General features: G+C 39.9%; 2 protein-coding genes across 9 annotated transcripts; one reads left to right on the top strand and one right to left on the bottom strand.

Moving 5' to 3' along the window:
• Positions 1 to 292: 292 nt before the first annotated feature.
• LOC127569068 (plastin-2-like) lies at positions 293 to 66,651 on the bottom strand. The gene is made up of 17 exons (XM_052013367.1): positions 66,520 to 66,651; positions 49,241 to 49,284; positions 37,930 to 38,030; positions 36,920 to 37,077; positions 33,211 to 33,337; positions 31,406 to 31,541; positions 28,749 to 28,830; positions 25,269 to 25,434; positions 22,794 to 22,936; positions 19,027 to 19,122; positions 17,721 to 17,916; positions 16,714 to 16,792; positions 14,038 to 14,152; positions 12,183 to 12,316; positions 10,795 to 10,918; positions 9,623 to 9,747; positions 293 to 1,779 (listed from the first exon to the last, which is right to left on the bottom strand). The coding sequence occupies exons 3-17, from the start codon at positions 37,994 to 37,996 to the stop codon at positions 1,647 to 1,649; spliced, it is 1,881 nt and encodes a 626-aa protein (XP_051869327.1). The 5' UTR covers positions 37,997 to 38,030; positions 49,241 to 49,284; positions 66,520 to 66,651; the 3' UTR covers positions 293 to 1,646.
• A 238-nt stretch (positions 66,652 to 66,889) lies between these two features.
• Positions 66,890 to 115,279, top strand: LOC127569069 (leucine-rich repeat-containing protein 63-like). 8 transcript variants are annotated; one of them, XR_007956142.1, is made up of 10 exons: positions 66,890 to 67,062; positions 70,350 to 70,431; positions 75,193 to 75,615; positions 81,204 to 81,260; positions 86,173 to 86,327; positions 92,270 to 92,368; positions 93,408 to 93,544; positions 105,746 to 105,829; positions 108,295 to 108,412; positions 114,800 to 114,910. XR_007956142.1 is itself a non-coding variant. In XM_052013371.1 (10 exons), exons 2-10 carry the CDS (start codon positions 70,371 to 70,373, stop codon positions 114,954 to 114,956), a joined length of 1,413 nt encoding a protein of 470 aa, XP_051869331.1. In that variant the 5' UTR covers positions 66,890 to 67,069; positions 70,317 to 70,370; the 3' UTR covers positions 114,957 to 115,279. The 8 variants fall into 8 exon arrangements, 7 of the variants coding, with proteins under 7 accessions (XP_051869331.1, XP_051869330.1, XP_051869328.1 ...); XM_052013371.1 differs by having other exon boundaries at positions 66,890 to 67,069; positions 70,317 to 70,431; positions 108,173 to 108,412; positions 114,800 to 115,279; XM_052013370.1 differs by having other exon boundaries at positions 66,890 to 67,069; positions 108,173 to 108,412; positions 114,800 to 115,279.
• Positions 115,280 to 115,797: the final 518 nt, after the last annotated feature.

The following is a 115,797-nucleotide window of genomic DNA, read 5'->3' on the forward strand; positions in this document are numbered from 1 at the left end:
AAAATGTCAAATCATTTTTATCAGCATATTTATATGAAGATGCAAATTTTTCATTTGTAAATACTTTAAATTAATAGTATTTTATGCTAAAGCTAGCATTTCAACATGAATTTTATAAAACCAAAATATAAAAAGACTTTTGGAAAAGTTGGTTAAGACCACAAAATTTGGTAATTCAGTATCCATTATTGTATCCTTTCAGAAAGAGACAGTATATTGAAGTATCAGTTAGTTAGTTCACCTTCCAAATGATCAACCTTTTAAGAATTCTAACAATTCAGGAAACACCCTGTAAATATGCATGCAAGTTTATTTTACGGGACTATTACCAGTAATTATTTAGAGGATGTTATTCAGAATGTATTATTGACAGGCTTAATGTACGTACACTCAGCATGTTTAAAGATCACCTGGCTGCTATGGACAAATGAACATAGTAATAATCTTGTTTTTTTTATTCCTTTTTATTGCTGTCTGTGAATTCTGGGAAAAATGTATGCAGACTACAGAAACTAGTAAATTTAAGTCTTCATCAAGCATGTGCTAGCTGCTTAATGTAATTTTTTATATAACTTTTGTAGTACGTGCACATTGCATAACAAATTAGGGTTAAATCTAGATGCAGCAGAAGTCTTATGTGTCAACCCATGATGTGAAATTTCATTGACATGACGATTTATAATCGTATAGATTTAGCTGGGAAAAAAAAGTGCCTGAACGACACACGCTGTTTTTTTTGTACAAACCTATCAGCAGTTTGCAGTGAGGAAGAGAGCTCAGGAGTTATAAATTACCTGAAGTTAGGGGCTGATTTGCACTGTTCTGCCATTAGATTCAGATAACAACATCTTGTGCTGAACAACCTGGTAATTACCATGAAGTTGCTACATTTTTACATTTAAAAGGTAGAGAAAGTTGTCTAGGAATCAACTGAATTAACAATGTGATAATTACAGAAGACTGTAAATCAACATCTCTTGCTGGTAGTGAAAACATCCATTATCTCTGAATTAGTTCAGAGGAAATTTTTGAAAATAAAATTCTGCATTTTTTGTTTTCTTTTTCTTTCTGCCTTTCATATCTCCCTTGATCCAGTCATTTATCTTTTTAATGTATTTCAATTTTTCACTATTATCAGCAATTTTTTGGGCAATAAATTTTAAAGCCTGGATGATGTGAGCAAGCTTAACAGGGCATAGTACTTGATGCCTTGCTCCAGCAAAACTTGGGTCATTGCAAAGAGTTGCCAAATGTCTTCGGCCTCTTCACTATACTGCTCTGTGGACGTAATTGGAAATATCCAAAGGACAGCTGTACAAGCTCTGATAATTCACCCTCCAAATAATATAGCATTTGTAAAATGATAAATGGCTTCTGCACTGGGAAAGTACTCTCATGTTATCCAATATCTTTGGTTTAGATTGATGCATAGCAGTTTTTTCTGCAGCTCAGCCTGTGTTCTAGAATGTCCTCAGATTTTTATGTAATGTTTGGGGAAATGTGGAACTTTGATCTATCATTCTATTCTGCAATAGCAAAGCCAGGTAAAATAAACCAGGAGTTTTTCTGAGCGAAAGTTCTGCTTTGGAAAGTTGCATCCAGTGTAGGACTATGCGAGAAGAAGAGTTTAATTCAGCTCAAATCCTTCAGGCCCTCTTCATTCCTTTTCCCATCAGACATGCAAAGACAGTCATGACCATTTTTGGTTTTACTTCAACTAGATCTTCTGGAAGAGCGTAGACTCGAGCTCCAATTTTTCTTGCCATTGAAATGGCATACCTAGATTTAAAACAATGTAAAATGTATTTCGGTCAGATGGATCTTTTTAATACGGCCAGCCTTATAAGTTCATTTAAATGAATAAATTTTTGCTCTAATAATAAATATAATCAATAGATAGACAATATTATTGTATCTAAAGAGTGCTGAATAAAAATGTAATTTATTTTATAGAAACATTACTAATGATTCTGAGCATTGTAAAATGTCGGAGTAAATCCATCTATTATTATTACTGCAAAGAAAATAAAGGAATTGTTGGCTTTCAGACAACAAACAAGAATTTCCATTTGTATAGAGTCTTTAACGTAGTAAAAGGAGCTTTATAAGAGTGCAATCAGACTGAAATTGCCACCAAGCCAGTAAGAAACTAGACTGATAATAAGGAGGGCCCTCAAGAAAGAGAGGGGTAGAGAACCAGTGAGATTAACAGCAGGGGGCAGGCAGAGGTACCTTGGTGGAATTTGAAAAGCATGAGAATTAAAACGGGGATCAGCAAGTGTAGGGGTGTTAGAGTGTAGGGGAGCTGAGGCTTTGGTTCAAGAAGCTTCGGGGAGAAAAGGCAAAAGTAAGTGTCTGGTAAGTTCCTTTAATTTCTTTGATTTGGTGTTCCCTTTAGTGCCAGGACAGAGTAGTGAGAATGGCTCCAGGGTCAGTGGTGTGTTCAGCTTGTGAGATGTGGGAGTTCTGGGAGGCATCCAGTCTCCCTGATAACTACTTCTGCATGAGGTGCATCCAACTGCAGCCCCTTACAGACCGTGTTAGGGAACTGGAGCTGCAGCTGAATGACCTTCGGCTCCTAAGCTACAGGAGGCAGGTAGCTGGGTAACTGTCAGGAGAAGGACTGAGAATAGGCAGGTAGTGCAGAGTACCCCTGTGGCCGTTCCCCTCAATAACAGGTACACTGCTTTGCATACTGTTGGGGTGGGGCGGGGGGTGGGAAACGACCTACCAGGGGAAAGCCAGTGACCAGGTCTCTGGCACTAAGCTTGGTCGTGTGGTGCAGTAGGGAAGGGGGGAGAAGAGGAGGGGGGTAGTGATAGGGGATTCCATAGCAAGGGAATTCATAGACAGGAGATTCTGTGGACGTGAAAGAGACTCCCGGATGGTATGTTGCCTCCCTGGTACCAGGGTCAGGGACGTTTCCAATCGGGTCCACAGCATTCTGAAGGGGGAGGGTGAACAGCCAGAGGTCGTGGTACATATTGGTACCAATGACATAGGTAGGAAAAGAGATGAGGTCCTGAAGAGGGAATATAGGGAGCTAGCTAGGAAGCCGAAAAGCAGGACCTCATGGGTAGTAATTTCTGGACTGCTACCTGTGCCACACGCCAGTGAGGGTAAGAATAAGATGAGTTGGCAGATGAATGCGTGGCAGAGAAATTGGTGCAGGGGGCAGGGTTTCAGATTTGTTGATCATTGGGATCTCTTCTAGGGAAGGTACAACCTGTACAAAAGGGACAGGTTACACCTGAACTGGAGGGGGACCAATATTCTTGCAGGCAGGTTTGCTAGAACTGTTGGGGAGGGTTTAACCTAGTTTGGCAGAATTATGGGAACCAGAGTGATAGGGTCAGAGGTTGGTTCATTTAGTGTACAAGTAGTACAAGTAGATGCAGAGTGTAGAAAGACTGTGAGGAAGGATAAGCATTTGAAAGGGCAAAATTGCAGTCAGTTGGATGGGCTAAAGTGCATCTACTTTAATTCGAGAAGTATCAGGAACAAGGCTGATGAAATTAGAACATGAGTAAGTACGTGGAACTATGATGTGGTGGCCATTACAGAGACTTGGCTGTTGCAAGGGCAGGAATGGCTGCTGCAAGGGCAGGAATGGCTGCTGGATATTCTGGGGTTTCGATGTTTCAAAAGAGGCGGGTGGAGGTAAAAGAGGTGGGGGAGTGGCTTTGCTGATCAGGGATAATGTCACAGCTGTAGAAAGGGAGGACATCTTAGAGGAATCGTCAACTGAGCCAGTGTGGGTGGAAGTCAGAAAGAGGAAGGGAACAACCACTCTATTGAGAGTATTCTACAGACCCCCCAGTAGCAGCAGAGATGCTGAGGAGCAGATTGGGAGGCAGATTTTGGAGAGGTGCAAAAATAACAGGGTTGCTGTCGTGGGTGATTTCAACTTCCCTAATATTAATTGGCACCTCCTTAGTGTAAAGGGGATAGATGGCACGGAGTTTGTTAGGTGTGTACAGGAAGGATTCCTGACACAGTAATGTGGACAGGCCAACTAGAGAGGCCGTACTGGACCTGGTACTAGGCAATGAGCCTGATCAGGTTTCAGATGGGAGAGGAAGATCAGTGGGAGAGCATTTTGGAGACAGTGACCATAACTCCTTGACCTTTACCATAGCCTTGGAGAGGGATAGGAGCAGAGAATATGGGAAAGTATTTAACTGGGGGAGGGGGAATTATGATGCTATTAGGCAGGAACTTGGGAGCGTAAATTGGGAACAGATGTTCTTGGGGAAGTGCACAGCAGAAATGTGGAGGTTGTTTAAGGAATATTTGCATGGGGCTCTGGATAGGTTTGTTCCACTGAGGCAGGGTAAGGATAGAAGAGTGAAGGAACCGTGATTGACACGAGATGTAGAATGTCTTGTCAAGAGGAAGAAAGAAGCTTACCTGAGGTGTAGAAAGCATGGATCAAACAGGGCTCTGAAGAGTTACAAGGTAGCCAGGAGGGAGCTTAAGAATGGACTTAGGGGAGCTAGAAGGGGTCATGAGAAGTCCTTGGCGAGTAGGATCAAGGAAAATCCCAAGGCATTCTACATGTATGTGAAGAATAAGAGGATGACTCGAGTGAGGGTAGGGCAGATCAGGGATAAAAGAGGAAACATGTGCCTGGAGTTGGAAGAGGCAGGGAAGGTCCTTAATGAATACTTTGCTTCAGTATTCACCAGAGAGAGAGACAACGTTTGTGAGGATGGCATACGACAGGCTGATATGCTAGGGCATGTCAACGTGAGGGAAGAGGATTTGCTGGAACTTTTGAAAAACATTAGGATAGATAAGTCACCAGGGCTGGATGGGATATATTCAAGGTTATTACGAGAAGCAAGGGAAGAGATTGTTGCGCCTTTGGCGATGATTTTTGTGTCCTCACTGGCCACAGGAGTAGTGCCAGAGGATTGGAAGGTGGCAAATGTTTTTCCTTTGTTTAAGAAAGGTAGTAGGGATAACCCTGGGAATTACAGAGCAGTGAGAAGATTCTTAGAGACAGGATTTATGGGCATTTGGAGAAGCATAGCCTGATTAGGGACAGTCAGCATGGTTTTATGAGGGGCAGGTCATGCCTCATGAATTCTTTGAGGATGTGACAAAGCACATTGATGAAGGTAGAGCAGTGGATGTGGTGTACATGGATTTTAGTAAGGTTCCTCATGGAAGGCTTATTCAGAAAGTCAGGAGGCATGGGATCCAGGGTAACTTAGCTGTGTGGATTCAGAATTGGCTCCCCCATAGAAGACAGAGGGTAGTGGTAGATAGAGCGTATTCTGCCTGGAGGTCGGTGACCAGTGGTGTTCCACAGGGACCTGTTATGGGATCCCTGCTCTTTGTGATTTTTATAAATGACTTGGATGAGGATGTGGAAGGGTGGGTTAGTAACTTTACTGATGATACAAAGGTTGGTGGTGCAGTAGATAGTGTAGAAGGTTACTATAGATCACAACAGGTTATTGATAGAATGCAGACCTGGGCTGAGAAGTGGCAAATGGAGTTCAACCCGGATAAGTGTGAAGTGATACACTTAGGGAGATCGAATTCAAAGGCAGAATACAAGGTTAATGGCAGGACTCTTAGCAGCGTGGAGGAACAGAGGGATCTTGGGGTCCAGGTCCATAGATCCCTCAAGGTTGCTGCGTAGGTTGATAGGGTTGTTAAGAAGGTGTATGGAGTGTTGGCCTTCATTAGTTGTGGTATTGAATTCGAGAGCTGATGAGGTCATGTTGCAGCTCTCTAAAACTCTGGTTAGACCACGTGGAGCATTGTATTCAGTTTTGGTCACCTCATTATAGGAAGGATGTGGAAGCTTTATAGAGAGGGTGCAGAGGAGATTTACCAAGATGTTGCCTGGATTGGAGAGCATGTCTTATGAGGATAAGTTGAGTGAGCTAGGGCTTTTCTCTTTGGAGAAAAGGAGGATGAGAGGTGTCTTGATAGAGGTGTACAGGATGATAAGAGGCATAGATTGAGTGGACAATCAAAGACTTTCTCCCAGGGCGACAATGATTTTAAGGTGATTGGAGGAAGGTATAAGGGGGGAATGTCAGGGGTAAGTTTTTTTTTCCACACAGAGAGTGGTGGGTGCAGGGAACGCACTGCCTGAAGAAGGTTGTGGGGGGGAGATACACTAGGGACATTTAAGAGACTCTTAGACATATGAATGATAGAGAAATGGGGGGGGGGGCGGGCGATGTGGGAGGGAAGGGTTAGATAGATCTTAGAGCAGGATAAAATGTCGGCACAATATTGTAGGCCAAAGGGCCTCTGCTGTGCTGTAGTGTTCTATGTTCAACGTAACAGGATTCATCGTGAGTTAGGATACTGGTAACACAGATTAAGTTTAAGGAGTCTATTAATTCTAGCTGATTTATCAGAGTTAGTCCGTCAGTCAATTCATTCATTTAAAAAAATAGAAATGGGAGTAGGTCCATCATAATTCAAGCCTGTTGGGTCATATAGTTTAATCATAACTGTGTAATGCATTGAGGCAGAAATCAGTTAAGTTCTATATCCCCTGATACTCTTATCTCATGTGCAGTTCTTCAGGTGAGGTAGATATGTTTTTTTTAAATGTTTCTTTGTTATACAACTTAATGACTGTGCTTTGGTATTACCCTGCAGCCCTTCAACCTTTGGCTGAAAATGCTTCTCTAATTCTAGTCCAGTGAGATCATCAAATATAAATCATTCCACCTTTAGTAATCACATCTTTACCTACCATGGCTCTGAGCTCTGAAATTTCCTTCCTAACCTTTCTTCCTTTAAATTTACATCTTTAAATAAACTTTTCATTATGTGCCAGTGTCAAACTTTGCTTTATAACACTAAAGTGAAGTGCAAGAGAAGCATTATGAGTTTAAAAATGGGGCAGGAGATGGAGGTTCCAAGTTTAAAAATAAAGTAGGTGAAGAAAGGCTAAGACCCAATAGTTATAGGAAATTCTTTAGCAAGGAAGCAGACAGACATCTCTGTGATTGTGGAAGTGATTCCAGACAGTGCCCTGCTTCCATAATGTCAGATCATCGAGTACTACAGCACAGAAACAGGCCCTTCAGCCCATCTAGTCCATGCCACCTGATCTGCCTAGTCCCATCTACCTGCGCCCAGACCATATCCCTCCAATCTCCTCCCATTCATGTACCTATCCAAACTTCTCTTAAATGTTACAATTGAACCTGCATCTACCACTTCCGCTGGCAGCTCGTTCCACTCTCGCACCACCCTCTGCGTGAAGAAGTTTCCCCTCAGAAACTGGGACCTGTATGACCAGGTAAGTTGCACCGTAGCAGAGCTGGGAACAATATCTTTGTGGGGAGGTTCTTGGACTAAGCATTGGATATTACATTGAAAAGGACAAAAAAGGACTTGGAGAGATAAATAGCACTGAAGCAATGAAGAGAAAGTCTTTAGACTGGACCAGACCAGACGGAACAAAAGGGTGTAAAATAGCATTTACACTGCATGTACATAAACACACACTATTAAACAAGGCTGGGGAACTTCTGGTGACATGGGATTATGATGTCAAGGGATTAACAGAGCCCTGTTTACCTAAAAAGGTAGGAATGGGTTCTAAATATTCATGGATACAAAGTTTCAAGAAAAGTAAGGAGTGGAAGAATGGGTGGGTGGGTGGAAGGAAGGAAGGATGAGAGGAGTATTGCAGTGTTGATTAAAGAAAATATTGCTGGAGAGAGGTGGGGTGATGTCCTAGAACAATCAAGGAGAAATGGCATTCAACAAAAGGGCATATTGTGTACGCCTCCAGAAAAGGGAAAGGATATTGAAGAGCAAATGCAGGAAAATTACAAAGATGTGAAAAAATGATAATGTAGTGATGCTGGGGGGCTTCAACAATCCACATGTAGACTGTGATGGTAATGGTACAAAGGACAAGGAGGGGGAGGAGCAGGGAAGATGCTGCTGGAGCCTGTGAAAAGAACAATGCAATTAAAGTTCTGGGTGGGTTAAAAAGCTGATAAAAAGGAATACACTAGATTGGGCAGCTGCATTAAATTGGATAAAGCAGCTGGTCCAAATGAGATGTATATTATTGCTGATGAAAGTAGGGGAGAAAAATGCAGAAGACCTGGCCTTAAACTTATAAACATCCATAGATTTAGGGATAGTACCTAATAACTGTAAACGCTACACTCTTGTTCAGAAAAGGGTGTTGGGATAAACCAAATGACTATGGACCAATCAGTTTAACCTAGGTAATGGGGAAAATTCTTGGTACTCAGGGACACAGTTAGCAGACACTTGAACAATGTGAATTGATTAGGGAAAGCTGGCATGGATTTGCAAATTGGGTTGAACTAACTTCACCGTTTAACTGATCAGTGTATATGGCTGGTTGATGGTCGGCATGGACTTGATGGGCCAAAGGGCCTGTTTTCATGCTGTAATTCTTATGACTCCATATCTTGACAAAGTTTTCTGATAAAGTAACAGAGGGTTCTTGAGGGAAATGTGGTTGATAAGATATAAATGGATTTTGATACAGTGATACATCAAGATTGAAGGCCGTGCAGCAAAAGGGGATAGAACATTGGCTAAGTGACAGGAAGCGGATTAGTAGTGAAAATTGTTTTTTGGACTGGAGGGAAACGTACAGTGGAGTTCTCCATGAGTCAGTACTAAAGACCATTGTTTTTCTTAAAATGGGCTGGTGGAATGGGTGGATAGGCAGCAGATGATATTTAACGCTGTGAAACGTTACACTTTGGTAGGAAGAATGAGAAGTGGCAATATAAAACTAGAGAGGACAATAGTAAAAGTGATACAAAAACAGATCTGAAGGTACATGTGCCTAATTCAGTCAACGTGGTAGGGCAAGTTAACCACCACCTCAAAAAAAGCATACAGGATAGATAGAGCAAAAGAGTACAAGAGCAAGGAGGTCATATTGAACCTTTACACAGTGCAGGTTCAAACACAATTCGAGTATTGTGACCAGTTCTGGGTGCCATGCTTTAGGAAGGATACTAATGCCTTGAAGAAGGTACAGAAGAGATTTACCAAAATAATTCCAGGGTTGAGGAATTTTAGTTATGTAGGTAGACTGAGAGGCTGTGATTGCTCTCCTTGGAACAGAGAAGGCTGCGAGGAGAACAGATTGAGGTGTTTAAAATCTTGAAGATTATATACAGAGTAGATTGAGAGAGAAAGTTCCCATTGACAGTAGGATCAAGAACCAGAGGACATAGAAAGAAGATGATTGCTAAAAGAAGCAATTGTGGTTTGAAAGAAAACACAGTAAGTGGCTAGGATTTGGAACACAGATTCAATTGTTCAAAAGGAAGCTGGAAAAGTTTGTGAAAGGAAGTAATTTTCAAGGCCATTGAGGGAGCAGGAGTGAGTAAAATAAGTATTCTTCTCACCCTTTCAAAATATCCTCCTATTCCTTTATTTCATAATTGTATCAAAGGCATTAAGTACTATGGGAGTCCTTTTACATTTAACAGTTCAAGAAAGCAGTTCGTCATCATCTTCTCAAGGGCAATTAGGAATGGGAGTGCCAGTGACACATCCTATGAATGAATAATAAAGTAAATATACTTTCTTGGTTTCTCCTCAAATAATAATATAGTATTTAGATGTGACTCACTTAGCATTTTCAAGCTTCTCTTCATCAGTCAGGTCTCCTGTCTTCACAAGGTCATATCGGATCGATGTAGGCTGAATGGCATCGATCAAATCCAGTACCGGTATACTTGTGCTAATTTCTTTGTCCTGTGGATTGAGTAACATATTGGAATGGCATTTGTCAAAAAAAACCAGCACAAATTTGATGCCTTTATAGGTTAGTGGCTTTGTAAGGTAAATTGGCAGAGGTTCTCTATTGGAACTCCATTAATTTCAAGCCTCACAGTTGGCACCTGATCTGCTAGCCAAGTGAGGGGCTAGTGTGGACAGAGGTTCACCCAATTCAAGCTTGCAAACACCCTGGCATATGCACGTAGAACCTCAGCTTCAGAAGGTCTGCAGCTATCCATCAAGTACTTGCAATTTGTTCAGATGATTTTATTCAATCAAATATATTCAGGGGAAAAGAAACCAAACCTAAAGCTGCACAAAGCAACACCATGAGTTTGAGCCAGAATGCAAGTGATTAGGTAATTCCCCTGCTAATCAAAGACCATGCTGCTGGCAGTGATCTTTAATTCATAAAAATATGTAGTCATCCTCCACTCACTGCATTTTTCTGAAGAAATAACTCTGCTATCTGAAGACTTGGCTGTGGTTCCATTACAAATTCTGTTTAGTTTGCTGGACTGCAAGTACATACTGTTTATTAAGTGAATAGACTGTTCATTGCAGAGTATTGGACTCTGTTTAAATAGACTCTGTTTGTTTGGATTAATCCTCCCACAAATCCCATTGGCCTCAAATAACTAGCAAATCGAATCATTGAACATTTACGATGCAAAAGGAAGACATTCAGTCCATTCTGAAAAAGAGCTACTCAGCTTAATCCCTCCTCCTGATGCATGGGTGTGCTAGTAATTTTTAAGATTAAACCATTTGACTAAGTTGATGTGATGGGTGACTGTGAAAGACTGAATGGTATTTTTGTGTGTATACGGAGGACAATTAGAGGAGGTACATGCTATGTACAGATATTTTGAACATACAAACATTCAGTATATTGCTCATTGATTTATTTAATTATTCACTATAATCTCTTCAGCATTCTATTTGTTATTGTACGGTTTTAAATTTCAGTGTTGAACCCTGCCTTGGGAGATCTTTGAATACAACACTTGGAAAGCAGATTACCTTAAAGCTAGAAATAACGGAGCTTTTTGCTGCTTCAGATAATGTCTGATTCACCCAGTTTACAATGATGTCATCATTAACCTTTTCACCATCACCAATCTCCTCCAGCATGTTCAAGGTATACCTAGGAATAAAGAAAAAACAGCATTGCTTTGATGTGCATGACTTGTGAAAAGAGATATCAACTATTCGTGAGAGGATAAGGTGTAGTGCCATAATTGCAACTTTTAGTAATAAATACATTCAATGAACATTACTTCAAGACTTGACAAAATAACGTTACTATGGTTTGGAATGCATTATTTGAACGAGTAGTGGAATCAGATTCAAAATTGAATTGGAAGTACACCCGGGGGAAAATAAATGTCGAGCTTAGAAGGTAGGGATAGTGAAACTAATTGGCTAGCTCTTTCAAAGAGTTAGCATAAGTTCAATGAGCTGAATGTTTTTTATACTGTATTCTAAGATAGTGTGTCAAAGAGACATGGGTTCAAAAAAATGAAAAGCAAATTTAAGTCTGGATTCAGGAAACTGCTCTTCAAGGAATGATCATTGCATAAAACGGACTCTCAGACAGGATAGTGAATCCTTGATATGCTGTGATGCTGTGGAATTGGAGTCAATATGGGCTGAATGTCTTGTTCACATCATATACATAAAATACAAGGGAAGAATGTAGTGAACATATGATCAACTGTCTCACTCACGGAGATTTGCTTATATCACTTTTCCAACAGTTTTCTACCCTGCAGTACCTATTACAAAAATTTTCAGAACATGATTGTCAGATGGCAACAAGATTTTACATGGTCAACACACGGGAATGGGTGCCAAATGATAAGTTTTTAAAAAATCCGTAGAAGCAGTTCACTTCATCAGATGATGATCTATGTTTTTCCAGCATTTTCTGTTTCTGTTTCAGATTTCCAGCATTTGCAGTTCTTTATTTTCAATTTGTGTACTCCTTATAACTTTACTCGAACAATATTTCTGGGCTTATATTTTAAAACACAGTAGTTTTAAGGTATTCTTGAGAAACATAATTTGATACACTAAACCGTTGTGCTATTGGATATCCAATGGTGGAAAATAAGCTGGACTTCCAACCTGTTCCAGGAGCTTTGTCCCCCAAATTCAGTTACTCAGGTGGGGTGTGGATGACCAGGACTAACAGCACTGGAAGTAAACAGTACACTTCAGGCTGTCTAATACCCATCTTAGCATAAACTACAAGCAATATGGAAAATCCAGACTACATTAAATCTACAAAATACTACTAATTAGCAAATTTGTACTGAACTATTTATATTTCCATAGTTAATCAGTTAGACCTCACTTGATACCATCTTTGCCTCACTTATCAACATGATAAGTTAAGATATACTCACCTCCTCATTAATTGCCACAATAAAGCTAAGGTTGGCATGTGTTTGCCTTCATTCAGGTCCTGACCTGCGATGCCAACAAGTGAAAACTTGGCTTTGTTCTTTCCCAGATCAACTGCGTAATTACAGTTTTCCAGCTGTTGAATAATATAAGCTACATGTTAGCAAGTCTGATTTAATTCATCGTCAATAAATGGACTCTTCCCTTTTGCTGTCATTTATCTTTAACCATAAAAATTGTTGGTTCTAGTGCTAAAGCATCATAAGGCCAGGGTTTGACTGTCTGCCTTTTCTGTCATTTGTGCTCAATTCAAGTCAATGTGCAAGTCTCCCTTGCTCTGGGTTTGGGACACAGCAGCTAGAGCATTGAAGATACAATGCACCAGATTAAAGCTATGGACATCATTGAACTCCGTTTGATTGTTCCACTTATTGCTCACATCAAGATACTCTGGATTGAGTTCCAGCTTTATACAGAATAGATTCCAGGTGGTGCCTGATGTTGCAGGCAATAGGGAACAAGTGTGAAGTTGCCCACCAGTCTCACCATTTACACAGTGGCACTGGTAGGGACTTGTCTTTGCACTTTCTGTTTTTACCCGCTTTCTACCTGCTTTTTACCACGTGGAAACTACATTTCTTTTTTTTCCCCACTTCAGATTGGATGACCTTACATTTCTCCATTTCCACATTCCTTCCCCCCCCCATATATAATCTATTAATGTCTCATTTTTATGCTTTCATCTACATAGTTTTCTCTGCTGCCAATCTTTGTGTCACCAGCAAACTTGGGTAATTGGCTCTCAACCTAATTTTCAGATATTGTACTATCTATGTTCTTAACAATATTTAATAAATCAGTATCAATTTGTAAAGAATTAAATGTAAAAAAAAATTTAATTGATGGTAGCAGCAGCTTCATTCACATATAGATGCAAAGCAAACAAAAGCTGCAGACAGAGCACCAGAGTAGAACTAATTGGACGGCTCTTTCAATAAACTGGCACAGAGAAAAATGATCAAAATGATAGATACCATGTGGAATTCATGAGCGCAAACTTAAATTTCATCAATTCTTGGAGGGAATTAAATAGTTGCATGAACAGCAAACGTCATAAACTATGGAGAGTGAACCTCAGTGTGGAAATTAGACTAAGTGATTCTAAACCAAATGGGTCAAATAACCTGTTTCTGTGCAGTGACATTTCATAGTGGGTCAGAGACATTTACAAAACTTCCAAAAGTCATATGATTTTGACAACCATTGAACCTGGGGAACTTAGTGCACTGACAGAGGACTCACTGATCAGAAGTTGGCTTTAGGACTTGCTCTAGATAGTGTGGGTAGGGATGCAGTTAGTGCAAGTGGCTCACCACTCACTGAGTCGGGTTGGGTGTAAACATTCCATGAGGCACATGATCCAGAATAGGAATGTAACTTTTCTCAGTCATGGAGACCAGCCCACAGTAAATCTTAGATTTGTTGCCATGTGTTCAGCATATCAATTCAACATTTGGCTACGAAAATAGAAACTAGAGAAAACCAAGGAACACTTTCAATACAATGGTATTACCCTTTCCATTGGGATATATAAAACATGTACACAGGATATTTTGATCTTCCAACAGATATATTCATATTTACTACAGATGGCTACTTGATGGTTGGCATGGACATGGTTGGCTGAAGGACCTGTTTCTGTGCTAAGTGGTTATTTATCCAGTAGCTTTGGGGATGTAAGGTGATCAGATAAATACAGCAAAGTGTGAAACTGTCAAAATATCATTGATATAATTGTTCTGATGTATCCCAACAGAGGTTGAACCCTCTCAATGAAAGCTTTAATTGAACACTTACTTTCTTCATGTTAGCACCCAGTTTAGGATAAGGTGGCTTGTTGACCCGACTCCAATCCACAGGGACCTTGATCTTTTCATAGAGCTGCAGAATCACCAAGGCATCATCCAGGTCACTGCAACAAAATAATATGCAGACGATTTAGATAATTTCCAAAGTAATGAATGAAATACTGCAACTGAAACATAACAGATGGCAAAAGTAAGCAGGCTTATTTGTGTTTTAGTGTTTTGTTTATTGGAGAAAATACGGTTTTAACATTGAAACTGCACTCAGAACATATCAGGGCAAGGATGCGGTTATGTGTTTGGGACCAGAGTACACAACTGCACTCAGTCCATTGCTGTAATATTCTGATCCGGAGTCTGCATTGTTATATTCAGACCCAGAGACAGACATGTGTTTCAGTGCAGAAAACAATTGAAATTTCCAGCAGACTGATCAATATCAAAAAGGAAAACCAATACATTAAACTGGAGCAGGAACTTTGGCAACAGATGTGCTGGTTGCAGCCCAATGTTTCTATGATATAAAGCTGATGCAATGAACTACTGATGAATGAACGTATTTTTATTAAATGCTGAACCTGAGAGCAAAGAAAAACTTCCAAAATACCCTAATCCAGCCTACCATATACAAATCCAGAAATGTGCAGATTGACGCTAACTTGCTTGAGTGATCCTACCCTCAATTCAAATATCTGCTTTTAAATCTGCAACATGTTAAACTGAGTTAAGGCATGGGAATGCCAAATAAAAGTCCAGTTTTCATTTCTAGGTTAGTGTTTGTGTAATAGTTTGGAGTTTGTGTTCAATGCAGTTTGTTTTGTAACTAGTTGTGTATGATTTAGTTTGTTGGGTGAAACCTGATTTTTACTCTCATCACAAGTGTATACTGTATGTAATTGTGGAAGAAAGAATTTGATTCAGATGGAATGGTGGCACCATCTAATGGTAGCAGTGAAAATAGTGCAATTTCTGTGTCATACCACAAAACACACCATTATTAATTATATGTTCAGCTCAATTTCACAAAGCCATTTAATTTCTTTCCTAACATTAATGCTTTAGGAAGTTCCAAACAATAATATTATTAAATTCAATTTACTTATTGTTGAAATTGATACAGATGAGTCCATTACTTATAAACAGGTCAATACCAGTCTAAAAATACAAGATGAGTATGGAGTGCAAGCCAGAAAGACCATTTGTATCTCGATTTCATTCAAAAACATAACATTGTGTTCGGTCTAAGTGTCCTCTGGCTTAGTAGCAGAAGGCTGTGAGCTCATGTTTTATTTCAACTCATTCATTGATGTGAATGTTGCTACCAAAACCACATGAGAATGCAGTGGTGGTCTCTTGTTATATTCTATAACCATTGCTGATGGTCTGAGGTATTCCCACAGTACTCCTTCAATGCTGAGGTGGTTTCAGGATTTGGACCCAGCGATGATGGAACAGCATTGACAGCTGCCCAAGGTGGGTTAGTGTGCACTTGGAGAGGAAGTTGCAGAGGGTTTGATGCCCTTATGTTTGGTGCCTGTGTCAATCTAGATGACACAGGTTACTGGTTTGGGAGGTGCTTTTAACAAAACCTTAGCATATTGCTGCAAATTGAATCTTGCATACAGCATTCAATGTAGTCATGACCTCCCACTGGCAGAAGGAGTAAAGGTTAAGGTGGATGGGGTAGCAATCAAGTAGGCTGCTTTCTTCTAGATGCTGTCAAGCTTCTGGAGTGTTGCTGGAGCTGCATTCATTTGGTAAGTGGAAAGCATTCCCTCATGCTCCTCACTATGCCTTGTAGATGGGAGAAAGGATGTGAGTCACCTGCCACAGGATATGCAGTCACTGACCTGCTTTAATAGCCACAGTATTTATGTTGGTCCAGTTGTGTTTCCAGTAAATGATAACTTGCAAGTGGGTGAAATGATCAGTGATAGCAAAACTCTTGTCTAGAAGTGGTTCGATTCTCTCGTGCAAGAGACTGCCATTGCCTGGTATACATGGCATGAATGTCACTTATCACTGCTCTACCTGAGCCTGAACGTTGTCCTGGTCTTGTTGCATGCAGGCATGGGCTGCTTCCTTATCTGAGTTGTTGTTTACAGAACGTTGGACACTCATTCCAATTTACAATGGCAGCAAGGTCATTGATTAAACATTTATGAAGGTTATTGACAAAGGCCTTGTTTACTCTTCAGGTGGACAATAATGATCCCACAAGCATGTTTTAAAAGACACACAGACTGTTTCTCCTGTCTGGTGCTCGATATTTATCCCTTAACTATAATCACTAAAATAATTACCTATTCACCATAACCCATAACACAGCTGTTTGTGGGGGATTTCTTTGCCCAAATTGGTTATGCCATTTTGTACATTACACTTCAAAAGAATTTCATAGATGTAAAGCACTTTGGGATTCCCTAAAATTAGACTGTAATAATTTATACTGAAGATTAGGCATGGGCAGAGCTGCACTTGATTCAATGTGACATTCCAAAGCATTTAATTGTACAAAGCATTTTTAAGCATGGTTGATTTGGACTTCTACATCGTAACTTACTGTGAATGATGCAAGTACCTCTGAATTCACTTGGTTAGTGTTCTGTGAGGCAGGCACTACAATCTGTGTCTAACCCCGAGTGTTACCCTTTGCAGTCTCCCTCACCTGTATAAATGGTTCACACGAGGAGTCACACCAAGTGAGTTCATCCAGTTTCTGAAAGTCCTTTCTTCTCTTGTTTCACCTACAAAATTATTGAAGCAGGTAGAATATGTGTTTAATTACTAACAAAAAGGCAGCAACAATTATGATAGCAGAAGCACAAGGGAGCGTGCGCATAAACCCCACCCACACGAAGTGGTTGATGTACGCACAGGAGATAATTGCACAGTAAATAAGTGTCAGACTTTAGAGACTAGCAAGGATTCTGCTTTAACTGGCTGATGTGATGTGGTATTCCCTTGTGTTCTGTCCTCGGGCCTCAGACCCCAAACAACTACCCACCCCCCACCCTGAGCAGGAAGTTACAAAGGCAGACTAAAATATGGCAGATGGAGTCAGGATACCTTTATCTATCTGAACTTGAGTGATTGAGTGAAATAAATCCAATTACTCAAGTCTGTCTTTGGATCCATTCTCCACATCTTTGATAATCTACACTTCAACTTGTCCAGTGTTTATATTTTCCCTACAAAGAAACTGCACAATATTTCATCCCAATTACAATTTTGATTTAATTTTTTATTGACACTATTTACGTTAATCTAATACAACAAAACAAGAAATATTTTGAACAACTGCATTCCTCCGTGCCAGCTAATTCCATAACAGCATTATTGTTCCAATAGACAGCAACTCCTTTGCTCTGCTCAGTAATACAAGAATAAATTTACCGGTTGTCATTGTCCCAGTGCGAAGCTAAACTTGAAGAGATCAAGTGCTTGCACCCAAGTTTCAGTTTGTGTCATTGATCCTCTGGCCTATATACCTTTACTGAAGCTCATTGCTGGGAATACAAAATCAATTAGACTTGTCTTAGAGTAAGGGGCCTAATTTGTACCAAAGGAGCAGCAGGTTTAGACTGAGATCTCATACTGGACTGACAAAACTCTTCACAAATGAAGCATTTTAAACAGTCAAAAGCGTTTTAGGTAATTTTCTCAGGTGCTTACCCTCCAGAAGGCTCCAGTCTATGTCCTGATTCTCAGGCTTCCGAAGAGCTGGATATTTGTTGAAGAGATTGGCAACAAATGCCAAGTTTAACTTGGGGTTTCCACGGACGACATCTGCTGCTGTGACAAACTGTCTGCAGCCAAGTTTATCAGCTTGCTGAAGCATAGACTCTGCACGTTTCAAGTCATCTTTTTCCTGAATAAGTAAAGTATTTGTGATATTTCATCTGATTTGTTTTCTTAAAAAAAACTCAAGCTGTAATCCTAACATATCCTCACATCAACTCACTATAACTCAAACCCAACTGACAATTAGCAAGTGTCCTGAATAAGAAACCACAGCAATGTTACTCTTAAACACAGCTGAGTTCAATGTCTCTTGATTCATTAACATCCATCACTCTTACCATTTATCTGAGGGTTCCACAGAAATTGTACCATAGTTTGGAAAAATAGGAGAACAGTTCACTCACCCCAAACAACTACCCGCCTGACCCTACGTATCTTCCATCCTCACCTCCACACCTCATAAGAATTCAACTCAGTTCATGGATTGATACTAAATTGTCATTCATATTATTTAAATACAATGGCCATTTCATTTACTTTTTAAAAAAATGAAAGCCAAGAATTCTAAACAAATCTGTTTACCAAAATATATGCAAACAAATTAACCTTTTACAAAGATAGATGGGGGAAAAGAGGGAATTGCGGGAAGTTGGTCAGAAGCAGGGAATGAACAGAGGGCAGGAGGATATAGATGTCAACAAGAAGAGGGGAACCATGGGGCGGGGGCCCTGGGAAACGGGGACTTGGGAAGGCAAAAAGCAAAGGAGGGAAAAAGGAATAAGAGAATGAGTGGACAGAACAGAGAACAAGGAAAATGGACAATTGGGAATTTGAGAAGCAGAGAAATAGCACAGGTAAGAAGTAAATGAGAATTAGGGGATGATACTAGGAAACAAAATCTGTGGAGGATAGTAAGGAATTGGGAGAATTGGTGGAGAGCACAAGGAAAAGGGATTTTTAGAGATCACTTGGAAATGGGAAATTATGAGAGGGCAAGGAAAAACATGCAGAATTAGGGAAGGGCGTATCAATAAAAGTGTTGTGCGAGGAGTTAAACCTATTACCAAAGCATGTGATGAAGGGATGTTAAACCCTTTAACTAATTTGTAACAAAGGTAAATTAAATTCCCATTCTTCCTTCAATGGGCTGCAGCAAGAATGATCAGACTGAACACTATTTTAGGAAAATGCAACATGAAGGGATGGGAACGTGTTAAGGCTACAGATTAGTACATACATTAATACCAGACATATCAACCGGAATCGGAACCTGTCCCTCTTCATCTCCTTTAGGTGCGATTTGATTGAGAAGGTGGTAGTAGGCTTTCGAATCCTGTGGGATTAGTGAGAAGACTTAGAAAATGGAACATGTGTTGCAAGAACAAATTTAACGCATACAAACAATCCTACTGGTTCTACATATTTACTGATTTTGTAAAACTTTAATCCTGTCACAGGATAAAGGATAAATAGGAATAGCCAACAGCTAATTCAGTTGAATAGCCTCTAGGCACATTAAAACCACATTAATCCAATGCATTAAGAATGATTTGAACAGATACCTTCATTAGGTTACAGAAGTCAGTCAGCTTTTGAATTCACCCACGTGACAACAGTCCAAAAAATCGAGACATCCAGGGGCAGCATTAAGAGTTCAAACAAACAAAGTAAAAACTGTAGAGGATTTAGCATTTGGGGGGCACACATTTAGGATAAAAGTCAAGGGATCCTTAAAACTACAGCAACACAACAGTAAAAACATGGTGAATACAGTTCCAGTCATGTTGCAATCACCTCTCATAGATGTTTCTTTGCAATGCAGAAACATTCTCTTAATGTAGCTTCACAGTGTGAGGTAGTATAGTGGCTGTGTTACTAGATTAATAGTTCAGATTATAGAGTTCAAATCCCACTCTGACAACGTGAGCACCAGAACTAGCTGTTAAAAAGCTCAAAAATCCGTTATGAATAAAGATGATAGTGAAACTGCCAGATTGTAGTGAAAACCCAATTGGTTCACACATTTTGTCATCTTGACATAGTTAGGTTACTGTGTGATTCTAGTCCCACACTAATGTGGTTGATTTTTAATGCCATGTCATGTGATCTAGTTAGCTGCTCTTTTGATCAGACCACTACCAGCAAATGCCACCTTTGCCAAAGATGTTACCTCTGAGAATAACTGGAAAAAATGTATTTAACCATAGCCCTTTGTAAAATTATTTCTGTATTGTTTACATGGTTGAGGGCAAGCTTGCTTATACTAATTCTGTCTCTTGACTCAGAAAGCTGTGTCTTCAAGCCCCATCCTGGCACTAAAGCAGGTCATCCAGACTGACATCCCAGTGGTGAGGTGTTTGCAGGAGATCCCAGTGGACCAGAAGTGTCGAGTTAGTCTGGCCTTGGCACTCACCATGCCAACACAACCATAAGAAAATATATTGTTCATTCAGCTCAGTGACTGCTCTTGTAATCTTGCTGTGCTCAGGATAACTGCACTTGCTCACAAAAAGTTTATTTCTGGAAAGAGCTTTGGGGATGTCCCCAGGGACTTTAAAGCCACTTTGTGAGTATAAAGCCCTTTCTCTTCTTCCACATGCATTAAAATAGAATGTTACTGATTGAGTACTATCAACATAAAAATGGTAATTTTCTCTTGTTTGCATATTTTTACTATGGGATTGATAAACCATGGAAGGCCAGAAGCTCAACTGACCCACTGCTCTAAGGACTTGGAGTCCCAGTTTCTGGTGCCCGTAGGAATGGAGCTCCAGAATGATTAGTAACAGCACTGGGCAAAGTGGAAGGCCCTTACCCAGTCCTACCTCTGGCAAATGAATCAGGTGAAATGACAAGAAGAATCAGAGATGCAAAAAAATGGTGCAATTCTACCTATAAATGTTTGGTGCAATTCTGCCTATAAATGTTTGGTGCTCAATTTTCCATCTTTGAATACAATTACTTTCTGTAAATGGTTAATTCTTTAATTGCTACCTGTCCTAGCAGTTTATTCTTAACGTTCATTGAATGAGAAAGTGATTGCTTCTGTTTTAAAATGACTTTTCACTAATTTACAAGACTGTATTGGGTAAATATCACTCATGGAATAGACCCTCGCTCAACAGGATAGGAGGTTACAGATTGGAAAAAGCACAGAGGCCTGCACTCAATATCTTCATCCTATGATGATTAAAATTGAGAGAGAGAGAGATTTGGAAGGCTGTGAATCAGGGCTTCTCAGATGGGTGGATACTCCACACTCCCATTGAACAAAGTTCCACTCTATGAATTCTAACACACATTTACTCCATATTGCTACATTTAAGCAATCATTTTAGCATTAACACTAATCTGGTCAACTAAACATACAACTGCAACAATTTCATACACACTAAGAGGATGGGGATCTACAAGGAGCAAAGTTTACAATGACTGGACTTACTTGAGTTTCTTCTACTGATGACTAATGTTTTTAAAAAGAAAGGAAATATATTAACTTAATAGGCATTGGCTTTTGACCTTAGTCGGTGGTGAAACAACGAGGTTCACCACTGACATCAATGTGAGGGAAGAGGGTTACTGTAGGACAACATTAGTGTTGAGCAGCTGTGATATTGTCAAGTCGGCTGAGAGACAATCACATGAAGGGAATGTCACAGGCGACAAACTAGGAAGTAAAAAGTACAACTTGTACGAAATATTCAAGATTTAAAATGTTGAAAAAAATCAAGAGAAACAAAGGACTGCAGATGCTGGAATCTAGATGAAAAACACGAAAAAAAATCAAACTTTTGAGATGTAACATTTAAATTTCCAATAGTTTGAAATATTTACACTAGGTAATTACAATTAATAGACACAAAATTTCCTTTTTCTAATGCCGGAGTCTTTGCTAGCCAGTAATTATTAGCTTAGTGTATTAAAAATTCACTTTGCTGTCATAGACAAAGAATAACATTTTTAGGCACATTAAAATTTTCATCAAATCACTGATTTCTCTTGATTTTGCTGGAGAAGGCTACAGAATAACACTTCCCATGGAAAGAGGATGAATCATTGATAGCAACTTTGCATATTTCCACAAATGGGAATTTCAAAGTTTCTGTCAGTTTTATATTGTTTTGCTATCATAACAACCTGACTTCTGAAAAGTTCCCTCATAAATCAACATTGACCCAGTGCTGAAATGTACCATTGTAGTGCACCACAGAATGCATGGGGAAGAGAGCAGTACTCAATTTTCAATGGATCACATCTGAGCAATTTTAAGCATCATGATCCGTTATCTTGAATGGCAGCTGTTAAATGTCAATATCACCAAAATTGATTATCTGGTTATCACTTTTATGGATATTTGTGGGACTTGTTATGTGCAAAATAACCAGCCTCCTTGCCCAGTTGCAAAGCACTTCTGGTGAATGCTGGAAGTTTTATTTTTTCCAAATGAATTAAGTGAAAATAATTTATAAATTTGAGAACAATCAAACTTTAAGAACTGCTAAATTACCGCTAAACATCAGGATGATTGCTGGAGCTTTGGCTTTTGCATTCAGTGACAGCACCAGGTATTCAGAAGGTCTCATCCTGGGATATCTGACAAGACTGCCCATGTAATGAATTCCCCACCCAATGCCAGCCAGTGTTCACAACCACCACAGGCACTGCAGAGTTCAAGACGATGGTCAATGATCTCCTCAAAGAGACCTGGAAGGGGCTTTAAATATATCACCATTTTTAAAGTATTCTGGAAATTTCAGTTGTGACATCTACACAAATGCTTGCATTAAAAGTACAAACACCAGCTTTGAAAAAATAATTGTAAAGTTCAATTTCACTAGCTACAAAATGACACCAGCCTCAACAAAATTTTTGGGTGCATTGTACCAGCTAATTTAGAACAGCACAGATTGCAAATCGGCATTCCATCCGGTTCTCCCATTAATATGATATATTGCAAGGGGCAAAAAAAAATGCTGAACTTTCTTTTGAACTTATTATTTGTACCTTAATATCACTGCTGAAGTTGTTAACTTTTTGGCAGCCGGCACCTTCCAGGTGGTAGTTAGCCCATCTTAGTAGCAGCTCCTCAGGTGACAGTTTCATCAGGTCCTCCAGACTTTCACCTTCTCGAAGCAGGGCAATTAGCGCTGGAAAGAAATACCTCTTTGTAAGTAACAAAAGCTCCATTCTATTAGTGATAATTATCAGTATATGGTAGTGGGGAATTGATACAAGAAGTAAAGAGCTGCATAATGTGATAATGAATTATAACTAATTGTTTCTAGGAAGAGGAGGGGTAATTGGAAGGTGGCAGTTAATTTGCATTTAGGTTAAACAAAATGTTTTCATAACATATCAGAACGCAAGGCAGTAAATTCACAGCGTTTTTCTCCCCAAACTCATTGGTCTTTAGATAACAATAACAACAACTTTCATTGGACAATGGCTTCATCAAAACAAAATCATGTCAAGATGATTTGCTTGAGCATTATCAAACAAAAATACATGCCAAGCCAGAAGGAGATATTAGAGCAAAACCTGGCAAAAGTAGCAGCTTTAAAAGAATGAAAGACAGTTGTTTAGGAAGGGAATTCCAGAGCTTAGGCTCTTGGCAGCTGAATGAGTAGCAGTTTCGTGTGAATCAGGACATGGGTAACAGTTTTGGATGACCTCAAGTTTATCAATGGAGAAAGCAGGACCAGCCAGGAGTTTGCCGGATTAGTAAAGCAACAAAGGGATGGATGAAGGGTCACAGTAATGGATGAGTCGAGGTGGGGTGGAATTGAGTGACCATAGAAATGGTGGCATGGATTTGTGGTCCAAAGTACATCAGGTCAAAAATGGTAGCAAAATGTCTAGTTCTGATGCCATGGAGGGGGAACGCTGGTGGCTTGGCAATGACATTGGTGATGATGCTTTCAGTCTTCCCAACAATTATTTGTTGAAAATTTCTACTGGATGCTAGTCAGACTGATAATTTAAAGACAGTAGCCGATTGGGAGAGGTGGGTGTGAGGTGGAATGGGCGTCATCAGCAAATACAATTGTGTTTGATCGTGTTGCCAAGGGGCAGATTGTAGTTGAGAAATAGGATTGACCCACAAAGAGTCTCTGAAGGGCCCCAGAGGTAATGATGGAGGAAAGGGAAGGGAAGCTGTTACAGATTGTTGTCTGGCCACTGCTGAATGGATAAGAATTGAACCAAATGGTTGTGGTCCCACCCAGCCACAGGAGTGTGGAGAAGTGTCAGAGGAGGATGGCAAGGTCAACTGTATTAAAGGTTGCAGACAGGGTGAGAAGGACATGAAGGAATAGATTGCCTTGTGATCAGAATGAATTTTGAGCAGTTACACAATAACGGTCAATCTAAAAAATGGCTTGCTGAATTGATAGTAGTCCCAAATCACTGGAGACTTAAAAGGTAACACACTTCTTTTTAAAACAGAAGAAACTGAATTTATCACTGTCTCTAATTATTTCCATCCTTTTATACTGTTACTGAACCCATGAAGTAGAATGGTTATCTGGAGGCAGATGCCTATTTGTTATCCGAAATAAGTGACAAAAAACACATGCCTGACAGGACCTCAATCTGTATACTAACAATTGAAGCTGCCAATTATCACACCACTTGGAGTGCTAATGCAAACAGGGCAGCAGTCATTCCAGGGATTCCACTGCCCCATTTATGCCTCAGACAGCCCATGTTAAAATCTAACCCTAATTTGCTGGAAAGGGACATGGCCAATATAATACATGTTGTAGAGCAATGCTCAGGATAAAGATGTTGTGTGGATTGAGATGCCTGACTGTACTCAAACCTTGAATGAATGTAAAGTTTTTCCATCTGTTAGCAATGCCTCATGGTAGAGGAGTAATGGTGATATTTAGATGTGTTTTAATATTCATTCTCAATGTGATACTTCAGACCTGTTGAAGAGATTACTAGAGTTGTCATTGGAGACAGAAAGAGGACATGTAGAGCAGATTTAGTAGAATGAAAACAGTGTTAGACTGGTTAAATTATGAAGACAAGCTTATATCCAGCTTGACTAGAAATATTAAGAGGTGATGTAACAGAGGAGTTTAGGGTGTTTAATGGAGTTGAGAAGACATTATTTTTGGTGAGAGAGTATAAGGGCAATTACCTTAAAACCAGAGCTAGTCCATTCAAGAAAACCAGGAATGAAAATCTAGAATCCCTTGTCAAAAAGTGGTAAGTCCCATTCAATCAAATTTTAAGAATAAGATGCATGGATTGTTATAATCAAGGGGATATGGATCCAAGGAGGATAGCTAGGCATAATATGCAAATCAGCCTTCATCTAGATTGGAACTTTTACCCTTCCAGTGCAGAGACCTTTGTAGTAAAAAATGCTTCAAATTAGCCTCCATCCTTCATATCTTAAGCCTTAATCAACTCTAAAGCCTGAAATGGACTGATTGTAGACAGATCCCATTACTAGACACCAGTACTTACCTTCATTTCGGCTCAATTCAATGTCTGCAAAAAGACCGATTTTGATGACCTGCCACAGAAGGCCCAACACAAGGTAAGGCTTTCCTTCTTTTAGATCCTCAGCACCAATATTAACTACATGGCATCCAATTGCTGAAGCAGAATTCAGAGCCAGATTCAAGTTTTCCTGTGGAAAAATAAAAAGTTAGGAAGAAATGGTGAACAGCCATCTACATGGGGTGGGGATAGGCAAAGAAAATACACTTGGTAACACCCACTTCTGTGTTACCAAGTGATTTTTGAACAAAATGGTATCTGCAGCACACAGGAGTCATGAGGGAACCACTTTGACAGGGGCATCAATGTGTACATCCAGTGGAAGTACGGAACAGCTAGATCCCAATATTAATCAGTATGCAATCTTGATTTGATGCTAGTACTGCTATTTTGGAAGTCAATGTTCCCCAAAACACTCTAAACTTATGGTGTTGCATGCATAATGCACTCAATCAAAGTGATTCTGCAACTGAAAATCTGACTGAGCAGAACGTTGGCAAGTTGAAACAACACTTTCACTGTTTAGTTTGCCCTGATACTCAGCAAAGTGATTGTAAATATTTAGAGTCCTACAGCACAGAAACAGACCATTCAGCCCACCATGTCCATGCTGATCATCAAGTACCCATCTATACTAATCCCATTTACCAGCATTTGGTCCATAGTCTTCTATACATTGGCAATTCAGGTATTTATCTAGATATCTTTTAAATGTTATGAGAGTCCCTGCCTCCACCATCGTCACAGTACATTCCAGATTCCAATCATCCTTTGGGTGAAAATGTTCTTTTTTTAAATCCCTTCTAAACCTCTTACCCCTCAGCCTAAACCTATGTCCTCTACTTTTAGATGCATTTGCTTTGGGGAAAAGTTTACCATCTATGACCCTCATAATTTAATATACCTCTATCAGGTCGCTCCTCAGCCTCCTCCCAGCCTATCCAGTCTCTCCTCGTAACTGAAACACTCCATCTCAGACAACATCTTGGTGAATATTCTCTGCACCCTCCCCTGTACAATCATGTCTTTCCTATATTGTAGCAACCAGAAGCGTACTCAGTACTCCAACTGTAGCCTAACCAATGTTTTATAAAGTTAATACCATAACCTCCCTGCTCTTATATTCTATGCCCCGGCTAATGAAGACAAGTATTCCATATGTCTTCTTCACCACCCTATTTACATATGCTGCCACCTCCAGGGATCCTTAAATTTGTATACCAAGGTGCATCTGTTCCTTAATACTTCCTAAGGCCCTTCCATTCATTGTGTACGTCCTACCTTTAGTAGACTTCCCAAAGTGCATTATCTTGCACTTATCAGGATTAAATTCCACCCGACGTTACACTGCCCATCTCACCATCTGATCAATATCTTCCTCACTACAAGAGTATCCCTGTCACTATAAATAACACTACTGACTTTTCTGGTATCTGCAAACTAATCATACCTCTAACATTCATGTCCAAATTAACATATAACAAATCGTAAGGGTCCCAAAACTGACTCCTGTGGTACCCCAGTGGTCACAGGCTTCCAATTACAAAAGCAACCCTGCACCATCACCCTTTCCCTCTGATTAACAAGACAAACTTGGATCCATTTTGCCAACTTGCCCTGGATCTCATGAGCTCTAACTTTTTGGACCATTTTCCTCTGTGGGACCTTGTCAAAGGCCTTACTGCTCCACTCTCCCACTGTTTTCACTAGTAGGAGAGTCTCAAAAAAGGGGACATAATAACAAGGGGCTGGTCATTAAAAAATGAGATATGTAAAATTTTCTCACAGGGGGTGGTGAATCTGAATTCACTGCCCTGGCAGTGGTGGAAGCAAGATCAATAGAAGTATTTAAACTGGAGGTGGATAAATATTTGATAGATCAAGGAAAAAAGGGGTATGGAGAAATGGCACAGAAGAAGAGTTGAGGCCAGCAAAGATCAGCCATGATCATATTGAATAGTGGGGCAGGCTTTAAGGGCCTGATGGCCCATTCCTGTTCCTATTTTCTTGTGCCTTAACAGAAGTTCGTATAGACTACATCAACCACACTGCTCTCATTAATACTTTTTTTAAACCTCTTCAAAAAATTCAGTCAAATTAGTCAGACAGGATCTCCCCCTAATAAAATTATGCTGATAATCTTTGATTAATTCTTGCTTTTCCAAGTTTAGTTAATCCTGTCTCTCAGAATTTTTTTCAAATGACTTCCCTACCAGCCTGTAATTACCTGGCTTATGCCTTCTGCGCTGCTTGAATGAAGATACCACATTTGCTGTCCTCTAGTCAGCAGCAAGAATCTGCCAGGGCCTCACCAATATCCTCCCTTGCCCCTCATAACAGTCTGGGATACATCTCATCAGGCCTTGGGAATGTATCCATCTTTATGCCTAATAAGACATGCAATTCCTCCTTTTTAGAATTTCACTGCCTCCCTGAATTCTCCAACTAATTCTCTACTGCACTCACTTCTGCTTGCTGCAAAACCTTGTCAACAGGGCAGATATGCTTCTACCACCTAACTGAGGGGCAGGAGGAGGGAAGGAGGAATACAGATGGGCTGTTTCTGGCTGATTGTCCCTGAACAACTCAACCAGGTGGGATACCAGTAACTTTATCCCCATTTGCATTTTCACCAGAAGTCTCACAATCTATTCTTCCATGTCATCAACCATCACTGCCTCCGCCGGGACACAAAGCAAAAGTAAAAGCTAGGACAAAATAAACATTCCAAATCAAATTCATTCCTGAAATCATGCCAAAGGTCCACCAATCATAATTGTGCACTCTTGCAGTGCCTGACCTAATGCTGCTACACAAAGCTTCCTCAGTAGCTGCATCATGGCTGGTGAAAGGCTGCCAAATGGCAGCAGAGAAGACTGCACAAAGCTCCTGCTTTGCATCTCTCACGTCAAGGACTCCACACCAATGTACGAAAGCTGGAGCCTACAGTCTCCCACATTGCACCAATCTGCAATGCTCCCAGATCATATTCACTTGTCAAATGCCTGAAAGGACCATAATTTAACTCCCCTTCAAAGGGAACAAGCTAGCTATAAGTAGACAGCTTTAATTGATGCCTACTCCTTGAAACATTGGCCTGGTGACAAGTCCAGACAATCAACCTGATGCACTTAGCACTGGGTCTGCCCTGAAACATTTGAGTAGAGTCACAATGTGGGGACACGACCTGCATTGCAATCAATGGACATGGGTTAAATGCACATCACGATCCCTGCTGCAGGAAAGTTTCCTCCTCCCTTGCTATTATTTTGTGCCCCAATCACATTTTTCAATTGAAACAGTAATTTAATATTACCTATATTTTGCCGTAAATATTGCAACGAGATGGCCAATATATTTGGTGTCAGTGACAGCCATCCCAAATCAATGTTAAAAGGATGCAAATATTTTCATTAATTCAGCCTATGCAGTTAACCTTAATACCTGTATAGTGAAAGGGGTGAGCTTCTTTTTGTTGATTGTCCTCTCATCAATGGTATCAGGCACCGAGAGATTGATCATTTTACTAGATTAAAATAGAAGTTAAACAGAGTGATTAGGTTCTATAATTTCAAAGGCAAAATAACCTGCAAACCAAAAATAAGATAAAATATCTTCATTAGTCACATGTACATCGAAACACACAGTGAAATACATCTTTTTGCACAGAGTGTTCTGGGGGCAGCCTGCAAGTGTTGCCACACTTCCAGAGCCAACATAGCATGCCCACAACTTCCTAAACCATACGTCTTTGGAATGTGGGAGGAAACCAGAGCACCCAGAGGAAACCCACCCAGACACGCAGAGAACATACAAACTCCTTACAGACAGTGGCTGGATTTGAACCTGGGTTGCTGGCACTGTAAAGCATTACGCTAGCTGCTACACTACCATGCTTATGTGTGAAATGACTATATCCTGTAATTGATTACCTTTTATGAAGCCAGCTAAGACTAAAGAACAAACAGTTCAATAAATATACAAAATATTGAACAGCATAGATACCAGCTTTGATGAAAAATCATTGACTTTAAACATTAATTCTGTTTCACTTCCCACAGATGCTGCTTGACCTGCTGAATTTTTCCAACATCCTCTGTTTTTATTTTAGATTTCAGCACCTGCAGTTGTTTGCTTTTCTGTTCCATCCTAGCTTTGTCTTTTAAGCTTAGATATTCCCCTTCCCCCTCTGTTGAAAGAATCAAGCACTAATGCCACTCACAAAACCTCCACAAAGTTAACATGCAAAGGAAGTGGCAGAAGGGAAGATGTGGACAGCTATTTCCTTATAACAGACACTTCCTATTGCCAGCAGACCCAATAAAGAGCAACAGTTGAAATAAACAAAATATCCCCAAGACAGAAACGAGAGGCAAGAAATGGGGAAGTAACATGAACATTTAGTCATTCTCGCCTTGTGCCTGAAGTGGCATGAATTAGTTGATAATCACTTTATATCTGATTTGGTACCAAGTGGCATGATTGCTAGATTGTTTTGGAATCAAAAACTCTTCCACTGACTCATCTCTGCTGTAACAGAACAACATTGATATCATGTCCCTTATTAGAGCTTTAGGTAAACCCATCATTTCCCTTTTTGTTTAAATGAGTCCTGATGAAGGGTCTTGACCCAAAATGTCAACTGTTTATTTCCCTCTAGAGATGCTGCCTGACCTGTTGAGTTCCTCCAGTCCTCCAGCACTTTTTGTGTGTTGCTCCCTTTTGTTTATACCAAGACAGCTTACAACACCAGCACAGGCAGTAAAGTGGTTCTAGGAGAAAGCTATGCTGTTTTGGGAAGCTCACCTGGTTCACTTTAAATAATGACAGAAGATACTGGAAATACTCAGATCAGGCTGTATTCATGGAGAGAGAAATAAACTAATGAGTTGGAACTTCCTGAAAAATCCAAGAAGAAATACTGCAGAAATTGTACTTCCTTGGGAAGCTGCCTCCGTTTATCTCCATAACTTTCAATAAGTTTGGGACTCCCACACACTTGTTCAAGTCTCAAACTTGTTGACTGGTTTCCCAGTCTGTTCTGGCATTGGACTCTGCACGGAGTCCACTGGCGGAGCACAGATTGCTGAACTCCCCCGCACTGACTCTATAAAAGCTGCCATCTGAATCTGTGCAGGGACAGCAGGCCTATTCAATTAAATAGTCAAGAATGGCTGCATGGAAGAAGGGTGAGGTAAGGGATTTTTTTAAAATTAAAAATATTAAAGTAAACACAATTAATTATGTAGACACGAGACTGCAGATGTTGGAACAATGCAGATGAAGCACCCCAAACTGAAATGTCAACTGTCCATTTCCCTCCATGGATGCTGCCTGACCCGCTGAGTTCCTTCAGCATCTTGTGTGTTACAATTAATTATGTGTTTTAAAGTCTGAAGATGCTAGGAAAGGAGGAAGGGGAGTTTTGACATTACATTCCTTTGTTCTGGATTCCTCCACCAGAAGAAATCATTTAAGTGTATCTTTTCTATTGAATACCTTAATCAGAACTCAACTTTATAAATTTAGAGGGGTACAAATGTTATCTACAGAATCCAACTGTAGTTAAATTCCAGATGCCTAGATCTAATTTTGATGATACTGTTCTGCAGCCCCTCCAAACACAACGTTAACTTGCTAAACAGTACTCCAGACGGGGATCTGACTCCCCGTTTCTGCAAGTATTGCATTTAGTACTCAAATGTTCCACGGGGAAGGGAACATACCCAGATACTTCTCACTTGTTCTGAAAATCAGTGGGGACTTATTATGGGGAATGTTTTTATTACCTTGTCTAAATTGTTTGATCTTCTATAAAGCACAGCCAGATAGCATAATGGTAACAATGCTAGTGGTTTGCTGTCACTGACTCATTTGCAGTGAAAGGACCAACACAAGGTAAAGTCAGGAGTGCTAAATGGGTCACAGTACTGGAAGGCTGATTTGGCTTATTTTGATTTTAACAGCAGACAGCCAAATTAGGTTAGTAATAATGTGTCAATCAACTCATAAGCCCCATTCTACTTGATGCATTCGGCAATAAAAACTGATGGGCTGTTTTGGACCATTGCGAGCCAGTGAGGAAAATGTACAACACTTACCAAAGGATAATGCCATTCCCAACAGCAGCAAAAAGTTCAGTGTCACTGTTGGCATCCATAGGAATGAGTTGCTGACAATCTGGATCCTTTTCCAAAGCCTTGTTGATCCAATTAACGAAGGCATATCGTTCTTCCTCTGCAAGAAAAAGATGAGACTTGATTGATTATTTATTGAGAGCCAAAAGAAGGAGAGGCGGCAGAGGGCTGAATCTTCCTGGCCCATCAATGTACTCAACATTTTTACAGAAATACCACTATGCTTTTCTCTCCCCTCCCCATCTCCATTCCTCTCCACATACATTACACATAGTGCATTACAGTAAAGCTGGAAATGAGACAGTAGAATTTTAAACACTAATCAGAGCACATTAGTTTGTGCTTAAAACTACTACAGGAACAAAAAAAAGTAAACCAGTAGCAATGTATTGGCAGTCAATGTTTTTCACTCTGCAAATAATGAGCTCTAACTGGAAAGCACAGTTCTCCTGTTAATGGACTGGAAAGGCTGGGGAAAACCCTTCACCCATAAGACGTAAGATGTTGGTCACCACAATCATCATTCCTGTAGCGCTTTTAAAAAAAACATTCTTCACTGTCGTCTGTTCCTAGTAATTTCTAATTCTAGCCGGCAAGACCTGTTTGCATAATTTCTTGTGAATTTTATCTGGTAATTGAATTTCTGGAAACTATAGAAGTTGTTTATAATACAACTACACAAACTGAAAATCATGCAGATACTCTGCTCAGGGAGCATACAGCAACTTGTAACACCTTCAGTTTTTATTTCAGATTTTCAGCAAAAGCAGTACATTGTATTTGTAATTCTGTAAACTTGTTAGTTGTAACTAAAATTTATGCAAAATGCACAAACCTGAATGATTATATTGTGACTATACAGTGCTTACTAATGTATATTCCTCTACCAGAAATATATGTGTTCATGAAAATAACAGCGAATCATGTTTCAAAAAGGTGAACATTAGATTATCTTTAAACTATACCCCTTCACAGTGACACATCAAAGTAGTAGATTTGTGCTGGTTGACATATTGTAGGTGGAGAAGACCCTTAAGTCCAGAATTTTAATAATCTACAAGTCTACATGCCACCCGGCTGGCCTGTTTATGAATGGAAAGTTGCCAGTTCCAGGAGACCATTCCAAATGTTAAACACCCAAAACATGAAGAAGTTCCTCCTGGCATCTGTTCTTATTCTTTTGCCAATTTTAGCCAATACTGTTTCACTCTATTATCCAGGTACAAATACTACCAGATAGGTACATGAACAAAAAGTCTCTAATACATTGATGTTATTTTCTATACTGGGCACACCTTTGAATATTTTCTATATTCTCTTTTATTCAAAGAGTAGTTCAATTTTATGGGAACTAACTGAACAATAATGAACTTGTGGCACTAAGTAGAATAATGCTCTTCTACTATCCACCACTAATACTCCCAGGACCAAAGATCATTGTCGTGCCATGTATTTTTCTGATCCTATGATTAAATTACATTACTGTACTCCTGAATCCTTACTTAAAAATTAGGTGTTCATAGGATTACACAGAAATTGCAACAAAGAATCAGCCCAAGTGGTCCAGGTCTACGTTTACCCTCCATGTCAGCCACTCTCCATCTTTGTCTCAATCTATCTGTATATCTTTCTTTTCCTTTCTCACTCATGCGCATATCTAAAATCTCCTTAACAGCAAGAATTAAAATTATTCAAATCAATTCCATGACACCAAATTAGAGTCAGGTTTCATTTGGACCACACAAAATGAACAAGTCACCCCACTGTACCTGAGTATGAGTGCTGAGTTCCTTCACTAGACTTTTCAGTTCCATGAACAGCGCAGATTCCCTCCTTCTTCAAGAGTTGTTTTCTGAACGTTTTAGCGACATCATCGCTCTTTAAACCATAGAAAAGCTGTGAAAATGCAAGACGTGTTTCAATGGTGGAACTAAAAACCATCAATATCAGGCAATTTGGAACTGAGGTTTATAAAGTTCAGCAGGACAGGAATGGGTGGCAAACCTATGTATCTGTCTGACAACCTAATATGACAAGGTGCTGCTGTCGGTAGCCTTGTGTTTATGTTTTATCCCAGTAAGTAACATTTGTCAAGCACACAGAACCACATACGCCAGAGAGCACCTAGAGCACAGGCAGGGACTAACTTAGCACAACTGCAGGTCATCAGAATGCATTAGAAAAGTATTGCATTTCTATAGTGCCTTCCATGACAAATGAGGTACTGTTGAAGTTTAGGAATGGAGGAAACTGGGCAGCCAATTTATGCACAGCAAGCTTCCACACTTAGCAATGTAGTAACGACCAGATAAGTTGATTAAACAGTAAATATTGACAAGGGCTTCTTATAACTTCACTCTCCTTTTCGGAATCATTGCTATGGAATCCTTTTATTCACACTAGAGGGGAGATTGTACTTAAATTTAATGTCACCTCCAGCAGTACCCTGACAGTATCACACGTCCTGCAGTACTGCACTAAAGTGGCAGCCTAGTTATGTACTCAAGTCTGTGGAGTGGAGCCTAAACCCACAAGCTCCTGACCGAGAAGTGAATGTGCTCTCACTGAGTGTGACACTCACCATAATGGGTGGTTGGAAATCGAACAACTGCAGATGCTGGAAATCCGAAATAACAAGGCCTTCAGGCAAAAATGTTTTTTTCCTTCGAGATATGCTGCCTAACCTGCTGAGTGTTTCCAGCATTTTCTGTTTTTGTACCATAATGGGTGATATAGCTGACATTAGGAAGGGCAAGACAAATCACAGTGCTTAGCACAGTAATATGCTACATTTGTTTTAAGCTAGGCTATGGCTGTTCTCTCTCCGTGAATCCTGGGTGAATTCTGCTCTCCCTACCATTCAATATTTTTCCATGAACCTTATATTCCTCTGAAGTCTTTCTGACAGATCTCTTGCCCAAATTGCAGATCAGACTCCACACTAACCTCACCATTGCTCTGCACAGTTTTGGCTCAGAACTTACAGTCTCCAGGGGAATTTTTATGCTTCCTTGTTTCAAGCTGACCATACGTTCAATCAAATTCTTTCCCTTATCATCTCCCGCCAGGGTAGATCCTTACCTACAAATATACCCATTAAACAGTCCTGGTAATGTATGTCAACCATTCATGGTGCAAAATTTTGCAAAAATGATGAGAGCAATGATAATAAAATCATCCAAGTAAAAGGTCTAGCCAAACCCTTATTAATTTCAGGAGGCCAGTGGAGTTGGGGTGGGGGGCATAGAAGGGTGGTTTCTGTATAAAAGCTGTAAACCCTCTAGGATATCCGACTCAAAACATAGAATGATCAGTCCCCACTCATCCCAAGACCAGATTGCCTACCAAGCTCGAGGGAACTCAAAGCTCCAGCAAGCTTGTGTATTCTGGAAATATACAATAGTACAGTTCAATTTTGTACACAGAAATATACCCTTGTATATTGTTCTTGGACTCTGCCTTTAATTTACATCACTGAATCTTTTCTTTTAAAGTGAAATCATGCTGTTGAATTGCACTATATATTGGCTACATTTTTACAACATCAGGGCAATTTAATAATATCTGCTGTTAATTACACTTTCCCCTGCACATTTTTTTTTGGTGTGGTAAGTTGCTAAGAGTAAAAGCTGTTAATATGGCAGAAGAACATCCCAGGAAACTAATGAACAAACAAGCAGCTATACTGTATCTCTCTTACTTGTGAGACTGAGCAATGCAAGGTCTGAACAAGCAATTATAAATTAGAATGGGTGATTTCAATGTGAAATCAGGTACAGAAGAAAGATAAGGGGGAGTGGGAAATTCTTAATGACGGAAAGAAAATAATGTTAATAAAACTAAGTTTGATATTTCTAAAATTTCCTCCACTTAAAATATGAAGTAATGGGAACCCACAAGGAATCATTAAATTTTTAGACACGGGGGGTTGATCAGCAAGAACTGGTGTTTAACACATTGCTAAAAGGAATGTGATGACTTAAATTTTCTATGGCAAGTTTAATTCATATCTACACACAAAGACAGCTACTTTAGCCTATATTATGCATTCCATTGGTAAGGCAAACAGCCAAATGTTGTTTTTGTGAGGCATGTGGCAGGGGCCACAACTTCGAAGACAAATTCTGGATTTTCACATCTAAATCCTGCAGCTCCCCCTTCTGAAATTGCTGTACCTTTCTCTTTTAAGTCCATTTTCAGGATCTGGGTGATGCTAGACCAGCATTTATTGTCCATCCCTAATTGGGTTTCCTCCGGGTACTCCGGTTTCCCCCCACATCCCAATGACATTGGTTGGGTTAATTGGTCGCTGTAACTTGTCCGTAGTATGTAGGTGTGTGGTAGAATCTGGGGGGAGTTGATGGGAATGTGGGAAGGATAAAAAGGAGTAAAGTAGGATTTGTGTAAAAGGGTGGTTGATGGTTGTCATGGACTTGGTGGGCCAAAGGGCCTGTTTCGTGCTGTATGACTCTATGAGAATCAAATAAAGACAGTCAAAGGCTTGAGCAAAGAGGTTTTAAGTAGCATCTTAAAGGAGGAGAGACAGTAGAGAAGTTTACAGAGGAACTCCAGAGCTTAGGACCTTGGAAGCTGAGGGATATTGGAAAATGGTCAGGTAATTAAAATAGGAAAGCACGAGAGAGCAAAACAGAGGAAGATGACTTGCAAAACTATGGCTATGGGGTCTATAGTTCTTAGGAGGAGGAATATAAAAGCATGAAAGAATTTCAAAATCAATTTTTCAAGTTGTTATCATAATTGATAATTTGAAGGTTAATTTCAACATTTTATGGTATTGTTAACCACTACAAAGGAGACTAGGGATGGGCAATAAAAACTGCTTCTGACAGCAACATGCTCATCTGTAAAAATACCCAATGTTGGATGCTTTGAAGAGATGCTGTTCTGGGCTCAGACATCATTGACACTGAGCCAAGGGCTATATGAAGAATTATGTGCATCCAAAATCAAAAATATACCCTGCCTTTTCGGTCAGATTTTAAATAGGGAATCCATCTGCCCTCACTGACAGACATTGAAAATCCCTGTAGTACTGATTTATCAATTAATCCAACTCCGGGTGCTCCGGTTTCCTCCCACATTCCAAAGACGTATGGGTTAGGAAGTCGTGGGCATGCTATGTTGGCACCGGAAGCGTGGTGACACTTGCAGGCTGCCCCCAGAACACTCTATGCAAAAGATGCATTTCACTGTGTGTTTCGATGTACATGTGACTAATAAAGAAATCTTATATTTAAAATAAACTGATTAGTTACTCTGTTACTGTTTGCAAGACTTTATTGTGTTCCAATCAGCTGGCATGTTACGTGAGAACACCTAAAGTACCTTATGGAAAGGGATCCCCAAGTTTTTCCTATCTTTCTCAATGTTCCTTCAGCAATGCTGAGGTTAAACAATAATATTCAAATGTTGGCCCCCTCAACAAAAATAAACCCGAAGGGCACAAAAGAAACCTACCTCAATAAAGTCTTCAAAACTGATTTGGTCTTTTGGATTTCCAGATTCTGTTAAATGTTCTATCATTTCACGGATTTTGAAGCCTGGTATTGGTCGATTGGCTTCTTTAAATAGATTTTGGAGTTCACTGCTATCAACGTATCCAGAGCCGTCAATGTCTGAAAAACAAAATGAGGTTCAATTAAAGCCTTTAAAATCATAACATCACAGACATTCATTCAACATGAGGGATGTGGCCAGTTTTGAGGGTGTGGTGAACTCCAGCACTGTTCACGGGCATGTATTGTACTACCTATAGATATTTCTGTGTAAATATCTCTGGTGCAGCTTGCCCACCCTGACATCTCACTGCTGACCTCCCACTTCCTTCAAGAAAGAGTGTGGTACAATGGAGTTTCCTGGGAAAACCCACTTTAGCATTCTGCAGCAAGAAGAGCATACAGTCACCACCAGAGATCGTCACAGTGACAGAGCTTAGTGTCTACTGTGGGGAATAAAACAACAATGCCAGCAACAAATTCTGGTCTCTTTATACTGATTTCCATCTGGAGCTTAGCACTTTGTTACCCAGCCATTTAAACTAACTGCATTGAGTAAAAGTGACAAAATTTTCACCATTTTTTGAAGTGTTTGTCCAGAAACAATCAAGTGTTAGTGGACTAAAACCATGATTGAACAACTTGAACTGATGCATGATGAGTAATTTGTCCCATGCTTGAGAAAAAAGGTACCCTTTGTGCACATGATCTGGAATTTATTCAACTGGGAGTGACTTCCAGCTGTTTCCGCCACAGCATCTTCTTAAGTCTTATGAGTCACCAACACAGAATTATTCACGGGGCATGGAGCAGCTGGACCTTCAGCTAGCTGAAGGTATTTTAACAAGATCAGAGTTTGGTGATTGCACCTTCAAATGAGACACTAGTTTTACGTTCCTCCATTGTAGCCAGGCAGAATCAATTGTCCTTCCTGGTTTAATATGGCTGGAATCATGTAACTAAGATACTCACCAATTTTTGAAAATACATCTCTAAGTTCTTGCAGTTCTTCTTCAGAGATCTGTGGTATTTCTGCCATGATCTTCTAATATCTCTGATGAAAGCAAGCTAACCTGAAACCAGATATATAATATTTGGTTTATTATATGCATATTACCAGTCAAAAAGAGTAATTTCTCTCAACAACTTTCATTTCTACCCAAGAAAGAAAATTTATTTTTACTTATTTAACAAAAAGAAATATTGCAAGTGCTCAGCAAGTCAAGCAGCAACTGTAAAAGGAGAAACAGAGTTAACCATTTATCACCCTTTTTTTATTGTAAGCTCTCCTACTTTAATTCTTGAATCATAACCTTACAATCTTCTCTTGCTGTCCTATGGTTTGAATTCTCCAAACAAAACATGCTGTGATAATAGTTGGAGCAAGAAAAACCTAAAGTGGAAATAGGAGTCAAAATAAAATCTATTTGTTTAGCAAGTTTTTGCATTTTTATTGCCACAGAGCATCAATAATCAATTGGTTATGCAGAAACAGCAGCAAAATAAATGATGAGTTAACCTCTTCCTGCTGATGTTAGTCAAGAGATAAATATTGGCCAAGATATCAAGACGACTCTGATGTTTTCCTTTGAACCACAGAATCTGTTCCATCCACCTGCATGTGGCATCAGCTTTACTCCTGCAAAATAGCATCTCCAACAATGCACAACTTCCTCCTCACTACTCCTGAAGCAGCACCATAAACTTCAAAAGTGGAATTTGAACCCATGACCCAGTGAGCCAGAATTATGTAATTAGGATTCATATTCCATTGGCTAGACCACAGAAACAGTGGCATCCAAGGTTCTTGTCTGTTGTAACTGCTGTCTGCTGTCCTGCAGGTATATACATCAGTTTTAGTTTTTACATTAATACCCTTTACTAAATGGGAAACTAATCCAAATTACTGAATAGATCTTCTTTAGTATCCATTTTGAAAAGTGTTCTCTGCATCTTAAATTGTTGACACAAATAATATCAATTGCACAGAATTTAAGGAAAAAAATTGAGACACTATTTGAATCTTGGAACAGCAAGTATCCAAAATTACACCCCTCTGCTACAGTCTCTCTCCCTTTTCTCAATTCCTCAAATGTGAAACTTTTTGTTTACATGCCTTCCCATGCCCATTCCCACTCCAGGTACATTTAGTATCTGTAAATAGCATAACCTACCCGTACATCCATTGCAAAGGGCTCTGGTGAGGTATTATTGCACCCACCCACCTGAGAATTTGACTGTAAGTGTACCTTTACACCTGAATCAGATGGACTTCTGTTTGCATGTTGAGCCTTAATTTGTCAAATTATTATTATATTCTATCTAAAACATGAATATAAAACCCGAATTTTAGAGGAGGTTGAGAGTGAGCTGCACTGGTATCCAGTAACTACTAAACACCATTCCAAACAGTTTGATTGGCATCCAATCTTCCAAACTAAACATTCATTCCTTCAGCACTGTCACACGACAGTTGGACTGTGTATCAGCTACAAATTCCACTATAGTAACTTGCCAAACCTCCAAAAGAACCTAGAAAACCCACAATCTCTATCAGCTAGAAGGAAAGAGGATAGGTTTACCTTCCAGTTCTCAAAATCAAGCATAGTCTTGACTTGGATATCCATTACCACCTCTTCATCATTGCTGTGTCAGAATTGTGTACACATTTATGAGAGAACCTTCAATCATCTTGAACCAATAAAGTCAATGTAAGGTCCAACACTACTTTTGAAGGTAATGCTGACCTTGCTGCTGGGGTCCATAGGCCGAGAATAAATTCAAAGGAGAATAAATTGCAGTAAAACCATTACTTTATTTCCAAGGAATTTAATGAATTATCCTTGAAATATTACCAATAATTGTAATAGAAAGGAAAAAAGAATTCATTAGTCTATAGGAGCTCAAGTAAAGTACTTGTTCCAGTGGCACCATAAATGAACCCATATTTAGTGAATTCAGGTGCAGTTGAAACTGTATGTCCTAAATCAAGTTACTGGAATGCTACAAACTTAGTGAAATGTCATCATATTTTCAAGTGATAAGCACATGGTGTTTAGTGGATGAGGAAAAATGCAGCACATTTTCCAGATTAATGGGAACACCACCACCAACCACAAAACACTTAGACGTACTATTTCCAAACTGCAGGACTGCTCCGATCTATAATTTGCAAACAAGTTCTTGGTAGAGACATTTTTTTTCCTATTGGTTAGATAGAAACACTTTGACTCAGGGAAGGTAGAAATCAAACCTGCTCTATTACAAAGGCAGAGGTGCATAACAAGATGCTATGTTTCTGTCTCAGGTTCTATATTAAGAATCTCCACAAAACGCTTTAAGGTGGCTTGTGGCTTTTTTAAACTTTCTTATGAGAATTACTGAAGTATGTTCAAAATTCAAGTTCTACGGAAGTATTGCAGCATATAATTAAAACGTATGTTTAGGACCTGCTGCAAGTTGTGGAAGAGGCTTCATTTTTGGAAGCAAAGAAAAAGTCATTTCACTTTCAGAATTATTCCCAGATGGTTTCTTTGTGACATTTTCTGAAATACACTAATCGTGATGCTTCAATGTTTCAACTTCAATGCCATTAGGTGCTAATGGAAAATAACTGCCTGCATTTTAGAGCATGCAGAACAATATAATGTCACGTATTAACAATCCTTAGTGCCCACAACCTAATTTAAAAAGGCAAACCACAATCTATAATTAGTTACTCCTACTGTTGTTAGCTATTTCCACTTAAATTCTGTTCACATTTGTAATAAAAATTTCCCAATGGAAACTCTGTAGAGTCACCATATACAAGAAGGTCCAATTACATTGTGACAAGCTTATATTGGCAATTTCCATTATAAACCCAGGCGTAGTTATTTACAGTGAAAATACATATTAAAAATTAACTCATGGAATGCTTTGTTTTAAAATGGGAATTGAAGTAAATCCACACAATTCAGAACAACTCTCTAATTCCACCACCGAAACACAACACAATCTTGATTCACTATTTTTTGCAGAGCACTTGCGCTCTGTCCTCAATAGCCACCCTGAGCTTCCTTATGTCATTTCAGCTCCCCTTCCCACTCCCACACACACCTATCTGTCCTTGACCTTCTCCATTGCCTCAGTGAGGCCAAACACAAACTAAAACAACAGCACCCCACTCATTTAGCCTCCAGCCGAATGGGATGAATGCTGAATTATCCAGTTTCAGATTACCCACACCCCCTGTGTTCCTCTCCCACTCCCACCAGTCCACTCAGGGTGTCTCTTCCATTGTTCGCCTCCTCACCCCCCCCCCCCCCCCCGTTACCTAGACATCACCCTCCCCCACCTGGTTCCATCTGGCCACCATCCCTCCCTTATCTGGTTTCACCTATCACCAACCATCCTCTGCTCAAGACTTCTCCTCCCCCACCTAGATCCATCTGCCCATTGTCCCCTTACCCCCCACTCAATCTGGCTTCACCTATTGCCTACCACCATCTGTCTCACCTCCTCCCTCTTGCTTCTATATACTGGTTATCTTCCCTTCACACTCTCAGTTCTGATGCAGGGTCTTGACCCAAAAGACCAACCATCCCTTTGCCTCCACAGATGCTGTTCTGAGTTCTTCCACAGTTTACTTTTTGCTTTATATTCCAGCATCTGCAGTCACTTGTGTTTCCTGTAGTTGATTCACTCTGTACATGCCACACAAATAATCAGTGTGTTTCGGAAAATGTCACAAGGCAATCATCTGCAAATAATTTTGAAAGTGACTCCCTCTTTGCTTCCAAAAACAAAGCCACTTCCACAACTTGCAGTAATTCCTGAAAACTGAACTTTAAAACTGTTTCACAGTTCAGTTACTGTACTGCAAATAAGATAATCCTGTGAAATCTGGTGGTGAAATGAACTTTAAATGGATCACTCACTAGTGCTATATAAAGACTTCAATGCAGTTTGATCTGGACCCACATTTCCAATTATTGATGCAGCCAGCTTTATACTTCTATTAAATTTATGCTGTAGTTTATTAAGGTTAGCAACTCTGGTGGTGGATCAAACAAACAGTAAGTATTTTTTTCATTTTTTATTGATAAAAGGTGAGACAGCTTTACTTCCTGGAATTTTGAAACAAAAGAAAACTTAGCAATAGCAAAGTCGATTTTCAATACGAATCTCTTTTCAAGAACATTCTTTTATAATCTTTAAGCAGAATTCCCATTGTGTGACAAATTACATTTTTGAAAATATTTCATGAGCTCCCATTGAGAATATAGTTCTGGCTCCACTCATCATTATGCAGGGATCTAAGCTTCATTCCCAAACTGTAATAGGTGACTTGTAGTGAAAATACTTTAGTTTCCGGACAAACAAGTTATATCTAGTAATAAATTTATTTGGGGTGAGATCTACAGATTTAATTTTAAAGATAAAAATTGCCCCTTAAGTTTACCTAAAAAAAATTCAAAGCACATGAAAGGTGCTATATAAATGTAGTCCTCATATTCCATGGACATGGACTGGATACCAGGCTGATTTTCTACAACATTGTTGTACCAGTGAAAACCATAAATTAAGTATTTTTTTTAAATTCTAAGTTTGACTTTCATTTCGCTGCTACTCTCTTTTGTTTACTTGTTAAAGACATGGGGTCAGAAATTCAGCAGCTCCTGGTAAGGGGCATTAGGACAGTGCTGTGCAGGGAGCCATGTTGGTTCTGCGTGAAGCCACGTCCCACATGGAAATTCCATCTCCTACCTGGCAAGGGATTGGGCATGTTACTGGGAAAGCAGACCAATCAGCTTCATCAAGATCCATGCCAAGCTTTTCCCTAAACAAATACTTAATTAATATTTTCTTCACATTTTATTGTGATTCTGAGCAGCATTGATCCCAAGTGCAAGATTAACTTGACAGCTCTTGTGCTGTCCTCTGCTCTAGTAAAGAGGCTGATGCCAACAGTTATTCAAGCAACCTGTCCCCTGACAAATTCTGTGGATTACTAAAAAGAAAATGGGTAATTTTACAAAGTATGTTCCACTGCGAAAAATACAAATTCAAATATATTATCAGATCTATAAACTCAATTATATCTCCTAAAGTGTAAAAAACCCAGCAATCTTGTGAATGCAAAGATTCCTTTTGAGATTAACACAAATTAACAAGCAGAAAACATTAAAGCTCCATCATACTTGCAGAATGAATGGTCCCTGGTTGTATTCTTCCTAGAACAATGTAGGTCACACAATCCTCTGCTGTCAATGCTAAGCAATTTAATTGAAGTCACTCCTCAAATTAAGTTTTCCTTATATAAACCATTCTACCCTTGTGCTGCTTTATTCTAAGTTGCTCAGTTCAAATAACTGAATAATTCATTTTCATTAAAAAAAAACATAGGCTTTGAACAAAGATAAAGAACCAGTACAGAAAGAATTTGCAATAATTTGGGGATTTTCACAATGTCAAAGTGTTGCAAAACACTCAAGGGGGCACCTTTTGAGATGTAACAACAAAATAAAGCAGCCAATTTGTACACATCAAAGCAAGAATCACACAATAAATCAACAAATAAATAAATCGAATAAATCAACAACCAGGTTATTTTCTAGTGAGGTTGCTTAAGTGATAAATATCGGTTAACTCTCTTTTTTCTTTAAATTGTTATTGGGGATCTTTTACATCTGACTGAGAGAGCAGACAAGACCTCAATTTAACACTTGATCTGACTTCTGATCTCAGGACTTCTGAGTGCAGCATTGCTTCAGTCCTTCTCTGGATTGGCCACCCAAACTTTAGCCCAAATCTCTGGACTGGGATTTGCACCCACAAGCTTGTGATTCAGCTAAGCTACATATGACTAAAATGGAGCATTACCAAAATGTACAAACAATGTCTTTGCAAGTTTCTCAAAGTCATTAATAAAGAGAAATATATATTATCATGGGCACTCTAGAAAGACTGCCATTCATGGGTTCAGATTTTTAAAGACTAAGAAGACCAGTGAACAAAATTCCAGAGTTAATTTTTCTGCTTGAACGCATTGGCTTGTGGTCCGTGAGATGATGTCAGTGACAGGCCTGTGGTTTTCCTCATTACAAAAAGCAAGGAAATTACTTAAGAGGGAGCTCAGCACCAGGGAGTGCAGGAAATGCACAGTGGGCCCACGTGCAGAAGCACCTTAAGGAGGAGAGCAAAAAAGATTAAGACTGTTGAAAGAGGGCAAGGTCAGCACAGCAGCAGATATGAAAGTCCAGGACACTTCCAGGGCAGCAGGTCCAGGGTGACACAGTGGCGCAGCTGGTAGAGCTGCTGCCTCAGAGCACCAGAGACCCAGGTTCAATCCTGACCTCCAGTGCTGTCCGTGTGGTGCTCTCCCTGTGACTGTGTGGGTTTCCCCCAGATTCTCTGGTTTCCTCCCACATCCCAACAACATGCAGATTGGTAGATTAGTTGACTGCTGTAAGTTGCCCCTGGAGTGTAGATGAGTGATAGAATCTGTGATGGGAGTTGAAGGGCATGTGGAGAGAATTTTTTAAAAATGAGATTAGCATAGGATTGGTATAAATGGGTGGCTGATGGTCGGCATAGACTTGGCAGGCCAAAGGGCCTGCTTCCTTGCTGTATGTCACTCTGACTCTGTGTCTCTATGACTCTCCACAATGTCAAAGAAATGACATAAAGAGAGCCTTCCTGGGCAAAATTCACAATGCCAAAGATGCACCCTACGGAATTGGGATCAGGTTCAGGAATTAGGGGTAACAGCATGGACTGACAGCAAAAACTACAAAGTTAGCTGACCTCAATTCCTCCTTTAAAACAGTGGCTGGGTGTGTGCTGAGCTTATAAAATCACTGCACAAATGCAAGTTTTTCTAAATGAATATTGCAGTACCCATTTCCAGTTGGAGCAATGGTGAAATAAAATGTTCTGTTACTTTGGCTGACTTCCAGTGGTAAGTTGGCAATTATTTACACATGTCCCACTACAGTCCCAGGTATGCTTCAGGTTTAAAAATAAATCTGCCCCACTGTTGAATGTTACATGGGTTGTTTTACCTCCAACATCAGGCAGTTAGTTTCCAGTGTACTTTTTTTGTAAAAAAACTACTTAGGAAGCAGATCTAAAGTTTGACCTCACTTGAGCTGAGTGTCATTCACTGACTTAAATCTTGCCATGATGAGTAACAAATGTGTGCCCTCAATTCAGTGCTCAAGGCAAACCAGCAACAGGAAATGACAAAAAGAGGTTACAATTTGAGTTGCATCATGCCATTTACAGCATATCACTGAATGAATTCCAGAATGTGTTCTAATATTTATCACCCTTCAGAATCTTGCATCCTGATATAAAGTCAGACATTTTCTGAAGTAAGATCTAAGAGGCTAGAAGCAAGTTCTAACTGATGTAACTAATCTGGGACAAGAAATATAAACTACGCTTCCCCCCCCCAAGATGCTGTCTGATCTGCTGAGCTTTTCCAGCATATTCAAGATTTCTTTTTTACCTGGATTTAATATTTTAATATTTATTTATTAGTCACATGTACATTGAAACACACAGTTAAATGTGTCTTTTTGCCTTAACAATCAACACAGTCTGAGAATGTGCTGGGAGCAGCCCGCAAGTGTCACCACGCTTCTGGCGCCAATATAGTCATCTGCAGTTTTTTTGATTTTTGATGTTAGAATATCACCTATTCTACCTTACAAAGCAATTGAGACAAGATTAGTCTGAGGTAAATGTAGGTAAACATTTTGAATTAGAGGAAGATGCAGAGTTGCAGGAACATGTCAAGTCAGCAGTATTAGTTTTGAACTGTCCTAGGAAAGCCACAAGTTCTGAATGGCTTCCTGCACTATCTTAACTTTCAAAGCAGTAGTTATGACTTTGTGTCCTAGAAGCAAATAGGACAATATGCTAAATATTGAACCTCTGATTTAAAGTTATAAAGGATTTGGTTAACAATATCTGCCCCTTGTTGGAATGGTAACATGAAATCCAATGGTTTCATAGTCATCATTACTACCTACCAGCCTTTTAATGATACAAACATCCAGAACACTACTTCTGACTGTTTTTCATCAACCTGGAACTAATTCAGAAAGAGTTTGGGGCTTTAAATAATGCAAACTTGAAATTTAGCATCTTTGTAGATTTCACTATCATTTGCAGTGCCAAATGAAAGATTAACTAAGAAATCTGGAATTTCATGTTATCAGTCCAACATCCTTTCTAACTTTAAAAATCAAAAATCAATATTTAGTGTATTGTCCTATAAATACCATTTATGTTACTCTGCTTCCAAGACACAAATTGTAACTACTGCTCTGGAAGTTAAAACAGTGCAGGAAGCCATTCAGACCTTGTGTCTTTCCTAGACTGTTCAAAACTATTACTTCTGCCTTTAAATGTTCCTGCAGCTGAGCATCTTCCTCTAAATCAAAATGTTTACTGACATTTACCTCAGACTAATCTTGTCTCAATTGCTCTGTAAGGTAAAACAGGTGATGTTCTAACGATGAAAAGCAAAAACCTGCAGCTGATGGAAATCCAAAAAAAACGACAGAAAATGCTGGAAAAGCTCAGCAGATCAGGCTGCATCGGTGTTCTGACGAATTGTCTTCAACCTGAAATGTTAACTCTGTTTCTCTTCCCACAGACCTGACCTGCTGAGTATTTCCAGCATCTTCTGTTTTAACCTATATGAATCATTGGATTGGAAGGACCACCTTGATGTACTGCCCCCTTCCACCAAGATCATCCTGGGTAGCAAGAACAACTCCAAATGTATCTTCACCGCAAACTCCATCACCCACCCTATTTCAATTCAGCCCTTCATTCACCTTCACTCCTTCAAAAAACATTAAGTACCATCGCCTCATAAACTACATCTCCAACATCATGCATCCATTCAACTTTCCCTTTAATTCCTAGCTACCTATCCACTGAAATCCATCCTCCATTGGAGGCACTTTTAAGGCTTTGCCAATGACAGAGGCACAAGATACAAAGGCATTAGTGGCAGTCTATTGTTGCACAATGTCACTGGAAGATGGAGGATGCAAGTTTATACCAACATGATGATGGAAGAGACATCAGAAGCATGGGGACTAAGGAGAACCTGTCACCCATAGCCCTTCATACTGCACATATCACTATCTACTGATAGCCTATTCCTCAGCCTTTGATTACAAAGCCCTGTCTCATCAGCTGTGTAGCAGACATGAATAAAAATGCATTCATTTCAAAGGGGAAACAAGACAATGGCCCTCAAAATGCTCTTTCCACATGTAATCCATATTTCCATCTTAAAGTACATTTTCATCAGATTGAGTTTTTTTTAATAGATATTCATTGCAGTATTTGCCATCTAAGTAGTTTTGATGAACCACTCCGTTTATAACTGTGGGAATCAGCAGCTAGCCATGTTGGGCCAGCATCCATTCATCTGTGAACCATGAATATGAATTATTGGGTTGGAAAATCAAAACTGGAAGGTAAAGTTCTCAATCCCAGTAACATTTCTGCAAAGTTTTCCTCAGAAACTGAAGACATTTACAGAATGTGCCACGTTTTCACAACATGTAACTTTTAGTTCCTTAATATTCAGTTTCACAATTTCTCCTAGTACATCACTTCCGTTTGTTTGAACAGTTCTCGATTAGATGCACTGTCATCCTAATGAACGTTGAATATGGGCGTTCAAAAAAAGTACCTTGTTTGACTTGACATGTGTAGGAAGCAAATTTTGGAGTTTCTGTGGCATTCCAAGTTACGAATTAGATTAAAAATAGGGTAATTCCTTGAAAAAAAACCCAAACTGGATCAAACTGAGATTTCTAAGTAAATCCTAAAAATTTGGAGCAAGATTAATTTATTGAGTTCAAATACTCCAACCTACAGACACGTCTAAGAATAAATTATGCATACTGTGTATAACAGCAGTTTCTTGGCATAAACTTGACGTTGTATTAATATATCTCAGCACAAATTAAAGACATAACTTGTATGCTTTCTTATATCCAACCTTTCAAAGAAGGACATACAAACATAACAAACAGGAGCAGGCAGAAGTCATTCAGGCCCTCATATCTTTTCTGCTGTTAAATGAGATCTTAGCTGATCCGATCATGGTCTTGGCTTAATTTTTCCCCAGGTTAGTGCAGAATCTTTAATTCCACTTGTAAACCAAAAATCTGTCACAGCCTTGGATGTATTCAATGATTCAGTCTCCACAGTTTTGGAGTAGAAAATTCCAAAGACTCACAGCACTCCGAGAGGAGAAATTCCTTTTCATTCCCATCTTAAATCAGCAACCACTTTATTCAGAAACTAGATCGCTGTTATTTTAGATTGTCCTAAGTAGTGGAAATGTCCTCTCCACATCCACCATAAGAATCTCCCTCAGAATCTTGCATTCCACTGATTGCCTCTCATTCTTCCAACCTCCAATGAGGACAAGCCCAACCTACTTCAACATTCCTCATAAAACAACCTTTTCTTCCTGGGAATCAACCTAGTGAACCTCCTCTAAACTGCCTCCAATGAAAGTACGTTCCTCTATAAATATGGAGTCCTCTAGGTGTGGTCTCACCAGCACGCTGTACGATGCAGCAAGACTGTCTTTCCATTTGCTCTCTTAATTACTTGCTACACCTGCATGTTGAAGAACTAAAATTACGTATTTTAAAAAAAAATCATTGGCCTCCACATCCTGCAGCTAAATTGCTTAGGGTTCTGTACAATGGAGTTCCACTGACATGCGATTCAACATGTTAAGGTTCCCTATCCATTAGGCAGACTGGGCCTAAAATGAACGTAAGAAAGCACCTTTAAAATATAAATCCTAACTTCGCCTGAATCAGAACTGCCAAATTTTAAATTTAATAAGAATGGCAAGAGCAAAAAGCTGTTGCAGAAACAGAACGCACATTGAATCCTGTAACCCAAAGAGGTGCCAAGTTATCAGCTATTAGCAAAAGATGCATTGTTTACATGACCATGCCAACCCTTATAGCAAAAAGAGGAACCTGATCAATAGATAAGACATTTTGAAATGCTCATTGATTCCTCTCCAAACATTTAATAAAGTCGCATTAAAAAGTTGACCAATTATGTACTCACAATCAAAACGCCTGCCTGGTACACAAGCTAACCACAAGCTTCCTCTACTTTTGATTAAAAAAAATCACATGCTTATAGCACTGACTGTGTTCAACATGTCTAAAGATTAATTTCAGCACAGCAAGCCAAAGCTCTAATTTGGTTCCTTTGCATTGAAAAAAATCTTTACCTTGGTGAAGTAAGCTTTGCTTTTACTCTGCAACTGTCTTTCTCCTGGAAGAAGAGAACACGTACAGAGAATGTTAAACAGTTGCAATAAGAGGAAGGAAGTGCGTTTTGTGGTAGTAAGTCACATGTAATACAAAGAGTGCAAGATGTGTCTTTATAAGGCAATAGCAATGCATAGCAGAAACTGTTATCGCATGAACGCACTCACCGTCCGTGTTGATCATCCTACCTGCTTACCATTCTCCAGAAAGGCTTTATGTTATGCAGTCTAACCACTTCCTCGGTACTCAGAATCAAGGCATCCCGAGTAAGGTCCTTTTTGTTCATTTACAAGGGAAAAAAGAAATCCTTTGCCCCAGTGATTGGGACCTATCACATTGCCAAAGCCAAATAGATAACTGGTCCAAAAGAAAAAGTGATTGCTACATTAATCCTTGGATCATTTATTATTTACTGGTTAAGGCCTATATCTATCTCTTGCTTAAAAACTGACTGCAATTTTTAATGACTGTGAAACATGCGAATTCAAACCACATACTATACAACAAAATATGATGACGATGAGATCACTTGCAGTTAGAATCCTAATCATTAAAAAATGTTCATTTTTATTGTTAGATGCTCCCTTTATAATGTCCACATTTGTGTTGTAAACTGCCTATGTGATGTTGACACATTGCTATCAATGGGGGCAACTAGAATGATTGCAGTGCAATAAGCTTGCATGAGTAATTTTGATCTAGAACTGTGAACCAAGAAATTTTAACAACAATATAAAAACAAAGGCAGAATGTATGAATTTAAAATGGAGTCTGAACTACACCTGCATGATTGATCCTTACCCCAAGCACCACCTTACCCAAAGAGTATACTGGGATACTGGGTCTTGACTCCCATGTGCAACAACATGGGAGATTGAGAAATGTGTGTTATTTCAGCAACAAATGTTCTGCATTATTATGGAATTGCTGGTAGGACATGTGCTGAGGTTCACTCACTTTACAATGTTACAGTACAATGAAAGTTTTGTTTTATTCAGGGGATGTGGGCTTCGCAGGCTGAGCCAGCATTTAATTGCACGTCCCTAATTGCTCTTAAGAAGGTGATGGTGAGCTGCCTTCTTGATTTGCTCCAAGCCTTTCCCCAATATATGGTCATGATCTCCCATGGCAACCCAAACTCTGACCCATGCTATGCAAATATATTGTTCACTGATAAAGCGTTTTCATATCTATTTTAGTGGTAATTTATTGGTAAATAATAGTTAAAGTGGTTTCCCAAAGCCAACCTCCTTTATAACAAAGACAGACACAAGAAATTCTGCAGATGCTAGAATTTGGAGCAATACACAAAAACTGCTGGAGGAACTCAGCAGGTCAGGCAGCATCCATGGAGGGAAATAAACTGTTGACGTTTCGGGCTGCGACCCTTCATCGGGACCCTCCACTTTTTGGGTATTGCTCCTTTATAACAAAATGGCATTCCAAGGATCGGAATTCATTTTTAAGCTGTGGGTATTCCTGGCAAAGATGGTATTTATTATCTATTTTTAATGGGAAAGATGATGGCGGGAATCCTCCTTGTAGAGATCCATGTGTGAAAATGCTCTCAGTGTTGTTAGGAGGTCTGACCAGGCAGGAAATGAAGGAACAGTAATATATTTCCAAGTCAAAATGGAGCAGTACTCAGTGCGTTTCCAAGCATGTGTTGCCTTGGTAAGTCCGCGGTGGAAGTGATAAGATTAATAGAGCTAAATGAAGAAGTACAAGTAGTATTATCCATATGCCACAGCTAACATGTATCAGGGAGTAAATGGGGTGCTGGTTAGAAAGATGGCTTTAGCTATAGGATATTAGGTTTCATAAGTGTCATTGGGACTGCACACATCCAGCGAATGAAGAGCATATCATGTTACTCCTGACTTGGTGGAAAAACATAGTGTGGAGTGCGGATGGGGACTGGGAGATGAAATCTGTAAGTGAGCTCCCATTGTCTCATTATCTTCTGCCTTAATGTCCTCTTATCTCTGGGTGAAAATGGCTTTGCTTGCTAATATATCTAAGATCATTTCAAAAGCATTGTCGACTTCCATTTCCTCCATCTCCTTCCAGATGTTCTTCACTCTTCAGTTTAAATTATATATTTTCTCTTTGATTCACCTTAAGATCAATGTCAATAAGGATCTAAGAATCCAGTCATATCAAGTATCAGCCTCCACGGAGGTACACTTACCTTCAATGATTCGTTTACAGTGACTTGCTTGTAAACATACGAATTAGGAGCAGTATTAAGCAACTTGACCTTTTGAGTCTGCTCTGCCATTTAATATGATCGTGGCTCTCAGCTCCACATTCCCACCACCTGCTTGTTGATCACTCTGACAATGGGTATGTCAGACAAGATGAGTATCAATGACATCTCAACTCAGCAGCCTGCACACACGATCACAATTATATGATTATAGGACAAACTCCCATGATGCAGACATTGAACCCTTCATTATGCTCGTGTAATATGACAGGGAGAGATGCTGAAAATTCTGTGGTGCCCACTGTTCTGTGTTGAGATGCCCTTTAGCAGGATGGGCCTGAGGCAGCAATGCAGCATTCAATGACATTCAGGACAGAGGCAGCTGTTCCTCTCCAAAAGCCAGAAGTGGCTGCAGCAAGGTGAAGCGAAGTGCTGCTGTAATCCCTCCAGGATGTGACTTAATACTCTCAGTCCAGGAACACTTTAACTGTGGGCTTCATGGACAATGAACATGCTCGTTGTCATAGCAAAGTGGCAAAAACACATACATTAATTAATTTTATGATCTCCATCTCAGTCTGTTGCTATCTAAAAATAAATGTCTGTGGCTAATTCCAGTTATTTTCCCTGCAGGCTCTTCCGGCTTCATTTAACTTAAAAGATGAGAGTGGTGACCTTCATTGATGCTGCTATGGACAGCGCCAGTTGTCAATTCTGCCGATGTGGGCTTGCCAAAAAGACTGGTGTTCATTGGCCAGTACACCAAATATTATATCATTCACTGATAAAGCATTTTCATATCTATTTTAGTGGTAATTTATTGGTAAATAATAGTTAAAGTGGTTTCCCAAAGCCAACCTCCTTTATAACAAAGACAGAGACACAAGAAATTCTGCAGATGCTGGAATTTGGAGCTATACACAAAAACTGCTAGGGACTTGAGATGGCAATTGCATTGGTGCGAGACTGGGGTCACGTAAAACCCCGAGTGAGTACAGACACTATGTTTAGAAAGCTCTGTGTACACTAAGTGCTTGTTTAAACTCTCCAGGCCCCTGGATATAACAACAGGCTTTTGTCCCTGAACGGCAGTTGTGTACCCACTGGGTTTTTACAGTCCAAAATGTTTAAGGTTACTTGCATTGAATTCAAATCAAATTGTCATGATGGGATTTGAACCCATGATCTCCATTTATAAGACCAGAAACGTAACAATGCACCTGCAGGTTTTCAGGGTCCAGGTGCCACAGCTGGTGGGTCAGTGTCTGAAGTGTTACTCCTTTGCCATGTTTAAAAAGCTGAACTGACGACAGTTCAATCACTCAACCAGAAGATGAACAGTCCCTCACTGTGGGTGTTCCCTGTTCACCACTACAAAATACTAGCCACGAAGTCTATCATACACAGACTCTCAAGCAACAAATTCTGCCCTGATTAATTCCTGAATGGCTTTGAAAATTCCACAGTATTCCTTTTCATTAAAGTTACTAAGTTCAGATCTGACACAGAATAATGTAATCCTGAAAACTGTTGTGCTAGTCAGGGCTAATATTTAATGTAAAAGATCCTTAGAAAGACAAACCATTGTTTTACTCTATTATCTTTGCTTCTTTCCTGATTTTGGACTCTTTGTCCATAGTCCAAACAAAAAAATAAGAGGTTATCTGAGCAATCACAAAGCATTGTATAATTTAATGGAACACACTCATAAATACAATAAACAGCACAATTTCATTGGAACACCCTAATTAAAAGTACACTGGGAACCAGAGACAGAACTAAAGACAGAGAATTCTGGAAATCCTCAACAGATCAGGTAGCGTACATGGATGTTTCTCTAAAATTTCACATCAAATGACCTTCCATCAGAATTTGGAAGCTGATAGAACATAGAACAGTACAGCACAGGAACAGGCCCTTCGGCCCACGATGTCTGCGCCAAACACGAAGCCGAATTAAACTAAATCTCTTCTGCTTGTACATGATCTCTATTCCTTCATTCCCTGCATATTCATGTGTCTATCAAACAGCCTCTTAAATGCCACTATCATATCTGCTTCCACCACTACCTATGGCAGCCCATTCTAGACACCTACCACTTTCTGTGTAAAAATCTTGTACGTACATCTCCTTTAAACCTTCCCCCTTTGCCTCAGATGCATGTCCTCCAGTACTTGACATCTCTACCCTGGAATAAAGATTCTGACTGTCTACCTTATCTATGCTTCTCATAAATTTATAAAATTCTATCTGTTCTCCTCTCAGCCTCTGATGCTCCAGAGAAAACAACCTGGGTTTGTCTAAGCTCTCCTTGCAGCCGATACCCTCTAATCCAGGCAGCATCCTGGTAAACTTCTGCACCTTTTCCAAAGCCTCCACATCCTTTCCATAATGGGGTGACCAGAATTGCACACTAGCATTGCCTAACCAAAGTTGTAGATAGCTGCAAAATGACTCCCTTACTCTTATACTCAATTCCCAACCAATGAAGGCAAGCATGCCATATGCCTTCTTTACCACCCTGCTTGCATGGCCACTTTCAGGAAGCTATGGACTTGGACCCCAAGATCTCTCTATTCATCAATACTGTTAAGGGTCCTGCCAATAACTGTATTAACTGTTGTACTTTGGGAGGTCAAATTCCCCTACATTTGACCTCCCAAAGTGCAACACCTCACACTTGCTCAAATTAAACTCCATCTGCCATTTCTCCACCCGTATCTGTAACTAATTTTTATTCTGCTGTATTCTTTGACTGCCCTCGACTCTGTCCACAACTCTATCAATCTTTATGTCATCTGCAAACTTACTAACCCACCCACCTACATTTTCATCCAAGTCATATATATCACAAACAACAGAGGTCCCAGCACCAATCGCTGTGGAACACCACTAGTCACAGACCTCCAGCCAGAACAACATCCTTCCACCACTATCCTCTGTTTTCTATGGGAAAGCCAGTTCTGAATCCAAACTACCAAGTCACCATGGATCCCACACATCTTTATCTTCTGGATCAGCCTACCTTGAGGGACCTTGTCAAATACCTTACTAAAATCCATGTAGACAACATCTACTGCCCTGATATTAGCAAGTAGAGCCAGGGATGGATGACAGCAAGTTTAAAATGGTGAGTTTAAAAGGAGAGCTGGTAACAGACAAGGGCAAGTTTGAGAGGAGCACAAGGAATGGAATAAGTAAAAGGAGTGCAAGAAATAGGGGCACAGAGAGTTTAAACAAGCATTTGATTTAAACAAAGTCTGGGGAATTAAAGAAGTTCAATATAAGCAAACCAGTCAATATACTGATTGTGATAAGATTTTAAGTATTTCCTTTATCTGTTAGTTGAGTTAATCTGACATGTAGGGCAATGACAGGGTACTTCAGACTCATGGAATGCACAGCCTGTGTAGAATTGGAATTGAATTGCTTTATTATTGTCACACATACCGAGGTACAGTGAAAAACTTGTCTTGCATACCATTCATAAATATCAATTCATTACACAGTGCATTGAGGTAGTACATGGTAAAACAATAACAGAGTAACAGCGTAAGTTACAGAGAAAGTGCAGTGCAGGTAGACAACAAGGTGCAAGGTCATAATGAGGTAAATTGTGAGGTCAAGAGTCCATCTTATCGTACTAGGGAACCATTCAATAGTCTTATAACAGCGGGATAAAGTGGTCCTTGAGCCTGTTGGTACATGCTTTCAGGCTTTTGTATCTTCTGCCCAATGGGAGAGGGGAAAAGAGAGAATGTCCAGGGTGGGTGGGGTCTTTGATTATGCTGGCTGCTTTACTGAGGCAGCGAGAAGTATAGACAGAGTCCATAGAGTAGAGGCTGGTTTCCATGATGTGCTAAGCTGTGTCCACAGCTCTCTGCAGTTTCTTGCAGTCACAGGCAGAGCAGTTGCTATACCAAGCTGTGATGCATCCAGATAGGATGCTTTCTATGGTGCGTCAATAAAAGTTGGTGAGGGTCAATGGGACATGCCAAATTTCTTTAGCCTCCTGAGGAAGTAGAGGTGCACATGAGCTTTGATGTGGGAACTCCAGATGCTTCCGGTGTCCTGTACAAACACAGCTGCAGGAACTATCATTGAGGAGCTCAATCTCCAAGAGTCTGAGCTACAGATGTCATCACTACAGTCCATGGGCAAGACTGAGTGTTTGTGAACAGCACATTGCGGGATGTGGTTACCCTAGAGCTTGAGGCTGCAGGCAGAGAGAGAATGGATATCTGCCATATGGACAAAAATAATTGCAGGCAAGTAATTCCAAAAAACCTCTCAGGGTATCTTACTCTCTAACTAGTATTCAATTCTGAATACAGAAGGGGGAGAGAGTTCCCCTGGAAAATGCAGCCAGAACCAGGTCTTTAGCATAATGGGCAGCTCTGATATACAGGGAGGAAGGGAAAACATAAAGAAAGCAATAATTATGGGAGATTTTATAGTTAGGGGAACAGATGGACATTTCTGCAGTCACAGAAGAGATTCCAGAATCATATGTTGCCTCTCTGGTGGCAGAGTTAAGAATGTCAGTGAAGAGCTGCAGAACATACTGGAGGGGGAGAGAGGCAGCTGGAGAATGTAATTACAAAAAGGGATTTTAGGACTTAAGAATGAGATTAAGAAACAGGGTCTCATAAAGTGGTAATTGCTGGATTACACCTGGTGCCAGGTGCCAGGCTGTCCCCAGGTTATGAATAGCCAACTTATGGACACCCCTACATACGAACGAGCTCCCATAATGTAATTCAAAAGTCCAATGTACGTATATACATTCGTTCCTCTCTCTCTCCACTTTTAGTAATTGTTCTTTTTTATCAGTCTTATGTGCTTTTGATGGCATTCATTACAATACTATGGAGATACAGTTATCATATCGAGTGATTTTTGTGTATTTTCTGACCTATGGACAAAATGGAACCCATTCATTGCCCAGGGAAGGCCTGTATAAAAATTGGAGGGCAGTGAAGATGAATATGTGGCTGCAGAGATGTTGGAGAGCTTTAGATTCCTGGGGCATTGGGGCTGGTTCTGGGGAAGAAAGGATCTGTACAGGCCTTACAGGTTGCACATCGGGAGGATTGGAACCAATGCCTTTTTCAGATAGGTTTGCTAGTGCTTTTAGGGAGGGTTTAAATAAGTGATGGGAAGCAGAGCATAGATTCAGAAGACAGCAAAACAGATCTGAAAATGGAAGGCAGAAAATTAATGAGAGACAATGCAAACAAAGTTTGAAAAATAGATTTAAAAGTGAATCTGCCAGTACTAATTGGTAAATACCTAAATACGGTGAGTATTGTGAACAGACGAGATGTAGACTGGAGATGTAGCTTGAAAAAATGAAGCTGAGTAGATAGGAGTACCAATATAGGAGGACTTTTTGTGATATTGTAATCAGATTTAGCACAGTAATGTAAAAAGACAAAGGTAGATTTAGGTCCCAGTTAGACGAAATGGACTGGAAACAGCTACTTGAAGGTTAATTAGACCAATGGGAAGATCTAAAGGAGATTCTGGATAATGTGCTCTCACAAAGATAAAGCTAGAGCCTCGTGGTTGACAAGGTGTATCGGGAGGATAGTAAAGCATACAAAAAGGAAGCTTATGAGAATCCAAGAGTTAATACTTCATAAAGTCTAAAAGAATAAATCAAGAGTAGGTTAAAAAGGAAATCAGGAAAATTATTGTGGTATAAAAAAAACAGCTTTAACAAAGGAAATACAAAGATATTTTATTGCATAAAGAGGATAACTAAGTGAAGAGTAGGACCTGTGTGTGAGGTGGAGGGTATGGGCATGGTTCTATATGAATAACTTACTTCACCACCTCCAATTACAACTTCAAATCAACCATCTGGACATGAAAATATATTGATATTTCATCATATTTTCACCAACTTCCCCAGATTCTACTACTCACTTACATACTTGGGACAATTTACAGTAGCCAATTATCCCATGAACCCTTATGTTTTTGGAATGTGGGAGGAAACCAGATCACTTGAATGAAACCTACACAGTCACAGGAAGAAGGTCCAAAATCCACAGAGGAAATGCCCAAGGTCAGGATTGAATCAGCGTCTCTGGTGCTGTGAGGCAGCGGCTCTACCAGCTATCCCACTTTGCCACTCCACACATTTGCTCCTCTGTTGCAAGAGGAGGTTATCTGGCAACCCAGTGTTTTTTAGAGATACACTATAACCTCCTAGCTTTTGTACTTTTTGCCTCAACACTCAGAATACCATACTAAACTTGAATCACTTTCTCCAATTTTTGTGCATGCTCATCAACCCTCCACTTTGTCTTATCAAAGAAAAACTCAAGATAGCTAAGGACAATTTGCCTTTAATACATTCACATGACTTTCCTTTATCCTTATTTGCCCAAATGACTATTAATGTTGCTGATTATCAAGCAGCCTTTATAGTAATGGAGTTAAACTGATTGTACTGGGTTTACCTCTATATACATGTTTGAACAACAGCGTAACAATTCTCTGTGCCTATCCTTGAGTCTAAGGAGAATTTGATCCATATTTCCCTCAGCAACATAGGATGCTTTCCATCCAGACCTGGTGACTTTAATTAAAGCCAGCCTTTCCAATGCTTCCCCTTTATCAGTTCATAGCCTATATTCTTAACTGCTTAAACACTTGACTATCTGTCTGACTGTGGACATGCTCCGAAGCAAATGATTCTGGAACTTCTCATCCTCTCAGATACATCAGAGACTTGTTCTGTATGGTGAGCCTCCCTTTTATGTTCTACATCAGGTCAGAACCTGGAAAAACAAAAACCTGCAGCAGTGTGATGACATCTTATTGATCTCAAAGAGTGAAAATATTCATGCACTGAATTCCTTTCATTCTGCAGTTCTGGATCCTTACATCTCAGGAAGTATATATTAGCCTCAGAGGAATTACCAATTATAAGAATGTTATTTATTGATTAATTCACCACATTTTTTGATTTGAAAATAAAAAAATTCTGAAGCCTTTATAATTCTTTTTATCAGAATGTTTAAATCCTTTAAGTGCTTAATGTTTTTTAAGCATTTGTCAAGGAACGTCTTTGCCTGAAGGAATTCTGTCTTCTGTACATATGCTGTTAAAGTAATACTCAAGGACCAATGACCAAATGGATCCTAACAATTTGTCAGCACAGCAGCAGAGTGATGATTAGGATGTAGGGTTTCAAACTCAGCTGCGTCAGATTGGCTACTGAGTGCACACTGAAGCAGGCAGAATATAAGTGAGGGAAATGGGTGGGAATTATTCCGCAAGAAGAAAGCAGGATGCCTCCAAGTCTTGTTGGGATGATGAAAATGTTAAGTTTATCTGTAGACTGATATCTGATCTACATCTGTAGACTGACATGTATCATGAAGGTCATAATGGTGAGGTGGGCCAGTGGTGAACCAGATACTTGGTTCTAGGGGACTGGATAAACCCAGACCTGCTAAAATGTACAGAACTATGCTTGTAGCTGACATCATGTCAGAATCCATGTGGAAGGACACCATCACCCTCACTACAAACAGGAGAAGTCAAGGGAAGAGATCAAAAATTGGCACCACATCTCACCAGTTGACATGGATCACAAGATTTTGTGCAAAATTATTGCCAATTGAGTCAAGCCTGCTCTGGGGCTGGTGATTCACACAGACCAGACCTGTGCTGGACATGGCAGGATGATCTTTGACAGCCTTGCACTACTTAGGGATACCATGGCCAACGTGCAGGACAGGTGTGGGGACAGGGATGGGTGGGGGTGTGAACTAGTCAGCTTGGACTAGGAGAAGGCCTTTGACAGACTAGCACACGTGTACATGATGGACATGCTTTCCAAAATGGGGACTGGGGAGAGAATCTGCAATCAGCTATAATGGCTTTGCATAGCATTGGAAGGGCAGCCCAAATAAATGGATGGAAAGTTGCCCGATCAAATCCGAAGTAAAGCAAACTGCCATCTCTCTTTTGTTTGTGTTTTGTATTAGGTCTAGGGCTAAGTCCATCAGGAAGGACATGGGCATAAAAGGCAGTCAAAGTCAAAGTCAAAGTCAACGTCGAGATTATTGCCATATGCACAAGTACATGTATGCACAGGTGCAATGAAAAACTTACTTGCAGCAGCATCACAGGCACATAGCATCATATAAGCAGCATTCACAAGAAAAACTTAAATTAAACATAAATTTTATAGAATTTTTACAAGAAAGAACACAAATAGAACAAAATAAAAAGAAAGTCAATTTTAGTGCAAAGTAGACATAGTGTTGCTATACTGAGGTAGTGATTGGAGTTGTGCAGGTTGGTTCAAGAACTGAATGGTTGAAGTAGCTGTTCTTGAACTGATAGTGTGGGACCTCAGGCTTCTGTATCTCCTGCCTGATGGTGGCTGCGAGAAGATGGCATGGCCTGGATGGTGGAGATCTCTGATGATGGATATTGCCTTCCTGAGGCAGGCCTCATGTAGATACTACCGATGGTGGGGAGGGATGTGCCGCTGATGTATTAGGCTGAGTCCACTACTCTCTGTAGCTTCTTACGAATTGCTGTACCAGACCATGTTGCAACCAGTAAGGATACTTTCAACAGCTCATCTGTAGAAGTATGTTAGAGTGCATTTTTCTTGTGATTGCATCTATATGCTGGGCCCAGGACGGGTCATCCGATATGTTAATGCCCAGGAATTTAAGGCTGCTGACTCTCTCCACTGCTGATCCCCCAATATAGACTGGCACGTGTTCACCCTCCTTCCCCTTCCTGAAGTCAACAATCAGCTCTTTAGTTTTACTGACGTTGAGTGAGAGGTTGTTGTTGTGGCACCACTCTACCAGGTGTCCTATCTCACTCCTCCTGTGTGCTGACTCATCATCTGTGATTCATCCAAAAACAGTGGTGTCATTGGTGAATCTATATATGGCATTGGAGCTGTGCTTCGCCCCACAGTCATGTGTGTATGGAGAGTAGAGCAGGAGGCTGAGCACGCAACCTTGAGGTGCACCTGTGTTGATGATCAGTGAAGAGGAGATGCTGTTACCAATCCTCACTGATTTAGGTCTGCTGATGAGGAAGTTGAGTGTCCAGTTGCACAGGGCAATCCTTTTGTGGTCTGGCAAACTGACTTCAACCTCATAGAAGCTGAACGTTAGCTCTCTGATCCCTCTTCATATTTCTCTTTGAATCACGACCCAATCGCTGAACATCCTGTCTTTGCCTCACAGATAGACACTGACATTATCTACTCAGGAGATCTTCCTTCCATAGTTTCCAGCCCCTGTATACTCCAAAATCCATACAGCCCACTTCTCGTTGCTGCCCAGTATCCTCAAGCAGGTCTGTCCTGGTTGATGTATCATTTCAGCCTGTTCTCGCCCACAGAACGTGGACTTTATTCCTTCTCCCAGAGTCCCCTGTATTTCCATTCACATCTATGACACCTCTCACATCCATGGCCATTTTGATAGTTTCCAGTCCCCTGGTCCCAAACAGCTCATCTTCACCGTGGTCTTAACTTCCCAACGAGAAAGGGGAATTTATTATGAGTTTTTTCTGGAGATACACAAGAACAGTTTGCTTCACAGTTTGTTAATTCGTATTTGGGGTGTTGGAATGGGTGGGAACATGGACATGAGCCATGATTTTACTGAATGGCAGGACAGGTTCAGAGGACTGTGTGGTTTGCTTCAGTTTATGTTCAGTTGTTGTGATGATTGTTAACATAGAAAATTACATCTTTAATAATATCCAGCAGCAGGAAGTCCATGCCTTTGCTTTACTCATTTGAAAGTCTCCTCAAAGCTGTCAGCAACTTTGGGATATGTGTGCATTTATACATAAACATGGAAGTCCCGAAGTCATGGTCAGCTATTTGCCATTTTTTCCCTGATTGACATGGACATTGGACTCTTTATGGAACGCACTGGGGGAATCAAGGAAAATGGAGATTAGGTGAGAACACAGACTTTAGGTATAAGGTTCAACAGTGAATGATGGAGCAGGCTCAAGAGGCTATGGTCTGCTCCTGATGTGTAGATGTGCAGTATTGTGGATATTCTTCACCCTGATGCAATGAAGAGTCTACACAAATAATCTGTGCTGGGCTAAATATGCTGCTGGGATTTTTTTCTTCCATTAAATTCAATTAGTTTGGTTGTGAGGTTTGTGGCATTTTGAATGAGTTCAAGGTTCTAGAACATGTTAAGCTGGTCAGGAGAGCATTGGAACAGAGACGTCAAGAAATAATACATGGCTGAGGATTACAACAGCAAATGAGCTGAGTTAGAAGTAGAGTTGGGTACCGTTAGGGAACTGGATTGTCTTAGTGATGGTGTGGTTGGAAGCCCATCTCAGGATGTAGAATCAGATAGTCCACCTGGAAGCCATTCAGCACCTTGAAGTGCTATCCAATTAGTCTCCCAACTCTGCTTTTTCCCTGTAGCCTTAGATTCTATTTACAATGAGCAAAAATATGCTTAATTTGATTGCAAAGAATGAGAATCCAGAGCACCTCTCCTGCTGATGCAAGTCTTGTGAAGTAGAACTAATTCCTAGTTGCTAACATGAATCTGTATCAATACCAAAGATAAGGGTGATGATTGTCGGGACGGGCAGCTCGACTTGTATGGATGTACAAATTATATGAAAACTACTAATTGCTTACCTTAAAAGGTACTTGGACAGGCACATGGATAGGAAAGGTTTAGAGGGATGTGAGCCAAACGCCAAAATGGGACTACCTTAGATGGGAATCTTGGTCGGCATGGACCAGTTGGGCTGAAAGGCCTGTTTGCATGCTGTATGACTATACAAAATCCAATGCCTCTACATCTTCATTCCACACCAGGGTCTGGGCCCTCTGCACCCAACTTGTCATCTACCGTCACCACCCTCTTTCACCTGGCTAAGCTGATTCTCACATTGAACAACTTCTCCTCCAACTCCACTCAAACTCCAGATCAAACGTGTAGCTATGAGAACCCACATGGTTTCAAGCTATGCCTGTCTCTGTGTTAGAAATGTGGAACAGTGCTCATTTCAGTCCCAGTTAGGTCACATCATACATCTCCTTTTCCAATACATTGATGACTGTATAGGTGGTGCTTCCTGTTCTCATACAGAACTTGAAGATGTAACCATTTTTGTTGCCAATTTCCACTTGACTCTTCCCTTCATAGAAACGTAGAAGAACTACAGCACAATTCAGGCCCTTCGGCCCACAAAGCTGTGCCAAACATGTCCATACCCTAGAAATTACTAGGCTTACCCATAGCCCTCTATTTTACTCAGCTCCATGTACCTATCTAACAGTCTCTTGACAGACCCTATCGTATCTGCCTTCACCACCGTTTCCGGCAGCCCATTCCACGCACTCACTACTCTCTGAGTAAAAAACTTACCCCTGACATCTCCTCTATATCTACTCCCCAGCACCTGAGCAGGCACAGTAGCATAGTGGTTAGCATAATGCTTTACAGCGCTGGCAACCCGGGTTCAAATCCGGCCACTGTCTGTAAGGAGTTTGTACGTTCTCCCCGTGTCTGCATGGGTTTCCTCCGGGTGCCCCGGTTTCCTCCCACATTCCAAAGATGTACGGGTTAGGAAGTTATGGGCATGCTATGTTGGTGCCAGAAGCATGGCAACACTTGCAGGCTGTCCCCCAAAATCACTACACAAAAGATGTATTTCACTGTGTGTTTCAATGTACATGTGACTAATCTTATCTAAACCTATGTCCTCTTGTGGCCACCATTTCAGCCCTGGGGAAAAGCCTCTGACTATCTACCCGATCAATACCTCTCATCATCTTATACACCTCTATCAGGTCCCCCCTCATCCTCCGTCTCTCCAAGGAGAAAAGGCCGAGTTCTCTCAGCCTGCTTTCATAAGGCATGCTCCGCACTCCAGGCAGCATCCTTGTAAATCTCGTCTGCACCCTCTCTATGGCTTCCACATCTTTCCTGTAGTGAGGTGACCAGAACTGAGCACAATACTCCAAGTAGGGTCTGACCAGGGACCTACATAGCTGCAACAATACCTCTTGGCTCCTAAATTCAATTCCCCGATTGATGAAGGACTATGCCTTCTTAACCACAGAGTCAACCTGCGCAGCCGCTTTGAGCATCCTATGGACTTGGACCCCAAGATCCCTCTGATCCTCCACACTGCCAAGAGTCCTACCATTAATACTATATTCCGCCAACATATTTGACCTACCAAAATGAACCACTTCACACTTATCTGGGTTCTCGACTTCTTATTTCTATTTCAGTGGATAAGTTAATGACCAATATCCACTGCAAGCCCACAGACTCTTGAGCTACCTTGGCTACACCTCCTCCCACCTTTCTCCATTCCATTCTCCCAGTTCCCCTGATCCCGTCGTATCTTTTCAAATCATGACACCTTCTGCATGATTGCTACTGAGATGTTTTCCTTAATAGAGGCCTACAACTGCATCTGTTGCATTTCTTGTACTTCTGCATTCAACCCCTTCTCCTCCCACACTAAGCAAGGATAGGGTTTCCCTTATCCTCACCCTCCACCACACTAGCTTCTACACTTAATGAATCTTCCTCCTTAATTTAAGCTATGTGACACCACCACATCTTCCCACTCACCCCACCTCCACTTTCAGCATTCCAAAGTGACCATTCCCTCTGCGACTCTCTGGTTCACTCTTCCATCTTCACAACACCCACTCTCCTTCTCATGGCATCTTCCCATGCAACTACAGGAGTTGCAACACCTGTCCTTTTGCCTCTTTCCACTATGCAGAGACTCAATCGGTCCTACCAGATAAAGCAGTAATTTATTTGTATTTTTATCCATTTAGTGTACTGCATCCAATGCTCATGATGTGGTTTCCTCTACATTGGAAAAACCAAATTCAGACTGGGTAAACATTTTGTAAAACACCTTTATTCAGTTCAAAAGGTGACCTCAGCTTCCAGTTCCCTGTCATTTCCATTCTCCGTTCCATTCCTAACCTGACTTCTCCACTGCTCTTACACTATTTCAAAACTTAATGTAAGCTCGAGAACAGCATCTCTTCTTCCACTTAGCCACATTACAGTCCTCAGGGCTCAACACTGAATTCAACAATTTCAGATCAGCATCCTTTCCATTCTGCATCCGTAATGTTCACTCCATTTTTCTCTCTCCACAGATGCCACCTATCTGTTTAGTATTTCAGAAGTTTCTTTTATTTCACATTTCTGGTAACTGCAGTGTTTTATATCTCACAGTTACAGCATTTTTTCTCTCTCCTGTTTTCATTCATCTCCATTTCCATCTCCTCCAGACTGATCAACTGCACCTAACAAGCCTTCATCTTCCTCTCCCAGCCAGCACCACCAGTATTTATGTCATTCAGTCTCTCTTGTTCTCCATCCCATCACAGACATTCCCATTGTTCTCTACACCCCTTCCTCTACTCAGTTCTGATGAAAGGTCAGCTTGAAACATTAATCAGTTTCTCTCTTTAAAGATGCTGCCTGACCTGCTGATAGTTCCAGCATTTTCTGTTTTATTTCAGATTATTGTTTAGAATTCCTCATTCAATAGAACTCTCAAACAACACCATGCTATTGCATGGCTGGTGTTGAGGAGGATCCTCCCTGTTAGATCCTTCACATGCAGCCGGAGTCTCAGACCCCCTGCACATTGCCCTCGAGGAGGCTATATTGAGGGTTAGGCCATCATCTGTCTCCTAATGGAGTGTGTGTTTGCCAAATACCTCTGAAAAGAGTTGAAATGAACTTAACCAATATTTATTATATAGAGCCGTCAACATAAGACCCTGTGCTCTACTGGCTGATCCCACTGAAGTGAACTTCAGCTGCTGCTGGAAGGTTATCATCTGGATGAAAGATGCCTTTTGGTCTGCTTGAAACTTGCGGTCTTCCAATGCAAGAAGCTGTCCATACCCAACATTGCAGACTGGCAGATTCCAATGTGCAGGGCTGTGCTACCAGACACAAGAGGTTTGTTGTAACCACTACGAAGGTTTTAAAGGGAAAAAGTCAACGTTTTACACTGACAGGCTGGAACTATATGTACAGGAGATATTGATATAATGATGGATGATATGAATCCTGTAGGTAACTTGAATGATCTCTCTTACTGAATGGTGATACATGCATGTATTGTATTATATATCTGCAAACTTTATGAAGTGGCTGATCATGTCACACATTATATTTCACTCTTCACGCAAGAAAAAACAAATAATCCCATTTCCTACCACAGTGTTCTCAATCCTATTCTCCCCTAAAAGATGTTGTCACCTGTGTTAACCAGTCCTTGTCACAAAGCAGAATATAATCTAAGAACCTTTGTGTAAATAACCAACTCCTTGCCTCTCTCCTCCTGGTAAATTTTAGGTTGACGGCCTCTTCTCAGTCCTCTGCACGCAGCATATTCATGTACAGTGTAGCAATGCAGCAGTAGGATAACAATTGCATTTTAGTCAATGGTGGAGAAATTTACCCATCTAATCTAAGGCCACAGGAGACCTGAGCCTTGAAATTAAAAATCCTATTAAGTAAACCAAATATTTGAATTTTTGGCAAAATATTCATTAAAGCTAAATACTAATTAACAATCTTATGATTCGACAGTATTTGACGTGGTGTTACCCAATCAGAGCCACATATTAATGCTTCTAGAGCTCATTTTCATCTAAAAGCAGTCGATAAATAGGAAATCAATTCAGCCTGTGACGTTGGTAACCTTGCTTTAATTTATTTTACTGCAATGAATGGAGAATAACAGCACACATCCTTGTCCGCAATCCGCTCTTTAAACTATAGCTCGCTCTTTAAACTTCTTTACTATCTTCCACCCTGTGTATTTTAAAAAGGGAGCAATGATTCATGCCAATGCAACCGATAACATTCAATATAATCTCCAATTTGTTTTTCTTTACCTTTTTCGTTCTCATGTCAGATAATTCACAGCAGCATATCACATCCTACCTTAAAACAAGCATTACATTATCTGAGAACTGTTCAGTACCTGCAAGTGTTCTTCCCTGCACCTGGCGAAGTGTTCTGAACGCTAGCTCCCTATGCTACCCCCTGCGCCAGCCCTTCTGGATACGAGTTTCCACCAGTCCATTGCGACAGCCAGTACCAAACTGCCCTTCTCCCCTCAGAAATCACGCACTTGATGGATGGGGTCTCAGTGACGTCCCGGCTGTCATTGACCCACCCCTCCTGGGTGAATAAATCTTTACAGGCCATTGTGTCGCCGCTGTTTCCAGCAGTATTTCACACATGGGCTCCTGTTCTGTACTCAGGGTGTCACGGTGTGAGGCAGCGCAGAGCCCGCGGTCCCCGGGAGCAGCCGAAGCGAACGGCTCGTGCCGCACCTCAGAGCGAGGCTGTGGTGGTTGCCAGGGCCGTTGCCAGGCTGGGCCCGGCTGCCTTGGCGGGCGGGCGATGGCAGTGCGCCGGCTGTGTGCAGAGGGTGGCGGCTTGCCGGCTCTTGCTGATGTGGGAAAGAGTAGCTGAAGTAGCGCCTTGAGTACCGGTCTGACCTTCAACCGGCCGGGCGGAGGTGAGAGGTAGGCGGGTCGGGGTGGGCAGGGCTGGGGTGTGGTGAAGTGGGGTGGGATAAGGTGAGGCTGGTCGGACCGAGGTAGACAGGGCCGTTGTGAGGTGGGTTGGGTAGGGTCAGGTGGAATAGGCAGGGATGGGGTAGGATCGGATGAGGTGGACACAACTGGACTGAGCTGGGGTAGGGTGAACAGGACTGGGGGTGATGCGAGCATGAGTAGGGTAGGATGGGATGAGCTGGACGTGACTGGAGTGAGCTGGGGTGGGATAGGTGAACAGGATTGGGGTGAGGTACGTGGGCTAGGCAGGGTCTGGTAAGATGAAGTAGGCAGGGGTGAGTTAGGATGGGATAAAGTATAGATGAAGTGAGATGGACAGGGCTGGGGTGGGGCAGGATAGGTAGACAAGACCAGGTGAGATAGGTGGGCTGGGATCTAGTGAGGTGAGGTGGAATAGGATGGGAATGACGTAGACAGAGGTGGTGTGAGCAGGGCTGGAGTAACATGAAAAGGCAGGGCCATGGTGGGGTGAAATGGGCAGGGTCAAGATGGAGTGAACCAAGTTAGGCTAGACTGGGCAGGGTATGAGGTGATGTGGGCACAGAGTTCTAGGATTTAGATCCAGCGATAAAGAACTTGCTTTTAGGGCAGTGTATGACTTTGAATTTGCAAGTGGAAATATTCACTTTTTTCCTAGCCTTTTTGGGTTGTGCTATTGAAGAAACCTTTGATTTTTACCACAAAACTATCAAGAAGCCCAGATGATGATGCAGTAGCAGTACATCAGCAACCTTTCCCTTTGAAATTGTAGGCTGTCGACATTTGTTAACTTCTTGCTGGTGTGAATTGCCGCAGTTTGCTGTTGTTTGGTTTTCTCCACTTTATGGACATCAGCGTTGAATTTATTTGGGTTGGATTTCAAACGTTGTTTCTTTTTCTGTCAATCAATCTGCATTTTCTTTGTCAGGTACCTTTCACGCAATTTCACACCTGCTGACAATTGGCTGAACATAATTAGCCTCTGGTCCTTCTCCTAATGCCCTGTGTATAAAATGTTGCCAATGATATGTGTTCAAATGGACATTTTGTTAATTGGCTTTTCCAATCCATGATTATAGGTTAAAGGTTAGTTACCAGCATTTAACCGTGTAACCTAGAATGATATTTAAGTTTAGGCATTAACTTTTCTGTTTTCAGGGAACTTGGGCTTCCCTATTAAACCTCTTATGACCTCTCATAATTTTATTTGTCTCAATCACATGTCCCTCAACCTTACCCCAGCCAATTTTTCTTCATAACCATACCTCCATCTATGGCAGCATCCTCATGAATCTCTTCTGCAATTTCTCAGATGCTGTCACACACTCTAGCTGTAGCCTGTTGTCTATCCTTCCTAGCACATCCTCTCTGCTCTTAATTTCCTCTTTTAGATGATTTGTAGAAAATATCACCTTTCTGTGGATTGTATTGGCTTTTGCATTTCTCAGCAACTTGCCCTTCTGGACTTTGTCAGATGCCTTGATCAAAAATCTGTGAACGTACAATCTTCCTTGACCCTCCTTTGGCCTCAAAATATTCAGTGGTTAGTCATAGACCTTACCATATTTCTCCAAGTGCATTAACTGCACTTCTCTGCATCGAATTCTACTTACCATTTTTCTGCTTAACTAGTGCATTGTCCTCCTGCAGTTCACAATTTTCTTCCTCACTAACAACTACGTGGACAATTTTTGTAACTAATTGTGCTCCTTTTAAGTATAAAGGAAGGGATCTAGTGCTGAGTATTGTGAAATATTAATACATCAGCTTCCATTTACCAAAATACCAATCAACCAGTATCCTTTACTATCTGGCACTTTTGGGTCAAACTTCCCACTTTCTTTTAGATCCCATGAGCTTTTTATTTTTCTGATAAGTCCGTCCTGATGGACTTTGTCAGATGTCCTGCGAAAATCTGTATCAAATGCACTGCCTTTGACAGCTGTTCTCATTATCTCAGACACGATTGAATCATGAGTCAGATGAGACTTTCCCACAGCAAATGCATTCTGGTTTTGCTTGATTAATCCCATATAGTAATGTAAACAGAAATATTTCCACTAATTTTTCCACCAAAGTCTGGCAGTTACAACCCTTCTTAAACATTAACAACCTTCCAGTCCTCCTGCACCACCAGGAGGGATTAGAAACTGATGGCTAGAGCCTCTGCTGTTTGCTGTTTCGCCTCCATCAAAAAATCCGTGTGGTCATTTAATAACACAAACGAAGTCAAATCTCTTAATATTTTCTTTCTCTCACATTGTTATCATATCCAAAATTTCATGCATCTTAATATTTCCAGTTTTCTTGGCCAACATGGTTTAATCGACATCAACCAAGATAGTTCAAGAATAGGAATATCATAATAGGAGCAGAACGCCTGGCTGTTGTAGCCTGGTCCACGGTTCATCAAGATTATGGCACCATCATTCTCCAACACAATCCCCATATCCCTCAGTTCTCTTAATGCCCAGAAATCTATGAGTTGTGTTTGAATGAACACAACATCTAAATTTCCATTGCCATCCACGTAGAGAATTCCAATGGTTCACCACCTTTTGAGTAAAGAACCTTCTCCTCATCTCAATATGAAACTCCCTAGGCCTTATTCTCAAACTGTTTCCCTGACTCTACACTCCTCAGTCAAGGAAAATATCCTCCATGTATCCAAACTGTCAAGCCCCCTTAGAATTTTGTTTGATGAGACCTCCTTTCATTCTTCTGAACTCACAAAAAAAGTACAGTCCCGTTCTACATAACCTCTTCTCATATGGCGAACCAGTCTAGTAACTCTGCTGCAATCCCTCTGTGGCACATGTACATTTCTTAGCTAGTCCTCCAGCTGCGGTCTCACCAAGGTGATCTTCTAACTGCTCATTATTCTTATTGATATTTGAGAGACTTGCTGTGTGATATTTGACAGATGTGTTTACTTGTAAAAGTGGCTACACTTTTAAAATAATTCAGTATATAATGAATTGAATCTGGTGAAGATTGGAAATGTCCTTTTTCATTCACTTACTTCAAAATTTTAAAAATACATCAATCAATGGAACCACATAAATACACAAAACTGTTTCTTTGAGGTATCAAAAGGGGCTACAGTAAGTACATGCACAAAGAATTATTATTGGAAATATGTAGTAAAAATTTGCCATTTATTTCGCCCAATAACTTTTTGTATATTATTAATTTAAAAGTTTTCATTTGGTTTCAGTTAACTCTTTGTTTGTGGTTGAAATAAACCCAGGGTATCGGAATCAGGAGCAGCATGTCCAAATATCCACAACTGCTTCGTAGACCATTGCCACCAAAAGATGCTTTTCCTTTTGGTAAGTGCATTATTTTCATTGAAGTTAACATTGGGATTAACTATACAGTACCAATAATTTAATTGCAGCTCATTTAATTGATTGCAGATGTATTTTTAAATGTTTGCCTTATGTGGTGTGATGACTTTTTCTTGTTTTTTTTATTTCTGTGTTTTGGACAATTGATTTGCATTACCATGATTGGGGCTATCATTGAGCTATTTTAACATATACTTTTCATTTTGAGATGTTTGAAACAAACGTTGTTCCTATTTAGTTTCTATTATGTTTCTACATTGCAACTACTTTACCAAATTAAAGTGAAGCCATAATTTTAGGTAGATAATTGTGAGCACCATGTACAACTGTGTGTAGAGCTTTCAGTCCAGGTGAAGGATCTTGACCCGAAATGTCTATTATCCATTTCCCTCCATGGATGCTGCTTGACCCGTTGAGTCCCTCAAGCTTTTGTTTTTGCTCCAAAGTATACAGTATACATTATTAGCCAATATTTTTGACTATGAATGCATGAAGGTTATGCTCAAAATGCTAATTAGGCCAGCTTGGAGTACTGTCCACAGTTCTGTTCCATACACTATAGGAAGGATATGAATGCAATAGAAAGAATGATGAGGAGATTTTTCAAAGTTGTTCACAGGACAGGAGAATTTTAAACCAAGGGTGTGTTTCTGAAAAGAAATTTAACGGAGGTGTTTTGATACGTAAGAGCCCTAGATAGTGTGGGTCTTAATCACAAAAAATTCTGCAGATGCTGGAATCTGGAGCAATATACAGAAAGTGCTGGAGGAACTCAGCAGGTCAGGCAGCATCCATGAAGGGAAATAAACAGTCAACGTTTCAGGCTAAGACCCTTCATCAAGACTGGAAGAAAGATGGTAGAAGCCAGAATAAGAAGGTCAGAGGAGGGGGAGGAGCACACGCAGGCAGGGGATAGCTGAGTTCAGGTGATAGGCGAGTCCAGTTGAGAGGGGGAAGGTAGGTAGGTGGGGGAGGGGAAGAAGATGTACTGTAATTAGCTGAGAGGTGATAGGTAGAAGAAGCAAAGGGCTGAAGAAGGAGGAATCTGGTAGGAGAGGCCAATGGACCATGGAACAAAGGATGGGGGAGGGGAGGAGATGGGCAGGTCATCAAGGCGGGGGAAGGAAGCCATAGGAATAAGGGAAAACAAAGGAGTGGGGGGGGGGGGGGAGAAAAAGAAGGGGAGGGGTTACTGGAAGTTAGAGAAATCAATGTTGAGGCCAGCAGGTTGGAGACTCCCAACGCGGAAAATGAGGTGTTGTTCCTCCAATCTGCGTCTGGCCTCAACGTGGCAGTAGAGGAGGCCATGGATAGGCATGTCAGTATGGGAGTGGGATGTGGAATTGAAGTGGGTGGCCACCGGGAGGTCCTGGCTGTTGTGGTGGACAGAGCGAAGGTGCTCGACGAAGCGGTTACTCAATCCGCATCGGGTCTCACCGATGTACAAGTACAGCTACATCGATGTACAGGTGGGTCTTAGATACCATTTCACTTAGCACGGTGGTCAAAACCGAAGGGGCGGAGATTTAAGTAATGATAGGAAAAGGGGAGTTGTGAAAAGTTGTTCTTTAAACAAGCAAATTTGCGTTTTGAGTTCACTTCCCGAAAGAATGGTAGAGGCAGAAATTGTCATTGAATTTCAAAGGTATTGGTACATAAGCTTGTTTTTATAACTTGTAGAGTGCTGGCCATGACCTAACAGGCTTTGACAAGGGACAAGGCCAGCTATGGAGCCTCAGTTCCTATCAAAGTCTATGAGACAATTAGAGACTTACAAATAGTCAGAGATGGTTAAAATACTGAATGAAAAAACAACAAGATGCTGAAGGAACTCAGCAGGCCAGGCAGCATTTGTAGAGGAAAGCAGACAGTCAACATTAAAATACTGGAAACTGTTTTAAATAGTCAAATATCAAAGATTTTTTGTAAAAATTCTTAATTCATGAAAATAAAGAAACTATATAACTGAAGTTACTCTTTTCTTCTGCAGTTTAAGAAACCCCATTCAACCAAAAGGGAAATTTGAGCATATACTAGCCGGATGTAGGTTTTTAGGGTGTTTTCCCAATGTAATGCTGGGAATCTTGACTAGTCCTGGCTCTGCAATCGACTTGGAGTCTGGCAACAGACCGGAGTAACAAATGCACCTGCATCTGTTACTCAGCTTGTCTTAGTATAATATGGAACCATAAAAGTCTGGAGCATGGGGAACTGCCAGCCACAGCCAGTACAATTCATCCTGTTGTACCTAAATAGAAATTGAAGCAAGATAGTTTTTGAGTAAGGTGGAGAAGGGATTTTTTTGTTAAATTCATTCTGATGCTCTTTGATTGAAGCTTGTTAAGGATTATGTGGAATTTGCCTGAAAAGAAATCTTCACTTGATTATAGAGGGTAAAAGGGTTTAAAGGGGGATATATTAAATACAGAAATGTTATTAACATAGTCCAGTACAGTACAGCACAGCACAGGAACAAGCCCTTCAGCCTTTGATGTCTGTGCCGATTATTATGAGCATTTTATAGTATTATAATTTAGTTGGGCAGTCTGTGATTGCATTCATTTGAAGAGGGATCCTTTCACCAAAAGCAAATTTGGAAACAACTGATATTTAGTACTTATTTTCCTTACACTTAACTGAACAATAATGAGAACTAAAGTCGATCAGAAAACCTTGCCACTGCCCCACCTTCGGGCATGTACCCAGTATCTAATATCATCTTTCATAGTTGGATTAAATGCACTGGTTCACAAAAGATGCATGAGATGTTCACAGAGTGGCACGCCAATATAAATATTGGGCTGGACACTGCTGAAAGGAGTTGCACTTTGTGTTCAAACTAAAGTGCAGCCTGAGAAGAGGGGCAGGTTGAAGGGACTGGAGGTGAGTGAGGATCAGTAGCTGTGGATCAGGGGTTGGGGTCTAGGTTCGTGCAGACAAGCAGAATAAGTGACTTGGGGTAGTGATGGGGAGTGGAGGATATCAGTATGCATGATCAGGGAGGGTGGTTGTTGGTAAACAGGATAGGGTTGGATTGGGGTTTGGGAGTAAAGTTTAGGTAGTGGTCTATGTTTGTGTGGCATGGTAAGTGTTGGACAGAGTTGAAGATCAGGTTGGTGGATGATGGTGGAGGGAGTGAAATTAGAGAAGAACTAAGTGGAGGGGGGTGATAGCAATGGGGATTAAGGGGGGTTACTTGGGCCTAGGGAGATAAATGGGTTGGAGGAGAAAGTGTTAGCTTGGTTGATTGGTACTTGCTTTGAGCCTGGGGTGGAACATGAAGGATAAACGTTAACTATGAGACTTGCCTTAGTGTGTTTGAATCCCTTCTATGTAGGAGAAACATTTGTCCTGGGAGAGCCCAGTGATGGTTGCATCAGAGACAAAGTAGTCTTGACCAAATCTGTCCAGGTGATGCAAATGATTGTTCTCTCAGTCTTTTTCCCCAGCTATAATGAAATATCTTTTCCTCTTTCCACAAAATACTTTTCCAGCACTGCCTGTGAGCTAAAAAGAGTAGGCATGCTCTTCTCAACTGCTTGAATAAATGTGCCACATTTGATTTTCCTTGATCCACCAGCCCCCTTTCCTAACAGATCCCTCACCCCAATTTGCAATTTCTCCCACTTCCCACACTGACTCTGGTAACCATCTTGTCTGACCATGATCTTCCCCCTCCCTCATTCCAACCTGTGACTTCACCCTCTCATTAACTTTAAGCTCCCCTTCTGACCTCAAATATCTTGAGTGCTTGAGGCCATCTCCACTGGGCTGGTAAATGAATTCTACTTTAAACCTGGCATTACCTGTGCATTCTGGCAGTTCTAGGTTTTTCATTTGCCTGTTGCTGTTTCTCTCCCTGTAAATATAATTTACAAAATATTGGTATTGGTTTATTATTGTCACTTGTATTGAGGTACAGTGAAAATCTTGTCTTGCATACCGTTCGTACAGATCAATTGATTACACAGTGCATTGAGGTAGCACAGGATAAAAACAATAACAGAATACAGAGTAAAGTGTCACAGCTACAGGGAAGTGCATTGCAGGTAGACACCAGAAGGGCTAGTTAAGGAGGTTTATAATATATGTGCTGTCACTGATGGTAAAATCTAAATCAATGTCCTTCTGTATCAGAAATGCTTCTTTAGTCTCATGGCAATATCAAGCAAACCTTTGATATGCGTTTTCCACATATATACTTCACATTTCAGTTTGCTGCCAAAACCAGTCATAACATTTCTGATGGAGTTTGTCCAAATGTATATTATCTGATTTTGTTGCTTAAGTTTATCAATTTTGCCACATGATAGCATTTTGGTAAGGCATTTACGCCATCACTGGGTTAAGAATGCCTGAGTTATGGACACCCCTACTTACAAACAAGGTCCCATAACATTATTACATTCAAAAGTCTGATGTACGTACATACAATTCTTCCTATGATCAGCAGAACTAGTTTCCTTTCTCTCCACTTTCAGAAATTGTTCGTCCTTATCAGTCTTATGTACTTTTGATGCCATTCATTACAATACTATAGAGGTGTGTTTACCATATCGAGTGATTTTGTGTATTTTGCAATTTACAGACAAAATTGACTTATGGATGTCTGTAAAAACGGAACCCGTTTGTTACCGAGGGACGGCCTGTGATAAATATTGTGATAAAGCAATGTATTAACTTGGAAAAGGGACAGAATTTTTTTTAGCCATTTTACAGTACTTTCTATTTTGTATGTTACAGATAAAATGTTAACAGAAAATGCATCAGGCCCTGCTGCTGTGCCCAAGAAAGAAGGTGACTTGATCAATGAATCCGAGATTAAGGATTTATCAGTGACTTGCAGGTCTTCTGGTCTAAATGGATTTCCTTCCCGTGGTGTTATTGTACATAGACATGATAATCCATATTTTGCAGAGGATGACATTAAATACTGTTTTCCAGCTGCTTTCACTTTGGACAATTTTCTTCAAAAGCCTTGTGTGAATCCTCCACCTTCAGATGAGGGAAAGATTGTTTTGTCTCGCCATAACTTCAACAAGATTTTGAACCTCCTTGAACCTCAGTTACTGAAGCATAACCAGAAAAAAGTTCACATAATAGAATTATCCACCGATGACATTCCACCGGTATTGAAACGAATCCCTTGGAGACAGCAGGCTCTTGGTATGATATTTATACAGCTATCACTGAGAAAACTGCAGCTAAAAATTCTAGGAATGTTTGATTGCAAACAGAAATATCTAGAATCAAGATGGTGACCTTTTCAAGGATTTTATAGGTAGATCTTCCCAATGACTTTCATATAAGTGGAAGTTAGAAGAGTTTACCATCCTTGCATTCAGAGGTATGGTGAAAAAGAGAAGCTGACATTCTCACTCCTCACTGCTTTCCATTAATCACTTGTACAATTATAAGTGTGTGGATAATGGTTAGGAACCTTGCAGTGTCTCCTGCAATACAACATTGCAATAATTCATTTTTCCTAAAGAAGTATGTCTAGTCACACCAATATCCCATTGAAGAGTTCCTGTCTACTGAATGGGAAAAGGAGAGGACAAATTTGGCTCAATGAGTTTACTGTTCATTCATCAATTATCATTCCACTGCAGAATAGTACCCTCAATTCTGTACTGTATATTTGTTCGCTTTCTGGCACTTTATCACAGGTTTTCAGAAAGTCCAAATATACCACATCCATTAATTTGCCCTTATGTATTATGTGACTTACAACCTTTAATGTTTCAAATATGATTTCCCTTTCATAAATCATAAATTTTATAAGTACTGTATTGCTACTTCCTTATTAATAGATTCTAACAATTTCTCTAATCTCATCTCAGCTTATCATAGTTTCACTTGTCCCAAAGTTTAATATTTCTATTAATATAATTCTGTTAATGGGTTGCTAAGAAAAAAATGTATTTTCATTTTATTGGCTTAAAAAGTTGTACCTCAGAGAATAGAAGCCTTTCTTCCAAGGTTATTACTAGCTCTCTGAGAGAATTGTCAATTCTAATTGAGAACGAGAAATAACCTTGTAGGTTAGTGCTGATACCCATATTAATTTTGGGTATCAGCATTAATCAACTTTCCCACACCTTTAAGTGCTCCTGGCATTAAATTTTCCAACATGCACATCCCTATTTTGCCTGTCAACTGCTTTCTGATTAGCAATTGACATAGAACAATATAGGTTTGTTCAGAATTACTTTATTTCCACATTGTGTTTATTTCTTTCATTTTATACTGTAAAGAGCAGCACAATTCTAACTGTGAGACAAACATGAAAGATGCATTGAACTTTGCCAGGCATTAAGCTAATCCCATCAAATAAACAACTGTCACCATGAAAACGGGTAACTTTCTCCTTAAAATTGAAAAATAGAAGATGTCACTTTTCAATCCATTTTGGGCAAGGAGCAAGCTGTTTGTTATTCCAATCCAAAATTAGCTTGTCTACATCTATTGTTTGCAACCATTTGTCCCTTTGCTAGAATGAGGGGGTAGGCAAGCATGATCACTAATTAGGGTATCCAGGTCAGGATAAAAGTGCTTTTACAGAAATGACAAATCAATCAATGTAAAAGAGGTGGAGGAGTTGCAATACTAATCAAGGAGAATGTTATTCAGAGAGGACCTACTGGAGGGCACATCCACAGAGTCCATAAAAGTACAGCTCAAAAATAAGAAAGTTGTAATCACTCTGATGGCCTCATACTATAGGCCTTCCAATAGCCTTCAGGAGTTAGAGGAACAGATATGCAGACAGATTACGGAAAGATGTAAAAGTAAAATGTTGTCGTAGTGGGTGATTTTAACCCCCAATAATGCCTGGGACTTCCTTAATGCAAGAGGCTTAGATGGGGCAAATCTTTTTTGGTGAATCCAAAAGGGTTTCTTGAAACAGTATGTAGATAGTCCATTGAGAGGAGGGACCATACTGGACCTTGTTTTGGGAAGTGAGCCTGGCTGGTCTTTCAGTGGGAACCGTGATCACAACTCCTTAAGTTTAAAGATAGTCATGAATAAGGATAACTCTGGACCTTATGGGAAAGTAATAAATTGGGGGAGGGCAAATTACAACATTATTAAACTGGAGCTGGGGGAAGTTAAATGGGAACGGTTGTTATCAGGCAAGTCCACGTCTGACATGTGGGAGTTGTTTGAAGACCAGATGATGAGAGTTTAGGACCGGCATGTTCCAGTAAGGAGGAAGGTTAAGGATGGCAAGTTAAGGGAACCTTGGATGATGAGAGAGGTTGCGTATTTAGTCAAAAAGAAAAAGGAAGCATATATAAGGTTTAGGAAGCTAAAGTCAGATAAGGCCTTTGAGGAATATAAAGAAAGCAGGAAAGAGCTCAAACAGGGAACTAGGAGGGCCAAAAGGAGTAATAAAATGTCCTTGGCAAGTAGGATTAAAGATAATCCTAAAGCATTTTATACTTGTATTAAAAATAAAAGGATAACTAGGGAGACGGTAGAACCATTCAAGGATAAAGGAGGGAATTTATGTTTGGAGTCAGAGGATGTGGGCGAGGCACTAAACGAGAACTTTCTGTCGGCATTCATCAAGGAGAAGGACATGGAGGATAGTAGGACATCTTAATTTGCTCAGACAATCTTAGATCAAGAAGGAGGTGGTGTTTGAAGAAGATTAAGGTGGATAAGTCCCCAGGGCCTGATGGGATATTTCCCAAGTTATTGAAAGAGGCAAGAGAGAGATTGCTGGGGCCTTGATGAAGATCTTTGTATCCTCACTTGTAACAGGTGAGGTCCTGGAGGACTGGAGTGTGGCCAATGTTGTTCCTTTGTTCAAGAAGGGAAATAGAGAAGATGCAGGAAATGATAGGCCGGTGAGCTCTCATCAGTGATAGGGAAGCTATTGGGGAGGATTCTTAGGCATAGGATTTACACACATTTGCAAAAGCATGGACTGATTAGGGGCAATCAGTATGGCTTTGTGCAGGACAGGTCATGTCTTACAAACTTGACTGAGATTTTTGAGGAGGCGATGAAGGTATTGTTATTGGTATTGGTATTGTTATTGGTTTATTATTGTCACTTGTACCGAGGTACAGTGAAAAGCTTGTCTTACAAACTGATCGTACAGGTCAATTCATTACACAGTGCAGTTACATTGAGTCAGTACAGAGTGCATTGATGTAGTACAGGTAAAAACAATAACAGTACAGAGTAAAGTGTCACAGCTGCAGAGAAAGTGCAGTGAAATAGGGTGCGAGGTCACAACAAGGTAGATCGTGAGGTCATAGTCCATCTCATTGTATAAGGGAACTGTTCAATAGTCTTATCACAGTGGGGTAAAAGCTGTCCTTAAGTCTGGTGGTATGTGCCTTCAGGCTCCTGTATCTTCTACCTGATGGAAATGTCCCGGGTGGATGGGGTCTTTGATTATACTGGCTGTTTTACCAAGACAGCGAGAGGTAAAGACAGAGTCCCAGGAGGGGAGGCTGGTGTCCGTAATGTGCTGGGCTGTGTCCACAAATCTCTGCAGTTTCTTGCGGTCCTGGGCAGAGCAGTTGCCATACCAAGCCGTGATACATCCAGATAGGATGCTTTCTATGGTGCATCTGTAAAAGTTGGTGAGAGTCAAAGGGGACAAACCAAATTTCTTTAGCCTCCTGAGGAAGTAGAGGCGCTGGTGAGCTTTCTTGGCCATGGTTTCTACATGATTTGACCAGGACAGGCTGTTGGTGATGTTCACTCCCAGGAACTTGAAGCTCTCAACCCTCTCGACCTCAGCACCATTGATGTAGACAGGTGCATGTACACTGCCCCCTTTCCTGATGTCAATGACCAGCTGTTTTGTTGACATTGAGGGCAAGGTTGTTGTCATGACACCATTCCACTAAGCTCCCTATCTCATCCCGTACTCCAACTCATCGCTGTTTGAGATATGGCCTACAACATTGGTATCATCTGCAAACTTGTAGATGGAGTTAGAGCAGAATCTTGATGAGGTTAGAGCAGTGGATATTGTCTACATGGACTTTAGTAAGATATTTGACAAGGTCCCTCATGGTAGACTGATCCAGAAGATTAAGATGTATAGAATCCATGATTACATGGTAGTTTGGATTCAGAATTGGCTTGCCCATTGAAGACAGAGGGTAGTGGTAGAAGGATGTTATTCTGGCTGGAGATCCAAGACCAGTGGTGTTTCACAGGGATTGGTGCTGGGACTCTGTCATTTGTGATAAATGACTTGGATGAAAATGTAAATGGGTAGGTTAGTATGCTTGCAGGTGACACAAAGATTGGTGGAGTTCTGGACAGTGAAGAAAGTTGCCAAAGGATACTGCAGGATATAGATCAGTTACAGATATGGGCAGAGAAATGGCAGATGGAATTTAATCCAGGCAAGTGAGAGATGTTGTGCTTTGTGAGGTCAAGTGTAAGAGGAAAGCATACAGCTAATGGTATGACCCTGAACAGTATTGATGTACAGAGGGATCTTGGGGTCCAAGTCTATAGCTCTCTGAAAGTGGCCACGTAGGTCGATAGGGTGGTAAAGAAGGTGTGTGGCATGCTGGCTGTCATTGGTTGGGAAGTCATGTTGCAGCTATATAAAACTTTGGTTAGGCCTCATGTGGAGTATTGTGTGCAATTCTGGTTGCCCCATTACAGGAAGGATGTGGAGACTTTGGAAAGGGTACAGAAGAGGTTTAACAGGATGCTGCCTGGATTAGAGGGTATTAGCTAAAAGGAAAGGTTGTACAAACTTGGGTTGTTTACCTTTGGAGCATTGGAGGCTGTGGGGAGACCTGATAGGTTAATAAAATTATGAGGCATATATAGGTAAGACAGTTGGAATCTTTTCCCAAGGGTACACATGTCAAATACTTTAAGGTGAGAGGGGGAAAGTTTAAAGGAGATGTGCCAGGCAAGTTTTTCCACACAGAGAGTGGTAGGTGCCTGGAATGGGCTACAAGGGATAGTGGTGGAAGCAGATATGATAATGGCATTCATGAGGCTTTTAGATAGGCACATGAATATGCAGGGAATGGAGGGATATGGATCATATGCAGGCAGAAATGATTTAGTTTAATTTGGCATAGTGTTTGGCATAGACATCATGGTCTGAAGGGCCTGTTCCTGTGTGATATTGTTCAATGTTCTATCAAGTCTCCCACAAAATAAGTTACTAATTTCCATCTTAATAGTAGGAGTGCTAAGCATGCTCTGAAGATAACTTTCTGCAGCAACACTGTAATGCAACCCAATTCTAAACTACCTCAGATGTGGCTGGACTGCACGTTATCCTTCATTACCACCTAACAAAAGATGTTGCCAAAATGATCATGCATTTGTTGAGAGCATTCTAAGGAAAATGTTTTGAAACACAATAAGATTCTTAGTGGATTAGACAGGGCAAAAATTCTGAAAGGTATTTTCTTCTCATGGGAGAATCCAGAACCAGAGGACATTGTCTCAGAATAAAGGGTGCACAAATGGTGCAGAAGAGGTTTACCTGGATGTTTCCTGGATTCGAGATTGGGAGCTATAAATGGTACCAGCTGAAAGAGGGTGGCAAGTGCAGCTGATCTGTCAAGGGGAGATGTAAACAGAAGGAGATGCATGAAGTAAGAGAGGAATAAAAAGCAGTTCTGATACAAATTTGAAAGATGATTATCTGAAATTGTTGAATTTGTTATTACGACCTGAGGGCTCTACCCTGTGTAGGCTACCTTGATATTATCGTGCACTAATAATTGAGTACTTTATTCTTCCAGAAATTATTGCTACTGCCAGAAACCATCGTGTCTCCCCAGAATTGTCCATCTATCCAGGTAATATAAGCTTTATGAAATGCTGAATCATAATATTGATAGAATATTTATGATAAAACTCAGCTGTATGTGATTAGACTTGACTAGAAGTTGTATAAAAGTACATAAGCAAATACCATAGAAGTACATTTGAATGTAAAGTGTGACATACAGAGTATATATTAATAATACATGCAGGATAACATTTATATTTAAGAATTCTTATTTCACAATTATTCAATTGATACAATAGCAAGTTTTAAGAAGACCAGCATGCAGGCTTTATTTGTAGATACTAATATCTTGGGTTCACCAAAAAATGTTTCAGACAGAACCCTACATCATAGCTGGCAGTGATTTGAATTGCTTAGCATTCATTGATATTTAACTTCATAGGGTTAATGTGGTTAGGTGTTCGAACTTTGATTGGCAGAAACGGAACAACTTCCCCTTCTGTGGCAATACATAAGAGACTTCACAGTGGAGCAGCAAAACGAAGACACAAAAAATTCTGCAGATGCTGGAATCTGGAGCAATACAGCAAAACAGAGACACAAAAAATCCTGCAGATGCTGGAATATGCAAAATGGAGGCACAAAAATTTCTGCAGATGCAGATGCTGAGATGTAGATTCCAGCATCTCCAGGACTTTTTGTGTCTTCGTTTTGCTGTATTGCTCCAGATTCCAACATCTGCATAATTTTTTGTGTTCCCTTTCTTGTAATTCCTTTCATGTGGCAAAATGTTCTAAGGTGTTTCAAGGGGATTTCGTTAGGGAAATTCAAACAGAATACAGGGGAGCGATTAAAAAGTGAAGCTGAAACTGAATGGATCTCGATGCAAGCAATCATAAACTGATAAACGGTTAGCTTAACGTTATTACAGCGCCAGTGATTGGGGTTCAATTCCCGCCGCTGTCTGTAAGGAGTCTGTACGTTCTCCCCGTGACTGCGTGGGTTTCCTCCCACGTTCCAAAGACATATGGTTTAGTAGGTTAACATGGGTGTAATCGGGTGGCACAGGCTTGTTGGGCCATAAGGGCCTGTTACTGTGCTATATAAATTAAGTTTTAAAGTTTTAAAAATTATAAATTGAACCACATATTGTGCAATCATAAGCAAACACTCCACTTTTGACCTTATGAAGGCTGGAAAGCTATTAATAAAACAGCTAAAATGGACTGGCCTAAGACACTGCTTTGAGAAATTCCAGTGACATGAGACTGAGGTAATTAGCCTCTAACAACATTTGCCTTTGACCAAATATGACTTCAGGTGGGAGTGAGATTTTCCCTGATCCCAAGGGTCTTCAATTATACCAGGGTTGTCACACCAGTCTAATAATTCAAAGGTTATCATGTTCAACTCTGAAGTTCAGTTCCCTTGCTCATATTTGTGAAAGGGAAAATTGAACTTTACAGCTATATTGACCGGGCAAACCTAGAGAGAGCACTGGTGAGCCATTTACCTGGTGAGTACTTGCTGTTTGTCAGTGACACCTTCCACCATCTTACTGATATACGAAAGGGGGCAGTAATTGGACAGGATATGCCTGACAATAGGCTTTACTATATCCAGTGCACCACGCCATTTCCTGATATGAAAATATGTAAACCAAATTAACTGAAGACCAGTATCTGTGATGATGGTAATTTTGGAAGGAAGGAAGATGGTTTGTCCACTTGTGACTCTGGTTGAAGAGGCCAGGAATACTTTTCCAATATCATCCCTATTCCTACCAAACTCCAACAGATTAACTTCAGTTAAGTGGTCTTTAAAATCCTCATCCTCACCAACTAATAACCCAAGGTACCAATATATTGACACACTGTCCATTCCAAATTTACATCAAAGCTGAACAATACACCCCTAAACATTACCATGGTAGTTGATGGTATACACTGTAGGACAGAGAGAGCAGGTGGTCATGGGGTCAAATTCTAAAATGGAAGCCAAATACTGGAGAAGTAAACTGATAGTTTGAGATTATATTTAGGGAATAATAGATGCTACTTTGATGCCTTGAGTAAGAAAGCATGGCAAAAATAGAAAGAGGCAGTTTGGATTTGCAGAAAGAAAAAATTGCTGCTGTTCCCTAAGATATCAGACAGGCTAATTTCAAATCACATGGTAGAACATATAAAAATTCCAATTAGAAGGGATCAAATATTGGAAAAACTCAGAGGGCTAAAGGCAGGCGAGTTGCCTGGACCCTACTGGCTGCATGCTAGGATTTTAAAGAAAGTACCGCAGAGATGGTGGACCCATTCATTGAAATTTTTCATAATTAGCTAAACTCCAGGAGGTTACCTGAAGATTGAAAAATAGTCAATGTGATTCCCTTGTTCAGAATAGGAGAAAGATAGAAGGTGGGGAACTTCAGGCTGGTTAGTTTAACAGATAATATTAGCAAGATGCTCGAGTCAATAAGCAAAGAGGAAATAGAAAATCATTTAGGAAAGTGGAATATAAGTAAACCTAGTCAAAATGATTTTACGGAAGATAAAGCATGTTTGACAAATTTGCTCGATTTATTTGAGAATATAACAGGGAAAGTTGATAATTGTGGCTTTGATAAGGTGCCATGTAAGAAGCTGGTGCATAAATTACAAGCCATGGTATCAGAGGAAGTGTGTTAAAATGGATTGGAAACTGTCTGTCTCTCAAAAAACAGAGAGTGGGAATAAATGGACCCTTTTCAGACTGGAAGCAGATAAGTAGTAGAGTATTGCAGGGATCAGTTCTTGGCCTGCATTTGTTAATTTACATTAATGACCTGGAGGAAGGAATAATATGTAAGGTTTCCAAATTTGCCAATGATACGAAAATAGGTGGAATGGCGTGAAGTGATGAGGATACTGTGATTCTGCAACAGGATAGAGATAGTTTGAGTGAGTGGGCCAAAGACTGGCAAATGGAGTTTAATGTGGGGAAGTGTGAGATCATGCACTTTGGTAAGAGAAATCAAAAGGCAGCTTATTATCAAAATGGACAGAGACTGCAAGTAAGTGAAGTACAGAGGGATCTAGGTGTTCTAGTGGGTGAATCGCAAAAAGCTAGCAGGCAGGTCCAACAAGTAGTTAAAACAATGTAGCGGTTAGCGTAACGCTATTACAGCACCAGCGACCCAGGTTCAATTCCGCCGCTATCTGTAAGGAGTTTATATGTTCTCCCCGTGTCTGTATGGGTTTCCTCCAGGTGCTCCGGTTTCCTCCCACATTCCAAAGACGTACAGGTTAGGAGTTGTGAGTGTGCTATGTTGGTGCTGGAAGAGTGGCAACACTTCTCAGTAACTCAAAAAGATGAATTTCATTGTGTTTCGATGTTCACGTGACCAAGAAATAAATAAATAAATATCTAGAAATAAAAGGGTTGGAGAGGGATGTTTTTGTTGCAATTGTGCATGGTGTCAGTGAGACCCCACCTTGAATACTGTGTACAGTTTTGGTCCCTTTATCTTAAAAAAATTAGTAACACTGGAGGTAGTACAAAGGCAATTTGCCAGGCTAACTTCTGAGATGAGAGCTTTGTCTTGCCAAGAGAGGCTAAATAGTTTGGACCTGTATTCCTTGGATTTTAGAAGAATGTAGGGTAACTTTATCCAAACACACAAGATCCTAAGGGCGCTTGACAGGATAGATGTTGGGATGTTTTCACTAGTGGGAGAGTCTTGAACAATGGGACATAACCACAAGATTAGTGGCTGATCATTTAAAACTGAGGTATGTAGAAATTTCTTCTTGCAGAGATTCACTACCTTCTTGCAGGTGGTGAATCTCTGGAATTCTCTGCCCCAGTGGGTAGAAGTTTTTAAAGGGGAGATGGATAAATATTTAATAGATCGAGGAAGAGAGGGGTATGGAGAAATGGCACAGAAGAGGAGTTGAGGCCAGCACAGATCAGTGATGATATTATATGGTGGGGCAGGCTTGAAGGGCCTGTGGCCCACTTCTGCTCTTATTTCCTTGTGTTCTTATGTTCATACGCCAGACTTCAATTAAGCCGAGAGAAACAATATACAGTACATAGAGAATGAAATCCTGGAGTGAAAGAACTACATTTGTGATAGAGCAAGTAATTTTGAAGGGTAATACAGAGAGTGAGCAAATGTCAGGAGACCTCTGTTGAAGAACGGCAGATGGTTTGATGAATTGTAGGAATAGTTCTTTTCTGGAGATGAAGGCAGGAAAATTGGAGCAGAAGAGGGGTGTGAGGCTGTGGTATTGCTTTATAATGGGAGCCAATTGCAGGCACTGCTGGTAGACAGTCAAATTTCTAAGAAAATTAGAGAAAAAAATAAGTTAGCTATTTTGTTTTAATAGCTTCATGAAGTGGCACAATGTCAAGCAGATAATACTGCTGCCTCACAGTTCCAGCGACCTATGTTCAATCCTGACCTCTGGTGCTGCCTTATGTGTTTTCCCTGTGACAACATGGGTTTCCCCAGGTGTTCCAGTTTCCTCCCATATCCCAAAGACATGCTGGTTTGTAGGTTAATCTGTTGCTCTAAATTACCCTTGGTGTAGATGGAAAGTAGGAGAATCAGGAGTTAATCTGTATGTCACAGAGAATAGGTTGCAGGGAAACATGTAGGGGGGATGGGATTGAAATGATTGCTTTGAGAGTTAATAGACTTGATAGGCCAAATGATAGGCTTATGTTATAAGGAAGTAAGTAATAAATATATTAGTTTTGCTTGGACTAATGAAATTACCTATCCATATGTTAATTTATGTACTGTATATTCCTTAATTAAGCTGATATTTCACTGCTTGCTGTAATATGCATTTTAATGCAAATCTTGAAATAACATGGAATTTATTTTAAAGGTAAGCAGTTCTTATCAGTTTTAGACACACACTGCATTGTTACATGTTGCTGTTGTCTGTAATAAACTAATAAAACTGCATTTCAGCATATTTTTCTAATTTTAGGAGCTGATCTGAATTTTGAAGAAAGTGGCCAGTTTCTTGAACCTCCAGACTCCGAATCCCCAATCAAGGAGGAAGAACAAGAGGAACAAATGCACCCGTATGAATTTGTTATTGTTAGATCAATGGCAGCAGGAGGGGAGTCTATAAATCTGAGGGTAAGTAGCGTAAAAATCTATTTTCATAAAGTTTAGCAATTATTAGCGAATGTTCATTCTTGCACAATAATAAATTGAGGTGAGAATCCGGAGAAGTGTGAGGTGGTACACTTTGGAAGGACAAAGTCCAGGGCAGAGTACAAGGTAAATAGCAAGGTACTTGGCAGTGTGGAGGAGCAGAGGGATCTGGGGGTTCATATTCACAGTTCACTGAAAGTTGCCTCACAGGTGGATAGAGCAGTTAAGAAGGCCTATAGGATGTTAGCTTTCATAAATCGTGGGATTGAGTTTAAGAGCCGCGAACTGACGATGCAGCTTTACAAAACTCTAGTTAGACCACACTTAAGAGTACTGTGTTCAGTTTTGGTCGCCGCATTATAGGAAGGATGTGGAGGCGTTGGAGAGGGTGCAGAGGAGATTTACCAGGATGCTGCCTGGATTAGAGCGTATGGAATATGAGGAGAGGCTTAAGGTGCTAGGACTTTATTCACTGGAAAGGAAGAGGATGAGAGGAGACATGATAGAGGTATATAAAATATTGAGAGGAATAGATAGAGCAGACAGCCAGCGCCTCCTTCCCAGGGCACCAATGCTCAAGACGAGAGGGCATGGCCTTAAGGTTATGGGTGGGAGGTTCAGGGGAGATGTCAGGGGGAGGTTTTTCACCCAGAGAGTGGTTGGTGCATGGAATGCACTACCTGGGGTGGTGGTGGAGGCAGATACATTGGACAGGTTCAAGAGTTTGTTGGATAGGCACATGGAGGAATGTGAGATAGAAGGATATGCGGGAGGAAAGGTTTAGATAGTGTGAGGGTGGTTTGATGGACGGCACAACATGGTGGGCTGAAGGGCCTGTTTTGTGCTGTATGGTTCTATGGTTCTACGGAGTACTCAGAATTACCAGTTACACTTTATTGCTTGAAATAAATATGGTACAGGCACGGTAGTGTAGCGGTTAGCGTAACGCTATTACAGCGCCAGTGACCCAGGTTCAATTCCAGCCACTGTCTGTAGGGAGTTTGTACGTTCTCCCCTGTGTCTGCGTGGGTTCCCTCTGGGTGCTCTGGTTTCTTCCCACGTTCCAAAGGCGTACGGGTTAGGAAGTTGTGGACATGCTATGTTGGTGCCGGAAGCGTGGCGACACTTGCGGGCTGCCTGCAGAGCACTCTACGCAAAAGATGTATTTCACTGTATGTTTCAATGTATGTGCGACTAATAAAGATATCTTATCTTAAATTCATGGAACTGATGAAAGTACTGAAATTTCAGAGTATGTTGCAAATTGAGTCTAGATAAACTGTAGTTGATTGGAGAAAAATGAAACACAATCAACCACACTATTGGTACTAGTATTGGTTTATTATGATGGTACAAGCATGCAAAAATAATGTACTTGAAAATAGCTGTAAGAAATGTGACTTTGACTGAGTCACCAGAGAGACAGTGAAGCTGGTGATATAAACGCATTTATTCAACACAGCTGATCTTCTGGAGAGAATCTAGTTCTCTTCTCCTCACACAATGTTTTATACTTTGTAAACACAAAGATGACAACAAGTGTTGAGGGATGGCGCCTTGAATATACAGCTAGTAAGAATGTTAAGTGACAAAACAGGCCTGTCCTGAACCGTGCATTAAGTGGCAGGGATACGCCTTTGCCATCCTGAAGGTTTCAATGACCACCAATTAACACGAACATTCACCTTTTGTCTTCCACTGTGTAGTTTCGATTGTACAGAATCAGAATGTCCCACACCCAATGATTGATTTCAATGACCCTAAGGCATCAGTTAAGGTTAACATTTGAACAGGTTCCACTCCCTGAAAACTGGTTCTTATTTTAATTAATATCTACTGTTCATAATTTCATAACTCCAGAATAAACCCTAACAGAACTGCTGTAGATTTAGATGTAGGGCATTCAACCCCTCATGACTGTTCCTCAATTCAATAAGGTCATGGCTGGTCCTTTACCTCAGTCCTACATCCCTGCGCTTGTGGATACACAAACTCCTTTGGGAATTTCATTGGTACTAGTAATGATACTGAAGAGAAAAACAGAATGAAACAATTATGATAATCCTGAACCACTAAGGAGAGGGGAAAAAAGAAAATTCATTAGTGACTGGCTTTATTTACAATATTCTTTAAAACAAAGGATAACGTCAGATGCATTTCATTTGAAATGAATGTCCTGCACATACAGTTAGGAATAATGTGCAGTATAACCCTCTCAATAAGTCAATTCAGACTGGTTGATACCAGTCTTCACTGAGATTTACTCTGGTGATTAAGATCATGGCTTGTCTGCCAGGAATAATATTATCAGCACAAAATGGCAGAATTCCAGCAGAACAGTCTGTTTTCCCTTCTTAAGCTCAATAAATACCCGTAAAATTGGCAATTTTGTTTGGAAAATATCAGTTTATGTCTCTGTGGAAGGAAAACATCACAGTTGTCACTGTTGTAAATCACTACAGCTAATTATTCCAACCTTGTATGTAATACTCTGAATTGGCTTCTAATCTCTAAATCATTTTGCCTTAACAGGTAGATGAGGTAGTGTGACTAATTTTTCTTCTGTTTTGATTTCATTCACCATTAATATACCCTTGCAATCTTAGATTTACAGAGTTACTTTTATTCCAGGAACCTAAACTCTCTGGCATACCATTCCTACAGTTCTTGCACACATTCAAATTTTCTCTCATATTGAGAGTTCCTTATTAAAAGAATGGATATAATATTTATTACCTATTATTAGTCATGGAAAACACAGCTTTCCAAAGTCATGTACATGTGTGCTTCTAAATTAATCTGAATATGCCTTGTCAACTCATTCCATAGTCAACTTCCATTTGACACGTAGAGCTATGATCATTAATTAAAGAGTGAACAGGAGTAAGGAAGTCTTATTGCAATTGTATAGGACCTTTTGAGACCACACCTGCAGTATTAAGTACAGTTTTAGTTTCGCAATACTAAAGGATGTACTTGGTATAGGGAAAGTGCAGTAAAGATTAACTAAACTGGTTGTGGGAATGGTGGACATTGTATGAGGAGATTGGGATTGTATTCTTTAGAGTTTAGAAGAATGACAGGAGAACTCATTGAAATTTACAAGATTCTTGAAGGGTGTGACAGGCTAGGCGGTGGGAAGGTGTTTTCCCCTGACTGAGGAGTCTGGGACCAGGGACACAATTTGATAATGAAGTAGGCTTCTTGGGACTGAAATGAGGTGAAGTTTCTTCACTCAGAAGGTGGTGAGTCTTTGGAATTTTTTACCCCAGACAGCTGTAGAACCTCAGTCACTATGTTCATTCAAAACAGAGATCAATAGATTTCTGGGCATTAATCTTGATGAATGTGAGAGCAAGCTGGAAGGGCTGTTTCACCTATTCCTCTTTCTATTTCTTATGCACTAAAAGTTATGGAGTCAGGGGATCATGGACTCATGTAGCATGATAACAGGCCCTTTGACCCACAGAGTTCTCACTATCAAGCACCCATTTACACTAGTCCTACACTAATCCCATTTCTTCTCCCCACATCCCCTCAACTCACCCCAGATGCTACCACTCACCTAAACATTAGGGGCAATTTACTGCAGCCAATTAACTATCAGCCTACTTGTCTTTGGAGTGCGGGATGAAACCAGAGCACTCGAAGGAAATCTATGTGGTCATGGCGAGAATGTACAAACTCCACACAGACAGCACTGGTGGTCAGGACTGAAACTGGGTGGCTGGAGCTGTGAGGCAGCAGCTCCGTTAGCTGTGCCAAGTAGACATTTTAGAGCATTTGATGGCCAGTCAATATCTACACCTACAATATAAGTACAGTTTTGATCTCACAATACTAAAGGAGGATGTACTTACTATAGGGAAAGTGCAGTAAAGACTCACTAAACTGGTTTTGCAGCCACTCATGAGTATGAAACTATCTTGCTACAAGAAACATGCAGAAGTACACCATTGTTAAACGTAATTTGTAACCTTTTATTCTGTTCCTGTTATATGGCTTTCTTGCACCAAGCTTCAGGAAGTCGTGTTTCTCAAATCATTGGATTTAGAAATATTTCATCATCTCTAGTTTCAAATTTACAATGTCACAGTCCTGCAATTTTGTAGTCCTTAAATTTACTATTTCTATCTTAATCATTGATTATCTAGAATTAAGTTTCTGTTAGTCACTTCCAAAAACTTCCACAATTTTTTCAGACAGATTAAATATTCCACTGCAGCAAGATTCACAATCTTTATTGAGTTCAGAGTTGTTGCTAATGGAGAAACATGAGGAAAATACGTATACATAAAGTAATACGGTTGTGAGCATCACAGTAATATATAGAATGTCTCATGCTCGTGCTTCTTGAAACATTGTTCTTGTTAACTGAAGTCTCTTGGGAGCTATAGTAGACGGTGATGAAGTCTTACTTTTATTAAAATTTGATTTGAACCTTGTCGAACTACAGATTTCTTCCAAGCAATATTTTATTGTCAAGTTTGCCAAGTAAATCAGGATCATAAATTTTGTCCTGTAATATCTTACTTGCTACATCAATAATAAAGATAATTACAGTCAGTATGTTCAAAATAAGTAGGTTGCAGTAATAGAAAATCAAATAAAAAGCTGAAGATGCTGGAAATCTGAAATAAAAATAGAAAATGCTGGAAACACTCGAGCAGGATCTATGGAAAGAAAACGGATAACATTCCAGGTCAAAGACCCTTCATCAGAACTGGGAAAAAGGGAACAACAAATTAGTTTTCTATAGGAGAGAAAATAGGGCAAGGATGGGTAGAACAAAAGAAAGAAATATCTCTGATTGAGTGAGTTCAGATGGGTTAATGTGGACAGTTAAAAGCACATTAAACTTATGTGTCTGTATAATGTGTTGTAAATAGTGAGGCTGTAGGACATACCCAACAGGCCAGACTATGTGCAAAGAATAAGATTTTATAAGTAGATTGCAATACCATCTTGCTGGTGAATCATCACAATTTAGTTTTTTTATTCAAACCAATTGTTGGCAAACAATCAGCATAATCCATATCTTAAAACTTTGGTGGCATTTTCAAAGGTATGTTAAGGTGGTTGCATATTAACAATTTACCTTAGGTCTGTACAGTGTGGTGCTTTAATCTGGATGGGAAACAATGGCTTTTCTCTAGATTCTGACAAGTTAGATGGCAGGGCACAGTATTTAGAAGTACATGCCTCTTGGGAGTGGATTAGTTGCTTATCCATATCCTATCTCCATTATATTTGGAGGCAGGTTGGGTTTCAGTTGTAGATTTTTAACATTCTTTTATCCTGCATGGATTTGGACCTATCTGTTTTGGTGAGTAAATTCACATATTTATATTGCCACTTTTATGGACATGCCCAAATAAATTTATTTTTGAACTTGGTGTAATCATAGTCTTGAATTGGCTGAGTTTTATAATGGGTGAGTGGAGTATTGGAAATATTTCTGGTAAAATTATGTAAAATAAAACCACTGTTGTGTTATAGTCATTCTAACTGAAATACAGTTCAGTTCTTGGTAGTCTGGCTCATGTCCCATAAGTTCACTTCATCTTCCCATCCACTCCTATTCTCATGTTTGATTTTATTACTAGAAAAAATAATTCACAGTTTGGATGTTGTGATGTGAATGAGATTTGCATCGATTCACAACAACTTCATATTTGAGTTACAATATACAATAATAAAATTTTTGTTTTCCAACAGTTTTTTAACCAAGCTTCAGAACTTTACATAGGCAATGTGCTACATATCTAAAGTTATAATATCTACAGTCATAATATCTACATGAAGTTTGACAACAATGTCCTTTTCAAAATGCAGTAGCTGTAAAATTTCACAACAGTATATATTTTTTTCAGTTGTTGAAAAGTAATTTTCCCATTTGCTTTTCATCATGTATTATATTTTAGGGATACTTTATTCACCAGCTTCCTGACCTAACTAGACTCGTTTCCACATTAAAGTATCTGAACCTGTCATTCAATAGTTTTCGGGTCATTCCAACTGAGGTGAGAACAATTTATTAAGTAATCTATTCATTGTATTTTTCTTCAGGCAAAGTAAAAGATTCCAGGCCTGAACCTTAGCAGCTTTGCAGTAAAACTCCTTTTGGCCAATTGCCATGCCAAGATTAATAATTAAAATATAGTCATTAAGGATGCTGTAAACATGAATGAAGTAAAACAAATAGTATCTTATTACACCTTAAATATAACACTACATAACTGATGAATAACTTTAAAATTTAGTAAGGGTTTACCTAATTATGATCTATTACCTTATGGTGTGGTCACTCTTTTGTATTGCTATGTTACTTGATATAGCAAGTCTTTTTCAAAGAATAAAAATGGAAACAAAAATAAAGCTACGTAAGACAAGTGAACTTGATTTTTTGTTTCTTTGGCAATAATACAAATTTGGTGTAGCTTTCCAATTATTTTGCTTGTAAAAGATGAAATAAAATATTTCTGATCCATTAGAAATTACAAGGTACGCAAGATATTTAAGCAGTAAAAAATTGTACTTATTGGGAAGATTTTAGGCTTCACAGAATTTGTTACATGCACCCTATAAAGTAGCTTTAAATTATGTAGTTCTCCAAGAGAACATTTGGTCAGGAGTGGAAAGTTTCTGTTTGTGAATGATTATTTTGCTATTTTGATCATGATGAGGTAAGCCTTTCATTGCTTTAAATTTTGCTTAGCTTTGCTTTGGCAGTGTAAGAAAAATAAAAATAAAGCAAAATGTACATCATGAAGCGAAACTTATCAAACCTGGAAAGAGGAAATGTTTGGCCATAATTTTTTTGTGATGTGTTCTCTAGTTGCTTTTCTGATCTTTATATTGAGTTTTTCAATTTATAGCATCTCATTCTAATAATCTAGGTTCTTCAGACATATTCCCAACATCTATTAGATTTCTCTTTCTTGGCTTACTTCATATCTTGATTATTACCAAGTGTTAGTATGTTGACAGAAACTATTGTTGAACTTCAGAACATTTTAAGGATGTGCAATATGTTTTCATCTTGTCTCTTTCTTCCTCAAGATTTATCAGTTCTCCTGCCTCGAAATGCTGAATTTGAGAGACAATCCAATTACAGAGATTTCTCCTGATATTGAGAAACTGACCAAACTAAGAATTTTTAACATTTCTTTCTGCATCGTTTCAATTCTGCCTGTTGGGTAAGGAGGTCCAAATGTCTTATAGAATCTAATATTAACATTTCAGAGTGCACTTATCATGAAGTAGTCATTTTAAAAATAAGTTTTGAGTGTGTGATTGAATTTAAGTGTTCGGGTGGCATTAGACTTCCAACATTCATTTTCCCAAGCATCAAGCTAATGGCATTTTTCACTGCAAAAATAAGATTTGCAATTAAATTTGCAATAGATTTATAAATGAGATATAAAAGTTAATATTCTGGAAGCATGTAGGTCTTCCAGGATCTCCAGTCCTTGGGGCAGCATTTAGCTCTTTATCTGTAAACAGTTTTGTAATTACTTCAAAGTTTGGGACATGCACATGAAATTAGACTTGCCAGCATTTGGGGGAAGCGTATGAACATTCTTACACCCATTCACTCATAATCTTGTGTGAAAGATATATATATTTTAGGTGACTGTTGGGGATGCGGTGGGAATTCCTGCTGTCCCCCACTTTGTAAACATCCCAACAAAGATCTCATTTTCCAATTACTTGCCAGATTTCTATTGTTCCTCCAATCTTTCCAAAACATTCCTGTTTCTATTATTTACACAATTATGAAAAATGCCTTTTTCTTCTATATTACTCACCATTTTGATTTATAAACCTTGCCAATGCTGTCATTAGGCTAGTATTGTGTGAGCAAGGTCTGTTAGCCATTGAATCTGTTGGGCAGATGCTAATTGTCATCTGACTGACTCTGGGTACAATGTGTAGACCCATCAACACCATAATTTATAAGCATTGCACTTCTTCACAAAAATAAGGAACATCCTAATGAGCTTCATTATGTTAGTGCATTTTGTTGTACCATGGATCTAAGTCAGGAGCAAAAAGTATAGTTTAAAGCAATTTCAACAAACTGTTAAGTATTTTGTTGTTTGGAGCGGCTTCCTTGTTTCCATTTGGTAGGTCAAACTGATTTTGTGTGGTCGGTAGTATTTAACAAGGTATTTGAGCTGAGGACATAGTTAACATAAATAAGATTTTTGACATGATTCAAGATTCTTCAGTATTTTTTCCCTGCTTGAGAAAGGATCCAAATAGGAAATATTTGCTTTAAAGGAATTAAAGTGGCAGCATAGCTGAGGTCGGTAGTATTTAACAAGGTATTTGAGCTGAGGACATAGTTAACATAAATAAGATTTTTGACATGATTCAAGATTCTTCAGTATTTTTTCCCTGCTTGAGAAAGGATCCAAATAGGAAATATTTGCTTTAAAGGAATTAAAGTGGCAGCATAGCTGAAGGGATATCTGAAACCGGTATTCTGCAGATAATGATAGTTAATTCCAGCAAATGCTTACAATATCTGAAACTGTATTCTACAGATAGTTATTTAGCAAGGAATTTGAGGTAAGGGCATAGTTAACATAAATAAGAATTTTTACCATGATTCAAGATTCATTTTTTTTCCTTTCTAGGGCGTGGGAAGTCTCTATGAATCTATAGCAGATGACAATATAATTTTCTCTATGTAATTTCTCGTTGTGTACAATAGTCTTATTTCCTAGTGCTTAGTTGGTTACATTGTTAAAAATCATTCTTACGCCCATTCTGGCCAAGTCTCAAAGGAAATTGTAAAGGTTAATTCATTAATTATTAGTCATACCTTGCCCTATAAAAAGCTAACTGCACATAAATTTATGATGAAAACATTCAAATCAGCAACAGTCAAATAAATTATGTAATATTTGTATGTAGTTAATGTTCGTCTCTTTTGTCCAATTTTATGATTAGAATAGTTTACATTTTCCTTGGAGCCATTCATTGTAAGTTATTATTCTGATGTTATCTAATAAAGTTCATGGATATATTGAGCCTCTGCACATGAGGTGGATGGCTGAAAACCGTACAGTGCTGGAATAGATCATGAGCCATAACTAGCCTTGCTTCTAGATATCCTGCAACCATACAAAATCAAAATCCGGTTTATTATCAGTGACATATGTCATGAAATTTGTTGTTTTGTGGCGGCTGTACAGTGCAAGACATCAAGGCATAAAAGTTACTATGTTACAAATATAAATAAATAATGCAAAAGATGTGTCATCGGCCAATTTATAGATGGCATTTCACATTCAATACATCATACACTTTCAATCTGACTCTTCCTCCTTCATGTCCTATTAACGTGTTAGTTGTTGAATGTGATTCTTCCTAGGGAATTAAATGTTTTTAACTGTATTCCCACTAAGAACTCTACATTGGTGCAATGCACTATATAGTGGATGTTTTTATTCAGATGGATTTGTTGATTAAGTAGCACCTAAGGATTTCCCATTTAAATCATTCCAGTTATAAAATTGGACATAAGTAACTTAAAATTGAAAAATAAGCTTTGGAGGTGTGTCGCTTCAATGCTGATATCATCAAAGCACATGAGGGCCAATAACATCTACTCTGCGTGCCGTGGGGTCAGCTAAATCAGATGTTCTGCGGGCTCATTGGTTGTTGGCAATGGCATACATTATAGTTGCGACTAGAAGTTGAGTGACAGGCAGCCTTTGGGTTGGACAAACCAGCCAGTTAACTTACTCCACCTTCAATAATATTCAAAGAATTGATGTGCAGAAGATGGATCTCCAGTGTGAAAAGAGAGGGCTTTATTCTTATTCCAGTATTCTTGCTGCCTTACAAATAGATATAGAGCCATCTATATCTCAACTCCAAAGTAGCAGGATGCTCAATTTGGTTATGGGATGACTGAACCAAGCAGAGTATGTGGCAGAAATGAATTTCTAACATGATTCCATGAGCCAGTCATGACTTTGTGCTGTGCGGATATGTGCTGCATCTGTTGTGGAATAATGCAGATGTGAACTGAACACAGTGGGAAGTTTAAACTTCCTAATACAATGGTAACAAGAGGAATAGTTGTGGGAGGAGGTTCACCAGTGGGTGAGAGGTCTAAGAACGTTATACCACATTTGTAATAGCCACTTCAACTTCAGCTTGATATTAACATATCATTTGGGTTTCTTAACCATTTAGGTGAGTGGACATACTGATGACATGCATGACTCAGTTTCAGATCCACATTTTAAAGACATTGCAAGCATTACATTTGACGTTCTTTGGGGTTGTTTACAGAATGGACAGCATGCGTAAGAAGGCAGCCCAAAGGTTTGACAATGTGGCTGTAAAGGCTTGCAGGGCAATTATCCTCCTTTCTGATGGAAGAATATTGCAGTACATCCTCCTCCTTCCTTTATGCCATTCTTCAGATTTCCAAACTTATGTCAAAACCCCCACTGTCCACGTCCATCCCTCCCATATCCAGGTGGGTGATTATTTTACCTGGGGGTCTCTCTTATGAGGAGGTGTCCTTGGAGATAGTAAGCATGCTGGATTGCATGACTTTAGCAGTCAGGAAGATGGAGATTTCATAACACCATGGTAACATGAATTTATATCATCCAGCTGTGTAATGCACGCCCACCTGGACTACGTTAGCTGTGAGTGAGATTGGTGGAATTTATCTTGAGCATAAGTGTAATGTCACAGGCTAAAGTGATGTTCCTTGTCCATGAATCATAGTGGTCATCTGCAAGGAATATCAAATGTAGTAATCCAACAAGTGTATACAAGACCTTATCAAACTTGACCTATTGAATCGGAAGTATCCCAACTACAATACAGAAGACTTTGTAGTCCAGAAGTAGCCACACCTCTAGCCAACCTATTCCAGTACAATTACCATACTGGCATTGTAGAAAATGGCCCAGGTAAGTCCTATTCACAGAAAAAGGGCACATCCAATCCATTTAATTACTGCCCAATCAGACCACTCTTGATATAAAATAAGGAAAGATGTCATCAACGGTGCAATCAAATGACACTCACCAGTAAATTGTTCATCAAAGCTTAGTTTGGGTGTCACAGGATCAGTCAGGTCCAGACCTCATCACAGCCTTGATCTAAATTTGGATGAAAGTGCTGAATCCCACGGATGAAGTGAGAGCTGTCAACAACGCATTTGACTGACAGTGGTGTTAGAGAATCCTAATAAAACTGGTCAATAGATACCTAGAGGAAAATATTCCAGTGGTTGGATTAATACCCTTCATAAGGGTATATGTCATTGTTGGAGGTCAATCACCCCATTCCTTGGAATTTGCTCCAGAAGTTCCTTTGCTTAATGAATCTCCCTGCGTGATCCAGGAGTATCTTGAGAGCCAAATGCATGCTGTCTGTTGCACTCTGCACATGGCAAGCCAGTCAAAGTCACAAACCCAAATGCCCACTGATTCTAACCAGCCTTGTTAGTGTTGAAGTTATTGTAGTTCACTGCCTTATTTTCAAGGCATCTCTCTCTCACTTGCCTAACTCATGTACTTATGAGGTGTTGAGGATCCCCGAAGGAGTTGAAATTGAGTTGGGTGGATATTTTCTGTAGAGCTTGTCCATGAACTCCGGTAGGCAGCAAGTCTTGCTCTAAATGCTGCCAAGAACTGCCACTACAGGCAGTAATACCCAGGCTGTCCCTGGACATGTTTGAAAACCGAAATTGGGGATGTTATGAAAACCAAAAATAGAATGTGGTCCCCTGGGAACTGTAGCTCACATCTTCTCCTTTCTGAGCTTCAGGTAGATGAAGAACAGCCTTCTGCTGTTCTTAAGGCTCTTGTGATCCTCTTGATCTCACAGAGTTATACGAACACCTGCCAGAGTGACGTGAGTGCCTTCACAGAGACATGAGGAAACAGCTGTGTCTATTACAATTTGTTGCCAGATTTACTTGTCAGTTTTTCAGCCCTGTTCAATGCCATTAGGTTTTGCCATAGTTTTATTGGTAAGTTCTAGGAAGCCTAAGAAATCTGTGCATCTTGAGTTTAAATGTTGCTGTTAAGACCAATCCTAATGAGCAATTATCATATTAAAGTTTGCCAACCTGCCTTTCCAGAGGGGGTCAAGTTCCTAGCACAGTGTTAGTTTTATGCATTAAGTTCCCCTGCCAAATCTCAAACCTGTCTACTCACAGGAGTTGAAATTGCCGGCAAAATATTTAATAATATTCAGATTTCTGAGTCCTAGAACTCATTTGGCAACATCATGTTCCGTAACTGACCAGATAGTGTTACACATAGAAGACAGGATTTCTTTAGACAGCTTCTTAACTTACATTTGCAGAGAGCTTCTCAAACATTCCAAATGCAATCAGAAAGAAAATCTCTTTATTTCTGTTTTCTTATGAAAGAACCACTTCACCTTAGCTAAGTATGTTGCTCTGATGACTATTTTATGGCTATAAGCCTTATTTAGGTTAAAATTTTAGTTAAGGTTCCTCAATCTCCTGCTCTTGAATTGCTGGAGGTGTAATCCTTGATATGAAATGTTGAAGTGAACTCCAGCCTGACTGTTGTCCTGGATGCTATGTGTATTGAAGATCTTTGGAGGATGAATAGGGATGCTGGTATTGCAACTGTTTCACAGCTTTAATGACCCAAGTTCAAGTTGCAGCTACTTCTGCACATGTTAATTTTGCACAAGTGGCTGAAGACAGATTTCTATCTCCCCACTTCTGGAATTTCCAAAGAGGTGTGAATGCTATGACCATTGGAGCTTCCAAGATTTAGATTAGCAAACTTTGTGTGGAAAACTTATCAAGAAAAGTGGTTGTCATGCAGCTAAATAATTCCGTAATCGTGGTTTGAGAATTTGAATTCAATTTTTCTGCAGGTAAAACCTGATGATAATGTGAGCATCAAGCTGTTGGATGATTGTAAATATCTAACTGGTTACTCATGTCCTTTAGAGAAAGGGGTCTGGTATTCTTGCCTCAGTTTAGACTACATGTGACTTTTGACTCAGTGCCTCTTAACTTCCCTCTAAAGTGGCCTAGTAAGAAACCTGCGTGTATCAAGTTGACACAAACTGCTACTGGTAGTTCAAGGAGAAGGCACACCACCACCTGATCAAGGCACAAGCATAGCCAATAAATGCTGGCATTGTGCAGCAATACCAAAAACAAGGAAGTGACTTTGAAAAGTGGAGTTACAGATCAGCCACAATCTATCTGAACAGTCTTGGGGGAACTGAATGTCCTGCTTCTGTTCCTATATTCACAAATAAAAGCCTTTTAAAGAGGAAACAGAATGCTTGGGCACAATGCATTTGAAATGAAGTGAAACCAAGCATGTCATTCTGCAAGTTTAATTTGGAAAGAGCACAGCCTAATGCAAACGTGCATTTAACTGTTGTGGTTTCTAAAGCAAGTGTAATAGATATTTACTCTGAAATTATTACTAAGTTGTTAAAAAATACACCATTCTTTATCCTGTCATATATATGTAAAGTTAAAGAAGCCATCAGTCAGTAAAACTTCTGTTGTTCTTATTGAGGTTTTCCATAAGCGAGCAATAGAAATTCATTAGGATGCTGCCCGGTATGATGAAATGCAAAGAACAAGTGCAGGAAGCATTTTGAAGTGGCGTGATAAGAGCTAAATATTGTACGAGGATGGATAGACATAAGATGCTGGTAGATAAGGAAGCTAGAATGAGGTGCTGTGGGTACAAGAATAAATGTAAGGAATATAAAAGAGAAAATGGAAAACTTCTGTGTGATGCATGAGGCTGTGGAATAGTCCACTTCCAGGATTAGTGGCTAAGGCACAAAGAATAATTGGCTCCCATTATTAAATTAGAGAGGTAACTGTAGGATAATAGGATAAAGAAAGTAAGGGACATAACACGGTTAAGGTTATTTTCTCACTTGAGAAATTTCAGATGCAGGTTTCTTACATCTACAAATATTTTATTAAAACTTCTTCTCTGCTGTATAAGAACAAAAAATACTGGAACAATTCAACAGGTGAGGCAGCATGTGTGGAAAGAGAAACGGATTAATGTTTCAGGTCAATGACCTTTCATCTGAATGCCTGGATGATCCATTTGACCACCTTGCCTACACTGGCTCTTGGGAAAAAGCCACAAAATTAATCCCAGTCTTTTTTTCTCTTTAGTCTACAAATTTGCTCCCTTCAAGTATTTATTCAACTCTTTTTTGAAGGATATTACTGAATCTATTTCCACCACCATTTTGGGCTGTAAATTCCAGATTGTAACAACTCACAAGGGAAATCTTTATGATGTCACCTCCATTTCTTTCGTCTGTTGTATTAAATCTGCTTCCTCCAATGCCACTGAAAACATTTATCCTTCCTTCCTTTATCAAAAACCTCTCTGTTTTGAACACATTTTCAAATCTCTCTTAACCTTTTTGGTCTACAGTAAACACTCAGTTTCTCTAGCCCGTTTGTGTAAAAGAATCCCATCCATTTTCCATCCTAATAAGTCTCTTCTGTACCATCACTTAAGACATCCATCATAAAGTGTAATGCCTGAATTTGGCCACAATAATACTGCAGGAGTGTTTTATAAAAATTTAGTGCAACTTTGTCACTTTTATATTTATAACTCCAGGGATTCCTTTTAAACAGCTTTCTCAACTTGCCATCCCCATGAATTCATTCCTTTCACATCCACCATCATGAAGTGCTTCAAGAGGCTGGTCATGGCACACATTAACTCCAGACAACCTCGACTCACTGCAATTCATCTACCGCCGAAACAGGTCTACAGTGGACACCATCTCCCTGGCCCTACACTCATTTCTGGAACATCTGGACAGTAAAGACACCTATTGTTAGACTATTGTTTATTGACTACAGCTCTGCCTTCAATACTATAATTCCAACCAAACTCATCACCAAACTACGAGACCTGGGACCTGGGTCATCGAGTCCAGGAAAGGGGGTGGTGTACATGCACCTCTCTACATCAATGGTGCCGAGGTCGAGAGGATTGAGAGCTTCAAGTTCCTGGGAGTGAACATCACTAATAGCCTGTCCTGGTCCAACCACATAGATGCCATGGCCAAAAAAGTTCACCAGCGCCTCTACTTCCTCAGGAGGCTAAGGAAATTTGGCATGTCCCCCTTGACACTCGCCAACTTTTATTGATGCGCCATAGAAAGCATCCTATCTGGATGTATCACGGCTTGGTATGGCAACTGCTCTGCCCAGGACCTCAAGAAACTGCAGAGAGTTGTGGACACAGCCCAGCGCTTCACAGAAACCAGCCTCCCCTCCATGGACTCTGTCTGTACCAGCCAGCATAATCAAAGACCCCACTCACCCAGGTCATTCTCTCTCCTCTCCCATCAGGCAGAAGATATAGGAGCCTGAGGGCACATACCACCAGGTTCAAGGACAGCTTCTATCCCACCGTGATAAGGCTATTGAATGGTTCCCTTATATGATGAGATGGATTCTTGACCTCACAATCTACCTTGTTTGACCTTGCACCTTATTGTCTACCTGCAATGCACTTCCCTGTAGCTGTGACACTTTACTCTGTATTCTGTTATTGTTTTTACCCTGTACTACCTCAGTGCACTCTGTACTACCTCAATGCATTGTGTAATGAATTGATCTGTACGAACAGTATGCAAGACAAGTTTTTCACTGTACCTTGGTACAAGTGACAATAATAAACCAATACCAATACCATTTAATTAAAACTGCCTGTCATTAATCTCACCAAAATTAATTATTTCAGCCTTCCTTTCAGTAAGTTTAACTTGTCATGTGTCCACTTGTTTCATCAGTCTATCTCCTCCTGAAATTTTCTGCTGTCTTCCTCATTGGTTACTATATTGTCATGTGCTATCTTAGAAATTATGCACCATATGTCCAAGCCTCTTTCATTAATAGCAGTCAGAAATGGGAGAACTTATAATGGGGAACAAAGAAATGGCAGAGCAGCTAATCAAATACTTTGGTTCTCTCTTCACAGAAGAGAACACAAATAACTTCCCAGAAATGCTAGAGAACCAAGAGTCCAATGAAAAGGAGGAAATAAAGTAAATTACTATAAGTAAAAAAATGGTGATGGAGAAATCAATGGCAGTGGAAGTTATAAGATAAGATCTTTATTAACACATGTACATCAAAACACACAGTGAAAAGCATGTTTTGCATAGTGTTCTGGGGGCAGCCCACAAGTGTCGCCACGCTTCCGGTGCCAACATAGCATGCCCACAGCTCCTAACTTGTACGTCTTTGGAATGTGGGAGGAAACCAGAGCATCTGGAGGAAACCCACACAGACAAAGGGAGAACAGACAAACTCCTTATAGAAGTGGCCGGAATTGAACCCGGGTCACTGGCGCTGTAAAGCATTATGCTAACCTCTACATGATCTGCATCTCAGAGTAGTAAAAGAGGTTACCATGGAAATAGTGGATGCATTGGTTGTCATCTTCAAAAATTCTATAGATAATGGGAAATTCCTGCAGGTTGGACTGTGGCAAATGTAGTACCACCATTTCTAAAAGGTGAGAGAAAGAAAATGGAATTACAGACTGGTTAGTCTCACATCAGTAGATGGGAAAATTTAGAGTCTATTATAAAGGAGGAGATAACAGAACACTTAGAAAATATTAACTAGATCAAACAAAGTCAACAGAGACTTATGAAAGGAATTTATATTTGGCAAACCTACTGGAGTGTTTTGAGTATTTACGTGCATGTAGATTTTCAGAAGGCCTTTGATAAAGTCACATATAGGAGATTAGTGTGCACAATTAGAGCACATGGTATTGGGGGTAATATATTGGCATGGTTTGGAAATGGGTTGACAGACAGGAAACACAATAAGAACAAATGGGGCTTTCTTGGAGAGGCAGGTGGTGACTAGTAAAGGTACTGCAAGGATCAGTGCTGGGCCCCAGCTATTCACATTATACATCAATGATTTAATGTGGTCACCGAATGTAATATTTCTAAGTTTGCCAATGACATGGAACTGGGTGGGATAGAGTGAGGAGGAGATAAAGAGTCTTCAAGGTAATTTGGGTAAGTTTGACAATTACATGGCAGATGCAAATAACACGGTTAAATTTTTAAGTTATCTACTTTAGCAGAAAATACAGAAATGTAGTGTTATTTAAATGGTGAGAGGCAGGGAATTGTTGATGCAAAAAGGGACTTGGCTGTCCTTGTACACTAGTCACCAAAAGCAAACATACAGGTGCAGCAAACAGTTAAGAAGGCAAGTGGTATGTTGGCTTTCATTGCAAAATGTTTTGAATACAGCTACAAGGATGTCTTGGTACAAGTATACAGAAACTTGATCAAACTACATCTGGAGTAGAGTGTGAAATGTTGTTTTCCTTATCTAAGAAAGGACATATTTGCCACAGAGTGAGTGCAGTGAAGGTAAATCAGACTGATTCCTGGCATGACAGGACTGTCATATGGAGAGAGGTTGGGTTGACTAGGCCTGTATTTACTGGAGTGCAGAAGAATGAGAGGTGACCTCTTTGAAAGTAGAAATTTCTGACAGGCCTGGATACAATGGATGCCGGGAGAATGATTCTGCCTTGGGTGGTCTAGAACGAGACATCTCTGAATGTGGAAAGAGACATTTAGGACTGGGGTAAGAAGAAATGAGGGGTGACCCTGTGTAGGAAAATGGTGTTCATCCATGATCATATTGAGTGGCAGAGCAGGCTCAAAGAGCTGTTGATTGGCCTACTCCTGCTCTTACTTTTCTAATTTTCCATCAGAACGGTGATTTCAAAACCTCGTCTCTGAAGACACAACTGCAAAATTGTTCCAGTCTGAAAAACAGCCTATAATCAGTACCCTCTGCTCTCTGCCAATGTTGTATTCACACTGCCACCATCACTTTAATTTCATGTGCCTCACTTTAATTATCAAGTCTATTAAGTGATACAAAAGCAAAATACTACAAATGCTGGAAATTTGAAATAAAACAGAAAATGCTGGAAATAGCAAATTAGGAGGGTGAAGTAGGTCAGTCAACCTTTATCTGATGCAGTTAAGGCAGTTTAATGAAAGGTCACGTACTGGCTAGATGGGTACAGATCCTTACCTCAAGGATTTTAGTGAATCAGATGGATATTTTCTCAACAATCCTTTTGTTTTAGGTTACCTTTACTAATGTTAGGATTTTAATTCCAGATTTATTTAATTGAATCCCAAGCTGAAATGTCACTGACTCAAAGGTCCATGCCACTGAATACTGTATACTTAATCACTATGCTCTTTATCAGATCTTGCAACATACACCTGAATGGACTTATTGTATTCCTACCTGGTATAAACCTTGGGATTGTCATAAACTTCTTTTCCTGCCTCACTTTTATTTCTCATTTATCTCCATCTATGTATGTGTCGATAGAGTGCATTTGCATGTAGTCAGTGTGTGGATAGACATCTTTATGGTATGTCCATTTATATGTACATTAAATCCATGCAGCAGAGTCTGGTCTCCAATTATCCTGAACCTCCTTACCATTGGATCAAGGCCTCAATTTGTAGCTGGTGTGCAATGGCCACCCACATTCAATAAAAAATCACACACAGGCAAATTCCATTTTTCATTCTCGTAAAAGTAAGATATCCTCAACCTTAAGGGACTCCCAAGGAAGAAGGTGGTGATGAAAATAATCATTAGTTACCCCAGGAACGCTAACATAGGAAAGGAGGGCTTTCTTTCCTCTTTGTTGAACATGTCTAACCTGTATCTAAACCTCCTTGTAAGCCTCCTATTCTGCATTTACAACTTAACAGGTTAATTGTTGATTACAGTTTACTTGGACCAGATCTCCTTCAAACTCATTGAAATCAGTCCTTCATGTGCACTTTTAATTCTCTGTCATCTTTTTCCATTCCTATTCATATAAGCCACATGAAAAGATTTCAGAAAATGTAGCCAAAAGCTTGGTCAAAGCTTTAATTAACATCTCATGTGCATTAACGTCTCAAAGGAAAGTCTTAAGAAAGTTAAATCCGGAGTTTCTGGAGTTAAATCTGAAATTAAATCTGGGGAATCTGGACCTCAGCCACTGAAGGCACAATGGATAACAGTGGAACACTGAAAACTGAAGATGCATAAAAGGCCATTATTGTAAGACCAAAGAGATCAATAGTAGAAGTTAGCAGCAGTGTAAGTTTTCATTGTTATATCCTGGACTCTAATGTAAAAACTTAAATGGAATACTATTGCATAACATTATGTGGCACATAGCAAATGGGAATTGTTCTTTCTTTAGACAGTACTCACCATGCTCTAGCTCCAGGCCTGCAGTCTTTTTATTGTTTGTAGAATGATTCATCCTAAAATAATGTGGATTTTTTCTTCACAGACTATTCCTCTTACCGCATCTTCAGTCACTCAATGTTGCCTACAACAAGATTTCTTTCATTCCCGATGACATTAGAAACCTCAGGTTGGTGATCAGTAACTCTTGTACTTAACTGCACCATTTTTCCTTTCTTAGGATTATAATGATGTTAATTCAGGTTAGCTTTCGTTAAGATATTGATTTTGAATTACTTTAAAAGCCATTAAACTTTTCATTTACAATTAAGAAAAGGATGAAAGTACAATCTCAAAATTTGTCAGTGAGATTAAATTGATATCATTAATTCTGAAGAAGACTGTGACAAAATGCTGGAAGATCATAGTAAACATATACTAGATATTTTTAAGGAAAATCATTTTCTTCATAACTGTGAGGTGGCATTTTGGTAAGAGGAATGATGCCACACAATCCTTGCAAAAAATATCAAGTAGGGGAGTTCACATGACAATAAAAGGAGAAAAGCAAACAAAGCACTCGGGTTTAATTTTTAGACAAATAGAATTGAAAAGAAAATAAATTCTGTACATTTTGAACAGAACTGTGTTTAGACCACACTTGGAGGATTGTCCTCAGTTCTGGTCCTTAAAAAAATAACATAGAAATGTTGATAACAGCCCCAAAAAAAGTTTTTAAAAATGATAACAAAACTGAAAAGATTTACCTATTAGGAAAGGAGGTACAGACTGAAGCTTTCTTCTCCGGAAAAGAGGATGATATGATAGAGGCTTTCAAAATTATATAAACAAAATATTGTTTATATGGAGACCACAGAATATTTTTATGCAGAGGGGTCTGGATGCTCTTGCAATTGACATACAGATACTAGAAGTAATTGGGAAGGCAATTGGAATGTTGCAAAAGAGAGAGAATCCAAAAGTGAGGATGTTTTGCTACAAATATACAGGGCTTTTATCAGACCACACCTAAAGTACTGCATTCACTTTTGGTCTCCTTATTTAATAGAGTCATAGAATAATAAAACATGGAAACAGGTCCTTCGGCCCAACTCGCCCGTGGTAACTAAGATGCCCATTTTAGCTAGTCCCCTTTGCCTGCATTTTGCCCATATCCCTGAAAACCTTTCCTATCTATGTACCTGTCCAAATGTATTTTAAATTTTGTTATTGTACCTTCCTTAACCATTTCCTCTGGCAGCTCATTCAATGCACACACCACTCTCAGTGTGAAGAAGTTGACCCTCAGTACCTTTTAAATCTTTCCCCTATCACCTTAAGCCTATGTGCTCTAATTATTGATTCCATTCCCTGGGAAAAAGACGGTGCATCCATGCTATCCATGCCCCTTGTGATTTTATACACCTCTATAAGGTCAAATGAGGGATATTCTTGCATTTATCCAGTTCAAAGAAGGTTCACCGGGTCGATTCCTGGGAAGAAAGGATTGCCTTATGAGGAAAGGTGAATGGATTGTACCTATATTCATTGTAGTGTAGAATAATGAGAGATGGTAATGAAACATAAGATTCTGAGGGGCTTTGCAGATTAGATGCTGTGCAGATGATCCCTTGTGAGGAATTGAGAAGTAAGGAGCATAGTTTCAGAATAAGGAGCTGCCCATTTAAGACATGAGGAATGTCTTCTTTTCAGAAGGCTGTAAGTCTGAAATTCCTTAATTTAGGGAGTTGTGGAGTCTAAATTATTGAACACATTCAAGGCCAAGGTAAACAGATCTTTGGACTGAAGAGGAACTAAGGATACGGGTCATGCAGGAAATTGTTGAGGCCAAGGTCAGATCTACCATGACCTTATTGACTGATGGGGAGGGATTGGGGGAATGTGTGCCTGATTCCTGCTCCTAAATCTTAGGTTCTTGTATTTCTTACTCTAGTACTGTCCATATTTCCCCCAATTGTTCTGACCCAACCCCCACCCCCCCCGTCCCCATCCTGCCCATCTTGTCCCTACTCACCATCCTCCCATTCTTCTCTTCACCCTCCCTAATCCTGCATCTATCCACACCTTCCCCACCGAGTTCCTCTTCCTCCAAGCCCGTATCTCCCTAATTCTCCCTGATTATCTACCTCGTCTGATCCTCTCTCCCCTCTGACCCCATGATCTGGAGTCCAAATGGTTTCCTCCACAACAGCATTTTGGTGCTGATGGAGCTGTTCTCACACAAAAATGATGTGGGTGTTCCATGCCACACTAATTTAAGGTGCAATTTTATACATGGTACAATTTCTAGTCTGTAGAAATGCAAGGTAAAAGCTACTTATGCACTGCATCCAAACAATTTATATTCAATGTGACCGGTTAATTTATTTTTATTTCATAAGCTGCTTGTGCTTCAAGCTATTTCTTTGAATGCTGGATTTATACATCTAATATTAATTAGAATTGAAATGATATGTTTACATTAACATCAAATATATAGAGCATTTATTGTTTTAATTTTGACTTTATCTAGAGAACTTCAATTTTTAAATGTTGAAGGAAATGAGCTAAGTTCACTGCCATGTGGCCTTCTCAAACTCCCCCTGAAGCATGTACGCGTGCATAATAATTACATACATCCTTTGTTTTGGGAAGAAAATATACAGAACCAACCACAGCATCTTACTGATCTAGCTGCTCTCTCTTTCACCAAGAACAACTTGCATCAGCATTACTTGAATATACCTGAGGAGGTGCAAATTATACTGAACAAGTAAGTATCTCACTGTGCAATGGACTGAGATAATGAGCTGGGTTCTCTTGCCATCTACACTTCGGGTTAAGTTTTCTACAAAAATGTTTAATGTTTTTACGGGGCAATGATACCTGTTAGAATTCTGGCTTCTCCAGTTATCCTTACTCATGTCCATTACGTAATTAGGTAAATTTCCACAGACAATCCCACATTCAGTTCACAAACTGAAGTCGGGAACTGAATATATTGTAACCTGGCTCTGCATTTTCCAGACAAAATGTGTAACAGGAAGGGACAGTGAACTTAATAGTGCATTAATCAGGTGGAAAATGTAGAAAACTAAAATTAAGGATGCTTTAATAAATTAGAAATAATGTACTAGAAAAAGGGGTTTGTTGTATTGTAGTGCTTTAGACCAAAAACAGTCGTTATTTCATTGTCTAGAACTAGTTATTTGTGGAAAAGAAATGGGTATGGGACCTTTCATCGTAACTGGGAAAGAGAAAAGGCAAGTTGATTTTCAGTACCAGAGAAGGTGGGAGAGGAATGGACAAAACAAAAGAAACAAGATGTTTCTCTTTCCATACATTCTGTCTGACCTGATGAGTATTCCTGTTGCGTGGTTCCAGCATGTTCTGTTCCTTTTATTTTCATTTACAGTTGAAGTGGTAGTATATGGAAAATACTATATATTACCTGCCTGTCCCCCATCAAGCTTCGTGCTCCTTCAACACCACCCCTGGTTGCAATGCTACAACTTTAATTGCAAATTTTTCTTTGCATTTAAACTTTTTAAGGACTGTAGTACTCATTCAAGGTGATAGCTCACTGTCACCTTTTCATGGACAATTAAGGATGAGCTGATTACTTCCTTGACTTCTGGAGAGTCATTCTAAATTCTTCTATCATACAAATACCTGAACCATCAACAGATAATGACAGTCCTGTTTCTTGTCTGTTGTTCAATGTAAGCTGCAATTCTTCATGTTTCTTAAGAGGATATCCTGTTTGATGGTTATAATTTTGTAATCGCCTTTTGGTCAAATTGATATTGATGCCTTAAGTTGCATGTTGCATCCTTGTCTGTTTGATCCTGCTTCTCATTGCCCTGGCCAACTGCCAACACTAGCATATTTTTATTGGGAGAATGGCCAAATAAAGTTATCGATAAAGAACTCTATCAGAGGTGTGCAGTTTAAATTATATATTTGCAGTACAACATGATAAATGGAACCAAGCAGTGAGGCATGAAGTTATAGTTTAAGGTGACTGGGTCAAGAAGTAGAAACTTTGTGGGTGGAGATAAGGGATAACTTGGGAGAAAAAGTATTCTTGGGAATAGTATATTAAAAATGCTTTTCAGTAGAAGTATAAAAAATTATGAGTGGCATCGATAGCGTAGATAGTCAAAGTCTTTCTCCCAGGGTGGAGATGTAAAATACTAGAGGGCATAGGTTTAAGGTGAGAGGGAGGAAGTTTAAAGGAGATTTTGAGGCAGGTTTTTCTACACAGAGTGGTAGGTGCCTGGAATGTGCTGGCAGGGGCAGTGGTGGAAGCAGATATGATAGCAACGTTTAAGAGGCATTTAGACAGATGAATGAACAGCTGGGGAATAGAGGGATATGGACCACGTGCAGGCAGATGGGATTGCTTTAGCTTGGCATTGTGGTCGGTGTAGATATGGTGGGCCATAGGACCTGCTCCTCTGCTGTGTTGTTCTGTGTTCACAGGAGCAGCCACAGCTATCATGCTAGAAATGGTCTGATGTGAATAAGGGATTTAATATTAATAACATGGGATTAAAAACTGACAGGTTTCCTGGACCCTGTGGTCTATGTTTGAAATAAGGCTCCCAAGGAAAAATGGTTTACATTGGTTTTAGAATTCCCTAGGTTCTGGAATAATCCTAGTAGATGGAAAGGTAGCAAATTTAACCACACTGTTCAAGACAGCAAGGATACATTGAAGGTGGCCCTGTGGCACAACAGTAGTACTGCTGCCTCACAACTCTAGTGACCTGAGTTCTGCCTGTGTGCCGTTTACATGTTCTCCCTGTGACTCGATGGTTTTTCTCCTGTTTCCTCCCACATCTGAATTATGTACAGGTTAGTAGGTTAATTGGCCACTGTAAATTGTCTGTAGTGTGTAAATGAGAGGTAGAATCTTGGGGACTTGATGGGAAAATGAACAGAGGATATAGAACGTTACAGCACAGTACAGGCCCTTTGGCCCACGATGTTGTGCCGACGTTTTATCCTGCTCTAAGATCTATCTAACCCTTCCTGTGAGAACAAAATAGGTCTAGTATAATTGCAGACATTGTGGGCCAAAGGGCTGTTTATATGTTGCATGACTCAGTGATTCTATGACTCTCTGACATCAGTCAGGATGCTGTGCCATCCACGTTCTAGACTATAAACATCTCCAATAAAAAAGAATATGATTGCTTGTCTTACCTGTGTCCCCCATCATCCACATCCTGGGACTTGCCATTGACCAAAAACTTAACCAGACCAGCCACACAAGAAGTATACCAAAAAAGCAGATCAGAAGCAAATAATTCACCCCCTGACCCTCCAAACCTTTCCACCATCTGCGAGGTGCAAGGTAGGGGTGTGATGGAAACATCTCCATTTTCTTGGATGACTTTAGCTCTAACAACATTAAAGAAACATGGCACAATCTGGACAGTGCAGTCCAGAATTGCTTAGCACCCTCTCCACCACCCTAAACATTCATTCCCTCAGCAACCAGAGTACTGGAGCTGCAATGTGTACCATCTACTGTTTGCACTTTAATTACCAGCTGAGGCTACTTGGATAACACATTCTAAAGCCAGGTGACCCTCAAGAAGGACAAGGACAGCAGGTGTATGGGAACACAATCAAGTCGGACATCTTCCTTGCATGGAAACATGACACTGCTCCTTCATCATTGCTGTTGAGCAGGGAGCCCCATCACTTCAAGAATTACAATGGGTTCAAGGCAGCAGCCCATCACCACCTTCTTGAGGACAGTTAGGGATAATTAATAAGTGTTGACCTTGATAGCAACTTCCAATCTCAAAAGAATGTTAGGAAAAATACTGGAATCCATTATTAAGCAAGTGGTAGCAGGGTGCTTTAAAATCATAAAGTTATGCACTGTGAAAATGATTTTGTGAAAGGAAAATGATTTTTGGCAAATCTTTGAGTAGCTTGCTCGATGAGGGGAACTGTTGAATGCCAAATAGGCGGAAAACAAGACTAGGTCAGAAGGCTATGTCTACAGGGGTGCCGAAAGGATCAGTGCTGGTACCCCTATCTATATAAAAATCTATTATTAACATACAGTATATATTAATAGCAGATCCATTATGCTTTCCCTTCATCAGCCATTCATCAGTCAAAGGTGGGGGGAGGGGGGGTAGAATAAATTATGAGGATGCAAGCAGTCCATAAAGGGATATAGAGAGGTCAACCAAGTGGGCAAGAAGGTGGTAGGTGAGGATAATGTGGAGAAATATGAATGTTTTAATATTAAAAGTAGAAAAACAACACTTTTACATGTGAGAAATAATTGTTGATTTTCAGGAAGAGATGCATCATTTTGCATTTAAAGCTCAAACCTAACAAGTAATTAGTAAGGCAATTGCAACATGTAACAACAGCAAGGGATTGCAATACAAAAGTAAGGATGTTTTGCTGCATTTGTGCAAAGGTTTGGTGAGACCACATATGGAGTGCTTTCAAGAGGTTTGGCACCTGTACTTAAAAAAAAGGAGCAATAAAGGTTGACAAAATTAATTTTTGGTTTGAGAGAGTTGTCCTACAAGTCGTGAGTTTGGAAATGTTTGCTAGTCCTGTACCTGGCGTGCCTGAACCTTTAGGCATGGTTCAATGTATTGTGCAGGAGAATCTCTCTATGTTGCTTGACTTGCCCTCTGTTGCCTGTGCAATCCTTGTGACTGATTCATTAAGGTAGCAACAGCCCTGACTTCAAATTGTAGTCTACAGATTTAAATACAAGTCACCCCTATTGTTATACCTCAAGTGAACAATATCAGCAATGATGGAAGAATGGTTTGCTGTCTCCAGCCTCTCAGAAAACTTCGATCCACTGTAATTCACCTAGTGCCGAAACAAGTCTACAGCAGATGCCATCTCCCTGGCCCTACACTCATCTCTGAAGCATCTGGACAGTAAAGACACCTACGTTAGACTATTGTTTATTGACTACAGCTCTGCCTTCAATACTATAATTCTAAGCAAACTCATCACCAAACTCTGAAACCTGGGACTCAACACCTCTCTTTGCAACTGGATCCTTGACTTCCTGACCAACAGACCGCAATCGGTAAGAATAGGCAGCAACATCTCCAGCACAATTATTCTCAACACTGGTGTCCCACAAGGCTGTGTCTTCATCCCCCTACTCTACTCCCTATACACTCATGACTGTGTGGCCAGATTCTGCTCTAAATCCATCTACAAGTTTGCAGATGATACCACTGTAGTGAGCCAGATCTCGAATAACAATGAGTCAGAATGCAGGAAGGAGATCGCGAGCTTAGTGACATGGTGTAATGACAACAACCTTTCTCTCAATGTTAGCAAAACAGAAGAGCTGATCACTGACTTCAGGAAGTGGGGGGGGGGGGGGGCAGTGCACAAGCTCCTGTCTACGTTAATGGTGCTGAGATCGAGAGGGTTGAGAACTTCAAATTCCTAGGAGTGAACATCACCAATAGCCGGTCCTGGTCTAACCACATAGATGCCATGGGCAAGAAAGCTCACCAGCGCCTCTACTTCCTCAGGAGGTGAAGGAAATTTGGCATGTCTTCTTTGACACTCACCAACTTTTATCAATGCACCATAGAAGGCATCCTATCTGGATGCATCACGCTTGGTATGGCAACTGCTCTGCCTGGGACCACAAGAAACTGCAGAGTTGTGGATATAGCTCAGCACATCACATAAACCAGCCTCCCCTCCACAGACTCTGTCTACACTTCTTGCTCCCTCGGTAAAGCAGCCAACATAATCAAAGATCTCTCCCACCCCAGACATTCTATCTTCTCCCCTGTCCTATCAGGCTGAAGATACAAAAGCCTGAAAGCACGTACCACCAGGATTAAGAACCGCTTCTATCCTGCAATGTTATAGGACTATTGAAAGGGCTCCTAATATGATAAGATGGACTCTTGACCTCACAATCTACCTCATTATGAGCTTGCACCTTATTTTTCTCCTGCACCGCACTTTCTCTGTGGCTGTGACACTTTACTCTGCATTCTGTATTGTTTTACCTTGTATTACCTCAATGCACTGTGTAATGAATTGATCTGTGTGAACAGTAGGCAAGACAAGTTTTTCACCATATCTTGGTGCAAGTGACAATGATAAACCAATTCCAATTCCTGGCCTATTGTCCTACCTCAGTAACATGAATCAGGTAACCTCTGGTTTGTGTTGTTAATGTTTTGGGGAAGTCTCAGCACTTTTTTAAGCTGTTGGTCAATATTAGCTTATTTCTAGATTTTAGGTATCCTATCCCTTTCTAAATGTTTCTCATTTAACAATTTCTGTCCACAGTTTGGGATTGTTTCCCACATCCAAGGTGCTCAAAGCAGTCTGGATCTAAAAATTTGCTGCCTTTCATAAAAACATTGCTTACCTTGATGAGCATCACATTTTTAAAGAACACCACACAATAATATTTTGCTGTCACAACTTTATATTGGACTTTTATAATTCTTGAATTTTTTTGAAGCCTTGTTTGATTAATAGTTATAATTTGCAAGTAAAATATTGTTGTCTAATTTTATTCAGAACTGTTCCAGTATACTGTCCATCGTTTCAATTCTTTAGCTGACTGACAAAAATGTGGAAAGAAATAATCATAAAAGTTAATGGAATGAATATAAATTTAATATAAAATATGACACAGGGCGGCACGGTAGCGTAGCGGTTAGCGCGATGCTATTACAGCACCAGTGATCGGGTTTCAATTCCCATCACTGTCTGTAAGGAGTTTGTACGTTCTCCCGTGTCTGCGTAGGTTTCCTCCTGGTGCTCCGGTTTCCTCCCACATTGCAAAGATGTACAGGTAGGTTAATTTGGGTTTAAAATGGGCGGCGCGGACTCGTTGGGCCGGAAGGGCCTGTTACCACGCTGTAAGTAAAATTTTAAAAAATTAAAATACATTCTGTTCAGCTCCAGAGTTATTTATGCAGTTCTAGTGAATAAAGAAACAGTGGCTCCATTTAAAAAAATGTTTTGAAGCATTTTGAGAGGAAGGGAGGAAACTGAAAAGAAATCTCCTATTATTAATGACAGTCACATACCAAGTGAAAGTAAAACTCACACCTTTGTAGCAAATTACATTGAAATTTAACTTTATTCTTTTTTTGATTGTGTGAAATAGTGCTTCAGTTTGTGACTGCTGCAATGGACCTCTGTTTGGTTCAGGACTTCATCTGATCCGGCCACGTAAGATGATCTACAATACTGAAAGCCTTCCATACCAATTTTGTGCCTGTTCACCATCTTGTTATAAATCATTCAAGTCTAAGACTCACTGAATATACCCATGTCCTTGTAACCTTGCACTACAAAAGGAAAGTTATTAAGTACCAAGTGTTTATTCTGCATTTTGTTTCATCTAATGTGCCAGTTCTTTATGCAAGGATAAACTTGGTAAGCACATATTTAAATTTTTGAAAATGCTGTTCAGTACTTATACTTGTTAAAGAACTTCTTGTGCAGATTTGTTGCTAAATTAATTCAATACCTTAGGTAATAGTTGAAATGAACTGACATGCTACTTAAGTGTTGATCTTAACTGAGTTGCAATGACGTGACTAGACAGCTTCTTACAGAGGTTTTGAAGGAAGATTAGGTTTTAACTGTGACAATAAATAATCTTGACTATAGATACAAAAATATTTGATGATTCGCTCCTTTATCCTGGTAATGTTCAAAACATTTGCGTTGCTGCTTGAATCAACTGCCCATTTAGCACTTGAAGATGTTAAAGAGAACTTCACTGTACAAAAACTCTCTGTGCCTAATCCTTAGCAGATAATCCCATGGATTGAATAGTGGTTTAGCAGTAGAAAACAAATGATAGTTACTGAGGCAAGATGGAATTCTGGTTGTGAGGTTTTGTAACTGGTGGAGTTGTGTAAAAGTTGGTTTTCACTCCCCGTAATTTTTGTAAATATAGCCATCCCTCTCCATATTACATCTTGAGAACAGTATTTGAAAGCATGTTAATCACAGAAAGAACAGCCTTTGCCACCGCTTTGGCAGAGCTTTCCCAGTGATCCCTCTCCCCTTCTCTTTCCTTATTGCTTTGTCAGCTTTTTTCCTTCAAGTATTTATACTATTCAGTTTTGAACATAGCTATCGAATATTCTTCCA

Source organism: Pristis pectinata, chromosome 4 (assembly GCF_009764475.1).
Source record: "Pristis pectinata isolate sPriPec2 chromosome 4, sPriPec2.1.pri, whole genome shotgun sequence".
Taxonomy (NCBI): Eukaryota; Metazoa; Chordata; class Chondrichthyes; order Rhinopristiformes; family Pristidae; genus Pristis; species Pristis pectinata.

Excerpts from the sequence above, each read along its gene's own strand:
- LOC127569068 (XM_052013367.1), bottom strand. The coding sequence starts at position 37,996 with ATGGCAGAAATACCACAGATCTCTGAAGAAGAACTGCAAGAACTTAGA. Across the intron at positions 28,831-31,405 it reads GGGAATGGCATTATCCTTTG|TAAAATGATCAATCTCTCGG; the intron begins GTAAGTGTTGTA and ends ATTTTAATCTAG. Across the intron at positions 12,317-14,037 it reads TGGGTGCTAACATGAAGAAA|CTGGAAAACTGTAATTACGC; the intron begins GTAAGTGTTCAA and ends ATTATTCAACAG.
- LOC127569069 (XM_052013371.1), top strand. The coding sequence starts at position 70,371 with ATGTCCAAATATCCACAACTGCTTCGTAGACCATTGCCACCAAAAGAT. Across the intron at positions 70,432-75,192 it reads AAAAGATGCTTTTCCTTTTG|ATAAAATGTTAACAGAAAAT; the intron begins GTAAGTGCATTA and ends TGTATGTTACAG. Across the intron at positions 86,328-92,269 it reads GGGAGTCTATAAATCTGAGG|GGATACTTTATTCACCAGCT; the intron begins GTAAGTAGCGTA and ends ATTATATTTTAG.